The sequence below is a fragment of the Bradysia coprophila genome, unplaced genomic scaffold (assembly GCF_014529535.1).
Source record: "Bradysia coprophila strain Holo2 unplaced genomic scaffold, BU_Bcop_v1 contig_138, whole genome shotgun sequence".
Classification (NCBI taxonomy): domain Eukaryota; kingdom Metazoa; phylum Arthropoda; class Insecta; order Diptera; family Sciaridae; genus Bradysia; species Bradysia coprophila.
The window spans coordinates 788,639-932,036 of record NW_023503409.1 but is presented as its reverse complement, the minus strand read 5'-3'; the positions used below and the strand labels follow the sequence as shown (position 1 = coordinate 932,036).

Genomic DNA, 143,398 nt, shown 5'->3' with positions numbered 1-143,398 from the left:
AGAGGTATTATTGAGGTTATGGTTATATGGATGAAATTTGACAATTCATATGACCTTGGAACAAACCTATTTGGTTAAGAAATTAGAAATATTTTGAACAGACAAATCTGACAGTTACTACCATCCTCAATTGCTCCACATGAATCGGCTGTTTGAATGTTCGTTCCCCATTATACCACAACGGCATGCCACGGAATTGATGACACATTACGTTGGCATAGTATCGTAAGAATCTATCCTCTTGGCCGGAGATGTCGGCCGAACGGATGATCGTTGCGTCGGGGAATTCTTCGCGTACGGCAATTTCGCCATGATATTTGCTCTTCCCGTCTGTAAATCAATGTTTCGTTCACTTCAAACATTCGTTGCCTGATTATCCGATTTAACTTACTAAGATTTTCCAACACACTGAGGTCAATGTTTGTGAACGTTTGTGGTAATTATTGCATTCAACGACTGTTCCATTTTGTAATACAAAACAAAAAAGCTAAAATTTGTGACACTTCGACATTATTGTAGCATATGTAGCTGTGTGTGTGTGTACAATTGATTGATTGCCATGAAACACATTAGCAACATTAAAGTCGGGGCCGTCGGGGCTGTCCTAATAAACGTTTTCGCAGTAAAATGTTTCGCAATGAAACATTTTACGCGACCCTAGCCATAAAAAATTGGGTGGGGATATCGTTTATGCTCTGCAAAACAAAAACCCCCTTGCGATCGAACTTTTCGATTTTGGCGTTCAAGCGGTAAGCTGCTGCTGAATAATTTTTTTTTTATTTTTTTCGTTGCAGGTTTTCATCGATTCCATTTGTGGATGAATTTAGCGTTGTTGCAAACGGAAAGTGAAATCCAATTGGAATTGTTGTTTTCACTTTCCATTCGCAACAAATTGAACGCTGAATTTATCCACAAATGGAATTTCTAACGGAATGAATTTCAATTGAAATTCATTAAAAATTGAAATTTTATTTTGCGGCCATTTTGGACGCCGCAAAATAAATTGCAATTGAAATTATTCCCTTCCATGCGCACGCCCGATGACGGTGTGTGCCATCGGTCTTGACCATCGTTGTCAAGCATCTCGTCCATTTAGTTCTCCCCAGTCTTTGTTTATTTGTATTTTAGAGTCATGGCAAAATGTGCAAACCGACATCTCTCTAGGGCCTCCCTTAGTTAACCTCCGTCTGCACCGGCGGAATTCTGGGAAAGGTCGCTGACCTTGCTCACCGTTACGGCGGAGGATGGCACTATCTGTTTGATCGGTTTCAGGAAACCGATCTCTGAGTTTCCACCGCCTTTAGGTGGAAACAGAGCAACAGAGCAGGGTAGGGACATTGACACAAAAGATTAGGTAAACATTGGTATTTTCCATTGGAAATTTTCGAATTTAGTTAAAATAAAATATTTGAAATTTTTGGAAAAATACCAATAGTTACCTGACTATTGCAACGAGCACAAAAGCAGAAAGCAAAAAAGACGATCAGCAAACGGAAACAATTGCCACAGGAGGATGAAGAGAGTGACAAAGGAAACAATTGGTTCAGGTACTTTGCATCAAAATTCAAAAAGACATTGACGAGTACCAGCAAGTGGGTCGACTCACCGCTAGAAAAATCCAACTATCAATTTTCGCCGTTGTTCCACTGCACACGAATTTGATGAAACACATACAAATAGATCATAACACCTGCAGACTCATCATTTCGCACTTGGATTTGTTAAAATTGCTAAGAATTTCCCCAAAAGCCCGACTACACAAAGCTGTTTAGGTTCGAGTTCTTTGATCAACGTACGATCGAACGGCTCCAAGGCAATTCGAAAATATTAAATTTTTCATCCGCGACAGATAGCGCTTCCGTATCACTCCAGTTCAAAAGTAAGAAACATCCGCAACCGAAGACATTCGAAACCTTGAAAAAGAATCATAAATTGTATCTCGGCGGTATGATTAAGGAAACTCGAACGAACGAAGAACGGCTGGTAAAAGTTACCTCGAAGAGATTCCACAACATAACGAGAAGTAACATTCGCGATCGGAAATCGAAACGATGATGGAACAAAGTTTTCGAAGACAAGCGGAAGGCTGAACGAGAAGCGTTCACTCGTCAATACGTCAATACGTCAATACGCTGTAGCGATGGTATCAGCTATCTGTGAGTCAACCAGTGATGAGCCTGATGGCAACGAGCTCAACAATGCACTTGAAAGGATCGTTAGTGATTGCACCTCAACTGTTTCCATCAAGTCAAACCACCGAATCAAAAAAAATCATGTGAGTAGAGAGCTAATATTGGCGATAAGGGAACGTGGCCGGTTATACAGATTGATGAATCTACACCCCGAAAACGAGTTCATCAAGAGAGAATATCTTCAAAAAGTGGCGTTTATTACATCAAAAAACTATGAGTTGCGTGCGACCTACGAGTGTGAAAGAATTCAGTCGGCAGCTGGTGATAATCGCAAAACATGGAAATTGTACAAAGAAATCATCTTCAATCAATATAAGAAAAGCGAAGACCACCCAATTCATATCAATGGCCAGCCAATCACCGATTCCATTCAATCTTGTAATGCTGTAAATGACCAATTCTGCACAGCCGGTGAGCACCTGGCGACTGAAATTATAGCAATACACGGTTACGCAATTGACGACATCGATTTCCTATACCCTCAACATGCTGGAAACAATTGGTCATTCAAGGAAGTTGAGCCGAAAACTATTGTCGAAGCGATCGAAAGTTTACCCAACAAGAAAGCCACTGGCATTGACAAAGTTCCAGTCGGTTTGTTAAAAGCGAGCTCGCTCACCATTGCTCCGTTAATTGCTCTATGCATCAATTTGATGATACGAACGGCGGTTTTCCCAGCTGAACTTCTTAAGGGCCGTCTGAAACTGATTCACAAAAGTGGTAGCTTCGACATTGAGAACTTCAGAGGTCTGACACTGTTGCCGTCGCTGTCGAAAATATTCGAGTACATTTTCTCGGAGCAGTTAATCGAGTACCTCAACGGATTGAATTTCTTCAAAGGAAACCAGTTCGGATTTATCCGCCATTCAAGTTGTCTGTCAGCTGCCTATCAACTCGTCGATTTCCTTCAATCAACATTCAGGAAAAAATATGTGGCTGTCATATTCATTGACTTGAAACGTGCCTTCGACACCGTGGATCCGAAACGATTGTCACTCAAAATGGGACGGATCGGTCTTTCCGAAAGAGCTGTTGATCTAATGATGAGTTACCTCTGTAATCGAACCACGGCCACCGTTATTGGCAAAAATTGCAGCAGTTTCCGAAGCATCTCCGTGGGAGTAGCCCAAGGCTCGAAAATGGGACCGTTACATTTCCTCATATATATCGCCGACATGCTAACACTTGGGTTGCTGGGTAAAATACTTTTGTATGCTGATGACACCGCGCTGTACTACGCATTTGATACCCCAGAGGAACTTGAAAACGCAATGCAAAGGGACACTTTAATATTGAATGACTGGCTCTGCCGCAACGTCCTGACAATGAATGTCGGTAAAACGTGCTACATGACTTTTGGAAAATCGAGGCATCTTCCAGACTTCAACATCAAAATAAATGACGATTACATCAAACGAGTCAGAACTTTTAAATATCTCGGCCTAGTTCTGGACGAAAATCTGTCATTTAAGCAGCACATCGATCATGTGATGAAAATGATACGTCCGTTTATCCCACTGATGTGGAAAAGAGGCAAATATGTCCCTATTGAAAAGCGAAAACAACTTTACTTCGCGTATGTACAGAGCCACATTGCATATATGCTGCCGATATATAGTGCCGGATCCAAAGCAAAATTGAATCGGCTGCAGAGACTACAGAATCGTTGCATTAAGGCGCTTTATCGTTTACCACATCTGACGCGGTCAACGTATCTTTACTCAATGAGTTTTCTACCTGTTGAAAAACTTGCTGTCGTCGAAAGGGTCGCTCAACTCCACAAGATCGTGAATGGACTAACTAAGCACAATTTCACAATTCGACACAATCGCGATGTTCATTCCCATCATACTCGCTATGCGGACAACTTAAGATGCCCCGACTATCATCCAATCTTGAAACAAGCCACGCATGAATACAACAGCCTCTGTAATAACCTTCGAAGTTTGAAGTGTATAAAAACTTTCAGGTCTAAGTTGAAGATCGAAGTGATGAAAGGTGCCAGTGATTATAATGTGATATCGCCTTACTTTTACTTGAATTGAGATGTGCAATTTGAACTTATTTATTTATCTGACTCTGTGATATAGCCTAACGCTTAGACAAAGATTTGATTTCTAATCGCTGAACTAAAATTTCTTAGACCAAGTTTTCGATGAAAATGTATTTGTATTTATCTGTAAGATTAATTTATGATTGTTTCGCATATACTTATAGTATTCCCCACATTATAATAAAGGAATGATAAAATAAATGAATTAAAAAAAAAAATACGGTACGGTGATGAGTAGCAATTCCAGAACGTATCGAGCCTACATATTGCACTGTCTGCAACATCTGGATAAAGCGATTGCACTATAGACCACCCAAAAGTATACAAGACTTGCGTTCGACAAATACAAGCGAACTCAGTCGGGCATAGATTGCATCTATTCTTTATAGGAGGAACCGAATTTCCATCCAATTCGTCCATAAATAAATATCGCCGCTGTCTGAATTTGTACCGCAAAATAATCGAAACAGTTCCATTGAAAACTATTTGGAACCGTGACGTCTCCGTCGGAAGAAGCATAGTTATCAAGGGATTGTGCCTTATCCAAAAGCAAACTGTACCACCGATTCTCAAGCGGCCGCGCGAGTCCCACGAGAGTTCTACCGATGACAGCGACTTCAATTGAAAGTACAAAAACAAACAAAATTCATAATGTTGCCATATGCAATTCTATTTAAGTTAAACAAACAAAAGTACACAATGATGCTTACATATTTGTAAAAAGAATTGTAAAAGATTAATGATAAAATGTCAAGAATAACAGTCATCAGCTTGTCAGGTCCAATCACTTTTTTACATTAATTTCTACTGAAATGTTGCACAATGTATGTGAAGTTTAAGTCGTTAATCCCAACTTTTAAGTAAAACGCCTTCGCCTGAAGGAAATGCTTTTTTTTGGTGTGACGGAATCTTTTTGAAAAATAGAAGTAGTGGCAGCAAGATCTTCGAATTTATAGATAAGATGGATGTAACAACATTTGAAGACTAGTAATTGGTACGTAGAACATACTAATGATTAACCATGAATAAAACCAGTGGCTAATGAAAGTACGTACTCGCTCGACTCAGAATTTTTTTAGCAGTTTATTCAAAAAATACCAAATCTTTTGGCTCACACATCCATCTCACAACTTTCACGAATCCCCTTCCACTCCATCTCTTTTGAGGATTCCTGTCCCTCGTCTGTTCATATGAAAGTGTACGAAACGTAATAAGTATATGGGTTCCAGTTTATTGTCAAAACATTTCTTTTAACCCACATTGATTGTTTATATCAATTTTTGTCCCCCGAAACTAAACCATATTAATTAAGGAAATTTACCGCAACACGACAACTAATTCAATTTAATTCATAAATTAAATTGAAGGACTTTCCATTGTGCATATAAGTTACACAGCAATTCTCAAAGAAAGTAAAACTTTTATTATGTAACGTTCCAACGTTATGTACATGCAAATAATGTATATACAACAAAAAAATAAATTGTTGTTAAAGTGAAATAAATTGTAATCTAAAAATCACTGAACCAATGAACCAAACAAATAATATCAGTATTAATGGCACAAAAATAATTTCTCCTTTTAAACAAAGTATACCTTTTCGTATAGGCCACTGAGAGTTATGCACATTGAACAGTAAATTGTGTATCCAGAGCAATTCGGTCGGTCTCGATATGTCTTTTATGAGTCGGTTATAAAGATATCAATTCACACCTAGTCTCTTCATCATCCGTGTCATTTTCTAAGTTTCAATCATTTTTTTTCGTTATTACCTTAAACTCTGTAACGTGTAATTAATATCAATCCTCTCACTATCCAGATTATGACCTTGTCTGCTACATTTTTCTTAAATAATAATTTTCTCTGGTGGTCATGTATACTGTAAACACTTTTTTATTTCGTTGAATTCGATTTATGTTTCGCTTTATTGCAATTTTTTTCTTATTATTTTCTTTAAAAAAATTTGTTTGTACAGTTATACACTTATGTATGAAACAAAACCAGAGCTGTATAGCAGCGATTACATTTTTTTTTTCATTTCGTTTTATTGTTGACCGCCCATAAGAATTTTTTTCGAGTAAAAGTAGATTGAAACATTAAAAAAACAGCAAGACGAAAAAAAATTGTTAATGGAAGTCGTTTAAGATATGTGAAACGAAAAGCGTTATTTCCGTTTGATCAATGATCAGATCACACGAAACATATTAAATTTCTCGGGTGTATACAAAGGCACTGATTAATTACAGCTCGAATTATTTTTACCAAATTTTAATTTCAAAATTATTTAATTTACACCTTTGCGAACACAGTGAGATGAAGATAGATTTGCTGGTAATTATTTATCAGTGCATGTCACACCACCAACATCCTCTTATGCCAATGATTTTTCGAATAAAAAAAAAAAAAATGCATCAAAAACCGATAGGTCACTCGGCCTCAATACCCCGTAATTATTCAGTTACACTCCTTTTTCATTCATTCAAAAATTGTTAAATTTCCTACTCTGTTTCATATGATTCAAATATTATTTTCTGTATCTTACGTGAAACATAATGCATTGTGTATTTTACCTAATGGTCCACATAATAAACATTTGTTTACCGATTCAATCTTAACATAACTGAGGTTTAATTTAATTAATTAGCTGTTTCAGTCACGGTTGTATGAAGAGATCAAACGAACAAATAAATTTAAATTCTACCGCCAGATATTATGTATGCTGTAATAGTAGCTCTGATCTTCCAGCTGTTCGTGTTTTGTTTGTTTTGTCATAATATGTGACAACGAACGTAGGAAAAAGGCGCCAGTTTATCTCAGTTTCTTTTATTATTATTATTTGATTCGGCCAACCAGAGTAGCCGTTTAGGTCTCATTATTTTATTGAAATTTAATTTGTTATAATTTATTGTGTCTAAAATGAGTAAATGGATTTTGAAATCGGAACCTGAAACATGGTCTTGGGACAGTCAAGTTGCAGGTAAACAAAATAATAATTTACCTCAGAGGTAATATACCTCTAAGTGTCTGTGAAACCACAAAAACTCTTTCGTTTATTGTGTATCAACGTAAGTTCAATTTTGTGATTAATCGATTTCCAGATAACGTTACAACTTGGGATGGAGTACGAAATTATCAAGCGGCGGCTAATTTAAAGAATATGAAAATCGGTGACCTAGCATTCTTTTATCATTCCGGTAAAGAGAGACGAATTATGGGAATTGTTCGTGTCATACGCGAATCCTATCTTGACAAAACCGATCCCAAAGGTAAATTCGTTTGTGTTGATGTGGAGACGGTTGAACCTTTAGAAAATCCGGTGACATTGGCACAAATCAAATCACAACCGGACCTGAAGAATCTTGCGCTTGTTCGTCAAAGTAGACTGTCTGTGATGTCTGTTGAGCCAGAGGGTTGGGATTTGATAATGAAACTTAGCAAAATTGATTCGTGAAACAGTGGGATGACGATGCCTGTGCTATGTTAATGTACAGATCTGAGAAAATGCTCAAATAAATTTCTTATTTAAATTCGACAATGGTGGGTGTTTTAATCCACAAAATGTGTCTTGCTAAAGTGGTCAAAGAATCAGTGATTTTTTTTTGAAAAGGTGCTAAATTATACAGAAAAAGGTAAGATTGTGGGTGATATGAACTTTGCATAATATCAAATTTTCTCGAATAGCAAGAATGCTAAGTATATTGGGAAACTAACCACCGATCTACTTTTCATTATTGTTCACCACATTCCACTGACAGTATTGCAAATCTAATAAATTGCTGTCCGTTGATTGTAGACTTAGATGGATAATAGTAATGTTTCTTCACGCATAACAAAACGAAACCAACGAAACACAAGTCGATTACAAAATTTTTCTTTGTTTCTTTTCTCTTCCACTACACACTTTGAGCCTTACCGTGATTTTTTCTATGACAAAAATTTAATTTCATAAAGCAAAATTATAATTTGTAAAACAAAACTCATTTTAATTAACTCACATTTATGAATTGGTTCGTACCCAACCGACCCAACCTCTTACAATATTTTTTTTTTCGGTACGTATATGTTGGTAGATTATCATTGCATAATAAGACCATACAAACGAAATTGCCAACCTCGCAGCCAACATTATTATCTGGTTCAATTTAATTTTGCATACTGTGCAAATAGCGGGTGTTATTTATTACTTCCCACAATTTTTTCTTGCAAATCTTACAAATTATAGTAAAATCAGACTTGCGGTCATCTAATATTCAAACGTTGCATTTTTGTTAAAATTTGTTGTATCTAATTTAGCAAAGAGGTAAAGTGCATTTTACTGCTCGCGTTGACTAGTGTGAATGCTTGTTTAGTACCCACCTACAGATAAAAGATGTCGGATTACAATTTTAAGGTTTTTAAGGTTTCTGTTCTGTCTACAAACTCTCTACATACATCAAAATGAAAAATTTATGACATGCACTCAATCTACTATTTCAAATTGTGCACAGCTTATGTAAGATTGTTTTTGTCTGTAAGAAGGATAATCAAAGTCATTTTACTCACTGCCCTTGGGAAATGAGTTATTACTGCATTGACATTTGCGTTAGCACTCATTTCCATTCCAGGTGGCCTAGTGAGTAAAATAACTGACGTAATTGTTTGGAACTTTGTGTTTTGCCTTTTGTGCCTGCATCACTCGCCTTAGGCTCGAGCTGCAGATGCCATACACTTAGCAAAAAAAAAATCTAAACAAATACGTAATCTACTATTACCAAAGCCAGTCCTTTCCCTTTTTGACCGATTCAAAGCGTGTAAGAATCACATAAAATAGGGCGACACATCGTAGCCATTACCATTCTAAAAATACAACTTATCCATCGATAACCCACCTCACCTACCCACCTCATCTGATTCTGATCCTAACCATTTTTGAATAGATCAAATTTTGCTTCCATCAATACTCTCTCTAGCAAACAAACTCTCAGCTATCTGTGTCAAATTCACACCTTATTTCTTTGTGTTCTACAAACACTATTCCACATTTTGACTGACTACACTGTAATGTACATGCAAATTCCAAAGGCTACTTGATTCTTTCACCACCTTAATAAAAGTAGTTTGGTTGCTAGAGAGGGTATTGCTTCCATCCAAAAAGTGGTCATAGTGAAGGGTTTATTATACCGTTAATTCTAAAAAGTCTGATCTGAGTAATAAAAATCTGAAATAAATGCTGCCAAATACGCGGAAATTGGAAAATTGACATTATGTTCATACTTGTTATGACTCACTGAGACATCCGCACATCCCTGTTTATGGGTGTTTTTGCGAGAACAACAATAACAAAAAAACACAAATAGTGGTAACTCATGAGATAAGATAAAACAATCAACCAGACACGAAGAATATTATGAATACGTGTACGTACAGTAAACTATCTCTTAATACCAATAAAATTTCGTTATCGTATAATCATATCACTTAACCATTTTATGTAGTGTTGATTTTACTAATAAAATTAATGTATCTTAGCGTGTCGACATAATTAAGTTAAAATCAATTTTCCATATACTCCGTCACATCATTATCAGTGGAAAATTCATTCGGTTGATGGATAAGTTTTGTTGTTTGTGTCATTTCAATTTCAATAAAAAATATTTCTGTGACTTTTCCGTGCGAAAATGTTAGTCAAACATAAAATTGAATTTTTCGCGGAATGAATACACTAAAAAAGTTCTCAGTGGAAACTCATAAAGGGTACGAATTTCTTTACATTTCCTTTGTAGTTTTCTAGTGTTACTGGAAGCTTTAAGTGAACGAAAATTAAAGTTTAAATAAAATCAGCTTCGAATGTACAGTACATGCGACGACAAAGTGATTTAATTTTTCAAAGTGATGTATTCGATTTTACAACAAGAAATTCACAAATCATTCAATCTACCCAAGCAGGTGGGCCAGCTTCCAGGCATGGATAAAAAAATGGAATAAAATTATGGCAGTCATATTTAGTGCACTCGGCATTACGCTGTTATTGTCTACGGTGATCGTAAATGCGTTGGAAGTTCACGAAGAGAACCAGAAGCATCGCAACGAACGGCTTAAACATGAGTAACTGAATATTGTATCTGAACTTCTGGAATTCAGTTCGATTTTTGATTTGTAGGAATCCCCGTCTAAATTTATTTGAAATATGTCACGTTGATCCGAGAGAAGCATGTTCGTTATACTGTAGCGCTGGCGTCTCAACAGGCATATCGAACGAATTAAATTATCATTGGGAAGAGGTTCGATTAATTTTGTTGTTGTTGTGGGACAGGATTTATGGACGTCCTTGTTGTGCTAGATTTATCTTCCGTTCGGTTTCATTCCAGAATCCTCATTGCCAATCCATAGGTATAAGTATCGAGGTTGCATCTACAATTTATTTTCCAAGGTTTACAATACCTCCAGATTGGTTAGATGGAAACTACAAATTGAAAGAATTGCAGATCGACGTAGAAAATATTTTTGAAATTTGTCAGAACGCTTTCGCTGGCGCAGTATTTGAATGGATGCAGAAATTAGTTCTAATTAATTTTCATTTACATTCTATGGATACGGCGATACTACGTAAGTATTGGTTGTGAACATTTGGGTATGCTTTTTCTGTTTTAATTGATAAACTTTGAGATAGAATAGCAGCGACCAAATAAATTAATTGGCCGATCTAGTGTGAACTTTAGAAAATTTGTTTTTCCAGAAAAAATCTTCGTTGAACAGCACTTTAAACACCTAACAATCACAAAGAATTTATCTACGGAACAATTAGAAAGTGCTAAGGTGGAACTGCACGCCGATTCAATTTCCTACTTGAAAAAGAATCAAAAATATCAAGTTCAAAGTGTGAGTAATGTAACCGATACATCAACATGGTCAACAAATATGAATGGAGTTTTAATCATAACTTTGACGATTGTGAGTTGTATGTTGAGTTTTTCGTTAGGACTCTGTATTCGATACAATTACTTGAACCGGAAAATGTTTTCAAATAAAACGAACAGAGATCGTACAATATTTGTGATTGAAAATAAGGAAAGTGTTTAAGTGAATCGGTTGCGATGGAAAACATAATAAAATGAACTGCTAAAATACTAGTGATAAAATCGTAGATATATAAAATTGTACATAGAATAGACCTAACTGATAAAAAAAAATTGTTTTGTTGTACAATTTGGTTGTGTCACAGACTCTTTCCAGACCAGTTGATTGAGTTGAAGAAAGTTATCCAATTACCACTTTAACTAAAATTTGCCAGGTCGTTCAAATCATTTCCGTATCGATTAGACAGACACATTAATTCGAAGAGCTAACACATTCTTTGAGAAAATTTCCATCGTTGCATATTCGTTTTCAATTTAGTTTGGCTGATTTCAACATAAAATTTCTTACAAATTCAAATTACAGTCAAAAATCTGTTTGCAAATATCAAGCTAGAATATTGACCGAAATGATCAGACACTGGAAACAGATATACCACTGAACGAACTTAGCGACAACATATTCTATACAAATGAATTTTAATCCAAGCTGCTATACACACAACCAGGTCCGTTTTGTGTCTATCCATAAATAATTAATTATAACGTTGCGATTGTTTATCTTAAATTTTTACATAAAACACTTAACATGAACATGAAGATTGTTACAGATTCAGAAAAATGATTATTCGCGGTTCATAAATAACACACACGTAACGAAACTTAACTAGATTTTCATATATGACGGATGTGGTCAAAGCTCCTGGTTTGTATCTTTCAAATATCGAATTAAACTCTCGGTCATGTATGGTAAATTGAATGTATAGAACCAATATGCTTAGAATGGAATGCAAGGTTAATTTATTAGTTCCGCAGAATTAATTGTTCGATTTGAATGGTTCGATTCGAACGATACGAAATTATGTTCTTACCACCTGATTTGTACGGCGCAAACATTTGATTGAATATATGAAAATTATAGCAATTATGTCGGTAAACTATTTGAAATGAGCATACTTCATTAAATGGTATTTGGTTGTTTATTACTAACTAGCGCTACTTAACACGCAAATACCATGCAATAAGGTTTTAACATGCACTCTGGTGTGGATTTTAATGCTATAACAGTCAAGAGATGTGTTGAAAATTTGATTTATGGTCTTGTTTTGTATTATGGCTGATCGATTTTTAAACTTACCTCGTGTTAGAAGTTATGTAGCTCAAGTTGAGCTTTGAATTAGATCCTAATCGCCGAAAGAAATTTCTAGCCTAAACTACAAAAAAGGTTTTTTTGAGGATACTCAACATACTCGTCTAATATTTTATTCTTCGTCAACCCAAGCCCGAGTGGGAAACAATACTCTGGTACAATCATCAGGTTGTACTGGTATTTCATCTATTTACTTATATTTACCAGCGATTTACTTCCCACTTACTTGATACCCATTCCCATACCCAAATTTACTCGTTAAGAGTCCAAATGTGCACAAATTTGCCCATTTGTATTCATCCGTATTTCGTCATCAGTCACTTTAACATGGGATATTTAACCAGACCCGGCCTAACCTCGGCGAACGGGGGCAGCCTGAAATGACCTTGGCCTTGGTAACTGTCATTTAGAGATCGACCGTGAGGTAGCCAGTGCTGCCCTCCATATAAACGAGTCGTTCCACTCGCCCTTCAAGCCTTATATAACCTTTCTTTTACACTGCTGCTTTATAGTTGCTATAAGAAAAACGGACGAAATTTGTTTATCTAAACGGACAAGTAAAGCACTCTGAAGGTAATTCGGTAACGAACACCTGTTTACTATCAGGAAAATAAATAAATGAATTCAACTGCTGAACTTGACGGGATGATGAAATTCAGTACAATAATTTCTGATGCATAATATACCAACCTGTTATGCATTGATTTATACAATAAATTTTTCGAGTAATCATGATCATAATATGTAACAGTAACTGACTAAAAAAGACAAAACGGGAATGCGTTCAGCCTTTTGACATCACATCACACGTACGCGTTATATTCGTTCGATTGAAACTTAAGATACGACCAGTAATTAGTCAAAATTATAGTTTCAAAATCAAACATTTCCTAAACGAAAAATTTTTATAAATTGATTTTTCAACATGAACGTGTCCATGATTGAAAACTAAATTACAAAAAGCTATGTAAATTATCTGTGAATAAAATCTGGTATAAATATTTATCACACAAATTGACCGGTGTGGTGTATGTACGAATAACAAAGAACGAAAAAAAAAATGTTTCATTGACGGCACAATGGCATACGCGCATTCATTGACCATAGGCAATGAATTTTTAAATCATTTAGCTGTTATTAAATTCTGCCATGTCCGCATAAAAGCGGATTAAACATACAAAACAGAAAAAAAAATGAACTGAAAATGCGTGATTTTCTGAGGCTGGTGTATACCATACCATACATCTAGGGTTTTATTTGTATCAAGGTCACAATGATATAAATCGATCCACAAATTACGTACATGCGTTGCTTTTGTGAAATTTTAATTGAATCGAAACACATTTAATTAATACAATTTATATTCGTTATATTAGCGCCTAAAATTCCTACCATTTACAGAAACGCTGGTCGCCCGACTGATCATTATCTTTGGGTGATTAATACATTTTAAAGAAATAAGTACAAACGAAAACCACTATTTTAGAAGTGTTAAACCTCAACTGTCCAAAAGAGGAAATACCACGAAATGACCTCATCAAATATATAGTCAACTCATTAGACTACTTTCCGCGCCAATGTTCTCCAGTCGCTCACTCTCAACTCTCAACTACAATAAACACTCTGCTGCATATTTCACAAATTTACTAAATGTTTACATTGCGATTTAGAGCCCCTTAACTTGGCCTTAATTTGGTAAATTTTGGCCTATTCATTCATAGACATAGAGTACATTAACATGTTACAGACGGCAAGTATATGACCAGTGTTAATATCGGGTCTATTACATCCATCGATTAACGTATTTTTAATCGGTTGATTTCAAATCATGTACTTCATTTTTTTAACATGCATTTTACTATAATATAAAGGACCGTATTACCCACAGCTTGTCATTCATTTTGTTGTCGAACAAGAATAAAACGTTATCCTATTGTGTTGAAACATTGATGTAGAAACGAAAATAATGGTAAATATGGTCGTATTGCAGTACTAAAAAGGAAATATTTAAGTGAGGCAAAAATATTACGACTGCATACTTATAACCGTATTACGACTTCGTTCTGAACTCCATCTTTAGGACATGCAGCACTTAACAATTTATTTAGAAAAGATCTCGTATTTTGTGAACCGGCTCAACTTGGATGACAATGACTGAAGCTGAAGGGCATATTTCCAATATTGATTTACTGATGTCATGTCTGTGAACGATCAGACAAATTTGAAAACGTTAGCGTTAAAAAAAAAGTTCACGAAATACAATTATTTTAACTTGTGTGTCTAATTATGATAAGATCTCATTTAGAGCCAAAGAAAAAAGTTGCATGCAGAAAGTATGTATTATTAATCAATTCATTTCGAATGTCGATTGATTTATTTTCAGCATTTTTTTTCCATCACGTCTGAGAGGCATATAAAATACTTAGCGCAAAATAACATGTGATATAATCTAGTTAGACCATAGCAAAATCAATCATTTATGTACTGTTTTCTGTGAGATCAAAATTGAAGCAAAAAAAGGTTGAGATGCCGATAAGATACACATAGCTCTCGATAAATGAAATTTCGAAATCATAAAAAAAAACTGCGAAATTATTGAGTAACAATTTGGCCGAAAATGGGAGTATGTGAAGGTGACAAATGACAAATTTTTTGAAATGATTTCGTTGATTTGATGCGACATTTGTGGTTTATATAATGGCATATCTATTTTTGGATTCCCTGTTTGCTGCCAAATAAATAACCGTCTGTACTTAGAATTGATTAAGCAATATTAAAAGACACATTCGAATGGTTATATCCTGTAAAATCATCTGCCGGCATCTTATCTATTATCGACAGCAAAGGCGACGACAAAAAATAAATGATGAACATTGGCTAATGTGGCCTTATGTTGAAATTAATGAATTAAAGATTTTGTTTCATTCGGCCGAAAATCCGTACATCAAATGAAGTATCAGATAAATAACTCATACTGGTGATGATGTGACAGGTCTTTGGATTAAATGGAACATTTCGAGGTCGGGTCTTTGAAGAGGTGTGATATAAGTCTGAGGGGCGTTCTATAAAGATTTTTTCATCTATGAAATATGTTTTCAAGATTATCAATATTTGAAGGAAGAACAAGATGATGCAAGGGGCCAGTCGTTTTGTCTGTGGCAAAAGAAACAATGTGGATACTTGACAATGAATGTATGTTGCAACGAGCTTACGTACGTAGTCAACGTTTATAACTTAACGCATTCAATGGAGTTCCATTTTTTTTCATTTTACACAATTCTCTTGTGAGGTGCGTGTCCCACTAAAAATAATTAAAAGCAAACCTACCCTTCAAATAAAAGCTAATTATCACCGACGCATTAATCATTTTGGTGAAACAATTACACTTAATTGGAAATTGATTTCTTTTGACCTTGGTTCTATTCGGTACCCATATCACAGAAGTCAATATTGCACACAATCAAGTTACTAATTCAAACAAATCCTTTCACAATTTTTTTTATAATTAACTATCGATTGATATTGTAAAATAATTGAACGAAAAGAAAAAAAAATAACCGCAGAACCATAGAGTCGGCATATGGCGTTGTTGTTAAAATGTGTATATAGATCGATATTCGCAAATATAAAACCTTTATTGTATGTATATCACATATGTAGCGCTGCGAACAAACCAACATTATTTAACTGTTCAACCTTGAAATGACTCTTTAAATTACTTTATACAAGACATTTGGCCCCAAATTTATCTTAATGAGCCTTTTTTTATTTTCATTTATTATTATTTCTGTTAACAATAAAAGTACTTACAGTTTTGTTCACTAAAACCGTACCTATATAATGGTACAAGTACTATGCCATGCAGAGTAGACAGCTACCAACAATAAAATATTTGTTATAATAATATTTCTCTTTCTTTTTTTATTTTTATTTTTTTAATTTCAAAACTTAAGTTATTTAGATTTGACATGAAATTAAATCACCGTCGCATTTCATTCGCTTTATTTTACTATTTTAAATTTTAGTGGAGCCTTTGTGATTTGTCAGTTCTTTCATTTTATAATTGTATATTGAAAGTTTATGCTAGATAATATAAATGGGACGCTTTACGATTCAGTTTCGAATGCAATTCATTCTCATTTCCGATAATATGGTGCTCATGTCGTAGGCTTTGTTCAATTGTTGGCGTCGATAATCGAAGTTAATAAATTTTCAAAACTGTACACACAATGTCTGGTAAGACAATCACATTTTATCTTAAAATCCAAAACGGTTATTACACATTCAGTCAATATCATTGTTGAAATGTTTTTCAACGATCGAGATAGACTCATTTTAATGAGCGATTTAACGTTGGAATTTTGAACGGTAAAAGTATTTCAAATTCCATCATATTACTAATCGCATTACTAGTCATTTTACATAATTGCAAATCTATAAATCTACAAAAATTCTATAGTTCTTCAATATATCCTTGAATTTCGGATGAATCAACAATGAAAGCTTAAGAAGTTGATTTATTGTAGCTTTTAAGCTTTCTTTAGAAAAAAACTAAACGAAACGCTGAATGCAACTCAAATTGTTTATGACGTGCCCTTTGAATTGTATTATGTTCGATCGACCTCCAGTCGAAAAAAAAAAAATATTTGACCGACCAGCGTCAATTATGTATGTAAATAACATATCATTATAATGATTTTGCATAAAGAACGTGTTAATAAAGTGATTACATTCTTAGTTTTAATTATAATAATCAATTAATTCATCTGGTTTACCTTTTCTTCGGAGATTAGGTCAAAAGTCGGTATGCGCACTCATGGAACATGGAAACCACTGCAGCATGAATGAAGTATAAATCGAATTTATAAAGTAGATTGGTTATTGGTCAGAATGAAAAATTATTATTCTACACGAATTCACGTGTGCTGATTATTTAAATTGAATTTTAGCACCCACGACGAAGTATAAAAACACTATTCTCAAGGTGAAAAGAATTAGTTGTCCCGAATTAAAGGTGAAACGGATAGTCTCCTTGTTAAGCTTAAAAAACATCCAACTAATCCAAGAAGAAACAAGGAGAAACCATTTTTATTCTAAATTTGTCATTTTGATGAATAGGCGAAATTAGCCAAACCAACACCAAGCTTTTCTTCCAGACAATCGCCAACGAGTAACATGCGTATCGAAATAGTCATTCTTTTTATATAAATCGATAAAACATTCTGCCAACTTTGACCTTGTAGCAATCACCTGCTTTGACAACATTTGTCTCTACTCTTCCCTTTTCAGTTTGAATAACACCGGTACAGATCACATTTTCAGTAGCAATGTCGTTAGGATTCAGGTTGATATTTTCCAGTGGTAAAAGCTTATTTTTATAAGTATACTTCACTGTCTTCAATGACTGTATAATTTATGAGTAGGTCCAAAATTTGTCGACGTTTGAATTCACTTATTAAGCAATCACTATTTAATTTGGGAAACTGTTCTTCTATATCGTAGTCTATTTCTGATTGAATATTTTTCAAAATGAGCGACTTTGCAAAACGATATTTTAATGGTAATATAGTTGTTGTTGGGACATCATTGCATTTATTTTGCCTTTCCTTTTGCCTACATAATCAAATTCGTCGTCTTCAAAGGAAGTCGAGAGTATATTCGCACAATAAAAATGGCAAAGCCACCAATACACAAAATATTTTCATTTTATCTAACTAACTTTCAGAACTAATGCCTGAAAAGTTCACAACAAAGTGACTACATGACAGAATGACAGACTCTTTTGAGATGATTTTATTCGCAACGATTTTGAGTTTATGTTTGTAGAAAAACTTTACACTTTTCGCTAAATTTCCAAAAATTTGTTTCGGAAATATTATTGACCGTTTATAAAAATCGCCAGACACGTGAAATTCATATGGTATCATAGCTTATAACAACTAGCAGTATCGAAACGTCTAGTCATATGCTATCTGCAACGACGGAAAGAATAAACGATGCCATATGGGTAGTATTTATATAGCGAAATGTGTCATACCAAAATAGAATTGAAACGTTGTAATGGACACAGTGGAGATACTTTATTTATTTATTTATTTATTTTCGTTTAAAGACCAAATAACAGGCCAGAGCCCAATAACAATTCAGTACACAATAGACAATCTGCATGAGTTTTTGAAACTATTTTATTCTGATAGTTTAGGTCTCAAAACCCATAGATACGAAGTTTTATAGCTCAATGATGTTAATTAATATTTTTAATTAGCTGTTAAAGTTTTCGCGAGTCACTGACGTCATCATTTTCGCAAAGTTGTAGTTGGATTTGTTTGAAAGTGTTTGTGGACACATGAATAAGTTATAGTCGGGTATCTCAAACGGTACATATTTTCATATGACTTTATTTCTTAGTCACATCTGCCTTTTTGATATACAATGTTTCACTATGAAATATCAAATATTAACAATATTAAGTAAAACATCAAAAAAATGTAAATTTATAACTCAAATTTCCCTTTTTTTTAATCAAAAAAATATTCGACCTGTAACACTTGACTAAAATGAAATATGTAAAAGTAAGTACCACCAACGTAACACAAAAAAACGAAAACTTAAACAAAATGTCACCGAAATACTGTTTTGTGCTTTCATGCAGATATAATTCAAATAAAAATCCAGATAAACTTTTTTTTAACGTGCCGAGAAATGTATCTACAAGAACAAATTGGTGTATTTCAGTTCGATCAACACGAAAAGATTATTAAATCTTTTTGTCCCTTACAGATCGATGAAGACCTCGAGGATAATCCAGATCCATCATCGAAATCCAAACTCAAAAATGGTGTCATTCCGTGCTTAAAACGTCTGGACAATCTTTCACCCAACATTGTTTCATTCACGTCGTTCGTTTCAAAAAGCAGTGGATCGATAAATTCTAAAAGTCCGGAAGGTGTGATTTTTGCATTTTCCAGCCTTGAGTTTCCAATCTTGTGTTCACTGAGTTTGCTTTTGCTATGGAATCCATAAACATTTCAAAATCTACTTCTGGTAAATTGTTGCACGTTGCTCATTTTTAAAAACGATTACACAACCGGCATTAAGTAATTTTACACATTTACTTGACATTCGTTTGTTTACTTTTTGATTTTTAAAGTTGGTAGACTGATAAACTAAGAAACAATGACGTCATTGATGATTTACCGATGTGTTAGTGGATATATTACAAATAAATGCTCGTTAGAGTATGACGTCACACTTTACTCCTTTAGTAATCTTTTTAATTAATTTAAAAAAAATAGAAGCAATATTTTGATTATGCGTAATGTTATTTATTTCTATGTTAGTTTTCGTCTAAAAATGGTTTGAAGTGATTCTATAAATATGCAGATTGTCTATTGAAGAAACAGCTTTACCAATTTTGTTGCGATACCTTTTCCGTTTTAAGAGGGTAAATCATACGGATTATCAACTGCAATGTCTTAAAAATGGTCAAACGATGCGGACAACTTGGAAAACACATTGAGGGATTCAAAAATGTATTTAATTTAAATATTTAAGAAGCCTCTATTTTATTTTTTATTTTATTTACTTTCTGAATCTGCCACAGCGCATAAAAATCCAATCAACACAACTCGTCTATACATGTCCTCCACTTTTTCTGTTTCCCTTTCTTCCACATCCTTTGGCAGGTCGTAATAACCTAGGACTAATGCGCTAATTTGCGACTGAAATAAGTTTTGATTTTTATACTCTTTCACAATACATTCGACTACGCTCGGTTGTTGTGTTTTTAGTTTATTTCGCAAGTTTTCTTCTTGTCGTTCTATTTCTTCTCTTATGATAGCATTACAATTAACATTACGAGTGTCAATTCCATACGGATTCAATTCAATATTTTCCAGTGGTAACAGGTAGTTGTCAGCGGCGTATTGAGCGAAACAGTAGTTGTGTTCCACAGCTGATAATGTTTCATTACGAGGACGTTTTGGTTTTGTTCCAAAATATTCTAGGAAGATTTGAATAAATTTATTTTGATCTGTTTCACATTGGTTAGCTACGCTTGCCAGATCACTCAATAATTCTTCTGTAGTTTCGTTTGCTAAACTTTGTCTTTCATTTTCACTTAAATCGCTTTTTTTAATAACTTGCAACTTAAAAATTACATCTGCAACTTCTTGATTATTGAATTCTTTAATTAGACACGACACCGACATCCCAGGAATACCGTTTGTTATTTTACTTTCGATTGAATTGTTTAAGACTCTCAGAGCCGTTGTTGTAATAAAACGACATCGTAAACTCCACTCTATTGCAAGAAATTCGGTTCCTAATTTTCCTTTTTGTCTCAGATATTCTTGCAGGCAGTTGATACCTTCGTTGCTGCCAGCTGAAGAATTACTTACAGTTACCAAGAATATGCTGATGCAAAATAAGGCAAACTTCATTTTCGAGAGTTTAAGTTTAGTGATGCGCAAAAACCGAACTAACGAGATTTAAATCTTTGCGGTTTATATAATAACACTATCACCGGTGAAAAATATTGACGTTCACTATTAAGTAATTTGAATTCCTACATCATTTCATGCTTATTTAACGTATTAACATATTTTGCTAAATTTATTGTAAAAACGATTCTACAAACAGGTACAACAGGGGTCAAATGAAGTTGTCAGACAGTAGAAGACCAATTGCATATTGAATAATCATCCAACATTTAGAAAGCTCAATCAGTTTAACTGTGAAGTCAGTATCGCGGTTAAAGAAGTCATGATGAAACTGTGGAATCCACAGTGTGGAGATAACGAGAAGTACTCATAGAACTATCAAAATATGTTCTTATCGAAAATGGTGATTTCGTAGACAGCTTCTTTATTATAGACCATCTTCAAGGCCGTTTGAAATGCCATTCACGTTAAACAATCTCATACAAATGAATGAATGAACGAAATATTTAACGAAACTTAAGTGAGGTTACGTGTGAAAGTATCTTGAAGATGATCTATAAAAACTATTTATGTCACCCAATCGTGATAAGTCAATGTTGATAATGTCACATATACAAATTTTCGAAGAAAATGGTTTGAATATAAAGACGATAATTTAAAGGTAACATAAACGGCAGGTGTTATTTATTTAGGTGAAATCATTGCCACAAATCGTCATGGCCTTGAAATATTTTTCTCTATCTTGAAAGCTTTATATTAAGTCTAGGTTTGTTAGAAAGGTTTTCACAATTTGAACTGAACGAGTCAGTTAACTTAAAAGCTGCTTATAGCACTGTTTTCAAAATGATCAGCATATTTCCCTTGACTTTTGATTACGGCTTTCAAATCACCGAGTTAAAATAAAGTTTACTACGAAAGTACCTTGCATAGTAGTGTAATAGCATAAATAACTATGACTTAATACAATTAATATGATTAATAAAGAAACTTAATAAAACTAAAAGCCTCGGATTCTAAACACCATTAGTACAATTAATGGTAGTAGTCGAAAAAACGGCTCCACGTGCCCTACCCTAAGCCCTTTAAATGACTTGCATTGCGACACAAGGTGTCCGAAAAAAGAACCAATGGAATGCTTATGATCCCCGGTCCCCGTTCCCGAATGGCTCAAAATTTCAACATATCCTGATGTATGTGATTGCCAACAACTGTGGAAAACGGTGGTGGCTTTATGTCCGGAAGGCCGGCTATCACCTGAAAATATGATTTTAACACTCCGCACGTTGAAATTAGCAACATCATTTAACGAACCAGTCAAAGTAAATGGTGACTTTTCGTTCCGTGTCAGCTAAATGTCCCTAACGTCTTTCAGTTTCTAATGAAAGATAGTGGTGGTTTGAAAGCTTGAAGCTCATTGGAAATTCTTCATGCCAAGAGACATTTCTCATTGTACTTACTCGTAATGCTACAACAGGAATATCGTCGAGAAACCCAACAGTGAATCGTATAGTTGTGCCTTATCTGCATTTTTAAAGAAATTTTCTATTAGCTTCCAAAAAATTGGATGATTGGCCGGGTAATCAGAGCGATGACTTGGTCCGACGTATATTCAAACTCAAACCTATTGTCAGTGCGGCTGCAGTTGTAAAGCCAGAAGTTACCGGCAAAGAAATGAATTGCACCAGAAACCCTTAAATTCAAAAAGAAAACGTTGCCAGATCTTCAAACGTCTCATTCAACTACATTCTACCTAAATTCAAGTTTCCTAAAATCAGGATTACAATACCACTTATGAACGAAATTATCACAGCGAAGTCTTCACTGGTCTGCTTCAAATTTTTGAATCATCAAAGCCATGATCGCATTCGGGTCGATAGTCAACTCTTTACAGGTACCCAATATGCAATACAGCGAAGCGAACAAGCCATAAATTCTGAGTACAGACCTTTTAATGATGGGGTTAATGGTAAGGATCTCATACGTTTGGTAAAACTGACTCTACTGAGTATCTAATCTCAGCAATCTAGTAATCGCTAGACATTATTTGGTCGTGACCAACGAACAAAATTTCCACTCGGTTTTCAAAAAAGAAATTTACATTCACAAACCGATTGACTGTTTTCAATTTCTTAGAAATATTACCATTTGATAAGCATAATTTCCTTTCACAGACGGCTATTAAAGACGTCAGTACTACTAGGCAACGGAAGTTTATTTTACCAATAATGGGTTAGGTAAGGTTCGATACATTGAGAATGAATCCATCCCTATACACAGAGTAGGTCCCAAAGTTCAAAATTATTGCCTAATTTGAAGTGATGTCTTTATATCTATAATCGATGTTGAAGTTAACAACGTAAAAGATTTTAACGATATCAATCTCTTGAAAACACTTTACTTTGTTCGGAAGAAGATATTGATATTGAATACTGAATGGATCGGAGCATAGTGGCTTCATATCGATTTGATTCGGCTTTACTTCTAAATAGAAAGAAATGAACCCGCTAAGGCCAGGTCTTCCTTCGCATTTAAACATTGTGATAGTAAGCCGCTTTAACCTGATCCTAATCATTCATAAAATGTCGAAAAAGTCTTTGATTGACCGTTACGATAAATTGTGGTATGACTAAGTGTGAGTAAAACCGATGATAAAGCAAAAAAGACCATGGCTTTTCTGCAAGTTTTTAATTGAAAAAATAGAAAACATATAGCCAAGTACCTAAAACGCTGATGACATGATTTTCGAGTGTGGATTTTAAATTGAAACAAAAAACACTCTAGCCAAATACTAACGCTCATCTACACGGAACTGTTATATTGGTTAAATGTCAGGTAATTGATTCGTCATGTTGACCATCAATAAATAAATGTATTCGGATTGTTTGAATTCACTTTCTCCGCAGGACATATCATTAATATTCAAAATATAATAAGAAAGGCTCCCTCTAATATGATTATCTAATTTCGTGTATGTATACAGACAGAGTGTTAAACTAACAAAATATCTGACAAAATATATAATTCACTTGAATCAGATCACCATATGCACGAGTCATTCACAACAAAGTATGCAGACATTTGGGTTATGCTTATTTATTTTTTGATAAAAGCTTATACTTACTCGACATAAAATTCTTGTATCTTTCGAAATAAAAAAAATGCAAACAACATGGTGAAAGGAGACCCAAACCAAAAATTGAAACTATGCAGGTTTTTTTCTCTTTTACTTTTTGGTTTTTTTCTTTTATTTTTGTTTTTTTCTTTTACTCTTAAAGATTTGATTTCTCGTTTCGGTTAAAATGATCCAATTTTTTTTTACGTTTTTTATAATTACGTATCAATGTTTGGAAATTCGGTTTATTTAACCGGTGGAATATTATCTGAAATTTTTATTCACTGCTAAATTCCTTTGAAACCAGAAATTGGAATTAATTTATTATAAATTATTAATAAAGAAAACACACACATCATTATTACAATATGGACATATAAATTAAATCCGGTTAACCGACGACCAATTTATTTTAAGTTAATTGAACCAAATGTACGTGTAGAACATTCTTTTTTTTCCTCTCACGTTCACACAGGTAAAACATTACATTGAGCATGGACATTTCTTCGAATGGATTAAAATTTAAAAAAAAAATTACTTTACTAGGCGTTTTAGATGGCACGTCACCTAATTTGTTAAATTGGTTAAATCGGTTACTTTTGAAGGCTTTGTTATAGACATAATTTAATTTGTCGTAAGCAATGGAGTAAAGAACTAGTTATCATGTCGCTTGTCTGCAGTTGTCCATAATTACTTACAACATATGTTGGTGAGATTATTTATGTATTGTGAATTGTGAAACATTCACAGTTCAAATGGATCGAACTGTTGTATTTTATTTGTTTTATGACAAAGTCAGTAATTATAATTGGCATACGGGGATCTGTGCACTTATACAACCCATTGATTATATATTCGATTAGATTTTTATTGTAAACTTTTTATAGTTTGTGTAGCTTGGATGTTTGTCTAGGGAAGGTCTTGGAGTGATAATTTATTAGATGTTTTAACTGCATTTTCTACTCTAATCTACTAGTTTTCTGCAATACTAAAGGAATTACATAGTAAATGCAACTATAGCAGTAACAAGTGTAGAATAAATGTAAATAAAAATGTAGAGCGTTAGTAATATTTTCGTTTTGAGCTTTATATTAGCCATGCCAAGATCTAGCTTGGAACAGGTTGACCGCGATCAAAAAATTACTATCCTAAAAATTCGTGTCATCCCCAGTAATTTATGAAATTAAAGAACGATAGTGATCTCGACAGCCAGTAGATAATGCCAAGAAAACTATGTATCTATCACCTTTTCTCTCTTTTAAAATTTTTACAGTTTGCTCGATGATTATAATGTACTTACCACAAGTTCCAAAAATGTTATTTTTTTTTTTTAATTTGGTTTTTCAGCTGCTTCACTCATATAAACGAAACTGTTCACACATCTTTATAAGATTTTACGTGTTACGGCATGTTTCATTTTCATTTACATTGCCTAATCACGTAAAGCATTTTACTTACGAGGTTCCAAGTTGTTATTTGACAAGTGGGGAATACAGCCCTCCCCTTCGGGTCGGGCTGTAACACCCCACTTATCAAATACACAACTTGGAACCTCGGAAGTAATATACTATTACCAGCAAGTGTGTGCGTTTAACTATTTCACCCGGATAAAGACGTTTAAGCACTTTTGTTTGTATGAGCTTAAATAAATTAATGACTTAATTTAACTGACATCGACTGTATGAAATTGTACCACAAATTCCACAACTGGCCTACCCCTCGGTTTTACATAAAAACACATTTAAATGAAGGATAAAAATGATTCTGTACTTTCAATTCGTGTCTCCTTACGTTTATGAAGGTTTTTTGTTTATGTGTCTCTTTAACACGGACGTGGGCAATTAACGTAATGTCAAATTAATTCATTAAAATATTTTTTGTAATTTACTCGACATCGTCAGTGATATTATGTGTAATCTTGGACCAGGACTTCAAGACACATTCTGCAAATTTAATAATTTATTTTGGAAGGCAAATAAAATCATTTCACAAACTATTATCGGTATCAGCAAAATAACCGGATATGTTCTCATTTGATATCGATCTCTCGTGTGGTACGCATATTTTATTATGCGTATAAGTAAGTATATTGAGAACCATACCGTCACTGCTATTTTTATTGTGTATTTCCAATATGACAATGAAAGTTTTATGGATAAAAAATGTCTTTCCTCGTGTCTTTCACTTATTACGGATCGAGAGTGAGCTGAAACAATTTTCAAATTTAAATACTGTGCTACATGCAAGATAAATGCATTCAAAATGTCTTTCTGCTCAATTTTTCACTTGTATTTTTTTCTGAACAAAAGTACATCAAGTGCAACCAAATTATACATTCCCGGAATCAAAAAATGTGATGTCTTCAGTGTACTTATAGACGGCTACACAATGAAATGATTATTCATTCATCTGTAACAACATCAAAGAAAGTGTAACAAATGCAATTATTCGAACAATGTTCGATATTGTTTTTACATATTTCTCTTTTTTTTCTTCTCGCAACATATATAACAAACAAAAGCTGTTTTAAATCAAAATTTAATTTTTTATGTTCAGCTAAACAACTATAATTTCTCGTAGAATAAGATGCACAAAAAATGGTGATCATTAAATTGTCAATTTGACGGAATTTTCTTCTTTCTTTCTTTTTGTTTAAAAGTTGCGCAATTGTTCATCAGTTTTCAAGATATTGATTAAGAATTTCTATTTAGTTATGGTCTCTAGTTTTCAATCTTTTATAAATGACTCGTCATCCGGTATCGACAACTATACGACACAAATTGTACTAATAGAAGAATCTATGTCATTGATGTTGAAGGTTTCGTATAACACCGAAAAATATTTCAAACAAGTGAATCTGTTACTTCACTTGTTTGAAGTATGTTTTGAGGTTTATTAAGAAATCATGTGCATTACGCATCTGTTTAGATCAAACGAACGATAGTTGAATTCGAAGCAAAAGAAGTACGAGGCCTAATTGTTATAATCCTATAAGTTTATCGTTTATTAAGCGATAAGGTTTTATAGATCCTCATTTAAATGTAGAAGGACAATATGAATAAGGCTAAAATGTGAAGTGGAAGTTTCTCTTATGTACTGAATGATTAATTATACAGGTAGAAGACCGACCACAGCTTAAAATGTTAGCTCTAATACAAATATTTTACTAGAACATCTAAAAGAAGCTCAAGTTCTTTGCAATGATTTATTACGATATTGGTGACGTGCTTTCTGTAGTATTGGGGGATATTAGGAAGATTTTAGAATTTTGTGATTTGTCAGGATTGCCTTTGAATGCTAAGAAGTGTGAAGTCTTTTTTGTGAGTGCTAGTGAAGGTGAAGCGGCTCATATGTACTCTGAGATTTCGTCATTGTTACCAGGGATTAAGCGGGTTGATGAGTCTTCGTTGAAGATGTTGGGCTCGCCTGTTTTTGAGTTAGGTTTAGAAAGGATGTTTTCAGCAAAAGTTGAATCTATCAAGTTGATGTGTGATCGTTTAACTTTGATGGATGTTCATCCTGCTTTGTGTGTTTTTAGGAAGTCTCTCGGTAGTTCTAGGTTTAATTATTTGTTGCGTTCTTCGAAGGCGTTTTTGTTAGGTGATCGCTTGAGAGCTGTTGACGAGATTTTCCGTTCAACTCTCGAAGCCATTGCGAATGTGAAGATGTCTGATTTTTCTTGGGACCAGGCTTCTCTTCCTTTAAGCTTTGGAGGTATAGGTGTTAGGAAAGTTGAGGATATTGCGATGCCAGCTTATCTGTCGTCTGTTTATTCTACTTTAGAACTGTCGAGTGAGATATTGAGAAAGTTTAGTTTTCAGGTAATCGAAACTAGTGTTTTGGAATTAATTGAGGAAATACCTCGAGATTTTGTTCCAGAAGGTGACGAGAAGAAGAAGAAGCAAAAGAATTGGGATCTGCCGATGATTAAGAGTAAATTCGATGAGATGTTTGACTCCAGCGAACCTGTTACTCGTGCAAGACTACTTGCATCATCAACCAAAGAATCTTCAAAGTGGTTGCAAGTAGTTCCATCGAGCCAATTGGGTTTGCTATTGGATAACAACTCTGCTAGAATTGCTGTTGGTCTTCGTTTAGGTTCTGGTTTATGCGAGGAACATAAGTGTGTTTGTGGTGGAATGGTTCAAAAGGATGGCTTACACGGCTTATCATGCAAAATGAAAATTAAAAAAATTGCTGCGCATGATGAAGTCAACAAAGTTTTTTCTCGTGCATTTTCTTCAGCAGGATTTCCAACCATGTTACAACCGCCAGGTATGTCTAGAGATGATGGTAAAAGACCTGATGGAATGACCCTGATTCCATGGAGTCATGGTAAATCTCTTATTTGGGATGTAACCATAAGAGATACATTGGCGCCTTCATACATTAATGAATCTAGCAAGAAACAGCGGTCGATTGCGGACAACGCAGAAAGATTTAAACACAATCATTATAAGCGTTTAAAAGAAAATTATTTGTTTACTCCTCTAGCTTTCGAGACTTTAGGCTGTATGGGACCTGAAACAAAGAAATTCATTGAGAAATTAGGAAAAATTATAAAGGCCACTTCAGGGGAACCGCGATCAATGGATTATTTATTGCAGAAAATTTCAATTGCGATACAAAGAGGCAACGCTGCGTGTATTTTGGGGACTTTGGGAACGGATAGAGTAGATGATTTTTATGTTTTGTAACCTTTGATTTTTGAAAAGATCGTTTTTTTACGGGCTGCATCATTGTGAGCAGCCTTTTTTTCGCATATTTAAATAAAGAGAACAAAAAATTTATTACGATTAATTGATTTCTATCCAAGGCGGAAATTGTGCACTTTTTGGGATTCATACGTACGAAAATCCTGAGCATAGTTCTAAAATTCGATGCCGGAACTTCGAGAGCAAAAAAAACACCCGTAGAATGTTTTTCGGTGCGCATTGTTTTCGCATTATTATTAGACATATTGATCCCGCCCAGTCGGAAACATATAGTGCAAAAAAATTGTAATAAATTGTTGCTAAAACAAATTAAGACTGTGATTAGTTTTATATAGCACACGCCATGTAACTGTACAATATTCAGTCAATGCCGCTTTTAAAGACCATAAAAAAAATCTATCACGATTTTACTTTGACCTTCGTTGTTATAAAAAAAATTAAATTATGTTTTAAACACACAATATCGGATCCAATAAAATGTAATGCTAAAAGTTGCACCAACATAAACAATGTTTTCTCTGTGAATTACACCTCAATTGTGGGTTGACTCAGATCTAATTTTTAACCTTAACCGCCAGATGTAATTTACCAAAAATTTTAATTATGTTATTTATTACTCATAATTACAGTACGTTTTTACGAAATATATTTTTTGGATCGTAAGTGTATATCGCACACCATAAGTATTATTATACTTAAAATATCAAAATTGGATCGATCACCGATTCACAAAAATAATTGTGTTAACAAACCAACCGAAAATTGAGCCAACTGCTGAAGTACATATAATTTTGAAAATATTTTTATTTAAATAAATTTATAAATTGTATTCTGTTCGTTTATTATTTTAATATAGCATTTTAGCCTCAGGTGGTAACACGACTTTTAGTGTCTTTAGCACATTCTCTTGTTTGTAATAAAAGCACAATTTTAATTTATCTGTTAAAAGTAATAAAGTGTAGTTATGGTTATGGCACACCAGATAAACTTACTGACCAATGGCTAGACACAAAAAAGTTTACACCAAAGAGAAAATGAAACCGGAAGATTTTTAGCAAGGATTTTACGAACCTTGGAATATATGTAATTCTATAATTGAAAATTTTCCGTATCAAAGAAAAAAAATTACTTTTATTGCAATGGAAGAAACAAATTGAATTTATTGGTCGTAGCGTATATTGGTTACAAATAAAAACCTTCTCACCTCACAGCATACAATATTATGTTAAGATTGCACCATACATGCAATATTTTTGAAGGCATAGAAATAAATAATAATTGTAAATGTTTTACGTATCGAGATACGAGACACATATAAATATCCGTTAATCATAGTGTATTATGGGCGAACACCGCAATTTCATAGTTTTTAAATCGATGTTTTTGTGGTTAAAATAACACTTTAAAAACCAACAAAGAGAGAGTTACATACGGTTTGTATATGTTAGAATATCGTTAAACAATCAAATAATAAAAATGGTAGCGTTCGAAAACTCGGTTGGAAAATCGCTTCTAAACCAAAACCTATACAAATTATGAATGCAAACCATGAAATGGCACTTGTTGTCATAATGTTTATTGAATGAATGTTCTTGTCAAGAATGTCATGCAAGGAAATTCATTTTTGACCACCTAATCAACCAAAAATTCAAATCAAATACTTACTTCAACAATGTCGACAAAATATTTACATTCTGTAACCATAGGAGAATGGAAGTGTGATCGCCTAAGGGGGCTGAGGTGTGAACTTAGAGCAACGTGAAGGACAAACGGGAAAGACAAAAAAAACTTATTAAATATACGAAACAATATTAAATGAACGAAATTGAATATGTAGCGGAAGTGTACGCGTAGTTTTCAGCTTTATGTTAAAGTTAATGACTTTTTTTCGAAGAGACTTTGAAACTCACACCGCGAAACAAATTAAACGGTTAGTCACCTGCAGTTATCAAGAACAACAACAAAGATAAATGATGAACATGTGTTCTAGGGACACGTCAAGAGCCAGGATAGAAACTTGTTTTTCTTGTTTTTAATCTATTCAATTCTTCATTTGTAGCAAAGAAAAATCTACAACATGCCTCTAAAATGGACCGTTTCTCTTATATCGCTCTTCAAAGCCTAGTCAATAAAATTTAAATGTGAGCAAAAAATCGTTCTACAGTAGTGCTCAAAACGTTATATCTGACAAAAAAAAATCCTACAGTGAACGACATCTCAAATGTCTCACTGTCATTTTTTTCAGAGAATGTCATTGCGAATTTGCAATGACACAATAAAATTCTCAGAAAAATTTGACAGTGAGACATTTGAGATGTCGTTCACTGTACTTTATAAAAAAAAAAGTTTTATTCTCGACGAATATCGTGGAATACCTCTTTTCACAGATCTACTTGTTACGTCGTATAAAATATACAATAACGCTTTTTCCGCTATTTATTCAACCACACGCAGACACAAGAATTTTTCAAATCCATAACTTCATTGCCTACGGAAGCTCTAACTTTTCCAGAGAATTTGAGAGAGATGCCGATTGAAATAAACAAAAATTCGCGTACCAAATACAAAGCGACGGTGTGTCAGTATCACTGCTCTACAACGCAGTCCCCAAACCCAAAGTCAACACTGAAGCGAAAATTCGTCGAATCCGGGACAACTACCGCAACATGCAATAGAAATACGAAACTAGTATTGATGTCGGATTCAACACCTACATCGCCGATATTAGACGGTCAACAGACAGCGGAAAGCAGGTGAATTCAACGCTAAAGTCGAAGCGTTTTCATCGCAACACTAAGAACAATCTGCGAAAGAAGAGATTCACACGTCTGGCCGGTGAATTCGAAAGGACTGCATTATCTGACCGGGAACACAGACAGTTGTATTCGGAAATGCCGACACCAACCGGTAGCCGCATGTATTGGCCGTACATAGAACATTCGTTAAAGTTCTGGCGAGACGCGATAAAAACGTACACGGCGAAACCATATGCCGAAATGTCAAATTGACAGCATCGTAAAGCGGTTGACTAATGGTGGCGAACCGACGCTGTTTTTTATTGTATTATATATACATTTATTCTCAAAAGAACAACACTGTCATTACATTAATGATTGCCAAATGACACAGTATACTCAACATGTATGAATAATTTAATTGTTTTGATTTCGTTTGATTTATGTCCTTCCCGGATCATAAGTGTGATTGTGTAATATTCGACAACTGCCTCTCACCACTTCCGTTACAATCTCTTGAATCACTGACTTATTAATTTTGAATTTTTGACAGAATTCCGCAAAAAATTTTGGTATTGTTCCTCTAGCACCCACCATGAGACCGATTACACTTAATTGTTTCAGTTTTAATTTGGTTTGAATATCGGCTATACATGGTTCGTATAATCGTTTCTTTTCTTCGTTCACTGACTCTGGTTGATTTTCGTCGCTTTCGAATCGAACTGTAGGATCCAATATATATCCATTTCGACTGTCTTCGTTGTATATGACTAAATCCACTCGTCTAATTGATCCGTCTGTACTGATACAGGTAAATTCTACCAACACTGTCCAATTTTTGCGTAATTCGTTTGCAAGCTGATTCACCACTTTGTTGTGTCTGTTATGCCGTAAAAGTTCACCCTGGGGACATGATCCTAGAACGTGTGAAAGTGTTTCGATCTCGTTGCACGAATCAATTCGACAACGGTTTGTTCCGGAGCTTCTACCAGGAATAACTCTTACTGCTGCAAGAAGAATTGATCATTTTTCCTTTCCGTCTTATACCACAAACACTTACGAGTCGCTCGCATTCGTACTTTCAGGTGCGGAATTTAGTCCGAATTCCCCCATCAAGGGACATGTGCGCTGTCCATCAATTCGAACATTACCTCGTGCTGTCGCACGATACAAAAATACGGATTGTATTTACGTGGACGAATTCCATACATCGCAGCGCTGCGGTCTCTGCTTAACAAAGTTTCCAAAGTCAACAAAATTCTTTAGATTTAAAAAGTGCGGACACTGCGGCGATACACCGGAACTGGAGCTACAAAGGGTGCCCACGATAATAACTCGTGAATCTAAACGCAATCGTCAACATCATCGACAGCAGACCCGTACCCAAGCTCAGCGTAGTCGACGATTCTTATATGATGGTTCAACGGAAATTAAAAACACGACATGGCATCGAGACATTTGCGCATGTAGCTGCATACGTTATAAAGGTATCTTTCAACTCGGTAACTTGATATTTCAACATGACCCTAACTTTCATATATACAGAATTATCAGTTTTGTGAGATAGAATAAATGTCTTTTGTTTTATTTAACTTAACAATGTGAGTTCAAAAAACAGTGGAAAAAACAGAAAGAAACGATATACTAACTTTCATGTTTTATTCTGATAGGCTCGAACACACTCCTTCAACTACCAATAGATGAACGACTGATGCAGAGTTCTCGATCGAACGATGACGAAGACAGCGACGACGACACGAGTATGGCGCAGCCCGGATCAATTCGAGTCATTTGGTGAACGAGAAACACACTAAGAAATTATAAAAAAATAGTCGCTTAAGTGACGACACAAGCGTCCCTGTCAATGCGGGGAGAAACCATATGCAAATAGAAATAATTAATGACTAGGATATGAAACGAATAGAAGCATTGTAATTTAAAGAGTGACACGCCGAGAGAAAGTTATAAAATTTTCTAACGCGGGATCTTTTATCTCAATATCCAACCGAAATTCGCATTTAATACGAAATATTAGCAAAACGCACACACAATTAAAACAATAACGATTAAACATTTAATTATTTTATCTTAAGTTGCGGTTCAAATTGAAGTTAAGCATAATAATTATTTGGAATACAGAAAGTTCCTTGTATAATTCGCAAAGAGATATGTTTCTTGTTCGCTTTACATGTAAAACATAATTAAAGCAATGCAAGATTACAAATTTGTAAAATAAACACATCGCAGAATGAAGACTTGACTGAATCTATCGAATAACCCGGACGATCGAGTGGAGGCTCACTTATTTCCGACGTTTTATCAGTTCATGAAGTAATTTATCTGAATTGTCTGAGCTTTTCGAAGCGAAAATGTTTAAGGCCCGTATATTTGTCGGATGTTTTCATCTTAGCTTTGTGTTACGTGACTGGAATTAATTTCCTGAACATTAAAATCATCCGCGATGCATGCACGTCTAACTCGCAATTCATTCGTCTTTCGAGCTTTGATCTATGCTCAGTGCATATGTAATAAATTTTGTTGCTTCACTGAAGTAGCTACAGTAATTCGAAAAAGCGCTTTTACCCATTGTAAGGTAAACAAATAAATGTAATGTGTGTCTAGGTAATGCATACATGATGGTGAAGCATATAGAAGTGCATTTATTATTACCAGACGAAAAATGCGTTATTTACCATGACTATATCATAAAACTGTTGTATGGATTATATGGACAGGTGCTTGTTGCTCGGATAATAGCTGAGTTATAATGGGCATTTAAATTTTATAATAAATTTGACACCGTACTATGTAGAGCAATAAGTTTAGTTGAAATTCGTATTCGAACCGATATTATGTGCAAGTGGATTGCATATATGTAATTAAAAATTTATATAATAATTTGTGTGCTCATAACAAATTTATTTATCTTCAGAATAGAAAACGTAGGTATGCAAAGGCCTGGGTATAAATGTTTAATGTTTTCATTGCGTGCATATATGGGGAAAATGTTTATTTTCATTTATTTATTTCAATTAAATTTAATTTTGTTTTTCGTCTGAAAACTACTTTAGGAATAAAATTAAAACGATAATGCAATAATTATAATGCTGGTAGATGTCAAAGAAACAACAACAAAAAAAAAACTGCTCCACTTCACTACGAATTCGTACATAAGTGTTTCAATTTCGATATTGATACATTTATGGATAATGGTCAAATGGTAAATACTCATAAGTACGCTATACATTTAGACAAATTAAAATATTTCACAACAAAGCCTTGATCTAATAATAAAATGATTGGTGCGATTAAATTTGAATAAATAATTTAAAAAATTTATATTTGCTGATCGATAAAGCGTGTGTGTTTTAAAATAATGTTCAAGAATTTTGCCTATTACTGTATTGTACACCGAATAAAAGAAGTCATTTTTCAAAAATCAACCTGAGAACTTAATTTGATTAATATCGGTATTTTTGAAGAAATGTTGAAATTTTATTGTCACAGTAACACCTAATGAGGAATGCGAGTGGAACAATAAACAATATAAGTGCACCGCAGTCAAGGTTTAAAAATTCATTGACAACATGCCGGTTTTTGAAACAGAAATATTGTGAAAACAGAAAATTCTTCTGGTTTTAAGGTAGTTGAAGAAGAATAAAAAGATTTTCCTAGGTTTCAGTTCGTATCGAATTTACACTCTTCAAGCATCGAACAAATAGTTTTAAAGTCGTAAACAGCCAATCATTTGTTATCGGCAGCAACGACAAAGCGATAACATCCTGTCTTATTATAGGAAAATGAGTGTTAAATGAAACGAAGTAATAGATTCTAGGCGAAACTTAAAACAAATAAAGTAACAGATTTAATTATTACACCACTTTACGCTTGCAGTTTCTAAAATAAAATCAATAAGGCCATTGATGTCATTCTACTAAAACTTCGCTTGAGTGTGCATTGAGGTGCCATAAATGTTACGCCTCGCCACGACCTTACGAAATACCCGTGCCCTATTCATAAAATTATTTGTACTTTATTATCATCATTTTTTTCCGTGTGACAGACCATGATTAACTTTAGCACGCTCGTTAATAAATTTAATATCGAAATTCATTCGATTTCCTAATTCAAATATTGAAAGACAAAGAATTTTTGTATCCATGAAGGTATGTATGTGGTGAGTGTGTGCAAGAAAATCGAATCGGCAACTTCAGTCGACAGCCGCATATAGTGTCAACATATTACCATGCTCATTACACACGTATCAATTTTTCATTTTTTGCTTCTTAAAAAAAATTGTCAATTTAATTTGTTGAACAAGAAAAATTCTCTACATCCAATCCGTTTGAGCAAACGATATATAATTATCATATTTCGTATATAAATATTCTCTCTTATGACAAATATTTTGAAATAAATTATTTGCCACATATTGAACTACTTGCATTTTGCTACATTGTAGACCACCTCGGTAATTAATTCCTTATCCGTAACACTGAATTAAAGCGGTTAGTTAATTGAACTTAGTGAAAGATACAATTTTTATTAAGTAACAAGGTGGTTTCAAATAATCATTTGAGTCTACAGTGTAACCTCAAAACCCAATGTGAAGCCCTAACATAAAATACCTCTAATATGAAAGGTGCTGGTGTACATTTCCTGATTAACATAGATTATCATGAGTAGTTGTACGATGTTCGGGACTTAAGCCCTGAGTGTAATAATTTAATTGAAAGAACTGAACGTTGACTTCGACTGCTAAAAAGTCACCACAAGACATTCAACATTTAAAAGTATTCAGATATTGGCAATTGGCACTGTGAATATTTCCTACTTTAGCTAAGTTTAATACCAATCAAAGTTAGCACGCACAAGCAGAGAATTTAACTTTTTCCGCGAAATTCCTAATCATATTAGCTTCAAACTGACAAATGTAATTTACACAGGTATGACATCGTCATTAAATTTTATATAATATTGCATTCAAAACTGATGGATATGACATGAAATCGAACGGTATTAAATCAACAAATCAAATGATTATGCAGACTTCGTCGTCAAGATATCCATTTCAAAATCATAAAGCTAAAATCAGCTGAAAAATATAGTCTTTAAATTTCAAATCTAAATATATGAACTGCATAATGTATGCTTTACGATTGCTACACATTGATAAACCTATATATTGCATGATATAAGAGGCATCAACCATATTTACAGTCATGTGAAAAACAATATATTATTTTAAGAAAAATTTATAACCGATTTCAATGGTGCATTATTTAGTCTAGTCTTTAAATCCGACCATTTTTTATGCAATTTTCTATTGTGTGGGCACATGCGGCATATTACGAGGCATATACAATTCATTTGTCTTTTTTCTATCAAGTTTCCCTAACTCATTAAATGGATGAGAAAACAATTTTATTATTTTGAAATTTAATTTATAATTTCACTGAGCGTGGCATAGCCAAATTACATCTAATTAAATTGCGCCGAACATTTCCCGATTGCATGCAATCCCGTTTCAATTTCGAAAATTTTGTAGTTATGATATGCAGAGACAATTTCGTCATATATCCGGATTTGGCTATTGTGAATATCCAACAAAAATGGGCTACTGTTGATGTTGATTCGTAGACTCGTGAGATTACCACTTGGTCTCTCATTTCGAGGCAATCCTGAAATGTATTCGAATTATTGAAACTAAAATGTTAATGAAACAGAAAAATGGTATCTGCAAAAGACTCAGTAAAAGATAATGTTCAGCAGGTAAGCAATCATTCTTTGAATGATAAAACTTACTGACATATTTCTGGCCAAGACATTCTTCAAATCGATTTTTCACCATGAAGCCATGATGTCTTGGCCAGAAATATGTCAGTAAGTTTTATGATTCTTTGACCTGATTTTCTCAGGACACAACGATCACACTAAAGTTTGCGAATTTGTCAGGTGGAGGTGTGGTACTAGATACCTTGAGCGGCTTTCGCTACATTCACTCCTAAGATCACTTATCGAAATACCTATGTCCGTTTTATGACTTTCTCAACTTATTTTGATGTTGTTCTCGAGCCATTAAACTGACTTCGTATCAAATTGTAACTAGAAATAAAATTTAAGGGAAAGGGTTTTTTGGCGAGTATGCATGCAACCCTTGCCTCCTTCTCGGGTTGCTCCACCGCATGCTCGCGAAAAATGACTTTCTTCTTATTATGAAAATACTCATTTTTTTCTCCTAAACTTCACTATATTTTTTTACAATTCTGAGACTTCATTACAGTCTGGTTACGCTAGAAGGGGCCATATATTTCTTTTATATTTTCTGAATTTTAGTCGTTACAAAAACGGTCTGAATTTTCTTTACGAAAAATTGCACATTAATTTTCAAAAATCGATTTTACAAAGTGGTTTGAATTCACAGGAGGCTATAGAGCTCAATTCAAGTGACTGAAATCAACCAGTTCGACCTAATTAATCCTACAGCAAAACAATCATACAGTTTTGCATAATCTACACGTTTTTGCGACATGATGTATAACTGTGACCTGTTGATGTCGTAACTGCAAGAATGTCGTACAAATATATCGCATAAATAAGTGTGTTCATTTAATGAAAAAAATGACAAAAACCGAACCAAAGTACCACAGCCAAATGTATGCAGAACATAATTCTATCATTATGTTCCATCGTAATGCATTCTAATATATAAATAATCAAAAACTATTCAAATGTGTACAGAAGTATAATGTGTGGTGCTGTTCTTTTATGAATAAGGTTACTACACGAGACTTCGACCTTGCCAAGTATTTGCAATTTCTACTTATTAATGTACATAAAAGGCACAGAATTGTATACTTTTTGTGCAAATGTTGATTTATATTTATAAAATAAAAATATTTTGATAAATTATTATTTTAATATTACGCAATCGAAGTGGTCATACTTCATTACATCGTATGTGCATGTTCGTAGGTTTATTCGCACTATATGGTTTTCATAAAAATGTTTGCATAGCACGAGCAATTTTCTTTTTTAAACATTTTAACTAACCAAAGTAGTGTTTCTTAATGGAAAAAAGAGACTAATTAAATTACAAAAGTGATCTAATTCACTAACTGATTTTTGCAATATGTTAAGTTTATGAGTATTTGCATTGAACTGCAAGCAAAAATGTTGTAAATTGTTAACGGACGACGAACGGGCCTGTTTTTTTTTGTTGAATCAATTAAATAAAACAAAATTTGCAATTTTGAATTAAATGGTGGAAAATGTTGTCTATACCTACCTATACTGAGTTGTGAAACGTCCAGAACTTTTAGTCCAGCGTATTCACCATTTATCGAACCCTTTCAAAAAAATCTAAAAAATCTTTTCCAAAAATTTTATATTTCCTTCACTAATTTCCATCATTTCTAATAAAAAAACATCCGTTCGGATAGTGGATATAGTAAATCTGAATTAATTCCAATTTAATGTTTTCAAATCATGCAGAAAATTTCGCTGGAGAATGACACATTTCACTTATTCATCCAACATATCGGGGCACTGTTGACATGAGTCGTCGCATGTGGGGTGTCGATGGACAGCTAAGACTTCCAGAATTTCAGAATTAACTTGCACTTAGGGTACCAAATTTTTGTACAATTGTCATTAGAATTTCAGGCACTGATTGAAACCACAACAAGTTTTCCACCACTCTCTCTATAGACAGGATGGGCTATGCACCAATGTCACCAACGGTACGGATGAAAATCAAATATTTTTGTGGAACTTTTTTCAGGACGGAGCTGACTAATAATATCCAAAAATATCAAAAGTGCATCGAAATGCTCAGTTAAAATTCATTCAACCGCACTGTAACTCGTAATTATGACAAATCATTTTAATTAAAAATTTTCGTTTTGACCAGTTTCACACCTAGGACTTCGTTCGCTAGTTTTATTTGCAAATTTTAACCGAGTCTCGTAAGGTCAAATCAGGAAATGGGCTGCCATATGGTTTTACTGTTTTCGGATTAAAGCTAGGTTAAAGCACCTTACATCGCATGTAAACATTGCAATAGTAAACCGCTTTAACCTGACCTAGACGAGGGTCCAATGTTTCCGTAGCAGGAGTCCAATGTATTTAAACAAATTTAAAAAAAATTCTGGCTATTAAATGCTTCACAAAATACGTTCCACTATTCCGTAAGTGCTGTATTTCCAGGAAAAGCATGACAAACAACGATTGCATTATCACAATTTTCATTCAAGTGGCCGAAAGTCTGATAAACAATTTTAACGTCGAACAGTTCAAATTTATTTTCCAAATTAAATTTCGGTAAATTCCAAACTAACCCACTATTATTTATGGCACCATCATATTCGTCTTTCATTGTTGAAAATGGTAAACCTATAATGTCAAAAAAAAACACACTTTTGCTTTATAAACACATTGGAAAGGAACTGAATACTAAATATAATTTTGAGTTCGATAATAACGATACCTGAACGTAGGGTACATGTAATTATAGCACAAAACCAGTTTAAGGGTTTGCGAGGAAGCACACCGTGTACACGCTCACTCATATTAAGAGAATGCAAATTTAGATTTTCTCCCAAGTATTTCCAGCAATGCTCTCTCTAGCTTAGGTGCTAGAGAGATCATTGGCTCCAGATTTTTGAAGTCTTGAAAATATTTTATATCATTTATGGTTTCCAAAAATGACTTGTGGAAAGACTAACGTGGTTGTTGGGTTGGTTATGTCATTGCTTTATGTTAATAAATTAGTTGCTAAATCAATATCCAATCTATTCAAATTATGCAGACAAGTTTTATTGCTCACATTGCGTATCAATTTACCAAAACGACATTTTTGCTATATTTTAATAATAATTAAAAGTGGAAGTGGCAGATATTAATCGGGCTGATTTTGTTTGCAGAATTAATCAAGAGCTCAGATTTAATTAAAATAAATGAATTTGTTTTGTGTGATGGAAAATTATCTATCTATCTGTACTAAGCATAATGTTCGCAATTTCCATTCAACTAGACTAATCATTTGCAATATTTCGTCTCTCATTTGAAAAATGTTACTCAATAGCACCTATAACTGTTCATTTAATTTATTGGTTCTAGTCTAAAACGAATATGTCGTTTAAGTGTTTTAATAAATTGAAAATATTTGCCAACATGACCTTGTCATCTTAAATGTTTTATAAGACAGACATCACAATCAGAAAAACTTCGACAAAAATAACGTTAAGCGACTGTCCCCGAATAGTTTAAGTACATTCTTAAAGATTAAATTAAATCTACCACAAATTTCCATATCACAAGTCATACCAGCATCCACCTGTCCAATTTTCTTACCAACCACCTGTTCAATTTTCATACACACTTTGCTCGAGTAATTCATCCGCTTAAAACGGTACAATGATCTGATTTAAATCCACTTCCGATTATATATTATCCTTGTACGTTGAAAAGTATCTCAATAATGCCGTTTTCCTTGAGTCGGTTCAATCATCTTCTATTAAAGTGAAGTCACACATGTGTTTTGTAATTTATTATGCAATATTGTGGTTCGTCTACTCATCCGACGTATTTTTATATTATGTATAATATACAATCCATGCCTTTTTACGATATGTTACGTGTGCAGTAAAGCAGACAGTCTGTCTGCCTATAAAAATTACAAGGTGAATCTTTCGCGTAAATATGGTACACAGTTAATAAACATGTGAATAATTATGTGAGTTCAGTCGTGATTGTCAATTTAATTTTTATTTGTTTACATTAAAAGTTTTCATTCGTGACAACTGTTAAATAGACAGTACAGGTGAGTCAGATGATTTATGCCTGATAAAATTATAATGCATAAATTGATATAGGGCTAAAAGTTTTCGATTGAGCTGAGCTCGAGAGCTTTCTTAAGGTAAAATAGTACAGTCGTTACGATGTTCTGTCATTTGACTGTGATTCGAGACATTTGCTTTTCTGGTGAACAATTTTCCGCAACGCTCGAATACTAGGTCCCACCTCATGGTCATTAGAGTCATACTCAACGAGCACATTTGGTTGTCCATTAATCCTTCGTCGAACAGAAACCATGCCCGAGTTATTGTCTTATCAACACTAGAAATTTCTTGTATGAACAGAAGCTAGCTAGGCTGGTACACCCATTGAGTTGATGTTAACACCCATCAGATGTTATAAGCCCGACATAGTTAAATGTATGATTGCATGAACTTGATATAATCAAGCTTCTTTGTCGATTAAAAAAAAGTTTTTCAGTTCAGAACAGGGCCTACTTTTTAGAAAATTTTAGAGAAAATCGAGAAATTCAAGAAACTTTGAGAAATTCAAGAAATTTCGAGAAATATTTCTTGAATTTCTCAAAGTTTCTTGAATTTCTCGAATTCGAGAAATTTCAAGAAATTCCCGAAAATCCAAGAAATTCGAGAAACTTCGAGAAATTCAAGAAATTTCGAGAAACTAATTTCTCGAGTTTCTTGAAGTTTATCGAATTTCTCGAATTCGAGAAATTTTAAGAAATTCGAGAAAATTCAAGAAATTTCAAGAAATTCAAGAAATTAGTTTCCAAAAGGTAGGCCCTGGTTCAGAATGAGTAATTTTTTGGCTAATGCTATTCGCACGCGCGTGCGAATAGCCATTCCACACTGCTGAAGACTATTCGAACGCGCGTGCGAATAGCCATTTCACATTGGATTTAACTATTCGCACGCGCGTGTGAATAGCTAAGCCTACGAAATCGAGCGCCCATGAAAAATACGAATATGATTTTCGCGCTAAAATCATATTCGTATTTTTCATGGGCGCTCGATTTCGCGTGCGAATAGCCAGTACTCCTAAAACTGCTAGATCAACAAACAGCAATGTAAGAGTGTCTTCATTTATAGACAGACAAGTGTCGAAATAGTAATTCATGCAACAAGTTGCGAAACGTGTTACATTGTTACATACAAGGTGGTTTGAAAACACAGAACTACCTTCGCCATACATTTAACCCTATATGTACGGAAAATTACGTGATGGTTAGAGTTGTTGCTTCATGAGCAATTGGTTTTAGTGTCATGGGTTCAAAATTTGTTCAGAACAGAATTAATATTTACCATTAATGGCTCAAAAGAGGTCATAAAAAGTGATAGAGTGATTAAAATTAAAAAAAGCATTAAAAAGATTCTTCAGTTACCACCCAAAACAAACTTGAATTTCGCTGTGCTCGTCCAGATAATCAAATTGGTCATGCCAAGCCAATGCACCATGGACTATATAGAACTTTGTCCGATTTTAATTTAAAAAATTCGGAAGAAAAAAATTTTTATTTTCAATATTGAACTTTAAGCCATTTCGATATTGTCAGCATTAAAATGTTCCAATAAAAATAATTGTAAATTCAAATGTTCCAAAACGCCAACCACCAAAATTCTTCTCTATTCGTTACAAATTCAAATTGTATTATAAAAAAAAATTCGGTGAAACTATCGAACTATTCGGTATAAACTGTCTTATATTTGCGCATCAATTTTATGCCGTATTTGTGATTTTGAAAGACATCCACCGAAATGGTCAACTTCACTACCATCTCTATACAGATTAATGTAAGGTGTTTGAAGCTTTTGCAAATAATTGTAAATAGCTCGGTTTCTAGTGGTATCAGATCGTATAACATACAATCTATTTCCATATTCTTGTTCAAGCTCAGTTATAGCCAGACCGACTTCCTTGCATACAACAGCATAACGATTATAGACAAGAAGCAATACGAATGGATTGGAGCTAATTACTTCGTTTAGGACATCAACACTATAATCATCGGCGGTACCGTGCTCAGTAGCATAGACTGATGCAATCCAAAAGAGAGCAATTAACGGAATCAATGCACAAATTCTTTGCGTCATCTTTAGTAATCTACAAATTGAATTAAATGAGAAATCAAATTGATCGATTCTGTGTTAACAAAACGAAATACTCACAATAAGCACAAAGGATGATCGAGCGAACTAATGAAGATTGTTGAATGTACACCTAATTTATAGCAAACAGTGACTCCAGTCATTTACAATATATCTATTATCTATTTACTTAAAAATAAGCAACACATATGTAACTCGACCTTCATTAAATGAGAAGTTCTACGTGTTACATGTAAATTAAACGTGTCGCACGATGCAAATCGATTTAGAGAAGTTATTTTTACATGCAATTAATACTCACAGCACTTATTCCACTTCTAAAATACACCTAAATTTAAAAGAATTTTTTTGTCTGGTCTTCCCTGCTCATTTAAGAGCAATCTACAATCCGACTCACAATGAAAACGTTTTATTCGAATTAATTTTGAAAAAAGAGGCATCATCGTTTAGTGCCAAAATATCTAAAGTTTCGATAGTCACTGTAGTTCTGATTGATGCAGTGTACTCCAAGAAAACTCAAAACTTCTAAATTTGTGATTTTTTGTGATATTTTTTGAACTTTCGGCTTAGGATCACAATCACGAAATCATCAAAATAAACATTTGGACACAGGTTTATAATATTTAGTATCTTACGAGCGCGGTAAAGAGTCGTCCCTAGGAGCGGAAGAACGTTATTACCTTCCTAGTAAGATAAAAAATAGTTCCATGTTTCGGGGCCGAAAACGGGGGTTTTGCAGAAATTTTCTCGGAAACGTTGTATACGCATCTGTTGCGGATGGTTCATTTCAGGCACTTTCGCTTGTCGCCCACAGTTCGTTCGGGCTACAACTCGCGAAATCGCCTAAAATATACCGCCAACAACAGATAGATAGATAGTAGAGGGGCATTTCGTTTTTAGAGTTCCTATGGCATTTGAGTAAAAAGTGAAAGTGGTAATTTTAGTTACTATCTAAGAAACACTCATTAGATTTTGGAAACTTTGGACGACGGTATAAAATCTAACGTTCATTGTGAACAAATATTTATTGGGAATCATCGTAGAAAATTGAACATTGACGGTCGTTGTTACACTCGCGGAATTTTGAAAACCATAGATAGAAATTCGTTAAATTGATCATTCGCATCAAAAAGTTTTTTATTTTTAAATGATCAAAGACACTATGTTCATTCAAAATTTAAGTTTAAAAAAAATCTACGCGTTCAAATTAGTTTTATAAAAATAAAATTAAAATTAATTCATTTTTGCACTGACTGCGAAATCGCACCTTGTCAGCACCTTGTCAGTTTGCTGTCTACTGAAATGTATGGAATTTATGAAATTTTTAATTTTTTTGGTTGGTACCATTTGCTATGCAGTAAGTGAATATTAGCGCGAATACTTTGAATATGTAGTTTCAATTTGATTTATAAAAAAATTAAAACAATATTTACCCATGCCGTAGAAGTACTTTTGTCTTATAAAATCATAATTTATCGAAATAAAATAAAAAGTCCTGAATGCGAATGATTAATTGTCTTATATTTGCGCATCAATTTTATGCCGTTGACTTTGACTTTGAAAGACATCCACCGAAATGGTCAACTTCACTATACAGATTAATGTAAGGTGTTTGAACACGGCAGAGTAAAAGTAAACCTCTTTCAGTTTCGGTTTTACTTGCAGTTCAACAAACAAATCAACAGAGAAATTTTCTGCTAATCTATTTGATTGTAAATCACAAGGAATACGTAAACATCAATCGCAAAAGCTGCAACGTAATCGGAACGGGAATCGAAACGATGTCCACGTTATGAAAAAAGTCCATCCAGCTGAAGTCTGGCACTCTCCTTTCATTCCTTTCAGATATGAAACTCGGTTACGGTCATTTAGAGGTCTGCGTGGTCGGTTGGATTGGTGGGGCTCTTTTCTGATCATTCATTTTCAGACACTTAATTAACAAATGAGTCTATTCGAAGAATTCTTGATTTTAGATTTAATCACGTCTTTTATCATTCAAACGTGGTTTGAAGCTTTTGTAAATAATTGTAAATAGCTCGGTTTCTAGTGGTAACCAGTAAAACACAAAACAGAAAATGTGTCGGTTTTCAAAATTCTGCGAGTGTAACGCAAAACGTAAGTACCAGATGCGTAAAATACGATTCTTCTTCTTCTATTTTTTGCAGTTTTTTTACGTCTTAACACCTGGAATTTTGCGGCTCACGTCTAATAAAAAAGGAAATCCTTTGTCAACCACAAATCAAACGCAGCGTCGTTAATGAGTAATTCACGATATTTCCATATCAGAGTGCGTTAAAATTTATTTTCAATTCATTTTTTCATCCACTGATTCATCCAAAATTACTCGAATTGTCGCGTCGAGACTAAAAGTTTTAGAAATTTCTCAAAGATCTCGCATAACTCAAGAATTATTCGAGAAACCATCTTATCAAGCGACGAGATCAAAATTCTATTGGTAATATCTATGAGATCACCAGTCCTTCGAATTTAATTTCATTCTTCATTCTTTCATTTTTTGGAAATCCGTTGAGTCAGAATTACTTGAGTTATCATGTGTAATCAAAGAATCGACAAAGTCTGACAAGCATTTTCATACATTTAAGGTTTTATGACAAACATTTTCGAGTGATTTTTCTTCGTAATAAGGGTATTTCTGCCAAGGGAATAGTTTTAATATACAAATACAAAGTAAAAATCAGTTCGATCTATTATTTAATAAATCGCCTACCTCATATGGAACTATTAAGATTTTTATGAAGAATATTTCAATGTCCATATAATGCTCCAGAACCGCAAAAATTTAAAATTTTGACGTTCGTTGGCTATGAACGACTCTCGAACTAGTGTCACTCTAACAATTTGATTGTTTTTTCTCTCGTTTAACTCTTCTGGAAACATCAGCGTCACAAAGGTTTTATTTTTTGATTGAGATCCATTGTCTAACAGAAAGTTTATCGTTTTGTAACGTGTAGGATGTAGAAGCAATATTGTAATTTTTCAAAAGTTTATTTGGAATTTGGGAAAACATAGCTTACAGGCTCAATCCATTATTATCGAAAAAGCATTTTATACGTCGATATGGCTCTTCCACTAAATGTCCTAGCAGGGAACAAATTAAATTTAGACAACAATTGGGATCCTACAAAGCCAGATAAAGATGACAGTGTACCGTCAAAAACAGTCCGCAGAATAATGAACGATATATTAGAATGTATAACTGCAGATTCTCAACGTATAATCGTCGTTCCAGATCCAGTAAAGGTTCTTCAGGCTCATGCCGTTATCGTTGGTCCCGAAAACACACCATACGAGGGTGGATTCTTCTATTTTTTCGTCAAATTTCCTGTCAATTACCCAATATCACCACCAAGACTGAAACTTATGAATACCGACCAGAACACCATCAGATTCAATCCGAATTTTTACAGAAACGGTATGGTTTGTCTGAGCATATTGGGGACGTACACTGGATCAGGATGGAATCCGTTAAATTCATTGTTCAGCGTTTTAATTTCCATTCTGACACTCTTGAACGACAATCCGTATTATAATGCACTGGCCTTAACAGGATTCAAAGAATATGAAGAGAACACCCCCGAGAAATATGTTAATTATATACGGCATGAAACAATCCGTGTTGCTGTCATTAATTTTCTGAAAGAAGACAACCTGGACACCATGCAGATGCCTTCGTCGATGCGCTACAATGTCAAAAAAATATTTAAACAGAAAATTAAGTTTTATCACAACACAATCACAGACAACATGTGTCTCGACGACGAGAAAATGTTCGATCCATTTAATCACTGTATTAATGGACAACTATTCGAATTTCGGTCATTGAAGGTGCAGTTGGGCGAATTGACGAAAAAGCTTTTTGGTGATAATATTGATAATATTGATAATATTGATAATATTGATGATATACAAGAACAATCGGAATGTTCAGAACTTTCCGATCCATCAGATTCAAATGATTCAAATTGAACTTTTAATTATTTTAATTCTACATTCTAAGTGTGAAGTCAATTAAGTGTCTTTTGTCTAAATGTAATGTAAAACTTTGAACGAAACTATGCTCGTTAAAATTATAATGTTTTCAGTCCTTGAATTAGTCGAATAAAATCGAATATCGAAATGTATATATTGTGTTTGATTTGTATAAAGAGCACAACATAACAATTGAAGGAATTTAGTCGAACCTGGAAAATTTCTTTTAATAGCTTCCGCCTATTGATAAAACAAAATTTCCCGAAAGGTGCATGCGAATATTTAAATTTATCCTAAAAGGGTATGTATAACTACAATATTGACTGAAAACGAACATTTATTTATAAAAATTATTGTTCACTTACTGTTGTAGGGTGGATCATAGCTTTTTATGATAGTTTTTTAATGAGGTCAGATTAGATGTTAATAAAAAGGTAAAAGGATAACTCAGGTTTCCTTAGTGATTATTTGAGATTATTTGAGTTGGAATGAAAGCCTCATATCTCTATTATCTATATTTAAGGTGTGAGGTTGCTTATTTCAAAATATTGGGGATTCGACCAGGGTTCTGAAAGAACAGGTTTTCAGAACCTTGGCTTCGACTAAGTATGCAGTAAAAAACGAAACCCGATCTATAAAAAACGACAGAGTCGTTCCATTCTGAGTGCATCGATTAACAGGTTTGATTGTTAGCTTCCTTAATTTCTTACAATTACATTAACCCTAATGGGCTAATTTGGAGTAGTTTTTGGTTCATTTATTATCCCTGAATCAATGTATTTAAAAAAAAAAAAATCAGCGCCACACGAGCCACCCTCGATGCTGATCATTTTGTTGGAAGGTTGATGCAAATTTTTTTACAGAATGCCACGAAACACGATTGAGCATTGAACAATTCAAATCTTTGAATTGTTACATCTAGCGCAAACTGAAAAATATTGAAAACCGCATCTCCGCGCATGCTTCAAACAAGTTCCTGTTTATGCTACTAACATTCTATTTATATCGATCAAACTACCATTTGAAATTAGTCAGTCAAAGGATAGGATTGGAATTTTAGTTCATCTTCAATACCTTCTCAATCATGAGCCACGCTTATAAAGTGCAGAAACAGCTAAAGGAAGAGCAAATGTTGCTGGTCAAACCACTGATAAATGAAAATTTAGTACTTGTACCACCTACTCAATCAAAATTTACTGTTGTCGATCACAACTTTGATGCTAGGCAAAAGAAACGCGTATCTGAGGACCAACAAATACTGGCAGATCGAGTATTGGGGTTTGTGTCTTGGTATATGTTCACATAAATCATAGATTCTTAAGCGATGACCGTTCCTAGGGAGAGTGACCGCATAATAGACGAGACGCGACAATTAACCGAACAATGGAAAAAGGAATCCGATTTTCGATTGAAAGAACGGTTGGTAGACATTCAGTTCCTCTTAGACGAAGTGAAACGACAAAAATCGGAAGCATGCTTGGAAGAGGAAGCACTAAAAATTTATCGCAATCGATTGTTGAACACGAAAAAACTTCTCGATGCTGAGCATATTACTCGACAATGTGTTTGTTTACGAGAAAAACGGATAGGAATCGATTTGGTCGATGATGACGTTGAAAAGGAATTAAAAAGAGAACTGAACACTTTCGACGGTAATCAAATTCAGGTCTAGCATCGGTCACATTAGTGATGGAATGTTTCTTTGTTAGGTTGTCGACTAATTTTGGATGAGACTTTATCCCAAATCAATGAACAAATTCGACGTCTTAGAGCTTCCAATTATCTTCTGGACAGAGATTCGTTCAACAAGGACAAATCTTATCATATCGATGAGGTGAACTTAACGATGCGTCCGGACCAACAGGAAATGAGTGTGTATGAAGGATCGAATTCGTTAGAAAATTAGTGAGTTTCTTTATCGTTACAAAAACGTAGGAAGGGTGACACTGCATACCCTCCCAATTAAGTAAATGCTTTATTCTCTAAAAATATCCAACAGCAATACAACCCCAAAGGAATGGGAAAAACTGACAATGGCAAACATTCAAAACGCTGCCAAAGAGCTAAACACAGCGAAGCCTTTGAGATCGTATTGCGATGTAATACTGAAGCAAGTGATTGAAGATTTGACGAACCAAGTAAATAGAACCAACGAGGCGTTTATGCAGAGGATCAGTGAAATCAGATATGCCAAAGCGGCGTTAGAGAGAGTCCACAACGAGACTGCAACAAAAGTTAACGACATTACACGAAATATCACCAGATTGGAAAAGGAACTGGCCGATAAGGAAGGTTTTGTGGCACTGTGCCAAACAAGACTAGCTAATCGGGCATATCGACCTGGACCCGAACTATGCAAGGACAACGTTCATAACGCGTTATCGCAAGAGCTTCAAACACTTAAAGAAACTGTAGTCAGTCTTAACAAAATGTTGATTGAGGTACAACCGGCGCGTCTATTATGTGTTTAGATCTTCAACTGTCTTTAATGTTTCAGACAAAAGCAACATTACGTTACCTATTACACACCCAGATGACGCAGGAGGAACAAATCAACATCAAAACGAATAGCCTAAAAATTGACGACGTTGATTGTATGACAGCACGGGAAGGTTTAAAATTCACTTCGTTTTAGTTGGAATAAAATTTCGATTTAATGCATCTCTAATTCTCACAACTGATTATACTTCGATGGTAGTGCAGTTATCATTGTCTTAAGATCTCGATTGGTAAGTTTTCTCAATTCCATTGCGGTGTGCTTTAACTGTAGCGCACAATCAGGACTCGCATTCGACGGGAGCAAAGCGATTTCCCTTTCAAACAAACTGGATAGACCGTCAAGTAACTCGACGAATCCCAAACTCAATGCGGCTCGTCGTATGCGGTTGAGTTCCTAGAAACAAACAATTCCGTTTGAACCGAGTCCCCGTTTCTTCAGGCCGTTTTACTTACTTTGTAAAAATTTTGCGTTTTCTCCGGAAGTTTCTTTGCATGTCGTAGCACCTTCTGAATATCTGATTGAAGTCCAGCTTGTTTGATCCAGACCACACAGTTTTGTGAATAGCTCCGTTTGTCGATCGGCTTGACTGGAAACACAGCATTGTCTTGCTGGGTGTCTTCAATGTTCCCAACGTATCGTAAATCGCCCAGCCATGGTATTACATCATGACCTGCCAATGTTCGATCATTTTAATATGGATAACGTTCAAAATGAATAAACTTTTAGACTGTACCTGGTGGCAGCACCGTCAGCATCAAATTTGACTTCTTTTTGCTATCCGCATACGAATAGATGAAACCGAACCAGTTTTCATTCAGTAAAATTAATGCGGCCATATTTTCCACTTTCAACGCACCGTGCAACAGAACGCATACCGATTCTTTAGCCAACTCATTGGCTTGACATGGAGGACTCTCATCATCCGAATTCGCACCATCGCTTTTCGAATAGAACATTTTGATGTCAGCCTCTAGTTTTTCGTATTCATTGACCGCCTCAGACTTGCTGAATTTTTTGTTAACTTGATCCATTTTCGGCAGAATCAAATGGCGACTAATGGACATGGGTGAACCAATATCGGAAAGACTGACGAATCCGCATATTTCCAGCTTACGCGAAATTATACTCGTCACATCCGTTTCTTTGTTGGTGTATGGCTAGAAATTGGATTCTACTCTGAAGACACGAAAGTGAAAATTATAGATCAACTTACCAATGGTGCCGGCCAAATGTTGATCAATGATTCGAGTTTGAAGTAACCACCGCATTTCAGAACAGCTTCAAATTGCTTAAAATTCGTTTCACACATCTTTGCTACCAAATCGTTGATTGATTGTACAGACAGAGGACTTGTGACCGTAGTTTTCTCCTCCTTTTTCACATAATCCACGTCGCTCTTTCGTTTCGGAATGAAAAGAAAACCTTTCTGACCACTGACATCCAGCAACTCTTGGTACAGCTTAACGGCAGTTTGAAAATATTGATCTTCTGTAGACCCGAGACATATGAAACTGAGCTTACTGGTGTAGGAAAATGGTAAGATTAATCCTTGCGACGGGTCTTTCTTTGTCTTGGCCATTTTGATGCTGGCAATAGCACTTGCGAGTGAAGTCGACCCGAATCCTATGCCACAGTCAGTGAACACAAGAATCTAAGAAATTTGACAAGAAATTTGCAATGTAGTGAAAATGTATGATGTAGAATTCAGCTCCTAATTATTTGATGAATACCTGGCAAAAATTCTGAGATCCCCAATTCGATAATAGGATATTGTTAACGGCAGTCAACATGTTTGCGATGGATGTTTTGTCGTAGTGATCAATTTTCGTAAGAGCTTGTTTGATAGCATCGTAGTCCCTGGTAAAATCGACGATGATTTCAAATAACGACGAATAGACGAGCTGAAATGCAATGAAAACGGTTTATTTAAGTCAGTTAGTCAATTGAGCTCCACAAACGTCCAGAAATTATAAACTCAACAACGAATTTTTACTTGAGGGCAAAGGAATCTACAGACATTTAGAATCGAGTTTACAACGGAGACTATAGACCAAGAGCCTGTGTACACATTAGGCAAAACTTTTTTTTTGGAATTTAATCTATGAAACGTTTTGAAAAAATTCCGAAATTTTCTTTCAGATTTTTTCCGAATATTTTTCAGAATTTTTCAGAATTGAAATTCCCAATAATAAGCTTTGCACACTAGCCTCGGCACGGCTTGGATCTATTCGAAATTATCGGTCGATACGAAAATCGTTATTTTTGAGCGCTAGGAGCACATCGACAGTAAGTGGAGCAAGCTCCTGTCGTATCAGACAAGGTAGGAATTTCAAAAGTTGACTTGAACAGGCGCGAAGACCTTTCAATAAAAACTTTCTTGCATTTTGATTTTCAGAACATTTTGAGTCTTTGTAGATTCTTCAATATGTGTCTGGAATATTGCACGGGTTTATAGTAGAGCCATGGTGACCCGGTGGTTTTTTTCTTCCATCTGATTCGTGGGGGACTTGCCGACAATAAAATAAAACAAAGTTTTCAACAGTTGCTACCATAAAATAATTTATTTTTTGACTAAATCATTTCATCATAGCAATTCAATTAGACAAATTGGCGTAAGTGGATCAAAAAACCTTTAAAATAAATTATTAGGTAAAATATGAAATCGAGTCGACTGTCCATGCGTGAATTTCAATTAACGTCTCTGATTTAAAAATTAATTTAATTTTTAATTCATCAAATTATAAGGGTACCTAAACACAATGCCTTCGTTTTACAATAATTTTAGCTAAAGGAGAGACATTCCAATGATTTTATTTTACAACTTGTTGCGCATCTCGTTTAGCGTTCACACGATCAACCAATTCCTTAACCCGCCGCAAACAATCCTTTTTGTTTCGGTTCGGTATGCATTCAGCTATTCGATCCCAGCGTTCAGGTGTGGATATGGGAAATGTTTTCATCGCCTGTTCGAGTAGCGCTTGCTCATCTTTTGTCCACTGTTTCGGCTCAGCAACGGTGGTCGGATTGGCACTCTTTGCAGTTCCGTTCAATTTGGCTGATGACTTTTCAGTGGAGCTATCATTTGGTACACCGTTCTGTTTGGGTTGGGCTGAGTCGGGTTTGACGTTGTCGTCGTTTACACTGATGTCGGCCTGATCGATGATTTTCAATTCTTTCTTCGATTTCTGGAAAGAAGCGAACGCATCATCGTTCGCCTGAGATTTCAGAGTGTTTTTCGTGAAGTCGCTACTTTGTAAATCCTTCGCTTTGTTTAGGACGTCACGCGCTATGAATTTTTTGCCACCTAAATTAGTACCATGCTGATTTAAGTAATTTGCGGTGACTTCCCAACGTTGCACAGTACCAGCTGGGAACAGGTTCACAGCTTTGATAAGTAGTTGCATATTTTCCGGACTCCAAAGGGAATTTTTATCCACTGGAATAACATTTTTCGGTTGAGCTGCAACCGACGGTTTGTTTGTTTCGAACAATGCTTTTCTTTCCTCTTCCAATTTGTCTTCGGTTTCTTTCAATACTTTGATGAATACGTCTCGTCCGCCAGCCTGCAACTGTTTGTTGAACGATTGCAATTCCAACATTTTGAGCATTTCACATATCTTCTCCACGCCCTCCATATTACGAATCTTCTCCTTCTCACTTGTCGAATAGTAATTTTGTTCTTTGGCAGTGTCGCGTAACAATTTTCGTTCTTTTTTCAAGGCACGTTTCTGCTGTTCCTTCTCCAATCGTATTTGCTCGATGCGTTTCTGTTCGGCTTGCTCGGCCTTCTCTTTAGCTAGTTGTGCTTCCTTCAAAACGCGCTCTTCCTCCGCCTTGGCCGCCTGAACTACACTCATTCGTGCGCGCTTAGCAGCTAGTTTCTTCTCCTTATCCTCATTACGAAATTTGACGATTCTCGGATCGTTGTTGTACGCCAAGTCTACCAAAGATCTGATCCTAGACATTTCTTCCTTTTTCCGCTTCTTTCGAATATCTTTGTTCTGCTTCTCTATCCATCGCCGTTCTTCACGATCTTGTCCCTTGTCCTTATCTTCTTCATCCAAGTAGCTGTACTCCCTCCAAGATTCAAAGTCGTACCAGAAATTGTAAAAGTTGTCTACATCCTGTCGTGAAGCATTTTCATCACCTGTGAAAGGGTAAACAGATTAGATTTCGAAAAATTATTGTCGGAGTGGATGAACAAAGAAATATGAAAAAACAAAACTGCCACCAGCCGAATAGTTACTCATAGTTTACGACACTTACCAATGACTGGAACATTTTTCTTCTCGCTCCATCGCGCATTTGAAGTAAAATACTCGCTGAAGGTCTCGTAGAAACGCTTTTCAATTTCACTAGACGACGGTAGAGAATCGTCAAATTCCGGATCAATTGAATCATAGGACCTTCGCTTTATAGGATTTCCTATCAAAATATAAAATAAAACATTCAGCCTTCACTCAATACCAAAGCGGCCACTGCTGCCCCAACGATTCTTACCTAGTGTTTCATACGCCTTTGTGATACACGTGAAATAATCGTCTTCTTGACGAATCTCTTCACCTTGTGCCTTTCGTTTGTCGGGATGATGTTTCAAAACAATTTTTCTATAAGCTCGACGTATGTCGTCATCAGTGGCATTGAATCTGAATAAAAATAAAAATTTTCCTATCGTTTCGTTTGACATTTGTAGGATGAATGTTGACTTACCTCAATTTTTTTAATCCCAAAACGTGATAATGATCCTGATCCTTCCACTCTTTCGGATCCAAGCTACGTAAATAATCGACATCGATTTCAAATTTGTCTTCGTCGTCCGATATTTTGTCTATTGAACTAGCATTTGACAAATTGCCATCAATACCGTGACGAATTCTAGCCAAATATTTCATAAAATGAGGACCCGCACATTGCACACGAATCTGTGTCAATGAATCTAGCACAGCCACTGTTTTAGTTTGATTTTCTTCTTGTACAGCCATGTTATCACCCTGGTCGTGTTTAGCGCGGTCTTTTATATTGCTGTGAAAAACTTTCGATGGATGCCAATCGAAGACGTTTGGGAATAACCTCAAACACGTGGTACAAATGCGAAAAACCGATTTCAGCTAATCGAATTATTTGCTACCGAATGAACACTATGTACGATTGATGTTGATAAAAAAATCATTGATTTGTTAGCGTCCCAAATTGGAAAATGTTCAAAATTTGCCAATGAAACTGATTTTCATTTGATTTTCACTTTCACACATTGTTAATGCTGCACTAAAGTCCTGCTGTTGAAGTTACAATAAAATGTCGCTAACAAACGCGCAAAGTTTATGATGCGGTATGCGCGTTATGTCAAAGGCATGATGAGCATGATGAGAGATGTCACAAAATGTCAAGTTAAAGTATTCGATGCGCGACAGCTATGTTTCATGTCGTCGATACGAAACTACTACATAATTGTTTTTCATCAATATTTTATATTTTATCGAATTACAATGTAATTATACTGTAATACTAACACCTGTTAGCTGCACTTCAAATTTTTATTAGTTTCAGGTTCCTAATTCCTTAAATTCTTTACGAAGCCGAATCATTTTCAAGGTCTCTAAAGCTGAAATATAATATGAAAACTCCGTTTGCCTGTAGAAACACCACAATTTCAGTACTTCATTCTTTGCATTCTAATTTCCCGTGAAATAGCTTCATTCATTTAGGTAATAGAGCGCTGATAGAATGAAAAAAAGCGCTGACATTAGTAGTTTGACAGCGAAATATAATAAAATTATACAGACATTACATTTGAAAATGTCGGCACTATTTTTTGTGAATAACCAACTTCGTATGACATTTCATAGATATTTTACCAGAGTGATATTTTCAGGTGATATAACTCCGTTATGGTAAAATATCCATGAAATGTCTCAGCTGTGAAGTTAGTTCAGAAAGAAATAGAGCAATGTCATTGGCAATTTTATGACGAAATGTACTAGATATGTATAGAATTATACGAACATCTATTACATTTAAGCTTTAGTTTCCAAACAACATTTCCCTAGGAGACTTCACTAATGTGCCTTCACGTACGTGAATATTATTATTAATAGGTTTGTTCCAAGGCCATATGAATTGTCAAATTTCATCCATAGAACCATAACCTCAATAATATCTCTGTGTAAATCGCGTAGGCGACGTTGCTCGATTTGTATGAAATATCACGTAAGCGACGTTGCTATGGATGAAATTGTCGTTGTTCGGGTTGTCAAAGTTCGTGTTTACAGTTACTTGGAACAAACCTATAATAACGTTCACGTAGAAGTGTCTAAGAGAATTGGCTCGCGAATAACGCGACAGCTAAGGTATTCGCTCAGTTCCGATCGTTCTGATGCGTTATTTTCATGACATTTTGCAATATTTTTCCGATTTTAATTTTTTATGACAAAAAGAAACCATGCAGGTCAACAAAGTGAATGTGAAAGAGACTCACCAGTGAAACGTATTCCAGTTTCGATGTCGATGACAAATAATCCAAAAACTGATTAATTCCTTGGACGGCCAATTGGTGATAAGTAATCTGTTCTTCACTCTGCCCGGGAATGAATCTTGTCATTGATAATGACACATCTAATACCACTATTGTTGGCATTATGTTTTAATTATGTTTCACCGATTTGATATTATTCACTTTCTCTCAGAAACTCATTTAAATTGAACGTAAATATTTTTATTGAGGCGCGTTGACATTCGTGACATTCGATGTTTGTTTTTACAAAAGTCAAACTTTCATTTTTGCTTCACATTATATTGATTGGTGATGGGTGACATGTGTCCACATGGTTAGCCTTTGCTTTGTCTTTTTCAAGGTAGATATATGGGCGGAGGTAATGCCATATATATCCGAATATGTGCAGTGGATGTAATGCCATATATAACCGAATCAGATGTGCAGTAGCCCGCCCATATATTTACCTTGGCCTTTTTATGATAAGCAGAGAAATGATTAAGGAAGCTGGCCCAACTAACATCTTTGCTAATTTATTTTGCATACTTGCATACAGTGTTCACGCTAATTTGTTCGGCCGTTCGGTTCTCAGTTTCAATATAATGCTTAGTTTCCTCTTACCAAAAAAAGTACTCCGTGTGAGAGACAAAATTGAATTTTTTCAATTTTTCTTTGTTTATTTGACAGTTTGCTCTCTCACGGCGCTCTAACGGCTCTCTCACGGCGTACTTTTTTTAAGTGGAATGGGCACTTAAGAACTTGTCGATGTTGTGGCAGAACGCAGAGAGGGATTCTTTTGAAAAACAGAATGTTGAAATCGGACGCATTTTCCATTGGACTTTTTTATATGTGCCTGAATTGGTACTGGTCCCTAGAACCTAAAACCACTTTCAAAAAAATCTTCGAATCTTGTGTGGCTGGTGGGAGGTGATCGAAAACTGAAAACATGCACTTTTCTTACAAAAATTTCTCCAGTTACACGAGCCGTACAGGGTCGTGTGGGGTGTCATTAGAAAGGTAATTGCATGTGCTAATGGGAAAAATAGGGTCTTGTTGGGTATAAAATTCATCCACACTGAGATATGTGCAGTTGAAGTTTTCAACCGAAAAAAGACTGACAACTTACACTTTTCTTACAGAAATTTCTCGAGGTACACGAAACGTACACGGTCGTGTGGGGTGTCATTTGAAAGGTAATTGCATGTTCTTTTAGAAAATATAAAGCTTACAGAAGTTTGGTAGCATCTACGATGAGTTATGTGAAGTTGAAATGTTTAAGTGCTTATATTGCATCGAAGATGCTACCAAACTTCTGTAAGCTCTATTTTTCCTAAAAGTACATGCAATTACCTTTCAAATGACACCTCACACGACCGTGTACGTTTCGTGTACCTCGAGAAATTTCTGTAAGAAAAGTGCAAGTTGTCAGTCTTTTTTCGGTTGAAAACTTCAACTGAACATATCTCAGTGTGGATGAATTTTAAACCCAACAAGACCCTATTTTTCCCATTAGTACATGCAATTACCTTTCTAATGACACCCCACACGACCCTGTACGGCTCGTGTAACTGGAGAAATTTTTGTAAGAAAAGTGCATGTTTTCAGTTTTCGATCACCTCCCACTAGCCACACAAGATTCGAAGAATTTTTTTGAAAGTGGTTTTAGGTTCTAGGGACCAATATCAATCTAGGCACATATAAAAAAGTCCAATGGAAAATGCGTCCGATTTCAAGATTCTGTTTTTCAAAAGAATCCCTCAGAACTTTCATTATTCATTAACGGGTTACCGTCAGCTAAAATTTTATAGGGAACAATTGGAGAAGTTTCTTTATTAATTATCTTTAAGAATAAGGTTCGCATTTAAGAAGCAGTGCAAAATGGTAGCCGGATGCAAGATGCAAACAGAACAAGATCTGACTAAGCATAATCCACGCGTTTTTTTAAATTTAAATATGTGTTCAACCTGCAGAAAACTACTGTTTCGTTCACGGAGAGATCGAATAGTCTAACGTAGTCATTGCCAGAATGACAACAATTTTAATTTACAAGACCTGGTTTATGTTCGATTTTCATTTTTTCAAACGGTGAAGTTCTCCTACTGGCCATATGCAATGTCATCGATAGTGGAAACCTTTTCGATGAAAATCACGTTCGTGACATCTCCGTTTAAAGCTGTCAAAGTGACATATACGATTCTGTCTTTTTATTTCACAACAGCCACGAGGTAGATTTGTTTTTCAAAGTGTGTTCCGATTATTCTTTAAAAACTCGATTTACAGTTGCAGCAAACCATCAAGATGAGTTTGTACAACTTTAAGAAAATAATGGTGGTTCCGCCAGCCAAGGTACGTAAAATTACAATTGTTTTAACATTTTCAAAACATTACCAACGGCAATATAACCTCACTCTGTTATAATGTAGGACTTCATCGACATAATGTTGTCGAAGACACAACGTAAAACACCAACAGTTGTGCATAAGGGCTACAAAATATCCCGTATACGAGCATTTTATGTACGAAAAGTCAAATTTACACAACAAAATTTCCACGACCGATTAACTCAAATCATCCAAGACTTTCCGAAACTGGATGATGTCCACCCTTTCTACGCTGATTTGATGAATGTCTTGTACGACAAGGATCATTACAAATTGGCTTTGGGTCAGCTCAACACGGCAAGGCATTTAATCGACAGGTAAAATTGACAGCTCCAATAACGATACAGAATGTTGACATGTCTATGTTTACAGCGTTGCAAAGGACTACGTGCGATTACTGAAGTACGGTGATTCACTGTATCGATGCAAACAACTGAAGAAGGCTGCACTCGGTCGAATGGCTACGATAATGAAGCGTCAAGGCGCTAATTTGACGTACCTGGAACAGGTGCGACAACATTTGTCACGTTTGCCATCCATTGATCCGTACACCAGAACCATCATCATTTGTGGTTTCCCGAACGTTGGCAAATCGAGTTTTATCAACAAAATAACCCGGGCTGAAGTTGAAGTTCAACCGTACGCATTCACAACGAAAAGCTTATACGTCGGTCACACCGACTACAAATATTTGCGTTGGCAAGTAATCGATACGCCTGGAATTTTGGATCATCCACTCGAAGAACGTAATGTTATTGAGATGCAGGCCATTACAGCATTGGCTCATTTACGTGCGTGTGTTTTGTACGTCATGGATATTTCCGAACAGTGCGGCCATTCGTTGGAAGATCAAGTCAAGCTATTCGAAAGTATTAAGCCACTGTTCACCAACAAACCGTTGTTGGTAGTCGTGAACAAGGTAGACATTTGTGGTTTGAATGAATTGAACCCGGAACGTAGGAAGATAATCGCGAAATTGGAAGACGATAAGGATGTAACATTGATGGAAATGTCGACGATAACCGAAACTGGTGTCTGTGAAGTTAAAACAGAAGCTTGCGAACGTCTTCTCAGCTATCGTGTTGATCAGAAAATGCGAACTAAGAAGGTGGATGGTATCCTCAATCGTCTGCACGTTGCCATTCCGAAGCAGCGTGATGATATCGAACGACCAGCATGTATACCACCAAGTGTTCTGGAACGTAAAGCTAATCGTGCCGACCGTAAACGTAAACTCGAGAAAGATCTGGAACAAGAGTTGGGTGACGATTATTCGTTGGACCTGAAGAAGAATTACGTGACCATAGCAGAAGAAGAGCGTTACGACGATATTCCTGAATTCTGGCAAGGTCATAACATTGCCGATTATATCGATCCGGACATATTTGAAAAATTGGAAGAACTGGAAAGAGAAGAGGGATTGCGCGAAGAAGCTGGCTTCTACGTACCACAAGACATGACCATGGATGCAACACTTAGAGACATCAGAGAAATGGCTAAACAAATTCGTACGAAACGATTCATGTTGCGAGATGATCGCCGATTACAAAGTAAGAAGAACAAATCGACGATTCCACGGCACAAGAATCCACGGGTTCGTGATCGCAGCGTCACTAAACTCAAGGAAACTATGGAAAATCTGGGTGTCGATATGTCTGGCACAGAGAAAGCTAATTTCACTAAGAATGTTGTGGACATTCGACGTAGTTTGGTACAAGTTGGTAACAAGAACAAGCTTAAGGATCACGAAAGTTCAGCTATTGTGAAGAGCACCGGACAGCCATTGAAACGTGCACTACCACGAACCGAACAAGGCGTGAAGGATAAGATTGTAAGTGTTGTAAATGTGGAAGTTTTTGTGTTTCGATTCCAACAATGAGACAGAACTAAACCTTTTTCGTTTACTATTTTCAGATGAAGAGGAAGCTGCAAGTTTTGGGACACAAAAATATCGCCAGCAAAGTCAAGAGAATGTGTCTTAAAGGTGAAGCGGACCGTTTCATTGGCAACAAAATGCCAAAGCATTTGTTCTCTGGCAAACGTGGTACTGGCAAAACGGATCGTCGTTAATGCAATGTCGGTATTTTGTTTACCGTTTTGTGCTAGATTTTGTTTTCCGAACATAAAACAACCAATTTCAATAATCAAAATGATTTCTCTTTCATTTTTGAGTAAATAGTTTTAAAAGAAATGAGGTAGAAGCACTGTACAAAAGATGAGTCCAATAGAAATTGTGAACGATGTGCCGGCCGACGCACTGTATTGAAATAAGGCTATGTCAGCTAAATTAGAATTCCAGCCAACCACAGGTTCGTATATAATTTGTTGTTCGAGCCACACTTCCAATGGGCGAAAATAATCAAGTAGAGGTTCCGCTGACAATCTGGATGTTTTTCCTCTCGTTAACATTCTTATTAATTGAGACGAACTCAATGAAGCGCCTTGTTGCATCAGTTCACTGCGTATTATGAAAACGAAAAATTATTTTCCAATCGAATCGCTTACTGACGCAAACCTTACCTGATTAATCGACCAGCCTCTCGCGATCTGTAAATGTCGCAGGTATGTAGCTGTCCAACGTGACCGGATGCTTGACACAATTCGGCAAATATTTGAAACTGGAGAATGGTGGCAATGAAATATTTGATGTAGTCTTGATCGCTGATTATGTGATACTTTGATGCGGCATCGAAGTGTTCATGAGTGCGTTGTGTCGGTGGAACGATACCTTGATATCGTAATCTCAGATCCCACCATCTTGCATTCAAACCAATTGGCCCTTTCTCGAAGACCAACCACCTCCATTTCTCCAACGCTACGCTAAATGCCATGAAAGGTAGCTTATCTAGTGCTAAGTCCAGCAGATATTCAATGTTTAGGAGTGAATTGCCCGTTGAAGTTGGAATAGGTGAACTTAAGAGTCCCAGTCGTTGTAAATGTACCGGCCCTCCAACAGATAGTCCAATTGTGTGAGCCATAGCATCGTGAAAAGCTGGATTTGGCCCATCGCGATACACGAACGGCTGACCGGAATACTGCATGTAATATTGGATGTGAGTCATTTCGTGATGAGCATTGACGAAATCTTCTACAGTTATTTGGGTGCATTGCTTTATCCGAAAATCGATATTGTTGCAAAAGTCCCAAGCCGATGCTTTACAGTGAATGTATCCATTGTCATTATTACTCAACATTGAATTTCTCCAAAATTCAGGAGACATTGGCGGTAAGCCCATTGATGTAAAAAACTCTTCGGCACTTTGAAATATTTTCAACGGATTATAGCCTTGTCGAACCATTTCACCGGTAACGTCAGGTGTTTCAGGGAATTCTGGTCTGATAATATCTAGAATATTTTTCCAATTTTGACCCCACATGTTTCCCAGTAAATGTGCTGGAATGGGACCGTCTCGTCGAATAACTGTCTCGCCATATTTGCGTACGAGTCCCTTTCTAACAAACGTGAATAGCTTCTTGTAGAGTGGTTGAACTCGTGCCCACAGATCTTGCACGGTAAAGTATAAATCATTATCTTCATAGACGGAGCGCATTTGCTCGCCAGCATCACGAAATCCGTGTATTCTGGCTGCCTGGTTGGCTAAGTCGACGTACCTCATAAAACTGTTTTTTAATGGCGAACCAACTTTTTCATGATATGCAGCCCAAATATACAACAGTTCGTCTTGATTACGACTAACTTCCATAATTTTTATCAATTCCGGATCGAGTCTTAAATCGCAATAGCTCATGTACGGCGGAGTGTAAGGCGAAACAAATTGCGGGTCTGTGTGCTGTTCATTATATTGTGGTGGCGCAAATGCATGTGGGTTAATTTGACCTTGAATTGGTGGACCAAACGCATGGGAAGTAATTTGACCCTGACCTTGTGGACCTGGACCATATACATGGGAGGTGGTAGGACCTTGACCTTGTGGTAGAAATACACGGGGATTAATTTGCCCTTGACTTTGTGGAACAAACACATGGGCGTTAGATTGGCCTTGTGGACCAAACACTTGGGAGTTATCTCGACTTTGACCTTGACTTTGTGAAGCAAACATATTGGAGTTAGGTCGATATGGACATATCTTTGCACTTTTGTACGCATCTTTCATCACTGTAATCACATGAGTGATTTCCTGATATTTGTCCTCATCTAATCCACATTTCCCATGACGCAAAATCTTTTCGAGTTGCTTTTTGGTACTTGTGTCAAACAGTCTATACATATCAAACGATGCGGCACGTTTCCAGCTTAAACATTCAAACTTTGCAGCAATTGATTGCTGTTCGTTCATTCTACGGCGATTGTAGTCACTGCTGTTAGTTTCGTATTTCCATTCAATTGTTGCCACCCGGTTACACATCTCTGCCGCTTCTCTATTGTAGTCTCGAATGAAATCGTCGACATCGTTGATGTTTCGTAGGGGTGGCTGAAATGAGATTTTTTTTTTAAATATTGTGCCGAATGAATTATGAATTCATTGTCATCATTACAGAGATTTAGATAAGGAAATTCTAATCTTCAGCTTGAGACATGCAAAATGTTTATTCAGTTATCGTCTGAATATGTACGTTTGGTGTTTCTTGGACCATAGTGGCGTTAGATTAAAAAACGTGGGTTAATTGAATTGCCAAACGCCGCTATAGTCCAATAAACACCAAACATTCATTGAAAAACGATAAATACAGAAAACGTCCGTACACTTTTTACTCTTTTTACCCTTTTTACCGCGATAATACGAGTAATTCCTAACCGATTTTCAAAATTTAGGTTTTAATTCTCATTAGAATTTTTGTTTTGTTACCGCGATAACTTCTGAGTAATTTTTACCTGATATTCAAAATTTTGGTTTTAAGAGTGATATCGCCAAAACTTGAACCAATTTTGGTGAAAATGAATACCATGGTTCGGCGATCCGGGCAAGCTATAGCTCGTTTGAATCGTCTTTCAATTCTGAGAAATAGGGATCTTTTACTTTTTCTGTTAGTTTCCCATTTTCGGAGTGAACACGTGAAAGTAATAGCATGTCAATGGGTCGTGAAAACAGTTTTTCGGTGATAGCTCGAGATAGAAATCTTTCTAAAATGTGAAATGTTGTAGGAATATAGGCCTCTAGCAGACCTTCAAAACGAGTATAATCATCGGTAAGGACAGCCACCCGTTCTGGACTTATGACCCAAAATATGGTGAATGTTTGGACAGTGCTGCTGGCTTGCAACAGAACTTTTCCGCGGAACTGACTATAGGGTGTTGCAGCTGGACTTACCCTCTTTCGTTCCACGTATAATACACCCCAGAAAAATTGTGTTGCAAGCCACAAAGTTAGTCGAAGTAAAATGTCGCTCCAATAGACCCATATTTTTCAGTGTTTTCAACTTGTTTTTGGTGTTCAAACAGGCTGGAGCGATAGGAATGAAATAAACTAAATCAAAATTACATGTTCAGCTCGAAATTGTGCTGAACCGTGCGATCATTGTCCTTGAAAAGGTTGCTTTCTTCTTACTTCGTAGTAGGTGGAAAACATCATTTATTTGACTTCATAAAAATATCAGGAACTCAATTGCTTTCACCGAATATGGGCTTTTTGTAAAGCAGAGATGCGCATCGTTCATTTACAGTCAATAAATGGTCACCCAAGATGTAATTTGTACTTCACAAGAGGTCACGACCGTTCCCAGCTATGGAAAATGTATGAAAAATCGAGTTTTTTTACAAAAATATTTTTTCTGTGGAGATTTTAACTGCTTTTAGTTAAGGTCTTAAGCTATGTATTCTTAAAACAATTGTTTTTGTGAAAAAAACTGGATTTTTGACACATTTTCTATAGCTGGGAACGGTCGTGACCTCTTGTGAAGTACAAATTAAATCTTGGGTGACCATTTATTGACTGTAAATGAACGATGCGCATCTCTGCTTTACAAAAAGCCCATATTCGGTGAAAGCAATTGAGTTCCTGATATTTTTATGAAGTCAAATAAATGATGTTTTCCACCTAGTACGAAGTAGGAGGAAAGCAACATTTTCAAGGACAATGATCGCACGGTTCAGCACAATTTCGAGCTGAACATGTAATTTTGATTTAGTTTATTTCATTCCTATCGCTCCAGCCTGTTTGAACACCAAAAACAAGTTGAAAACACTGAAAAATATGGGTCTATTGGAGCGACATTTTACTTCGACTAACTTTGTGGCTTGCAACACAATTTTTCTGGGGTGTATTATACGAGGAACGAAAGAGGGTAAGTCTAGCTACAACACCCTATAGTCAGTTCCGCGGAAAAGTTCTGTTGCAAGCCAGCAGCACTGTCCAAACATTCACCATATTTTGAGTCATAAGTCCAGAACGGGTAGCTGTCCTTACCGATGATTATACTCGTTTTGAAGGTCTGCTAGAGGCCTATATTCCTACAACATTTCACATTTTAGAAAGATTTCTATCTCGAGCTATCACCGAAAAACTGTTTTCACGACCCATTGACATGCTATTACTTTCACGTGTTCACTCCGAAAATGAGAAACTAACAGAAAAAGTAAAAGATCCCTATTTCTCAGAATTGAATGACGATTCAAACGAGCTATAGCTTGCCCGAATCGCTGAGCCGTTGTTTTGAAATTGGTTCAAGTTTTGGCGATATCACTCTTAATCGATGGAGAATCAAAATCATGAGGTTAACGTAGATCGGCAACACAACATTTTTTCATTGTTAACTTCAGTAATTCGCAATGGATTTTCAGAAATTTTTCTTATCTGTAGAGTAATGAAATTGTAAATTTTTGGTCTAATAACCTAGAAGTACTTCCCAAAAGAGTTTTTGTTTGTTTTCTTGATAACACGATCACTCGAGTAATTCTCAGAAGGCTTCCAAAATCGCATATCGCAGATGCGAAAATATTGTCTTAGTTCGGTCTTAGTTCAGATAAGTGAGTTTTGAAGGTAAGTTTAAGCATGGATTTAGAAGACATTAAATGTTTTCTGATGGTTCCGACCAGTAGGTTAATTCATGTGATTAGGTTCAAAGAATTGATTTTTATTCGACTATTAATCTGGGATCTAAGACAATTTTGCGTGAAAGAAAGAATTTTTCCATTGCTTATGAAAGAGAATATTTGAACGAGTGTGAACTTTGCGAAACGAGGGCCGTAATTTAGTTTAATTTATTAGAATACGCCATCTTTTCGGCGTTTTTTAGTAGACTCATATTTATTGGGAGTAAGAAAGCTAAGACTGCAATAATTGAAAAATTTAGTCAGTCAAGGTACCTGACCCACCGAAGAGGCGGGGCCTAGTTATACAGAAACAATAATGTAAAGGATAACACGAACACCATACTAAAATTAAGATCTTTTTTGCCAATTAGACTCATTCTTTTTCTAACGGCGGAGTAAAACCTATTTTGCGAATAAACCTTATTCAATTTACATATGTCAGTGTTCATTTGAGTTCATAGAGCATAATATCCCTTATTTGATATTCGAAAAATGAACTGCTCCTGCCTGGTTCTACGCCGTAACTTATAAAAAGACCAAAATTCCATGGTAACAAACCCCTTTTTTGAACGAGTTTGGAAACAAAATTCCAATCTGATGATTACATTTAACTTTTTAAGCGGTAACAATGAACTGTTTAACATAATCATTACTAGAAATATCAACTCAACAAACTCGTTTGTTATGAAAGCTTACACCTACCTACATACATCTCATCTTACTTATATATGGATAAATCTTTAATCAACAATACATGTAGTCCGAACTTGTCAGCTATGAGTAGTTGAACTCTAACTTATTCATAGACTAGACACTAAGTGGCTTAGAATAGTCTATTGAACTGTGGACAGACCTACAGACTTACGAAAGACTTTGTGTCTTTGTTACTTGCCATCGAAAAACGAAAACCATTAACAACAAAATTTATGCTTTAAAAAGTCTCAACATTTTATACCTATGTCTCCACACCTATACAGAAGATATGGTTACGTGAATATTAATTTAGTTGACCGTTTGAAATCGAAAACTTTTTTTTATTTATCTGTGTGTTCTCAAGGAGACGATGTTATGAGTAATCGAAACAAAATATTCATGATAAACTGCGCAATACGTTAATTTTTGGTAAATGTTAATATGAAAATTATTGTTCCATTTCTTTAAAGAGTTTTTAATCCATGGAGCGTATCTTAAATGTAGATCACTTTAAATTCGAAAGTAAATAATTGGTATGCTTGTCGAGGGAATCTACTGATCACGAAAGTGTCAACGAAGTTGGCATCATATTCTTTAAACATTTCTCTATCATTCCATCGAGCATTCTTACTTTGTAGCCACATTGAAAAGATTCTGTTTGTCGTTCGTATTTGATGCAATTAACTTTAATAGATTTAGTCTAACGGCAAGCGTTCTACATTGAGAAGCGTGACAAATTGCTGAAAGCACTGAGTGAAAAGTGTACTGTTTGAAGTGTTTCCGCATATTTCAACCATCTGTTTATCACATTTTATCTCCACAGTTAATAGGTTTTCTTAAGGACTCGTTGGATCTCGATCCACTAACTTCACAGTCTTTACGAACCTGTTGTGCTATATATCCATTGCATGTTAAGATAATCATAAGCGAACTTAGAAAACGTCGGTTCGTTGTGAACATTTTGTTATTAAGGAAAATCTATTGCCACAATTAACAAGCGATATACTTTTCACAATTTTCAATTAGCATTTTCGCTCAAAGAAATCAAATTTTTTCCGCGACGACAACGTATTCAATTGTTTATCGAACCGACCATATAGACGCTAAAAAATAAACTAAAAGAAAACGAACGTTAGTTATAAACTGATGGGATGAGCAAATTCATAATGTGTGCTGTGTGTGCAGCCAGTGTAACGAAGACTGAGCATTATGAATGTACATATAAGAAATTATATAATACGCGAGTTAATGTTTTAAATATAAAAAATTCAAATGATGTTCATGTTATTAGAGTTGCAGATAAAAATTTAATTGATCCTTCCTTCGCAATAAAAAATAAACTTAAAATTTTGTATGACATGTGAGACTTCTTTAAGGGCAAATCTAACAATCATGATTTTTCTTCACCATTCTATAGCACCGTATAAATTGCTAATTAATTACCTTAAATAAAAGTCAGGGTCTTACACCAGAAAATACCGAAAAATGCGGGTAACAAAAAGGTTCACTGTAATTGAAAATGTATGAAATGCTATGAAAAATGTTAAATGTGGGTAACAATTTTTCGTTGAGGGCACGATAACTTGAGTAATTCTCAACCAATTTGGATGATTCTTTTTTTTAAGTCCCGAGGCTAAGTTCGAAGATGGGGTATGAATGACTAAGGATCTGAAAGCTATCCGAGAAAAACAGGATTTTACACTGTTGATCGTAGCATCAATTACAGTTTGTTACGTCACTGTTTGTAAATATTTGTTTAGGCAAGTGTGAGGTTTGCGAAACGAGCCGAGGACGAGTGGAGTAATCACACGTGCCTAAACAAGCATTTACAAGCAGTGTAACACATTTTACATGTTTATGGACGGTTTGTGCTTTTTCCCTGTCACAAGCAGTGATGTAAAGTACACTTTACCGTGCATAAGCATGTAATAGTATATTACTTCCGAGGTTCCAAGTTGTGTATTTGATAAGTGGGTTGTTACAGCCCGACCCGAAGGGGAGGGCTGTATTCCCCACTTGTCAAATAACAACTTGGAACCTCGTAAGTACAATGCTTTACGTGATTAGGCAATGTAAATGAAAATGAAACATGCCGTAACACGTAAAAAAAGATTAAAAGATCAAAAAAGATCAAATTTGTGTACAAAAGTGTAAGAGAAGAACATCTATCGCACTTTTTTATTTTATGAAAAAGTCTTCGTTCCACAATCACAAAACATACTTCGTATCTACTCTGATGTAACAAAAAGGCAATCAAACAGAATAATAGACAGCTCATGTGAGTGGGAATCTACGGTAGACTACACTAGTAATATTTTATTTATGATTTACGGTTGATTGAAAATCTTGAAAAGCGAAAATTTACAAGAAAATTGAGAACTCAAAAAGTGGTCCAAAATCATTCAACCTTATGCTCGATGGTTTCCGTAGATTTTTAGCCCCGTACGAAGTACGAAGGGGCTTATAGGATTACGATGCCGTGTGTAATTGATGGAATTCGAAGCAGACGGTAAGGGCAAAGTGTTTGCCTATGTTCATAGATGACGAATCCGCAATAAAAATTTGGGCCGTCTGTCCGTCTGTCCGTCACGTCGATATCTTGAGTAAATCAAATCCGATTTCAAAAAAAAAAAATTTCCCTGAAAGATAGTCAAAATAGTGAGGCTAAGTTCGAAGATGGGCATATTCGGGTCGGCCCTTCGTGAGTTAGGGCCACCTAAGTGATTTAAGGTCTTTTGGTGCTATTTATGGCAAAATAAACGATGGAAATGTAAATGACACGGCAAATGATAGGTATTGTCAATACCAATCCAGGAAAAAAAAGTTTTTAAAAATCGGGTGAGTGGACCGTGAGTTAGGGCCGTAGAAGTGAAAAGCTATTAGGGCCCTATGTGTATTTTACATAGAACTCAAGTAAATTTAATCCGTTTTTCGTAATTTTTGTTTGATTTGGAAGGTAATCGAACGCCAAATAGAAAGTTGTTGAAAAAAAATTAAATTTGGGTCCTTGGACTAAGGCCACTACTAGGGCCCTATGTGTATTTTACATTTCGAGTAAATTTCATTCGTTTTTCGTAATTTTTGTGTCATTTGGAAGGTAATCAAAGGCCGAATAGAATGTTGTTGAAAAAAAAATTAAATTTGGGTCCTCGGACTAAGGCCGCTATTAGGGCCCTATGCGTATTTTACATACAACTCGAGTAAATTTCATCCGTTTTTCGTAATTTTTGTTTCATTTGAAAGATAATCGAACACCGAATAGAATGTTGTTGATAAAAAAATTAAATTTGGGTCCTTGGACTAAGGCCGCTACTAGGGCCCTATGTGTATTTTACATATAACTCGAGCAAATTTCATCCGTTTTTCGTAATTTTTGTTTCATTTGGAAGGTAATCAAAGGCCGAATAGAATGTTGTTGAAAAAAAATTAATTTGTGTATTTTACATACAACTCGAGTAAATTTCATCCGTTTTTCGTAATTTTTGTTTCATTTGGAAGGTAATCAAAGGCCGAATGTAGTTGAAAAAAAAAATTAAATTTGGATCCTCGGTCTGAGGCCGATACTAGGCCCTATGTGTATTTATACTCAATAAATTAAAATTTTAGGGCTATTTGAAATTTTTGTTTTATTTGAAAGGAACGTCGTACGGGGCTTCGTAATTGCGCTATGCGCAATTTGTAAGATGTACACATTTCATAATAATTTTACTTTAACTACTTTAACCGGCGCATAGGCTTACGGTCAAAGTAGGGTGACAGACGCACTAGGGTCACGTACGCAAAAGATATACGGGTTTGTACGGGGCTCAGTCGCAGCAAACGCTCCGACTGTTCTGATGGCTCGTTTTTTTTTCAATTTTTCCTGTCATTCGCGTGGAGTTATTAATATAGTAAATAAATTTGACAAGTTTTCATGAATACAGCTGAAAAAATAAAGTGGAATCAGTGATGCTTCTGAAGACTAACAATAAAAAATGAAAATGCAATGAAACTGATCAAAAATACATTTAGAAAAGTGTCAGTCAAGGGACCTGAACCGCCCAAAAGGTGGGACCTATTTTCATGTTTACAACAAAAATTTAAAAAAATTGTTTTTCAATTGGAAAATATTGTCTGTCGTTTGTAATAATTTACTTTGCCATGGTTTATGATTTCCGAAACGGGATTTTAACTAACCGATTATGTCGTAGACAATGCCACAGAGATTCCATTTATATACGATCTTTTGGTATATTAATTGAGACACTCCTTATCAACCAACCAATTTTATAGTGAGGTTGAATGTAGTTGGAATGCTAAACTGTTTTGTTGAAGTGCATGAGTGAATAAATATTTCATTCAACATTTTAAGGAAGGGACCACAGCGAGGAAGTCTTGTTTGGTTTCTTTTTTGTAAAATAAATTGTGATCAAAAAAGGAGTAACTTTCAAATTCATACCGAAATGAAAGTAATGCTGATAACGCTGATTTGAATATCTCTGCAGCTATTGCAGTATCAATGCACAGAAAAATGCTAACAGCACTGAGCCAGTTGGCGCGTTTCGTCTGATCATTCGCATACTGACAGTTAAATCGCTGACACTCTACCATTTTTTTCCATGCAAAAACTTTTTTAACGATTGTAAAGAGACCTCGAAAAACGTCCAATACTTCTCAAACACTGCGAAAATCTGTGAGAGCACAAAAAAACATGGCAGGAAAAGTACGTTTTGCTACGGAATCAACATCGCGCACAGGCAACATGGACCGGCCGTTAGTCACACAACTACGGATTAACAAAAGATATCGCTCTGCCGCAAAATTATCAGACTTTTTTAAACATATGAGAGCTCGAGGAAAGCCTGATCCGTTTATCATTGAAGATTATGTTCCAGTTTCAACTCAGTCATCACAATCTACGGTGACCAACGATGCTACCTCCACAACCCCGATGCTTTCCGAATTAACCACTCAAATGCCAGAATATGCAGTAGGCAGTAACGAAAATAATCCATTTACACTTCCGAAGTTACCAAGATCAACCACCGGTCGTAAAAAGCTTTACTTGAAGCGGAAAAAAAAACAGACTGAGAGTACGCAGTGGACCAATGAAGTGATAGACCTTTCAAGTGAAAATGAATCTTCTCCCGCAAGAAACCAGACTGAGAGGAGGCAGAGGACCAATGAAGTGATCCGTTCAAGTAAAAATAAATCTTCTAAAAGTCAGTCCGCAAAAGAAGACCCAATATGCAATCTTAGACCGAGGAAACCAACCATTTTCCCACAATAGAATAGTTATTTCCTTTTCATTTGTCATTAAAAGTGTCCGTCTTTTGTCAATTTAAAATGTTCACAATTTAAAATTGTTAGATAATTAGCCGAGTTTTGTCCAATACAAAAATTTCCTTGTGACTGCATTCGAAAGATGATTGGATTAAAATTCACCCATATGACATACAAATCTGTGTTTTATTACTGATTCTTTATTCACTGAAGCTGATGATCTTTGTCGATATTGTGGACAATTTTCTGAATTGATTTGAAGAAACTTTAAAATCATCTACCATCACATCAAATTCGATCGACTTTGAACGGTCCATTTTGATTGTATACCTGAAATTTGCTATTCCATTATTGTTTAAAGTTCTGACTCAAGTCCGTATCCTTTTACAGACTTTCTAACTCATAGTGTCTAAACGACATGTCATTATAGTTCCAATTTTCTGTTAACCCACCCAATTGTGACATAACAAAACGAATCTTAGTTTAATTGAGCTTTTATTGACTATTTGCCCGTTACAACGTAAAAAAGAAAAATTCAATTTCGAAGACCTGTTCTACAATGGATTGCACGTACCGATGCGAGTTTGTTGAACAGCTGAAATAATTTTTGTTTTAAAATAATTTTCTGCAAAATGTCTAAAGTTCATAGGTCTTACGTTGCCAGCTTGGATCCACTCTTGGCCCGCAAAAGTTGGCACAATTCAGTTTTTGTTGATTGTCGTAGTTTACGTTATCGCTGCCACAAACTGGATTATATTCGTTAGTAGTCGGGCACATATTAGCCAAGCACTGACGATATGCCGGCGATCTAGTAGTAACTGTTGCTGGCGTTGTTGACTGAAGCGGAACATTTACCACTGTTGTCGAGGGTCCGGATGTGAATGGCGGAAAATCATTAAACATGGGTCTTGGTCGATTCGGACGACTCGGTTGAACATTATCAAAGTTTTGTCGTTGTCCTAAATCTACCTCGTCCGGGAATCCAAAATCTGATTGAGGGTACGACAGAGAAACGGCCACGATTGCAGCTGGAAAGTAGACGGATTTTATTTTATTAGAAAATTTACATGCACAATTGTAGACAATTCTCATGGTAAACCGCCGCATGACTCAGAATTTACTCGATATAATGACACTGTAGACGAAAAATGAAATCGCATAATTCATTTTCCATAGTGGATCTGGATTTTTAATTGCAACGTTGCTACATTCGAAATTTAGAACATGTGAACATATAGTCGTAGTCTTGAGTCGTACGTTTGATGTAAAGGCAGTAATGACTCTTTCAATTTGTAATCAACAACGATTCATCACGTAATGCTGATCCACTGGAATATATAATTGATGCTTCGTTTAATTAAGTCACATCAATTAAATTCTCGTTTCGATGTTTGCATTGCTTGTTGAAAAATTGAAATAAAAAACACACCAGTGACCCCAGTGACTGTTTTGTATTTATATGACTCGGTACAAGGTTAAGACGTGATTTTGTCTGCTTTACTTGCAGAAAAGAAATGCAAACATTATTTTTCTTGTTGGGAATTTCCGTCATTCAACAAGGAAACTCTGTTAATACATTCAACACGTTAACTCACAAAAACTACACAAAAACTACACAACATTATGAACAATAGTTATTTAACTGAACGCATTTTCTTACCGAAAACAACAAAATATCTCAACATCACGATAACCTTCGATACTGAAATCCAAACAAAAGTAAATCTTCTACAACACTGACCGACCGTTTCGTAAAGTAATATCTTGTTGCTGATCGTAAATATATGAGTGTGTGATGTCTCGTTCGCATCTGTATACTAACCGACAAGAAAATGACTATATTTTGCAACACATCAACCTCTGAGACGTTTTGGTCAGTGATAGTGAAGATACCTGTTTGAGAATATTTATGTACGAAGTGTACAGGGTGAATCTACAACGTTTCGTTGAATTATTTCATTGTGGTTGTATATGATATTTGTTACTCTTTTTGCTTACGGCAACAATGTCTTATCGACAGCAAAGGTAATAGTAATTTCAGCACGAGCATTGAGTTAAATATAATTTTCACATTTTTAACCTGTTACAGTCGGCAAGCTTATATATTATTATCGGATCTATTACTTCAATCGATCGAAGTATTTTTATCTGTTGATTTCAAATCTTGTACTTCAATTTTTTAACATGCATTTTACTATAAAAGACCATATTACCCTGATATTGTCCTAATTTTTTTCGTAGTTATCGATAACAGATGAATAGTCGTATGGTTAAAATTTTGGGAATTTTGACCGACATATCTTTCTTACCATTAGTTTTAACAAGCATGTGCCCATTTTAGAAGGAGTTAGAAGCGGAAAATAAAATAAGGAGTACTGAAAATAGCTATTTTCTGTACGATATGCACAATTTTCCAGCTTTTCACAAAAGTTATGGCTCAGACAATTGGACTATCTATTGGAGAGCCGTTACATTTAGACCGACTGGGACTCTTAAGTTCATCTATTCCAAATATTCATAAAACATAAAGCTTGTTCTCGTCAGCAGCTTGTACTATCGCTTTATTTTTGCCTACGACTAATGTTTGCAAAAGTTCCTGATTTTCACTTTATACTTTCAGGGTTAGCGTTAAATATTTTAATATTTAATGTGCGCTCTTTCTTACTGGTAGTGAACAACAATATGTTAACAGAACAATAATAAAAAAAATTAAATTTAGTTTTAAGGAATTATGAATTTATTTTTCGCGAAATTGTGTTGGCTTATTTCTATGTCCATTTTATTTCGAAACATATGACGTCTAAATCGACGTATGGCACTATTTAAGTAAATAATATCTCCGTCATGAACATTGAAGGCATAATAGTTTCACTGATACCGCTCCATCTCATAAGGAGAGTAAAGTATGACATTTGTTTAATAATAAGGAATCAGCTGTTCCTTTGACAACAGCTTGTAGCAGCAGACTCTTTTCACAACAGTTTGTAAAAGCAAATACTCTTTTACACCAGATTTTAAGAGGAAACACCAGTTCCTTTTAAAACAGATTTAAAAGGCAGCAGCAGTCTCTTACAGATGTTTGTAAAACGAAGCAGAGTTTATTTTACAGCTATTTGTAAAATGAAGTAGCAGATTATTATTTTCGCAACAGTTTGTAAACGGAGCCACGGCGTCGCGGTCATTTACTACATTGTATATGTAAATTCTGGTACAATGTACCAGTGGTACATTAGGTATTAAAATCAGTGCAATGCCTTTTCTGTTTTTTTGTGGTTTCGTTTGTGAAATGTGACCGAATGCACTTGTTGAAAAACCGAAAGTGCGATTTGTCTCTATAATACTGTGGCTATGCACACTCAGTGCGATTAGTCTCTTTATGATAGAGTAGCAATTCGCACTGAGTGCAAATAGTCCAAGTACTATAAAGAGACTAATCGCATTGAGTGCGAATAGCCTTTTCGTTTTTCTTATGTATGATTCGTAACACTGATGTGAAATGCTTTCAGCATGAGCCAATGACGTTGAAATGGTGTGGCGCTTAAAAATACTACCTCAAAAAATAGATACCCGTCTAAGACCATCAGCTGCTGCTTGAAATCACGCAATTTAAGCGAATCCTACGTGTATTCTCCTATGTGGTTTCTCCTCCTTATTCGTTAACATTAAAATTGGATTTTAGTTAGCAAAACGTTGCAACGTTTAAGAAGAAAATCAGATAATCAAATAGAGTTATGGAAATTGGATCATTCCATGTTCATTTTCATTTATTTCAGTAAAAAAACATAACAAACGACAGAAAAAAACGAATAAATTATCAAACAAAAAATTAAACAAGAAATCTGCAGATTTCAAAACTTTCATGGCTTTTTGCTGTCTTCACAACTTCCAAAATGTTTAATGGTCAGCTCTGAAAAAAAGACAAGATCATTAATATCTGTGTGAACATTTCCACCAAAAGTTATTGTACTAACGTAATTGACCGCAAATCTTTGCACATCGGAATTTACCAACATTCATGTAAGTGTGATCGTTTGATCCGCAAAGAGGATCATAATCAAGATTGACAATATTCATCAAGCACGTAGTTTCACAGGAGTCATTTAGTTTGAACGACGATCGATTTTTGTAAAATTTCGTTGTTTTCGTCGTGGTTACTTCCACCGGAGTAACGAATACCGATGGAGTCTCACTTTCATATTTCTTTTCAACATTTTCCTCACCATATTGATCCGGAACATTTTCGTTTGCACTCTGCTGCCTATCCGATTCTGCTTCAATTTCACGAACAGGCTTCAATCGAGTTCGGGTTTTTAGTTTGTCGTCAGAAGCAGCAACTCGTAGCGAAACTTTTGGTTGGAAAGATGGAACTTTATTGTCAGCTACTGCAACAGTCATACTTGTAAAGCTTGATTGAGGAGACGGACTATGACTCGGCAGTGTAAAGTCGTCCATCAAGTGATGGGTGTAGGCCATTTTTTCTTTTTTAGATTTAATGAACTGTTGGTTTTGGTATTGTTTATTTTCCACGGCATGCATCAAAGTTGGGGATGTGATTGAGGAAGTTGGAGTCCAATCATCCGAATTCGAAGGAACTATAAACAGAAAATTAGTTAAAGTATCAACTTGATGTGAATATCCAGGCCGTTCTTACTGTCGGTCAAGCTGGTCTTCGATGGGCTGATATTATCTGCGAAAGACACTAGTGGCGATGCTCGAAATTGAGGTGTCATTTGCTGAGGGGGTTCACTCTTAATATTTCGTTTCTTTAAAAATCCAGCAGGTCGTTGATGCACTACATTCGGTCGGGGATAACGATATGCCAAATTGGATTGTGTTGAAAATTTCTTTATTGTCTGCGGTTTTTGAATGGTTTTGATGAAGTAATTAACGTTCGGAGGAAGTGAGATATATTTGGGCGGCTCTACTTTTCGACTATTTCCATGATCTATTCTAGTTACAACTTGACCGAAGTGCGAGATAAATTCTTTAACAACCCTCTCATCGTCCACACCACCATCTGTAATAGTTAATGAATTATGAAAAAAAGGTGAACTTAATGACTACTAACAGTATTACATACCTGTTTTTGCCCGAATGACAAAGCCATTCCCCATCATTGATGGCGACATTTGCATTGGATTACTCTTTCGATTCGTTGGATATCTCATTCCCGACTTATCTTTGGTTACTGGACGAATCAAAAATATTGGTTCTTCGAGACCTGAGAATCGTGGTTGTCTTGCATCGGCATCGTTCTCTTGATTCGTCTCGGAATCGGCTCTACATGTGTGCAACACTACTGAAGAAATGTATGAATATTTAAGTGTTCTAGCAAAACATGGAAATTGATGGAAAATCAATCAAAATAAAAAGCCTGAAGAAAGGTCTTTGTAAGGATAGTGTGAGAAATATGACAACAGAAAAACTGCAACTGTGGCTGATCTAGACACAAAGTAAGATTTATTCTCACTATTAGAAAGGTATTCCATTTCAATGTTTGAATCTAATATTTATCGACATATGAGCACCAAAATGGATGTAGTGTTAACGGTGCTGTAATTTTCATATCAAAAGCCTCGATCCAGTTATATTTCTTCTATAACATAAAGCGTTGTATAACAATCCATTGGACAATAGTCATTAATTCAACGTGCATCCACTCATTCAAGTCCATTTAATTTATAATTTGAGATCAAACAAACCAAAATCCATAGATTATCTTCACTTTCATTGTGCATAGCACACGCTCATTATAAATTGACAAATATCAAAATCGGATTTCAATAAGAAGACGAAGCTTTTTTTTAAATAATTCTATTCACCTATGTGAATATATATGTGATAAAAAAAAGAGAAATGATATTTAATCTCCGCAACCATCAAAATTCGGTGAAAATGTTTATAAATTTATTGTAACTTTTTTATTTGAACAATTTTCTGTCGAAAAGTTGAAATCCATTGATTACATTGTTTCGTTGATTCGGTTTGTTTTGTGACTCGAATTATAACGTTGTAATGGTCGTAATTTTTACCAATCATAAAATTAACTTTTCAAGGCACACCGTAAACAATATATGAATTTGTTTCGTCTTTTTTTACTATGAGAATTCTAATTGCTTGATTGAATTAATGAAAACAGCCAATTGAGGCTGAATTGATCGCCCAACCAATAAAAAAAAATTGTTTGGGGACGCTCGACTTCATATCCAAGACACGAGTGACGAGAAATACTTTCATATTCGATTAAATAATTGATTTTTTTTTTTCAAAGATTTATATTTCACCTATCAACATATTGGACCTTACGCCGTAGCAACTAACTTAAAAAACAAACTGCATTAGCTTCCTCGCCAACAATAACAATTGCAATGATTAGAATTGCACAAATATTGCCATATATTTACAATGAACATGATACTGTAAAGGGTCAGAGAAATTAGTTTTCAATGTAACGTTTATCCTCACACAGGCTCAGTATCTTAATTATAGTTAGTCGTTTTTGTACTTTTCTCGAAGATTAATTTTTTTTAAACTTGGTTGTATGCTAATAAGGAGATCTATCATCTGTTATCAACGACAACGCCTTCAGGAATGAGCGACAACCTCAAACTGATGTGGTCTTACACGCACGGAATTTTGAAAACCGATACGTTTTATCTTTCTGTGTTTTGCTTGAATTTTTGATTTCTCCATATAAAAATACATGCAAAATTCACAAAAAAAAACCAGTTAACCAGAAAGCAGAAAATGTGTCGGTTTTCAAAATTCCGTGAGTGTTTATAGCAAAATGCATTTTTTTTAATGAAACAAAAGATTTGAAATCAATCTATCGAAAATACTTAAATACTCAAATGAAGTAGTAGATCCGATAATAAAACTGCTGATATGCTTGCGGTCTGTGAACAATTTATCCATAAGCAAGTTTGGTGGTAACCGAAAAATAAATTCTCTAATTTTACTTAGAAACACCGTTAACAAACATATTTTTATGGAACATATCTGATGAAATAAATGGTTTCAATAGTGTCACCTTTCAAATCAAATAGATGGAAAATGCTTTATCGCTGTTTTTGAACTATTTCCGAACTCTATGCAGGAGGAAACTTTAACGTTTATCATGTTATATTGTGTCAATATAAAGATTTTTTGTGTAGATTTGTCAGGTTGGTGTCCTGCTGAACTTCCTTAATTCAAATTTCTTCTGTTCACCAAGATAGAAATTAAGTGGATAATTTAGTGCAGCCCAATCACTTTAAAACTGTTTTTATTTATCAATTCCCTTCGGGTAAAACGATAAATTAGAATCGACTTCTGTTCACAAAATATTAACAAAATGTGAAAAATTCACAGTTCGTGCTCAAAATAGTTCACATCTGTACTCGAACTGTGTATCATTTGTTCACATGTTCTTGGTTTCTGTGCACATTTTGAGTTGTGTACAGAATGTGAACACTCTGTACACCTGAATTTCCTTTGTAAACAGAATGTGAACACTCTGTGCTCTGGAATTTTAGTGGACAGAATCTTCATTTTTTAGCCAGGTGGATTATATATATAAAAGTGACGACATTACCCATCCAGATCACAGCACAAACAACCAGCGAATTTTTCATTTCTTTTTTTTGATGTATTTAACAACTTCGCACTTAACTTAACCAAAAATTATTTAATTGAATTCCGGTATTGCTAATTTAAACTATTTTATCTATCTACGATTCGACCAATATTAAAAGAGATGTGTTAGTTTCACCGTTCGATAGACAAATAAACCTTGATCTTGACTTTCGTTGTGAGTTAAATTGTTTTTAATGCTGTTTTCCAAAAATATGCTCAAAAGTGTGAGAAAAAGTTGTCTTTCTACAAGATAAACAAAATAGAAGCATAATAGAAGCACCTCCAAGTGCCGAATTATATATTTCTTTCATCTGAAGACGAGAGTGGCTATACCATAATGAAAATACAATTAATGTGTTTTTTGATTGTGTTTGTGCTTTTGAAATTCATGTAAATAGCGACGAGTCGAGAAGTTTATTACTTACCTTAAATAAAATCACCAAAAAGTCTTCCTATCATATTTGTATCAATGAATGGTTTTAAAACGAGATTGAACTTTGTCAACGAAAACTGATTTTCTGGCTACGAATTATAAGGATCCAAGTTCTATCAATAAACCATTAAAATTGTATAGTATAGTTTGATCGTAAAATCGATGAAGCGAACATTAGTAGCTCTTAACAAGTCATAAATAACTCTCGAGGACTCATAGCATCATCATAACTCTCATCATCATAAATCGAGCATTTATTGCTTTCCCACGGTGCGGTTGAATTAATTTTAACTGAGCATTTCGATGCACTTTTGATATTTTTCGATATTATTAGTCAGCTCGGAGCCCTGAACAAGGTTCCACAAAAATTTTTGATTTTCATCCGTATTTTCGGTGACAGTGGTGCATCGTCCATCCTGTCTACAGAGAGAGTGGAGGAAAACTGGTTGTGGTTTCAATCGATAGTGCCTGAAATTATAATAACAATTGTACAAAAATGTGGTACCCTAAGTGCAAGTGAAGCCGACAGAGACATGCTAAAGTTGAAAAAACGTGATTTTCAAACAGTCATAGAGGCGTGGATACATGAGGGATGAAGCTAATAAATAGTTCTAGCAGTAGAGCAACATTTCCTCTACCAATGACCAAAAAATTATTTTTGGAGACCAACTACATAAAGGCCGACAGTAGCTCAAAGTTTTTCCCTCATATTTGGTAAAATTTGCAGGTTTCAGAGGTACCTGAGACGCACTTATTAAAATTTTTTGTAATTAAAATGGTTAATTCTGAAATGCTGGAAGTCTCAGCTGTCCATCGACACCACACATGCAATGACTCATGTCAACAGTGCCGATATGTTGCGATATGTTTCTCTCTGTAGACAGGATGGACGATGCACCACTGTCACCGAAAATACGGATGAAAATCAAAAATTTTTGTGGAACCTTGTTCAGGGCTCCGAGCTGACTAATAATATCGAAAAATATCAAAAGTGCATCGAAATGCTCAGTTAAAATTAATTCAACCGCACCGTGTTCCCCACGTAAGACTAATTTGTAAATTTGTAAATTTCGGCGAATCTCGCTAAAATTGTGGTTGACTGCACTTAAGTACACTGGAGTAACTGAACTATTGTTTTAAGTTTTTCTTACAAAATACAAAAGAAACGCATTGCAACCAAAGGATGAAATGTGAACAAGTTAAATGATTTTCCTAAAAATTCATCTAAATAAACTCTGTGTTTATAGACAAAGAAACAGATATCAAATTGAACATGCAGAGAGAGAAAAGTGAAATTCGAGATGAAGCCTCTGTGTTGGAAGTTTTTGTGGTTTGTAAATAATTACATAAAAAAATTGTTTAACAAATGAAAATCTAGATTTTTAACCAAAATTTCAGAAAATACAATTCGAGATTTTCATTTGTTCAACGAAATTCTTATGGAATCAATACACAATAACTCCCAAATTAGAAAACGTCTCGAATTTTTCTTTTCTTTCCCTGTATTTTCGAGAAACTCATGAAATTGCTCAAAATTGATAACATACCGACGCCGAGCAGACAATTTCATTCAACGAAACAAATGTTCAATTCAATTCCAGAGAGTGGCAAGTTACAGGATAACAGGATACTACATAATACAGTACGAAGAATTTTAAAAATGAGACATAAATGTATGTGGCTTACAACAGTATTGCGAAAGAATGTCCCAGATACTCCATATCTGGCACTTACAGTTTTCAATTTAGTTTCAATGCGAATTAGAGTAGGGAAAGTGTTGTGATCATCAACTAAGCTTGAACAGTTTCGTTGTTGTCCGTTGAAAATACGAAATAAGCCAAGTATAATGTAAAACCAATAAATTTGACTATGATCAATTAAAATAAAACAAAATTAATGAATAAGACACCGAAAAAGTTTCATTCTTTTGGTTGGGAGGTTGGGCCATGTTACAATAATAAAATAATAATAATAATAAAATTCTCCCAACTATTGTGTGTGGATTCATTCACTTTTGTATCCACTCATTGTGAATTTTTAACATTCATTCACGATAACACGCACTCTTATTGTATGTTTCTCGAAGTACCACCAACTTCACCACAGTAATTCGTTGAATTGTCAAAGTTATAAAAATATATATTTTGCATACACGTAGAAACTTTAATTTCGCAAAATAGAAAACTATTCCTTTTGTTTATTGCAAAAAATTTCGAACTAAAATTAAGCTATTGTCCTCAATATGTCTATTGTAAGTGATCAGGTACGTTTATACGAACGTTTTTACCTAAAGTTTTTGTTTAAAAAGGACCAAAATGTTGTTACCTCAATCGTAGATTATTTTTTTACGTTTTGCACGGATAAAATGTCAATGTCCTTTCGTGAAATGTTTTGGTGGTTGGGCGTACACAAAGCATTTATTTCATTATATTCCTATTGTTTTGACCAATTTGAGTTGTTAAGACTTTTGTTTATTGTTTATGGATTTTGCAACGGAAAAACTTGATTTAAAAATTTGTAATTCATTTGACTATTTATGACATGACGTGTTATTATTTTCATTTTCATTCATGAGCATAACTCATGTATTGTGTGCTAATAAAATTCATCGTCAAATTCGTTTGTATCAGCACTGTGATGTACATCTGCAACTTGAAATCGAAAAGCTGAAACAGGCGTTGCTTGAAAAGCAATCTGAATTGATATCTATGGAAACGGCTTGTTTGCGCGAAAGTGACCGACAAGTTGAACTAGAGGACAGCATTATTGCATGGCAGGACAAGTACGATCGGTTGTATGAATCGCATAAAAGAGTCCAAAAAGTGAATCAAAATTTGGAGGATAAATTGTTGAAACTGGTAGATAGAAATTCTGGAGAGCGTGCACAATTGACTAGTGATGTGGCAACTCTTAGCGTTAGATTAGCACAGGCCAATTACAATATTGCAACACTGCAGCGAGAGATAGTGAGTTTTCATGCGATTGCTTGATAATAATTTTTTCTTATAAAACTTATCAATTTCAGGAGAGATATAAAACTGACATGAGTCTGGCAATTCAGTTACTACAATGCAAACCTGACCACTTTGTATCGCAAAAAGTTATATCGGTAATTCCAATGGTCTGGAAAGATTTCGTTCGAAATTTCTATTTTTTTTTATTACAACCACCAGCTTCCACCTGAAATACAATCAAAGGTAGCTCAATATATGAGACTGGAAACTACTTCACATTCTGACTCAGAGGGCAGTGTGAGTAATTTTGGAGCTGCTACATCTGGCTCGTATAGAGTTTTACCAGCATCCGATAGTCCACCGCCAGTATGTCCATTCCCACCTACAGGCATGGTTTATTCAATGAGGGGGCACGGTAAGCTTAAACACAGTAGTAAGGAATTAAGTTGAAAATCCAATGCCACTTTTCCGGACGACTCTTGAACGACATTTGAGTTAAAATAAAATAATTTTCAAATTCAGATCAAACAACGGACCCCGACCAACAGATGATATCACCATCAGTAATGGCCAGATATCTGGAGGAAGAATTAAAATCTAGCGACATAAAACACTGTGACACATGTTTGTGTGTGAGACGAGACATGACCGTACTGGCCACCAGCGTCCAATCTTATACAATTGGCACCCAAACTGTTCTTCATGGCGATGCAAACAATTCGTTATGCTTGCGATGCAACAATAATTTAAATTCGCCGTCGCGCACAAATAGTCCGTACATCATGAAATTAGTCAAATCTAGTGACTCTGTTATATCGGAGACAAAGAGCAGTGTGTCTGGTTCAAATGACAATGACAAATTGTTTGTGCCAGCCAAGAAAGATGATCTGACAGTCAACCCAATACTGGGACACCATCGACTGTGTGATATTGTAAGCGATCGCCCACCGAAAATTTTGAATAATGACGAATGTGATGATTTGATATCATACCAGCAGCCGAAAATGTTGCACACCCTTCCGGCGCCTGTTCAGAAAAAATCTCCCACACAACTGAAATCGAGCGAAAATTTTGCACCACATACCAACTATACGAGTGCCAGTCGTAACGGTTGCAATCGAAGTGAACGGATGGGTCATGATACGGGAAGTACGAACAGCTTGTGGAGCAAGAGCAGCAGTAATGCAAACAATAACAGTTCAGTGGACGGAGCTCGAATGTTCGAAACGTTTAATCGAAATCTCATCAAATCGATTAAGGTGAGAGAACTATTGTCAGGGTAAATGTTTTTCCGTGTGGGTTGCACTGATTCTGTACTTGTTAATTGATGGAGTTAGACATAATTCTCCTTCCATTCCCATCGGAATAACATTTTACATAAAATTGGTATTTTTCTTCCAGGCTGACAATCCGAAGATTTCCGGACCTCGGCTATGTGCGATGCGAATTCAAAATGGGTCGAACAACATTCTACTGGACAATATTGAATCGACAACATCACCCATAATCTATACCCGGCGATCTCGGTTTTTGGACGATGAGTTGGACGAAACAAAAGATGTTATAACATCCAGCCAGTGTGACATTCCAACGGAAATATCATCCACTAACATTTCGATGGTAATGCCAAACGGTCAGCCGTCGCTCATTGATCAATCCATAAAAGGGAACAAAAGTGATGTGGAAAATTCGGTAGCTAGTTCAATAATTCCAAAGAAAAACGATTTATTCGTGTCGAATGCAAAAGACATAAATCTAATGGATCATATCGATACAGTGCGGCATCACCACCGTTTAGATAAAGTTGAAAATGAGACAATTTTGAGTAAAAATGTTAACAAAATGAGTGCACAATCAACTGAACTAGAAATGCAAGACAACGCTTTTTTACGTCGACAACAGTTAACACGGGTCGCCGAATGGGTTCAAAATAATCATTTAGAGAATATTGAGCCAATTTCGTCACAAAGTTCCATGGATGCGGCATCAATAGATTCAGGCTATAAGACCAAGGTGAATAATAATTGTGCCGATACAAAGGTCATGTTATTGGATGGTGATAATTGTCTACACAATGCCGATAACGGTAACATTGTCAGCGATAATTCGCTGAGTGATGATGTGAAACAAATTGAATCAAATTTTGCTCAACTCAACAATAATTTGATCAATTTGAATGAACACATCAATGGTATGGATAGGCATAGCTGTGTTAGTGCGACCACGAAACAATCGGTCGGTAGTCAATGCTTTCCGAAAAATCAAAATGCTCAACTAGATTTAGCCCAAATGGAATACAACGTGAAGCAATTTCTGTTGAAGCAAAATGAATGGTCGAACAATAGGAAAACCAGTGGGGGTGATGAATTGATTGAGGAAAATGCAGGAAATGGTACAGATTTAGCGTCCGATTTGTCATTAGCAAATAAAAATCCACACAGAACTGAAACCAATCTTTAGAAGACAAGGGAAACTATTATGCCGTAGTAGTAATTCGCCGTACTCAATTGCTCAAAAGCTTTGATCTTTTATTGTTATTTCCCGACGTCGTATCCGAACGTATGTGTTTACAAAGGGATGTGGCATGTCACTAAAGAGACGATCATCACACAGTGGTACTTTTTAACACTTACGTGCGGGAACTTATACAGCTCTCTGTTTGTTCATGAAATCTTCGTACGACGTCATTCCAAGACATTAGAGCTGATTCAGTAATATACAATTGTTGTGTTAGTCTGAGTCTGATACATCTAGTGCCCAACTCTAAGCATTCCATGTAAATATTTGGCTTTGATTTACTGCCATAAGCTTGATGCCATACGTCTTCGCACGCATTGTGCGAAATGCCATATACTATAATACGAATCGCCCCCCTCTTTTTTGTGTAATTCAAGCGATGTTTTGTTTTATATAAGTTTGTTCAGCCGTTCAGCGCGTCGTCAATTCGTCTATCGTTACCAAAGTGAAGTGTAATTATTTAAAGAAAAAGATTTTTATCCTTAGAAACCATGCTCATTTCTTATAATAGAATAGAATAAAAACTTAACAAAAGAAAAACCCTTGTGATAATAACGATTAACCAATAAGACCATGAAGGTTTAAGGCAAAATCGAATTGAAATTTACAGCGCGCATTTACGACACATTTTAATTTTGTGATTTTTTTTTTTATTCAAATTTCTGTTATTCGCCAGTTTTCTAATTTCTTTCAAATTTTTAATGATTTCCTTAAATAGTGAAAATATTAAGCGTCTCCTCATCTGTGTCTAAACTGCATTCCGAATACCATACGATATCCCTTTCATCGACTAAAGGAAGGCGAGGGGGAAACTATGCGAGCGAATTCTGGGACAGGTGCTATTTGCTATTGGTACCAATAGATGCCAATAAACAGCAATGGCGCCAATAGACACTTATGACGCTAATAGACATTAGACACCAATCGCGTGTGCAAATTATGTGTATCCATGGTATCCAGGATACCGGGAAATTTCTGAAATTTTTTTTAGGATACCGAGAAATCGAATTATAGCTGCACAAACCAGCGGGAAATGTATGTAGCGGGATGTCACTTTTACATTTTTGGATACCGGGAAATCCGGGAAATCTTGACTCAGATACCAGGATGAAAACATAATTTGCACACGCGACACCAATAGACGCCAATACTTACAAATAGAAAGAAATAGCGGCAATTCACGCTAATAGTCGCCATAATATACGGGTTCATCGGCATGTATTAACGTACTATTTCATTATATTGGTGTAACTATTGATGTCTATTGACATGTATTGGTGTCTATTGCTGTCTATTTGCGTCTACTGGTGACTGTACCAAGAGAGAACTACGCGGGAAAATGCTTGGTCATGTGGATTTGCTATTGATGCCAGGAAGTTGGAACAAGATTTGCTCTCGTAGTTTCCCCCTCGAAGAAAGGTTATGATAATATATCATGCCAATGTTCTTGTTCTTACGAAATCAAAGAATCTGTGAAATCATTACACTATGGAAATACATAGAACGTGAAACAAATAACTAGAAATTTTTTAAATGTTTGGTAATTTACCACCAACTATTTCGTTCCCAGGGTCTATTATTGAGGATTTTGTCAATAAACTTCGTTAAGCTAAAATTCTAGTAAATTCAGAACTTCGATAAATCCGGAAACTGCTATAGACAATTTATACCCAGTAATAGACCCTGTTTGTTCCATATTGATGTTCGCGTATAATTTACGACCAGCGTCATCATCATCACCATTTCCTGAAGATGTTTGGAAATAGATTAATAAATGTGAATTGATTACCACTGTAAATTCTAAATTGTTTTAATCAGAAAATCTAAACGAGTACTCGATAATTATCATTAAGTGTTCAATAACAAAACAAATGACGTGATGATTTACATTATAAACATTTACTCTGCTATCATTATACACACAACAATTCCATCATATCAATATAAAAATTAAATTGAAAACAACCAAAATTATCCAATCAATGGGTGTAAATTAAAAAAAAAATATCTTAGATTTTTAATGTCCGATAAAAAACAAACCTTTTGTGGAAAAGAAATTCATTCAAGGAGAAAATAATTGTGCGTTTATAAGTTGGCATTTAATTTATATTTGGTATATTCGGTCAATTTCATTAAAATTATTTTTATGTTTTCGGAAAAGAAAAACGTTACAACAAAATCAAACAAAATGCACATCATGAAAAATTTATAATTGTAAAAATTGCACAAACCGTTTACGTCAAAATAAACCTTATAAAAAACCCGCTGCTCTCGTTTCTTTTTTTGCGTAAGTGGTCGAAATTTGTGGGTAATTTTCAGTAATTTTATAGTTCATTAACAGTAGCTGGTAGACTCTTAGATAAAGTGTTCAAGGATGTAATGTCATAATTGGTGTGATTTTATCAATTCAGAGCAAGTAAAAATTGCACATAAGGACATAGAGTTTATGTGCCAACTCATTGCAGCTTATAGGTATACCATTCGGAAGTCTATATTAATATGCCATGAAAACAATCTTAATACCGAAACGGGCCGAAATCAATTCTATGTCTTTATTACACAATAGGGTTCCCTGTTACTATGGTTCCATCGATACTTGATGTATGACAAACAGCAAATTTTATACTCAAACTTCGCATTCCGCATCAGTTGTAGATCTTTGATAATGACTTCTATAGATCATTTTCATTATATGGTACTTGTCAACATGTCAACGTAACCCCACTTAATTTTTCGTCAAGTAGTCCTTAACCTCAATCAATTGACGTTAACTGCGTTCAATTTACTGATTTTTATATGAAAATCGTTCGTTCAATACATTCGATATTTTTCGACATGTCTGACAGTTGGGATCGTGTCTGACGTTTACAAGGTCATGAAAATGATCTATTTACGATCTCTTTTTGTCCACACTGGCAGAAAATTGAACAGGTAAATATACATACTGAAGGTTACGCTGAGGGAATAGCAAGAAATACGGATCCAAAGTTTCGGGTGAATATAAGATTTTTTATGTTGCACCCGTGACATTTAACATGATCATTTTGTTGGAACTGCGTTGTTTAGTATTGAGTGTTGGTATGTGTTGCAACCTAACAACGTGAATTTGACTTGTGTCCAACATTATAAAGATTATATTCACCCGAAACTTTAGATCCTTGTGGTCTTGTAGATTTGCATTACCTTCAGTATGTATATTTACCTTGGCTATGACCGGTAGAACTCCCGATCATAAAATATTTACATTACCTATAAAAGCTAACATTCGTCCGGCACGTTATCTGCCGCAAATAATTTTTGACAGATTGTCTACTTACAGGGGCAAGTTATTGCTCACAGATGATTTCTGACACATCATGTGACATGATATCTGTCATCTAACTTTTCTTAACATTATGATCAGTAGTTCTTATTGGACATATATTTGCCGCAGGTTAATGTGAAAAAATACTAGCGGAATATTTTTGGTCTCGACATTCTTTACATCGATGCAAAGTCTAGGTCTAGGCCAAATATAAGTGACTTAGTGTAACGTTTCTTTATCCTATTTACAGGATATTATCTCCAAAACCTATTAAGTACTATATCACCCCTCGCATATTTGTATTTTGTTCTAGCCATATAAATAGATCAATATAATATGAAAAATATTTTCTGTTCATATCGAGTATAAGATTTGAAATTCACACATGCTATAAGGCCTGGGGTTATTTTTGAAATTTTGATCTACCAAAATTATCGAAATCTACCAAATTTACCAAAATTTACCGAAGAATGTTTCGGTAAATTTTTTGGTTAATTTTTAAAATCTACTGAATTTACCAACACTTCCCGAAAAATGTTGTCGGTAATCGAATTCTCAATGACAGGCCTTGTATATAATGCTAAATAAACAAGCTTATGATTGTCATTTTTTTGCTAGTAAAAGGTTAAAAGCGGTAAAATTGGTTAGACTATTCCCTCTATCGGCTATTTTTTGGCCATTTGAGTTCAAGATAAAAAAAATGAAAACAAACAACAAGTCATTATCAGTAAAGATAAAGAGATCAAACTTCTCCAGAATGTCTTTGGCCACCCACTATCACCCTGAACATTAACATAATCCTTCACACACACCCATACTACTCTTTGAAATTATTCAAATAATAACAAAAGAATTAGACTAATACTTCTACGAAAGGTTATCCACGTTTTTTTTCTGTATGCAAACATTTTAGTTCAAATTCAATGCCGACATTCTTTCATCCCATTCTGCTTTAAAAACTAAAAATTTATTTTCAAAAATTTCAGCTTATCGTGAGAAATCCAATTATTTTAACAAAACTTTTGTCCGTATGTAACATATATATACAGATGCGTAACAAAATCAGATATCATCTAAATTATATCGTGTAAAAAGTTCACGTAATGACAATACAGTAACTCGATGAAAGCTTTAACTTCGTGAAACGATCACTCTTGCTGAGGGGTCATTGTTATTAAATTATCAAGTTGAATTTTTGAATCGATTTGTTTTGAGACCATTGATGTATGTGCGCTTCGAGGTGTCCACTTACACCGTATACGCTTTGGTATTTATTTAAACGTTACCATTATTAGTTAATAAATGGAAGGCTTTAAGGTAATTGCCGATTACGGATTTGTTATTATTTCTTTTAACTTCAGTCCTGTCTTGTCTCAATGGAACAATAATCACAGAGCGTGTAAAATTGATGTGAAAACAATTTTGTTTAAGCAACTATTCGTCGAGATTTGTGTGTGAGAACTTTTGATTATCGGCTGCAATCCATTTCTATTCAAAAAAATTATTTATGTGAATAGAAACCGTCTAATGGTAGTTTTATTCGGCAGGTTTGTTCCGTGAATGTCATGCTGGATTATTTTGTTGAAAACTAAATTTTCTAATATTTAATCTAGAATTTAAAAATAATAATCAAATTAATTGCTGTAAAACATCAAACGAAACCGTGTGAGCATTTTTCTCAAATCGTTGCTTTTATTGTTATTTTTTCTTCAAGTCATGCAAATAGAAATAGTTGTATGGTTTTGTCCGGATTTCTGTTTATTTTTAATTTATTTCAGCTGAATCTGCCACTGGCTTGCTCAGTAGCAATATAAACCAAGAAAAAAAAACTTATTCTTTCGATGGAATTTAAGAACAACGTTTTGTCAAGGAGTGTGTATACGTCGTTGTACCTTTTATGGTTTTTAATGTTCTGTCGTCGAGTTAAAAAGATTTTGAATTAGGTCCTTAATGTGAGTGAAACATCCTTCTATGAGATTCATGTTTTTTTTCTCTAGTCTAGAATCTCACAAAATTGCCTATGTGTGGAGAACAACGTTCATTTTGCAAAAAGTTGATGTCATTCAACTGATTTGAACAGTGGGTCCACGATACTGTTGAATTTCATAAAATTTGGACATACATATTCACATCAAATAAAAACTATACTCCAAAATTCCTGAAATGATTATAAGTTTGGAGTAAATAGTAAATGAGAATGCGCTAGCCATCTGTGAATTTTACTATCGGATCTTTTATTTCATTTGAAGTATTTCCAAGTGACTATATTCAAATCTTTTACTTCATTTTTTTAAACATGTATTTTGCGAACGAATACTGCTGGTATCTTCTATTTTTAGAACAAAAGAAGAAGAATCTCGAATTCCTAGAAAAAAGTAAAACTCTTATAATGCTGATACTTCGTAACGGTTGTGTAAAACTGCATTGGCAAGCGCATGTAGTTTCCCATTTTCTCCTGAAGTCGGTACCGATATCAATAACAGCTGAGATAATCGTACACTTCGTGAGATTTTTTCGACAATTTAGTTTTCAACATTTTAAGAACATATTCTCGGTCCAAAAATAACTTATTATCATCTGGCGATCTCTACCTGTGATCTGTGGTCTTATACGTACAGTAAAATGCATATTAAAACAAATGAAGCTTAGTGCTACATTGAGCACAAGAATTGTAGATACAAGCACGGAATTTTGAAAACCGACACATTTTTTGTTCATGTGTTTTACTCGAGTTTATGATTTCTCCATATAAAAATACCTGTAAAATTCACAAAAACTCAATAAACCACAAAACATTAAATGTGTCGGTTTTCAAAATTCCGCGAGTGTATGACGTATCGTTTCTAACAGGTTAATTTCCGGAAAAATCGTAATTAATACTTATCCGGACCGTTGTTTTCACAAGTGAATGTACCTTTACAAAAGATTTTTCATTCATGAGTCAATACACGCACATGTTATGAGTTCACAATGTATTGGACGATGGAATTTTTGCGTGATTAGCTTTTTCTCGCAAAAATCAATTATATAAATGTATTCAAATTACTAGATAAATACGTTTAATATACGGAAAGACGGTCGTACCAAACCGCCTAGCCTCTATTGAATCTATAAAAAGTCGATGACACGTAACTTTGCGGTTGTAATATTAGGGGTTGTATATTGTTCCTATAAATAATGTAAGTAAAAATGAAATTTTCCAACTGAATCCATAAATTCGACATGGAAACAAAACAATATAATGCGCAAGCGCCGGGACAGGACATTTGTGTTTAGGACTTTAATTTCGCTAAAATTGTGTCGGTACTATAGTAGTGTTTTCGCTTCCATATGTGTTCAAGTCAATTTATTTATTTCGTTCGGAATTGATTATCGTCTGCAAAGTGTGATGATTTTAACATAAAATGCACTGTACTGTAATATGTATAGCTTTGATGTTTGACTGAATATATTTACGTTATGTGTTTTGTTGATAGTTGATAAAGCAATATTGATTCAGCTAAACGTTTCCTTTGTAAACCAAATTGAATGATCTAAAGCAATTGCAAATATTCTTGTGTTGAAATCGATTTGTAAGAATCGCAACCGCAACAGAGAAAAAAACTCATAAAGTGAATTAAAGTGTAAACTGCTTGTGCATATTGTATCTGCATTTAACGATTGTATAGTGTACTGTACTGTATGACAATTTTCATTCCACCATTTGATGGTATGCATTTTGTTTGTTATGTGCAAGCGCCAGAACACAATCTACCCATCGTGAACGTTAAGTTACTATAGCAACATGCAACACAATGTATAATTATACGGCGAAGAAGTTTCGGAGGGTGGCAGGTTCAGCCTGAACTGATATTCCTCTACATACATGCTGTATATATATCTCATTTATGTTCTACAATGTTTATGTGCATTAAGCCATTTATTTCTATGCATTTGTGGGGTTCAATAATCGAAAACATCAGGGGAGAGAGAATAGCATTGTTTGTTTGATGTTGATAAGTGAACTTGAACTATGATTTTTTGATGTTTGTTCGCAAAGGTAATTTATTACATTTTCGGTGGATTCTTAGTCATTTTCCGGTAATGTCAGTGCTATCCAAACATAAATAGTAAAATAAAGTGATACAACTATTAAGTCGCTGAAATCATGAAATGACTCTGTCGCCAATAGTTTAATATTTTATGATGTGGCCAGGTTTTGATACTTTTAAAGTGCGATTGGATAGTCTAAGTCCTAGGGATACATTGGCCGATGCTGAAACAGCTGAACAAATATCAATAATAGCTGGATCCTTTAAATCAATTTCATTAACACACGTGAGTATGGGAAACAGCTATACCTAGAGAATCGAATCGCACGGAATTGCTTATTTCTATTTGGACTCAATTTACTTTTCAGATCTGAAAAATATCTTTAAATTTACTCGATTACTATGCCAATAAAAAACAATTAGACCTTAATAACATTCTGAGTCCGAGGACGTATTCTCTTGTAATTTTTGTATTTTTTTTCTATTCAGAATAAATTTACCTTCTACAGTCAGCGTCTTTGAAATAAGTAACGTATTTCGTTTCAGCTGATCCCCTTATACAACCAAATATGGTTTTCCGTCTTTAAACGGTTTTATCATTACCATGCATGTACATTGTTCACCTGCATAAACAAGCATTAGTACCGAAAAATAATTAAGAAAATATGCTAACATTTACCCACCATAACAACAAGAAATTCCTAGCGCCTATAATAGCCGCTTATTTCCGTGGGCCCTATCTCACTCATACACTTTTTTTTTCTGACAGGTGTCGTCAATATACCATTAATTAATGTTGTAGAGTTTATAATTCTGTAAAAATATTAAAAGAAAACATTGATTTCGAAAATGACACTTTTTGGTCCATATCTCCAGACCTACTAAATCGAATAAGATTTACAAAAGTTACTATGATAATACTCAAACAGATGGATTTGGCTCAATCCATTTAATTTATGGCAATGATCATACTTGCCCTAGGAAACATACGTCATTTTCCCCTATTTTCAAGTTACACTATACAGTGGTGGGTTAATAGACTCATAAGAATACTTCATTTCGTGCGTGTCTACTTAGTAAAGTATCTACCAAGGCTCCTTGTATCTACCAATCCTACCAAACGCATTCACTTGAAATGTGCCGAATCCTGACATTTTGCTAAACCCTAAATGTCAGCCCTTCCAAGTGAGGGCGTTTTAAGCTGATTTTACTTGACTTATATCTTCCACCATTATCGTTTTGTTGATCAAACTATTTTACTCTATTCTGTAGGGTCAGGAAGAACCCATTTATGATACGGACCATACAGACCTGAATTCAGACTTTGATGAATTAGATTTGAGAGCTGAGTTACTCAAAGACGTAAGTGTGATCACAAATGAATATCCTCTGAATGTAATTTACACATAAACCATATTTCTCTTTGTTTAGAAATGGAGATTTTTATTTGACAAGGTAAGTCAACCCAGCAAAGTTGTTTAATGTTTCGATAAAGCCACCACTTAATCCTTTCGGTTTTCCCACTGATTTAGTTCGATCCAGAAGGTTTCGGAGAAATACCGGTAAACGATTTCCTAGTTGCCTTAAAATCACCCGAATTTCAATCGCAAGTGCCTCTAAGCAAACGTGAATTGCTGTATGACCGGGCCCTATTATCGGCTGAACCGAAAGGAGGATCCGGATCGGTTTCATTTCAGGACTTTGTGAATGTGGTAAGTTTATGAAATTTACACGATCCATTTGAGTTTTACCATGACATTCCGTATACTTATCATAAAATTGGTAAATAACCGAAAAATCACGTTTAACAATCTCTCGACGTGAGAACAACAATGTGGAAATACCCAACTTTGTGTTCACATGATCGATGAGAAAATTTATGGTACAGGTAATTTGAACCATTGAACCACAATAAAAAACCTATTTTAACAACTCTATAATTCCCTAATTCTAATGCTGATCACGTTATCTACCTAATCCTTGGAAAAAAGGAAACAAAAATAATGTTTTCTAATACTATTGTTGGCCGCAAACACTAAACATGTAATTTTTTATTTTTTTTTATTTTTTTCTGCTTTTTCTTCCATCAATGACTGTGTACCGAAAATCTTATTATGGACATTTTTTTCTGAAGAAAATTATTATATTTAAATTGCACTGAATGGTTTTTCGAAAACATTTATTTCACTTGAGTAAACAAGAAGCCTTGCATGCGTACGTGTATTATACTATTTACTTCCACATCTATATGCAGATATTTTTACCTTCATCTCCATTCACCGGTTAATAATAAAATTACAATTGGGACAATATTATAGTATGTGATTGACACGCATTGAATTATATTCGAAAATCTCTTTATGCTCAAACAGATTTGTCAAAAAAGAAAATTCAATTTATGAATTTTATTTGCCATAAAACAAGACCCCTGTGAGTATCGACGATTAGGGATGATGGACTGATGCCACTTTCGATAAAAACCATTAACATAGGTTGGACATAAATATCACCGCTGTTTTTTGTTGAATACGATTACTATTGAGGTCGTTTGTATGTAATGTCTGAAAATTGGTTATTCAAAGTTTTATATTGTTTGTGGTAACAGATTGGGATTGGGCTGATCAATTGTTTTCCCAGTTCAATTTCAAAACATTTTTATAAATGGTTTAAACTGTTAATGATAATGGTTTATTGACTTGCATACCTTTGTACACAGACTGACAGTCACGGGAAAATACTTCCCCTGTATCGTAACATACTTAATTAACATCAAACCTTATGTTCATCACAAATCAGAGTTTAAAACTCTTTCGATGTCAATGCATGGCGTAAATCTAATATAATCACTTGAGTTGGTAGCTAAGTCTCCTCAAATCCCGGTAAACAGTTGACACACATCTTACCGTCGTTGTAATTAATGTATGTTAGCTTATGATCTACGACGCTACTCTTGTTCGAACATAATTTAAAATATGAGAAGTGTATTGTGAATAGAAACAGCTGACTTCCGTTTCCATCGCGTAATAAGACACGAAGATATGTTGTTCTTCTTTATGGAAAAGGTATACTTTACCTTGCATATTTTGTTTGTACCCTGAAGACTAAGTTCACTCGATTGAATAGAAGATTACATGTCTTTACTATAATCAGTGGCCTCAAATGATTTTTGGAGAACGAATGACTTTACTTATTATAGTTTAATTGACTTGCTATCCTAGGATCCTATCCAAGAACAAGTAGGATGTTAGAATCGAAATTCGGAAATGCATTTGAAAAATTTATAAATCAAATTATCACATCCTCCTATCTGCTAGTTGTTTTGTGTCGTTGAAGAGATTTCACACATTTTTTTTTTTGATTTACAGTAAACCCAAAAAAAACCGTTTCTCGCTTTATTATATCAAATGCACAATTATCTAGAAATATTTCAACAGTTCCAAACTTCTCATCGTAACAAATATTTTATTTATTACACAATGCCAGTTATTTATAACATTTTTATCAAACTTTTTCATCAATTTTATGATAAAATATTTTTATTTTTGCCATTGTTCATTTTTTTCTCACCTTGTTTTTAAAACGGCAAGTTTCTCATGATATGATAATATTTTTTTCCTCTACTTCTTTCTACCTAATATACCTTTACTACCTTAATTCGAATATTATATGACTTTCTCACTGGGTGCATAAAAGCGAAGCTGAGAATTTATCATATTTTCACAACATTTCGTACAACATTTCTTTTCACATAAAAACATTTTTTTTGTTGTTGTTTCTTCCTCATAAACTATTCATATTTCATACAAAATAAGTTATTTTAAGACAGATTTTTATTAGAAAATCAAGTTAATGGATCTCTTAAATAAATTTCTTTCTTTTTTTTCGTAGAGAAGAAAATGTGTTTTAAGATGCCGTTCCTCATTTCACACCGTGTCTCCAAAAAACACACTAAAGTTTTTTTTTTAATGAAATTTTGTTCGATTCATGTTCTTCTATTCCTTCAATCTGTTTCATCCTATTAGCCAAATTCACCCAATTAATATCTGATTTATCTAAATGGTTAATGTGTATGGTAATAAACAAGATTTACCATTAAGAACATGAAATACGGTTGTTTTTCTTCTTGTGTCGTTGAGTAACAACTGTTCCATTTTAATATACATTCAGAACGCAGGTGAAGATGAATAATAAAAGCTCGAGAAGACATTTTTATGGATGTTGCAAATATCTACTATTGCATACCCGAACAGTTGGACCGTTGAAAGAATATGCATTGAATGCCTTGAAGAATCGTTTGATTGGAAAAATTTACTTAGAAATTCCAAATGTTTTTTTAATTGGAAACGTGAATTTCGTTTTGAACATCTAATGTTAGATTATTTTAAGGGTCGTTTCGGTGGTATATTAATATGCGCCACGGTTCACAACATTCACGCTGATTCAATCTATCCAATCCCAACATTAAAATGTTTTATTTTTTTTTGTTTTTCACAGCTTCAGCTTTTATTCGCTCAAAAATGTTGTGTGCGACGAAACCTTTTTTTTATTTGAATAAAACATCCGTTTTAAAAGTGGTTTATAATAGCTCGTGCCTAAACACTATTTAACAAGAATACAAAAAAAAACATCTTGTTCCGGTGGCAATGGCAGATTTTTATTAAATATTCTTTTGTGTTTTATACGGTGTAAGCGGATGAATGAATATTTGTTCAATCAAAATCCATTGAAATTTAATCTATCATAAAGGGAATCAAATGTCCTTTCAACATAATAGGTTTGAGCTTAATAATACGTATAGTGCACAAGTACACTACACAGATTGCATTTAGTTTCAATTGAACTAAGGCATTCAATGTGTGCGCGGATTTGGTTTTTGTTTGTTTGTTTGTCCAATTCATAAAGTTTTAATCGATAAATTTATGAATCAGTCATTCATTGTCCCGAAAGGTTTGATCGGCTTTATTTGAAGTTAAAAATATCATTTACTTAACTGTCATGTAGTTAGTAATTGTATTGCATTAAAGCAGATTTCCGGTGAAAATTCCATGTGAAGATAAACATTTAACTGAAAAACGTTAGGGTGTAAAAGTTGATGTTGACGGCGGAAAAACTTTAAGCAAAATACCTCATACATATACATGACTTTTTGTGTGTTGACCATCCATCTCAGCCTCGCCTCGGATAAACGTCACACCATTTCCATCATTTTTCTTGTCCCATCACGGTGGGGCTGAACGAACTTTAAATAAATATGTCGACTTCCATCTCGGTTCTTTTCATAGCTGAGTTAGGGGAGGCGTGTACTATCCAACGGCACATGTTGCAAGCGAACCGCTGAGCCGTTTCTGAGAACTAGGAATATCGTCGCCTGGCTCCGCGGAAGTTGCTGGAACAGTGTTTGAAACTGGAATCGGTAGAGTGACAAATTCTAAGAACAACCATGTAAAAATTATTGCTCTCGGTCATTTGGTCGCAGAGCAATAGAAGCTGAAAGTCGAAAATTCCACCTCTTCAAGGGGTGATGCCTCCTCGACGAAGTTTTCGATCCAGCACTTTAATAGCGTTTCTAGACAAGGTTAATGTGCTCTTTCGAATAGCAATAAATTTTTTTTGAAAGTGGTCTCTTTTGGTCCATTTTCAGAAAAGTCACTTTTTTGCTACCCTCGGTGAACTTTGGCTACTCCCATACCGGTTGCCGGTTCCTAACTTCCGCGGAGCCAGGCGACGATATTCCTAGTTCTCAGAAACGGCTCAGCGGTTGCGCCTGCAACATGTGCCGTTGGATAGTACACGCCTCCCCTAACTCAGCTATGAAAAGAAAAGAGATGGAAGTCGACATGTTTATTTACAATTCGTTCAGCCCCACCGTGCCATTACTAAGTATTGTGTACCCACTATTAACATTGAACATGAACATTTATAAATACAGATCGGTCCTGTTTCAATAGAAGACCTCAATCTCTTGACTACTACCAACATGATTTTTTCCAAAGGCAAAGGAATAACAAAATTAAATTAAATGTTCCGAAACGTTCCAACGTCTAACAATAAGTCCAACGATAAGCAGAGCATTTGAACATTTCGATTAATTTAAAGTAAAAATATGTCCAACAACCGTACAGGTGCAACACTACATGTTGTCAGTTACGAGTGCATAATAAAAACAACAAAACGGCAGCAGTCGCGCGAGTCATAACTTGATTCGAAGCATAACTCCGCGAGATTAAAAAAAAAAAAATAAATAAAATTCAGCTACTTTGTGCTCGATCACCACGAAGTCTAAGTTAATGCAGAAAATTATGTTTTTTCTCTCGTTTTATAATACTTTTCAACGGAATTTCTTTCTTAATACATTCAAACTGGTTGATCTGAAGATATCACAATATAAATTTTTATCTGAACGATGATGGCTTGCCCTTTCGCCGCCTTTAGCATGAGCATCAATCTGCTGTTCGATGCGTGCAGGTGCTATTGTGGTTCATATGGTTTTGTTATTGTATATTTAATGTTGAAAATTTATCTCCGTTTTTTTATTTATATATTTAGTTAACAACAACTGAAGATTGTTTAAAAAAAAAAAGAAAGAAATGGAATAATCGAACTTAAATTCTGTTCACGTCACGTTTAATACGAAATTCCATTTCATTTGTCAATGTAACATTTTATGTTGTTGAGATTAAAAAAAAGCAGCGCGCGTCGCTCAATTTATGTTTATTAAAATCGATTTTTTAATTTTAACTAGTTTTTAATGTCGATCACTTCAATTCACATCACGTACATTTTTCGTTTTATTCATCGTCGGAAACGTCTTCGAGCACACTTTTGTTTGAAACGTGGAAGGCGTCATTATTACTTGTTACATACTGGAAATGAAAGACTATCCTCCTCGGTATGCTACGTGTGTTAGAAGATGTTAGAAATTAGATGTTTTGTAACTTTATCCACTGGAAAGTACGTGAGACTATGAATGTATTTACAGTTATGCATCCATAGAAATGATGGAACTATATGAGTAGTACCCACAGTTCTTTCTTTTCCCGGCGTACCTCCAGTTATCGAATATGCTATTTCCATTAAAGAACTTTCCATAGCTTGACGTAAAATAATTATAAATTTTGCATTAAGTCTGCACTAGGCACAGTCATCTCTTACTTTTACTGTCGCTATCAATAACAGAAGTTCTGATCTGTTAAAGCGTACTAACAATAGTCTTATAGTCCTATCAATTCAACTCCAAAATGTTATGCATCAATGATTCCTACTTCCTCAAGCACCATAACAAAAATGTGCCGATAACTCTAGCAACAACCGGGAGAAATTCATATGTAATTGTTAAACATGAACCGAATTTGAGGATTTCCGTAAATAGAACGAATATCCCTTCACACTAGATTTCATATTTCTGCCGACATCGACACCCGTGTATAATATGTAGGCGGATATAATATGCGGAACAACTTTCAAATCTAATTAAAAGTTTCGCCGGTCTATTAATATATAGAGTTTATGTTTGCCAATCATTAGACCAGGAGGTTTTGTGTATCCCTTGATTTTAATTTAAACACTTTGTATCGTGTGCTGCTATATCACCTGCCAGATGTGTCATGTTTCATATTTCGTATAAAATCTATACACGCGCCAATGATTATTTGATCAGGCATTGGATATACAACGAGTAGCTTAGATATAACATACTTACTTTTTCAAACAAAAAGTGAAATTCAATACTAAGCCGTCTGCTGGTTGTAGATATATACTTACCGTCTCAGTATTCTACCGTATCCTATGTTGTTTATATCAACCGACAGCACGGCGTTGAAATATTATTACGTTAATGCATGGAACGGATATTCCAAAAAACATATCTCTTCAACCCTTCAACACCGAAATGTGATTGTTGTTCGAGATTGGAGTAGTTTGTCATAATATTAAAGTACACACAATCTGAGTGACATACATAGGATGTGTAAAATTATATTCTAACATGTTTCGGCACTTGAAGCGCTTAATTTCGAGATAATTATCAATTAGGTGGCATAAATGATTGATATTTAGACATGTTGAGTCATTCTTCTTTGAACATGCCCATGGTATGACGTGAAAGAGTAAAATGTTGCACTCTTTGTGTTGTGTGTGATCTCTTGTATAGCTGCCGAGCAGATGTTCCTACACTGCATGATTTTTCATTTAGTAAAATTCGAACCAATTTCTCAAAAATTTTGATGCTGTAAATGTGGGTGCAATCAATCTATCATAGTGAGATATTTAAAGAGAGAGAAAAAAATGGTTTTTGCCATATTTATTATAAAATGCATGGTAAAGCAAGATGGCATAGCAATAATACAAAAAATGTGTTGAAAATTATAAATAGGGTGAAAAGGTATTCGCCCTTTACAACGTTATAAAATACACTAAGTGCTGCTGAGGGAGTCAAACGGAAGTCGACCGTCTGTTTTCTTTTAACATAATATATATGAGAGGTAATACAACTAAAATTAGTCAACCTCTGGTCGAGCTAGGTTGTTAATTGGATTTAATTTCGTCTCGTTTTATGTTTTTTTTTCATGGTTTTAGATCTAAAACCGTCAATCGGGAATTTGATTTATTGCACGCTAGTGTACGCTGTATCTTTCGAATTGCTTGTTTCATCTACAAATTTCATAAATTGATCATACTTTGAAGAAAGTAAAATTGCGAGCATTCCATCTGAATAACATGAATCTCCCATATTTTTCTAGCAACATCAGTTACTAGTTTCTAGTGGCTTACGCTTATATTGACTGCGCTCACTCTCTCAAATGATATGGATCCATGAATATCTCCTGCGTTTTGTCTAAAATTGTTAGTTAACATGACGACTAAGCATCTGATAACAACCACATTTTATTTGCTCGCAAGGAAACAATCAAAAGAATGTTAACAAGATCATAAACCAGATTTCTTTTATATTTATCCACTTCCTGTTTGTATGTTTAAATAAACCGAAATGTTTCAGGAAAGTGAAATAACATGTGGGTAGTTTTCCAGAAAAATTATGCGTTCGACTTTGTTTTTTCATGATAAAAACTTGTAAGAAAAAAAGGTATATGCATTCTAGTTGTAGTGCGTGCATTAGGCCTCTTCATTTTAGAGAAATAGTCTCAAATTCATCTGGAATGGTGTTTATCTGGTCCGGAAGGCTAAAATATTGGACCCGTATTTTTTTTTGGAATTTTAAAAAATAGTTTATCTGGGGAGCGAAGCATTTGTTCAAATGTACGAAAGCGTTGGTTAGAAGAGAGGAGAATGATGGTGTATATCTTTTTTACTCTTCTAACCAACGCATTCGTACACTTGAACAAATGCTTAGCTCCCCAGATCTAAACTATTTTTTAAAATTCTAAAAAAAAATACGGGTCCAATATTTTAGTCTTCCGGACCAGATAAACACCATGCCAGATGAATTTGAGACTATTTCTCTAAAATGAACAGGCCTAGCATATGTACACATGAATTGCAAATTACTCGGCATATCCGTCAAAATATTATTTCAAGTGATTCCATAAAATGCAGCGACACATCAAAGATGTATGTAACATAGCATTTATAAGGAAGCAGATGGATTAACTTGAGTCATAAAATGTAATTCGATCCTTTTCAAGACCAATGTGTGTGTTTGTTGGTTCAGTGTCTTGAGGCAAAGGGCACGTGCTCTTCTTAATTTTTTTTTTCTCTCTCGTAAATTATGGTTTTTTACGCAAGAACTGACGACCTTATAATGTGGGTTAATGTATGACAATGTCAAGACGTTTATTTTATTGATTTTTCATTTTTAAACAAAATATTTCTTCAGGTCTAAATGTTTCAATGGAGTCTGTGATCTTGGCTGTGCTTACCACTCAATATAGACAATGTTTTAGTATCAAATTCTTTCAATTTAATAGTCTATCAAACAAAAATTCTGCCGAGTAATGCATGGAAATTATGTTTAATTCACACCTTCATCCTCTTTTGCAATTCTAAAGGTAGTCACACGTTGAATTAAACTTCTGTTCCATATGCCCCTATACAATAAACTAAGTTGCGTCAGCTATATGTTTCTTGATCATATACAACAAAAAACGAAAATAATCCACAGCAATGAATTTATTGTTTCCTATTTCACCACATCAGTAGCATTTGGTGTAAGCTTCTGCATTATACATCAAAAAAAAATTGAAATTGTCGATTTTTTTCAACATAATCACATAATACAAGACTAAAATATTAAAAAATTTCCATTTATCTTGCTCTATTCTTTATATCTTTACTGAACACTTGCATGGCATGGCAAGTGTGCGTTCGTATTTTTTGTAAGTTTTTTTTTATGAGATTTACCTTTGAACCGGGCTCGTGCCAGACGCTTATGGTGCGTATTTTAAATTTGATTTGGGATGGTTGTTAATTTGAGTTTCTACGAAAAAGAAAAGAAATCAATGAACGGATGTGTAACGTGGATGGTGCGTTTTTTGACAAAAAATTTTTTTTAACAGTTTTTTGGAATGATAAGAATTTAATGTTAAACTCGTTAAGCTGATGGCGGTGAAATTAATTCCAATTAAAGTTTAACAAATGTTAAAACGGATGGCATTCCCAACTGATGCACTGAATTTTAAATAACCAACAAACCAGTAAAACTTTTTCAAAATAAACATCCATTTGTGGTTAGCATTCAGTGATCACTTTTTCGGTAGCATAGGGTTTTCCTTTTTATAACCAAAACAAAAACCTATCACATATGGCATGGTTTTTTTTGTTAAATTGATTGAGGTATGCCAATGCACTTAACTGAATACATACCACTGCATCATTAATAAAAGGGAGGCTTGTGTATAAGTAAAAAAAAACGAGATGCATCGCAACAAATAATTTATACCAAAATTATCCTATCTCGGCTTTGTGTTTTTACAAAAATTTCTTTGATGTAGCAAAATATGATGAATATACGTGTGCGTGTGCATTTTGTGTTTTTTTTTCTTCGGCCTCATATGTGATGGATTTTTAGATGAAATTATGGTTTTCGATGACTTGTGGTGGCTTTGAATTTTATAAAAACAAAATTTTCAAAAAAAAGGTAGACCAGACATTAAATGCCGAACATCTGCTATACCGAATAGCAAGTTTGTTTCGATATGTTTGATTTTATTTGAAGAAATTTAGTATTATAATCCGGTAAAATAATCCAAAAACGAAAGCCCATTACGAATATGTTGTTGGCTAACGAAACCAGTAAAATGCAATATTTAGCACCGAAGTTGAGGTCGATGTTATTGCAGTCATATTTTTTTTTCTTTAATTTTGAAGTTGGAGAAATTGTTACGGTTGACTTGTCGACATGACTTAAAAAAAAGTTAAGATCAATAATTATTTTAAATAAAATGGAAACAGATGGATGTTTGTCATCCGGCATAACGCAATTTATTCGAGAAATTTATCGAAAATAAAATAAAAAGTTCCCCGTAAAAAAAATAATTGATTGCATCTATTCTCTTGCGCCAAATATTGTTGAATTTAATAAAATATTTTCAACTCCCTCCCTTATTTCCACAATAGAAAGTAAATGAAAATAACGGTCTGCAGCACACTTTCCATTTACATAACAAAAATGTTTCGTTCTGTTCTTACCTATTCATGGGTTTGTAAAACTTTCTCACTAACATCTCCGGTTGCACATTGAAGTCCATGTGTCCAACAATAAAAACATATATTCGTACACAAACTACAAAAAAAGCATTTTGTTAAACATCTTGCCACTTATCAATAAAAGGAATCAAATAACAGCAGCTCTTTTTGGCGTTTATTATATACATAGATTTGCATCAACAAACAAAAAATTTTCTTTTCAAAAATTATTGATTTCGAAAAATTAGCTTTCTATATAATGTTATACAGGCACTACATTCTCCGGATAGGTAGCGCAGACATAACACTTTTATCGTGTTCGATCTTTGAATACAGTTTTCTTTCTTAACAACACGATGCATTTGATCTAATAACACCCCTGTCTCGAATATGGGGTCTGTGGAAGAATAGGTCTAATGAAATTCGATATTCAATACGATTTATCATGCATGTGCGTTTATAAACGGATGATATTCAATATAGTATGAAAAGATGAAAAAGAAGTGATGCTATAAGACTGGTGCTCAATGAGCTTGTTAACGGCCTGTAATAATTAATATAAAAAAGAGATTTATACACTCTTTTAACACTTATGTAATGTACATCATTTAACGATATGTGTGGTGAAATTTGTTAATGGATATGACGCAATTCCTTTCGAAAGGAAACATAGAAATGTGTTTTCTAGAAATGAGTTATTGATTCAATGTGTTTGGCAACGTAATATGTGTAACGAAACATTTTGTGGGCTCGTTTTATGTTTTCAGGGTATCCAATTAGAATTTTTGAACATTATACCCAAAATGATATTAATTTGAATCCACCAAATGTGATTTTTAGTTCACATAAAATTCAATACATCGCAACAAACATAAACATGTAAATGTACCGTACTTAGCGAAATTAATATCCCTTACTTTACTTTGAAGGTAATAAAAAACATTTATGTTACCACGCGATTATTCATTCTATTTTCGTAATTTTTGATATATTTTATCATTGATGGTGGAAACATTTGGATCGATACGATTTGTGTTTCATTACCTTTTCTTGTTCAACGTAATACGTAAACAAGAATCGGTCAAATTATAAAGATAAATTTGATTGACGGATGTGATATCCTTCGATGATAAATGATAAATAAATCGATAGCGGAATCCGCTATTAGCGGATTCATTTCTTGCACTGTTAATGTACTAAACAGGGATTCTTTTGAAAAACAGCCTACCGAAATCGGACGCATTTTCTAGTGGAATTTTTTATATGTGCCTAGAAAGGACTTCGACCCCAGAAGCCAAAATCACTTTCAAAAAAATTCTTCGAAGCTTGTGTGGTTGGTGAAAGGTGATCAAAAACCGAAAACTTGCACAAAAATTTCTCCAGTTACACGAGCCGGTGTCATTAGAAAGGTAATCACATGTACTATTGAGCCGAATAAGGACTTATTGGTTTTAAAATTCATCCACACTGAAATATGTGCGTTTAAAGTTTTCAACCGAAGACTTACACTGTTCTTACAGAAATTTCTCGAGGAACACAAAACGTACATGGTCGTGTGAGGTATCATTTGAAAGGTAATTTTTGGGCCATATAGGGTCTTATGTGGTTTAGATGCATCTACGATGAAATAGAAGTTGAAATGTTTAAGTGCGCATATTTCATCGCATATGCATCCAGGCCCCCCATAAGACCCAAAAGCATTTTCTTCAAACTTTCGCAAACTTTCATGAAAATAAAAGAATCCACTCGAAAATGCGTCTGATTTCGGTAGGCTGTTTTTCAAAAGATTCCCTCAAATCGTTATCCTCTCAATGAATATAGTCTAGTAAATGCAAAAAATTTATTGCTGTTTATGACTTGATAATTTTATTGAAGATTTGATATCAGTGTCATGCTTTTAGTATACTCGGATGATGGTAGAAATTGTTCGAAGCAACTCCAACCTATAATCATCGTTACTACTTGGAAATATGGATTCCGTCAAGCTCTCCTTTTTAAATTCGATAAATAAAAGCCACTTGTTATTTGAATAGAATTTGTGTGTTTCGCCTTCGTGTTTAGATGCGAAATGTTCTCAAATTTTTCACAATATCAGAACATTGCGTTACGTAATTTGAATGAAATTTAACAACCCCGAGTCCTTGCGATCTATTAATTTTTTCGTTTAATTTTATTTTAATTTAATCCTATTCACCGCTCGGCAACACAAAATCAATTTTTATTTTTGAATATATATTTGCTTTGACCTGCATGTAAAATGAATTAAATTTTACTATAAAATAAAATTCAAATTGCTTTCGTGCTGTGTGTAGAGGAAAAAAAAGAAGAAATAAAATTAAATAGAAAATCTCATTATCAATGTTTTGTGTGTTCAGTCAACCCTTAATTGCATGTAATTACTTTACCGAGTTTTTATTATATTTTTTTTCGGTTTGATGATAAAACATAATTGGTTGGCATGTGGCACGTGTTTATACACCATGAGATGAGTTTTTTTTTCTTCAGAAGATACTTATAAAAGAAGAGCATCTTTTTAAAACTAACGTGTTATGGTTGAATTATGCGTAAATTAATAAAAGAGAAATAATTAGAGGAAAATGGATGGAGACTTGACTATGCAGACTAGTCTATGGAAGACTTGTTTACAGCATAACATAAACATTTCGTATAACTATCATTATTTATTCTACATTATATATTTAATGCGAGTGGTGTACAATTTTGCAAGCAAAAAGCTGTATGAGATGAGATTTTTTAACGTCCATTTTTTTAGTTGAAACTCCGTAACAAGAACTTAATTATCTTATGATAAAATTCTGGATGAGCCGCTGATGACTGATGTAAATCTCAATTTGTCATACTTGAAAAGAAATGTTTGTTTGCTTACGCCAAAATATAATTTCAACTTAAGTGCACTTAGCGTTACTTCTAAATGAAACCGTTGCAAGAGTCAAATTGAGATATTCGATGCTACCGAAATAGAAGATTGATAAGATTAGTTTTCAAGGTTATCAATCCTCGACGTACTACCAATCTTATCTATGCGACTTGCATTTCCACCGTATCTATAATATAATCCCTAATCGGCTGATAAACTCAATTTAATGTAAAGTTGACCGGTAACATTTTCATTTTTACAATCAGAAAACAGATGCTATTGTTTGGTCAATAAGCTTTGTCGTTTTCTTGTTCGTCGCAATGGTACGTGTGCTAAGTGTTTTTTTTATTATCGAAACGAAAATTCGTTAGGTTAATCAGTTTTCGTTGTAGTTCTTCTACGAATTCGTCGGCATTGTGTTCATTTTATATTTAGCTTGCAAATATTCGCATCGAGTGGAATATTATGCAAAGTTTACATTTTTTATTTTGGGAACTGCAGCCTCTTGTGCCGTCTTTCCGTATGTTGGGCTTTTTCTGTATCCAATAAGGGACTTTAGAAATGGATTGTGAGTATTTCAGTTTAAAAATAATAAAGGAAAAGAAACGGATCCAAAATGCTAAGTTTGTAATCTGGAATGTAGGCTTCCTGCATGGGGTTTCCGTCTGACTGTTAATTTGTTGGGATTGGAATACGAATATAGAGGGCTAGAAAATATTAACAGAAATGAAGGCGGCGTAATGGTAGTTGCACCGCATCAGAGCAGTTTAGATTTGGCAGGTTAGTAATCCACAATAAATCTGGATGTTAAATTAATCGACTCTTAATCAGTCGTGGCTTATTTGTGGCCTGTGATCGGTCGGGGCACGGCAGTAATTAAAAGGTTTTTACTTTACGCGTTTCCTTTTGGCATCGGCGTGTGGCTATGTGGCACTCTATTCATTGATCGGAAAAACAAACAGGACGCCGTACAGCAACTTCAGATGCAACTTGAAGCCATTCAAAATCGAACAAATAAAATAATTATTTTTCCGGAAGGTACACGATCGCAAATAGACAAACTTTTGCCGTTCAAAAAGGGAGCATTTCATCTGGCAATCGACAGTCAGAGTATGATACAGCCTGTAGTTGTGTCAAAGTATCACTTTTTGGACAGTAAGGAAAAATACTTTCGGAAAGGTTAACTAAAATTTTCTTATCGATTTTGCCATTTCACTATTTCAATATGAATCGTTTGTAGGAAAAATTATTATTTCGATCTTACCTGCACTTTCCTGTAAAGGAATGGAAAAAAATGACGTCAATGCTGTATTGGAACAAACGAAACAAATCATGGATAGTCACTATCATGAAATAAGTAACGAAACCAAATCCTGATTATTATTAACTTATTTAGGGTATTTTTATGCAACTCAAACGCAGGATTTTCATTTCAAATCGTTCTCAGTAAACTTTTGATGTTCAAAAAGTAAAAAAAAGAAATCCGATCGGTGTAGTACTTGTTAACTTGCTAACTTACAATTAAATTGTAAACATGAATTGTGAATTTATTAATATCGACAGACGATTTCACGTTTTTAAGAAATTACATAAAGATAATGTTGAATATTTCTATAGTGAGTCTAGCCGATATCTGATAATTTAAACTTTGATAGCAAAACAAACAAACTGTTAAGTTTCTAAATGGATCAATCTACCAATCAATCGTATTGTAACTGGAAAAAATGGATACCGTAATCTGTATAGTGTTCAGGGCATTGCTTCGCAAATAAAGTCCTCTGGAAAAACTTTTAAAAAATGTCGATAACGTTCACAATGTTTATTCTGTAATCAAGCGTGTGCCTTTGAGCTGATTACACCGAATGAACCCTGAAAATGTTATAAAAACAGTTCAAATGCTTGTTCAAATGCCGCATTAAGCCTTCTCAAGGTTATTTTATCTGAGCCTCCTTTTAGAGTAAATGTCAATTTTTTCAGTAATACTTTACGTCCGAAGTTCCAATTTTTTATTGCGAGTGGGGAAGTTATGTACGTTATGTAATACCTCGGACGTAAATAATTAAGTTTTTGTTGAACCTTTGTATTATTATGCCTTTTGTGGTTGTATCCGTCGCCTTCGGCTCGAGCTCCAAACGTCACTCTTGGCAAAATAAAAAGTTCCAAACAAGGACGTAATCTACTGTCATTTCTGTTGTTTCAAGTATTTTCTGGTGTTTCACACAATGTATAATATTGCCACGACTATTTGAATCGCTATTGTAAATATAACCGAATTAAGGGTAATAGATGACGCGCATCGATTACCCTTAATTCGGTCATATTTACAATAGCGATTCAAATAGTCGCGGCAATATTATACACACAAAATATTTTACTTTATCAGATTTCCCCGGTAAAAATGTTTGAAAAATTGTATTCTTACGTCTCAAATGACAATAGATTTGAGACCGTGAGTTAACATTTTTTGAACTATTGAGATTTTAATTTTCACCACGGTTAGCACACATTTTGCTATATAAGAGATAAGACGACGCCAGTCAGAAATCATTGTAACCACGTTTATTAGTCTTATTCATCACGGCAACGGGAAAACGTATACAAAATGATATCTACGAGCTTTCTATTTATTAATAAGCTTTGTCTGTGATGCTTTTCAGCGTCCATTTTTTCCACAATTTAAATTTCATATTAAATCGAATTCGAATATCAAACAAGTGCATAGGAAGAAAAAGTCAGTACATTTATCAATAGTTATCTACGGCAAGTATATGTCAGAAAAGTCTATTTTGATTGATTATTTCCAATAAACCATTGAAAACCCAGATATTATAAATTGATGATATAACACGCATCAGCTAAGTGTACAAAATAGTCACGAAGTGTGAGGTATATAAATCAAGTTCACTTTTGCAATGGATCACTAATGTTACACTGCGTATCTTCTATTATACATTCTCATTCGCTTGGGATTGAAATGTTTTTCAGTTCCATTTAAAGAAAATATACTTGCCTCTGCTGCATAACTATTGACATTGAGTTGCTCCAAATTGATGTTGCCCACCCTCGACTCAAGACCTCCGCGTAATATACTTAAATGCTTCAATTATTTTTAATAAATCTTTTAATAAATTTACTTTTCAACCATGCGAATTTGAATCAGTATTTATACAAAATAATACAATTCAATCAAACTAAATAACGATCACAAAAAAACGTAACGAGAATCCAGATCCCGTGAAGGTTTTATGTAAAAATCAAATATATGTAAGAAACACACGAAACACATTTATGTTCTTATGTTGCATTATAATTGGGGGTTAGGGCTTTTTTTTGCAATATTAGAAAAAAGATCGATGGCACAATGCATGCTACACTGTAACGGTAACGGTTGCAGAAATTTATAGCAGTTTCACCGGCAAGTATATTAGTCTCTCGCAGAAACTGTTAGTAGATTCATTAGCTTTTAAATGCAAACTAGTGACCTAATATATGTACGTTACAACCTGCAGCCTATTTTTAATCTAGATCATCCCGCACGCGATTTCAACGTTGCATAATGCGTATTGTAATGTTACCGTTGCATTCGTGATTAGTTGGATTGAGGTAATAAGGAACTTATTGTTTGGTAGTTTTAAGCTAGATGTGAATTCATTTTACTATTAACCGGTAAAACTTCAGTACGTGGACATTACTCGGTCTTAATTCCTAGTAAAAATTCTATAGAAGTTGATTTAAATTCGTCCATAACGCTCCATTCAAAGAATATATTAATAGTCGAGATGAAATTCGATCCTCCAATAACATTATGGCTCTGATAACGTGTTTTACAGCTCGTTTACATAGAAAATGTTATTTTGTCTGCAAATTTATATTTATTTACTTCTGACTGCAGTAGCAGCCTGCGACCACCGAGGTTGCCGTGCATAGTGAAATACAACGCAAATACACATACACAAAAAAAAACATTGGCAAATGATTAGAAGGTCTTTTACCATAAGCCAATTGGACATTCCGCGATCATATTTATAAATAAGAAACGGAAAAACACAAACGGAAAAATAAATACGAAAATAAAACAAAACGGGAGAAAAAAATTATATCGAAAAAAAATGTTGTATTATATACAATGCTTTCGGTTAATGAAGACATATAAGCTTTGATTTACATCAAATTAATTCGAGTTTATATCTTCGATGAACAGAAAATATATATCAGACGAAAGAAATAACATTCGCAGAATCGTTGCTCTCGGTTCATTTTTTTATAGTGTGATATGTTTTCGGTCTTTAAGGTGTATAATCACTTTGTGGTTTTCGCAAAAATTCCAATTAAGATTTAAATTAATTTAATATCTTCTTATTAAAGAAGTTAGCAGGTGATTTATTAATGTAAATATGGTGCGGTGTTATGTTTTCAGGTGAAACTTAAAGCGATTAATATGATTTGCGATTATTTTGTGTGTCATTTTGAACTTTGGTCGATTGCCGATCCGTAGATAAAGTCATTAATAGTTGAAATGTCTAGTTACGGTTGATAAGATTTCATTCTAATCAATTTTTTTTGTACTCCAAATACTCCAAAGAGCAATAAGTTTGCGTCATTATTTATATACCAAACAAAAAGTTCATTTATTCGATTGACTCAACAGAAACATTAAGATAATAAAGTTCAATTCATTAAATTGATTGTCATTACACCATTGTACCGTGTTTCCTGTCCAGTTTCGCTTTCAGCTCAGGATCAAGCTCAGCAGGATCAACCTGATTATTTGTGTAGTATGCAAAAATATCGTTCAATGCCACATAGCGTTGACTTTGGAGCTTCTTTCCGATTTTCAAAAGAGAGTCTTCCACTGAAATAATTTAAATGTCAAATTGGAAAAATTGTCTAATGGAAAGATGTTCAATTTACACACAAAGTTTTTCATTTTGAAGAAGGGAAAAAGTTTAATCGAAACTTTATTGGTTTTTGACTGTAGTTATATACGCTACCTACATGAAATTTACTTACCCAATTGGTAGCAATCTTCTTCATTAAGCTGCCAGTTATTGCCCCGATTGTATGTCTTGAACCTCTTCAGAACTTTCTTAAAGACCGGTAGTCTTCTTTTCTTGTTGACGTATTGCTCTAATTTCGCATTGAACGCCGGAAATGGTGTTCCATCAAATTTAATTCGATCTTTTGCCCGCTTTGTAGGTTTTCCGGACTTTTTTCTAATTCTTTCGTAGATCTGGCATGCTTGAGCTTTATATTCTTCGATGACTAGAAAGGATGTATCATTATCGTCGTTCAGATCAACGACAGTGCTTTCCAAATCGGATATTTTCTTTTGCAAAGACTCAAAGTGTTCACTCAGTTTTTCAAAGTCGTCAGTATTTTCCCAATCCATCGCAGCCGCAGCTTCGTTCGATGGACGAGCACTTATTAGTGGACATAAAAGAGATTGTGAAGAGTCGCCAACGACTGGTAACGATGTAACAGAGTTTTGTTCATCCCATAAGGTTTCGTCATTTAAGTGTGTACGTTCATTTGTATCACAAGTTGTACGATCTTTGGTGACCTGCATTGTCGAAAATTCAGAAGGACAGATATTTGTCATCGGATATGGAAGAATCTCTCCCGTTAAGTCCACAATAGCCGGCATTGATTGAGAATCTATTGCACACGCAGATTCATTCGCTGGACCAGTAATTGTTAGTGGACATAGGAGCGATTGTGTTAAGTTGTCAATGACTGGCAATGATGCAACAGAGTTTTGTTCATTCCGTAAGGTTCCATCGTTTAAATGTCTAAGGGCATTTGTTTCTCCAAAATTAGAACGATCTCCCGGTGCTTGTATTGTCGAAAATTCAGACGAACAGATCGGATTTGGAAGGCTCTCTTCAGTAAGGTCCAAAATAGCCGTTGTTGGTAAATCCATAGTAGACGTAGATTCTTTCGATGGACCAGCAGTTGTTACTGGACATAAAAGCGATTGTGTTAAGTTGTCAATGACTGGCAATGATGCAACAGAGTTTTGTTCATTCCGTAAGGTTCCATCGTTTAAATGTGTAAGTGCATTTGTGTCTCCAAAATTGGAATGATCTCCCGGTACTTGTATTGTCGAAAATTCAGAAGAACAGATTGGATTTGCAAGGCTCTCTTCAGTTATGTCGAAAATAGCCGGTGCTGGTAAATCCATAGTAAACGCAGATTCTTTCGATGGAACAGTAGTTATTACTGGACATGAAAGCGATTGTGTTGAGTTGGCAATGACTGGCAATGATGAACTCTGTTCATTCTGTAAGGTTTCATCGTTTAAATGTGTAAGTGTATTTGTGTCTCCAAAATTGTAACAATTTCCTGGTATTGTCGAAAATTCAGAAGAACAGAAATTTGTGATCAGATGTGGAAAAGTTTCTTCAGTTAAGTCCACAACAGCCAGTGTTGGTGAAAAAGCACTTTGTTTGTCCAACTGCTTTTTATCGATTATATCTAGTGCTTCGTTGATTCTAGATATCGATGTATTCGATACACATTCATATTTATCATTGTCAAGCGAATCTTCCGTCAAATCAATTAGGTCTGTTCGATTTTGTGTTGGAAGTTTTCTGGACGAATCGACAGAACATTGAGCAGATGCTTTTGGGACGTGAGTTAAATCAATAACATGAAATAGCGAAAATTCGTTTCCATCGCCCGTGAGATCAAAAAATGCCGACATTTGATTGAGGTTGTGATTGTTTGGTACGCTTCCGCAGCTCGTCGAATGAGCAGCCGATTCATTCTGTAAAGAGCAAAAATAGGTGAAAAATAGGAATCGCTTCGCTCGTAAGGAAAATTTGAGCTAGTGCTGAAAAATGAAATATTCCAAAAATTGATGCACACGAAACTATGATACTAAGCTATGAATTGAGATGTTTTTTTTTTATTAAATAGAAGAATTTTACCATTCTGCTTAAATACACTGCCTGTGTTGGAGGTAAACAGTAACTATTCTGACATTACTGTCACCAATCAAACTGTGACAACTTTGAATAAAAAGTTCGACAGAGCCGTGTGTATGGTAAAGTCGGTGACGATGTTAAAATCAAATGAACATTTTGGAGGGTAGTGATGATCTAGATTATTATATATTATGCACCTGTTGCCAAAATTGGTATTTTGACGTGTAGGACATTAATGTCCTAGCCGAAGGCGTGGGTCATAATGCCTACACGTCAAAATAACAGTCTGGCAATAGGTGCATATCATATTTTATCTGTCGAGAACAGATATATCGAGATAAACAAAAACTCCCTAGAGGGATAAGCTCGAGATTATCGTTCTAGACAGATAATATATATTACACACTTGTCACGAAGAAGTCGAGGCTTGCCGAGACTGATAGTGACAAGTGTGTACTCTATTTTATCACATAAGCGAAAACGAGTCAACAACATAGAACTGAAATGTAATCTTTGAATTAAACTTAGGCATGGGCGATAATGAAAATGATTATCGATAATTATCAATTATCGATAATCGATAATTATCGACTTTTTTTATCGAAAATTATCAAAAAAATATCGATAATCGATAATTATTGATATTTTGATAATTATCAAGATATCGATAATTCGATATATCGATATTTCGGTCCGAAAATCCGATATTTATCGATATATTCCGATATATCGGTATATTATCATGAATTTTCAGATAAATATCAAAATATCGATTTTTTGATAATTATCGAATTTCGATATTTTGATAATTATCGATAATTATTAAATTATCGATAACGATATGATTAATCGATTATCGATAATTTCTTTCGATTGATATTATCGATAATTTTGAACGCCTCCCATCTCTAATTAAACTTCTAGGTAAGTAATTTTGACATCCGAACACCGCGCGTATGTGATAAAATATTATGAGCCTCCTATTTGTAATGATTATGGCGAAATTCAGTTAATAGTACATTCCGTGGATCAATTTTTTTATTTTGACGAGTGGGGACGTTATACCCTGACCCAAAAGGAAAGGGAAATGCGAACGATTTGCAAGGTTTTCATTGGAATACAAAATTTGTTCATATTGTACGTATTGTGCTCTACGTGATTAGGCAATGAAAGCGCCATTTACATTGCCGTAATACGTAAAATAGTTAAGATAATCCAATTTTCGTCTGTAATATCTTTACAATGTGTGAAAATCGACATTTATCAAATCTGAATCGACTGAGATCTTAAGTACAAGCTTATTTAAGTAGCACAAAGTAATATTTAAGCTGATGTGTTGTGTTAATAAACAATAACGTATAAGTTCAATATTATCCTTTTACAAAACTTATTGAAAAAATTGTAATTTATACACGTGACCATGGCGTATATTTTTATCAAAAAAAAAAAACGATATTTTAACTTTGACCGAATATTATAATCTAAAAAAATCTCAAGAGAAAGAAAGCATAATGCGATAACAATATAGTCCTGTCGAGAATGTTTAATATTATACCAACAATCACAATAACATTATATTGAATTTATACGTTTCCTTCGGTACTATTATTTCTCCTTATTAAAATATTATATCTAAAAGTCACGGCGGTATACCTCACACACACCTTCTTTTTTTCATTTATCAAATCTATCACACATTAAACCAAAAAATATTTCTAAAATGTCTTTATCATTTCACATATTTTGTGACCATAAATTTCGAAAAAAAAGTTTTTTTTTGTAAATAGACGGAAAATATGCTTACTCTCGAACACAATCAAATTGAACGATGAGGACCATTACAACAGTTCCACATATACAACAGTTAAAATGTTCAGAAAAATCGGTACAAATTGACAAAACAGGCGCAAAATTACAACACAAAAAGACAGATTGCCCCCAGTGAACACAAAAATAAATAAATATAAATAAATGGATTAGATAATTTTCGTATTAGGTTCAGCTTATACTGCACAGTAGATATGTTAGAGATGTGCATTCAGCGCAACCCGATTTTAAAATATAATTCATATGCAGTACCCTATAGGGTTTAATTGAACAATCAATAAAATTTCATTTCAACAATTAAATGCAATGCAGTTTGAAAGCAATTATTATTGTGATTATCATTTTGCCACCTTTTTAAAATTAAGGTTTTTACGAAAAAAAAAGAACTCTGACGATCCAGAATAATTCATTGTCAAAATGATCGGGCAAAACACTCGGTACTACCCTCGAAAATAAATTATTTCAGCGTCATAGGAATTTGAACACCACACCTACCTGTGCCGTCAATGCCTTCCCGTACCTATCATATAATCACATAGAAATACGAAATCACCAGGATTTTCGTTGTCAACAATTGATCGGTCAACCTACTTGATGTGACAGAGCTCTAATGCACCACGCACTGTTCAATACATTTTAACAAAATATAAATAATAGAAAGAATTTCCGAACATTATTGTAGCGGCAACGTGACAATAAGAAAAAGTAGATAATTGTTACCTACCTTCAAAGGAAGGTTCAGAATTAATGAAGGCTAGTCGAAAAGTAACTCGTTGTGAGGGAGATTTTCGTCTGTTTTCTTAACATTAAATTTTTTTTGTTGAGTTCATTGTTATTGTTACGTATTGACTTTTTCTAATGTTTCATCACGTTTTAGGATACCATCCTAAACAGATACAAGAAAAATAGATTCAAACAATGATTGTTCGCCTCTTTGGTATATGGTTGCAAGCCGAATATGAGACCACCTTTAAAATAAATATTTTTTTGTTAAGATATCACTGCTAAAATTAATGACGATTTCTAGAATTTTATTTTAGTCACCTCGGCGATCGAACCGAATTTATATTTTAAAGGTTTTAATTCAGTTCCATCAGGACTAAAGACCAAAGTGCTAGTTTTAACGTTCTAAAGGCGCAGGCGCTACTTACAACAAATTGTTTTATTTATTTAGTGCTACCACCTGCCCATATTTATTTATTCATATAGCGCAGGTAGAACAGTAAATATATTCACGCATTGAATAAACCAAAAATTTTATATCAAAATTAATATTTACTCTAATTCATTGTGTTACACTGTTACATTCTAACGTGGAACATGAGTTAACAGATCAAATGGGCGAAATCTAATTTTAGCCCCAGAAATATGTATCCGAACACACCTTCTTATGTCTGGTTATGTTATCTGTTGTCGACAACGATGTCAAAAAATATGCAATGAGTGTGTTGTTTAAAGCAATTTTTTTTAATAAATGAAGTAAAAGATTTTGATTCGATTTTCGGGTGTTTTTGTTGTGAAACAATTATTTGTTAACCTGGAATTCCTAGTGAGACATTTCAACATTTCATTACAAAAACACCAGAAATTTCAGCTGTGGTGAGAAAATGGCGATTTTCTGATCTGAGTTGTGAAATAGTTATCCATGTCAAGTGGCAGATTATCATATGATGATACACATCGTGTGCCTATATTGAACCAATATTACCCTGACCTAATGATATTCTTCCTAACCCCATCCGTCAAAGATTGAATGGAAATTGATTCTCACTAATACAATTCCTCGATTCCATTTTTCGTACATTGCGATCGACTTAGATTTATATATTCTCGTAACGATATAATTAGTAACTGGACGGAGAAAAACTCACAGATCGACAAACAAGAAAATAAAAAATTCATTTGGGTGGTCGGTGTGTATCGGGACACAATAAATAATCAAAGACCACATGAAAAAAAAAATATTTTATTTATGTTTCAACAAGTCTTATGGTCCTTAATATTATTTTGTTTTAGACACGAGAAATAAGAAAACAATATTCTCTGTCATTAAAAACACCTAATTACATATTAATTTCTATGTTTTATATTTGGGTTCATTGAGGACATGATGTATTTGAACGAAAAAAGGATGGAATTGATGGTTTTTTTTTGTATCTTTCTAAATCCTCACAATATAATGTGTGCATTAACAACATCTATTAGCACTGAATTTCATTGTTGAAGCAGCGGTGTGTTTTTTTTCATACCGACCCAATTAAAGACTCGCCACAACTTCAAAAGATGTGCTCGAGTGCCGATCTTAGTGGAACACATAATCTGTTTTGTAACCGCATTTTATTTTTTTCTCGTTTATTTACACAGGTTTCGTGCCTAATTTTTTTTTTGCATTTATAGATATAAGATTTTTGTGTTTATCGGCATTTTGTGTGGTTTAAATTGCTTTTTCTAGTAAATTGGTAGAAAAAGATGATTAGATAATTTTATGCGATGTATAGGACTTCTTATTTTAATTTACTTTAATGTGAAATGAAACGGGAACATTTTTATTGAAATTTATGTCATTTGATTCGGTTACAGGTGTACATTGCAGTGTAAGGGTGGACTATATCAATCATATAATTAGAGTATGAGAAATTGTTAGGTTTATTGTCAAGGATTTTAAACCGACAATTTAAGGTCCTTCTAATTTAGTGAAAATTACTGGTCACCAGCAACAACAAATATCTTCAAGGAATTCAAAAACTAAATATCGCTGTCTTCATAATAAAAAGATTAGGAAGTTCCAATTGCAATTTTATGTTGTTTATGTCTTTAAATCTTATATCTTTCCACCATTATCTAATCAGATTTTAGTGAGGATTCGCTTCCATATGAATATTGCACAAAAAAGATCCTTCTAGACTCCAAGGAATTTAATTCATGCCATCTGATACCTTTTTGTAACGTCCTCTATAAATAAGTAAAAGGTTTCTAGGTGGCCTGACGTGGATTACATTGCAGTTGCTTTTTGCCTTCAATAAAGCTTCAATAAAAGCTAATCATTCGTAATAATATGAGGTTACATTGGATGCTACGAAAGTAATTCATTATATGAGGCAACAATTTTGGGACAAAAGCAAACTCCCAGGTGTATTTTTCAACAACTTCGGCGATGTATACAACTACACTTTCAAAAAAACAATTACCTCAAAACAGAGACATGAGAGAGTTTGTGAGTGTTACCAATGCATTCTGTTTTACAGTTTACCACATGCAAAATTTGAATTTCATATAGAAATTCACGAAAAATGAACATACAATATTCTACGTATAATCGATCGTTTTCGCAGGGGTCAAATCGCTATGTAATGTTCAACTTTCGCATAGGACAGGCAGTAAAGAATTTTCCTCTGCACGAAAGACCAGATTCACGAAAACACTGTAACTTTTCTCGTACTCATGACAAAGAAACTGAATAGCACCACCAATTTTTATTTTGTCCTTTGACTCATATTAAAACCTCGAAACAAAAGGAAATTTTGTAGTTTCGGTTTCCTGCAAATGAAATTTTTGACATAAAAATCATTTGTTGAAACTGAGAATGTCTTGAAAAATAATTATTGGCTATGATTTAAAGCTCAATTCAAGCTCAAAAAGTTATTGAGTTCTTTGATTGATAATTTTTTTTTCTCAGTTCCGTGTCTTCTTCCTTGGTTACCTTGGTTATGGCCTTTGTAACATTTTTCTTAATTCTTTAGCTACAATTTATATTGAAGAAAACTTTATTTGCTTCATTTGATACATTTTTGTTTGCTATTCTTTATGGACCAATAAACATGATTTCAATCAGTATGTATATGCGAGGCAGATGTAAATAATCGAATAAAAGCATTTACATTTCATTTAAATTTTTCGTAAATTCAATGAAAATAAATTATTTAAGTCCTTAACATGAATAAGTAGAGTTGTTTTCTTATTTTAAATTTTGCTACTGACATTATCATCAATGAATATCTTTAACTGTTCTGCAAATATTTTTAATAAATAGACAACTTGAAAAAAGCGATCATTAAATACGGACCTATTTAACTACAGCAAACAAAATTCAATTGATTTGTTTGCGGAGTTTGAATAGGAAAATTTGAAATGAAATGAATTTAGGAATCGAAGTTAAATGTTAGCATAAAATATATATCTTTTGTGGGTCTATTTATTTTTGGATTTAAAACGCTCACTTCCTTACTACTCTGCTCTGCTAGTTGTGGTTACTTTAAAAAATACTTCCAAGTTGAACTAAAATTGGTTTCCTTTTGCTCTACAAGAGAACTGTAATAGTAACCTTCTGTTGCTATAATTATGTGTTGTTTTACATGTTTTCTATAAGCTCTTTAGAAGTTATTTACAAACTTGTCAAGCTTCTTTGCATGAATTTATTCAAAATTCATCAATAAGACTCATAACATGGACTCGGTGAAGATGCTGGGGATTTAAGAAAACGAATTTGTCATAGTTATTTCAGACTATGTTTGTGAATTGGGTTACTTGTAAAAGCTTTTCTTTATTGGAGTACTCAACCCTTAGCCTTGCTTGCTGGAAAATCCAAACTTTAACTAATTGTTTCTAGAATTCATTGCTATTTTTGGGCAGTATATTTTTCGTTTGATGATTTTTACGATATTTAATCTAATATTTAATTGTTCAAATCGTTCCCTATTGCTAAAGTTTTGTTTGTTCAACGTATAACAGCTCAATTTTCATGTATTTACAGTTTATATACAAAAATAGGCGGGACTAAAAACACAATTTTGTGTAATGGACCGTTTGTTGTTAATTTACGGGCAATAGCAATGGTTTATTACCACTTAATTGCACGGCTGATTAATCTTGGACACCATATAGAAACATCATAGAGAACTATTATCATTAAACGAAAATGTTTCAAATCAAAATTTGGATATATATATAGCAGATAGAGACCTCGTAATCAATCAAGGAACTGGAGGCGGAGCAAAGACATTTTAAATAATCTCTTTCTCTTTACCAACAATATTTTACCATATCTACCTAAAAGACTACACCGTCGTTATTCACCTGGCATGAGCACAACAGATTCTCTCATCGCTCTCTCTAACATTTATTTCCCCTTCACATAACTTCCTGTTGAGTTCGTCCGGTGTACATACTACAATATAAATACGTTAAAAGCTCCGATTGAAACTCTCAAAACAGAATTTTTTAGTTCCGTCTATGTAGCAGACACTGTAATAACTACACGTCTCTTCTTCTCTATTATGGCCACGAGTGCATTCATATATAAATATGGTTTTGTTATAAAAATTCTCTCTGCTCCATATGTTAGGTTTTGCGGTCTCGCTTTCTGCCGATTTTCGTTGAAGTTTTTGTTGTTGTTGGTTTTATTTGGTAAATATTTCTATATCGGATGGACAGACTGAGTTTTGTAGAGGGTATATAGCAAAATAAACTTTTATTCTCTGTTGTGGCACTATAGTTTCAGCAGATTTTGAATATGTTTAGTTCTGCTTAGGATGTTGTCACGTACGGACATATGATTTGAAGAAAAAACAAAACAGACACGGTGAATTCTAAGTGAAAAATCGAATTTAGATTAATTTGATTCGAAAAAAATAGTGTTCAATTGATTTTAATGTGTGAATATATTCAATGCTGATATGTGCAACTTCTGTAATGATGATGAACAATTGATTTTTAATAAAATAAAAATTTACTCCAGGCGAAAGTTGAATCATACAATTGATTGAGATTAATATTTCATGTATTTTGTGGTATATCGTAATTTGAAATTCTATGAGTAAATATTTAATTAAGAAAATTGGATCAACCGAAAAAGCGAGTGTTTTTATTAATTTTTTGTGAATCGCGTGTTAAAAATTATGTTATTGATTTTTAACATACCGGTGTATAAGTATAACAGTACATCGATATAGATATATATCTTGGATGAACATTTCGATGTATATCGTGTGCTCGTAATGAAAATAACGAATTACTGGAGCAGTAATTAATTAATTTTTTAATTTAAACACTTTTCTTTAACAACCTATTTAATACAACACACGGACTATCAAGTCACTCATTAAAATCTACTAAATAATTGATTGAAAACGAAATTATTCTATTCGGATTATAACGATTGATTGTGTAAGTATATACAAATAATTTACTTATAGCTTAAACCGTTATTATTTAGTGTGAATCAAGAAGTGAAATACATTTTTTTTCTTTCGAAGATTTCAATGATAATTCAACATTTCGCCATGTAATAATATTTTTAATAATACCGAAAATTTAATAGTATGGTAAACAGCTGGCAATGTTTTGCAATTTTTTTCTTTCTTTCCTCAAACATTTATATTCAGAATTATTTAACAGTTGTGAAATGATTATCGGCAGGTGACTTTTCGTTAATAATAATGTTGCTGGTTGTATTTCATGTAATAAAAGTTTACACTCGGATGATTTTTGTTGAAATATTGTCTCATTATCTAAAACGATTTTTTTTTGCTGTGTATAAAACAAATGGAAATTCAATTTTTTGAAAGTTGGATAGTGAGACGGTATTGTAAAAATTTACATTCGAAATTGGTTTATTTACAATGAGATCGGTTTGTTCTACTTTATAAAAATTGATTTCCATTCTGCTGAAAAATTTTCCTTGAATTTTTCCATTCTTTAAAGAATAGGTATTTATGCCACCGAGACATAAATGCTTTTTTAGGCACTAGGTGTGTAGACTCGACACCGTAGGCTTAGTGTGATAATACAAATCGTGTGCGTGTGCCTAAAAAACATTTACCACCGAGTTGCACAAAAAAGTCTCAAAAGGCAACACAAATTTAACTTAATGCTGATCAGCATCATAATATTCAAAATTGGCAAGCGTTAGATGCCTTTATTGCATAAATCGTGCATGAATCTCTGTGCAAAGCTCAAGATGTGTATTAATAACCATTTCGTCCCTGAGTTCAGAAAACTTTGTTTTACAATTTATTATCAGTTATAGGAATTTATGAGACTTCCTCTTGACAGGGGTATGGACCGGTAATTTTTAAGGAGCGATGAAAATGTATATCTAATAATTTAGTTTTTGTGGCTTATTATTCAGCACGCAGTTGATCCAGGTTAACATTTTATAATCCTTCTACGATCGTTGTTTAAGTAGTCGTTAAATCTATTACTTCTCTTATTTTAAGATCATCTAGTGCTTGAACCAAAATCTATTACCTCATTCGTTTTTACATACATTTTACTATTTTATAAGAGTTCGGCTTTCAGATCTAATTCCTTATTTGTGACACATTTGTCGATAACATATTAACACACGCTTTTGAAAGGGTAGTCGCATCTCTTAAGGCTTTAAAAATCAATCGAAAATATATTTTCCTCTAAAAACTTTATGGTGAATTTTGATAAACTGAAAGAATGCGACTCGTATAATACAAGTTTAGACTTTGTTCAAACAACAACCCTCCTCACATATCCATGGCTACGCAAAAAGTAAACATTATCCACATAACTGTTCCGTTTTATATTTATTTCACTTTACACAACAATTTATTCGCAACAATTTTGAACTTGCAGGTGTTTCAGTCCTCGTTTCAGTCTGCACAAATTCTTGTAATAATGGTCGGGTAATGAAATATTTCAATTCAATTTTTACCACTTTTCCTATCAAAACCTTCCGTTTTCTTATATTTTATTTACACTGTGAACTAACTAATCCACTTTTATTGGTATCAATAAAGTTAAATAATTTGTATATTATACCATCTACAGTTCTTTGCCAACATTTTTTTGTGTGTGCTCTTCTCTTATACTTCTTTCAATTTCAAGTTGGAACAAACGTAATACACATAGCTGCAGCTCTTGTAAACTGCTATAAATTCATTTTATAAATCCTCCATGGCCTGGCGCATTGGCCTACAACATTCCTTCTCGTTACAGGTTTTATTATTGTTAACTACCATTCAGTCTACAGCACGCGTAAAATATATAACTTTGCGAATAATGTAACATGTTTGAAACATGCTTTAAATGGACAGATGTTTGATTAAAAATATTTAAGCGAAAAAAAAAGTTTGAAAGAAAAAAAAATTAAATTATTCGCGCGACTTGGATAAACGGAGACATTGAACAATTTAATTGAATTTGAATCAAAAGAGATTTCGCGAAAAAATAAAATGAAAAAAATATTTCATGTTATTTGAAGGTTGACTCTCGTTTGCTTTATAGATATATGTATGCATATCAGACGACAATAGTTGAATATACTCTACGTTAGATGGAATTTATTGCTGATTGCTGTGAAATATGTTTAGATCTCGTGCTGTATAAAATTATTTCCAAATTTACATTTTGCTAAAAATATTTTCTTTGTCAGGCCACATTTTTCTTCTGATTTGCACGTAGACCTCTTCGTAATAATGTCAATTGTTTCGTGCGTGATTTGATCAAAACCGGTGCTTTTTTATATTACCAAGCTCGATGAAGGTTGAATGTATACGTATGAAGGAATAATTAAATTTTCCATTTGCATATTTGCGATGACTCAGTTAATCATTTCACCACGCAGCTAATTTTATGCATAACTTCTCGACTATACACTTGTCAATAAATTTTGATACCAGTTTATGGGTCAAACGACTGTAGACATTCATTAGACGATTAGGTAATCGAAACATCCAATTTCATGACGCAATCATTACACGAATTAATGTTTCTATAACTTGAACACTTAGTCAAATACCTCGAACACCACACAGAACCGTAATAATATATCACATCATTGTATCGAAGTTAATCGAAGTAAGTTTTCGTTTACGCAAATATAAAGAGGCGCTTGAAGGCGAGGCAATAGAAATTATTTTGCTGTGAGTGTTCAGATTGGTTTTTCACTTATTTCGAAATAAGTGACTAATAAGCTAATTGACTGGTGATGACGTTGGTTGTGGAATTCCGTATGACTTAAATTAAATGTTATGCGATAAATAAAACAAATTCGGTATTTTAATCCAAAAGGTGTGTGATTCACAATATCGAAAATGTAATTGTTTGTTTATCAAAATTGTGAATAGCTGTGATAAATGGGGGATCTGGCATATCTTAAATGAAGCATATCCGTTGTATCTTATAGGCGGATGGAATTTAAACGTTAAAACAATTCCTAGAACAGGTCGTATAGTTTAAATCGAAATTAAAATAATTACTCACTGAATTGATTTACTCAAGATGCATTGCATACACACATACCTACGACCCGACGCCATGCTCAAAAATAATAGAACCATCCACAGAAATAGGTATATAGACGATGCGTATACGTGTTTACCACATAAATCCCATATATTGTAAACTAAATGTGACAAAGTAATGCACAGCGGATTTGCTGAACTACATTACGGTTCTGTGGCGTCTAAACGAAACCTTATAAGGGTCAAACCTACGAGTCATGGAACTTGATTGATTATGCAATCCGTTAAAGTACTTATACATTGTGATTTTAGGAAATGGAATCGTTAAATTGGATTAACGAATTCACGGCAATTTGTATTGCTGATAAGTAAACCACATACGTTGTGTGCTTAAGTCGATTGGTCGTAAAGTGTATGCTTGTAGGTGAAGGAAATAAATGTATTTACAAATTGGTGTTTTGAGCGACAAAACACTCGGTGTTTAAGGAATATCGGTTTCTCAGGTTCAATTATTTTATGTCGAATCAAACGACTGTTGTTTATAGATCAACGTTATATTATGAACTAAATTGCACAGTACAATGCTTGACATTACATAATTTAGAAACTTAATTGACTGTGCCAACTATTAAGATAAACAAAAGTTCAGATTGGTCTGAACATACTCCCGGCCAAGACATTATAAATCGTCTTCAAATAAAACTAACACAAAAAATTCAAAATGAAATGAAATTGGCTCGGAAGATAAAATGAATGAAACGGAAAAATTTACTCAAAAATAAACTCAAATTCAAATCCTCATCGGTCAGGCTGCACATTGGTCTCGAAATAAATGCGCACTCGATTTGACAAAAAAGAATTGTCAGCTCCTTAAACGTGAGATGTGACGACCCAACAATTTGTTTGAGGTGAAACTTCATTGATTGCACTGCTGCTTCCCAAATTCCTCCGAAATTACTTGCTGTTGTAGGATTGAATTCCCAATCGACGCCGTCGTTGGTAAATAAAGCGACTATTTCGTCCATTTGTTCTCTCAGTGCGCTCTGCTGTGCCTTAGAAAGCTCTGTTATCCAGTCCACAAAATTCGCAGCATTTTTGTTGTACATAATGGCAGGTTTTGCCCGACGACTGATGAATCTCTTGGATAATCGTTTTCGGATACCATGGAGCGCTTCATTCTCCAGCGAACGATGTTGAAGACTACTCATGTTCCATAAACAAGTCGAGAAACATTCCGCTAATTGTTCACACATTGATACTCCATTGACTGTCTGCAATTGACCACAATAATACGAAGAAACGGCAGTTGGAACAATTACTGCAAGATGAATAAATCCAGCTGATCTGTCAGCCTTGCAACTTCCGACTCGTTCGGCCTTTGACACGCTTAAAGACGAACTGGAATGATTGCTTGATCCGTTATGAGACGCCGAAACCAATGCTCGAAATGAAACTTTAATCGAACAAACGATTGAAATGTGGAATACTCGATGATGTTTGACTATTGAAACACATAAAGTCAAAATTGTAAATTCCGGTTTTCGCTGTACGGATTGCAGTTGACCAAAATTGAAACCATAAAATGACCACTGCTCTACTCCATTGATTGTCTTTGGTAGACGATTATTGCACACGATAACTTTGAAACAAAGAAATGGTGACGTCAACCAAGCTGTACTGGCATACACTAATTGCATAGTGATACTCGAATGCACCAATTTGTAGTCGAAAATCAGCTTCTCTGTCATTATTGAACACTGAAAGACAGTAGAGCACGAAGCCAATCCATGAGCCACTACATGAAACTGCAATTCGATGATTATTTTCGAAGCGTGTATTTGAGACAACGTGGATCTTTTGTTAACCAGCGACCTTTTGTTTCCATCCACGTTTTTCTCACAAATGAACATTGAGAGAATGGGCACAAATCGTAAAACTTCCAACTCGCTGAACACTTGACTCTTTAAATCGTATCTTTTCGATGAAACAACTAGAACCATTTGATTCTTTTCACAAACATACAAATTTGAATGATTCACAAAAATGTCTATTGTCTTAGAACGCGATTGTTCGCACTTGTCGGAACATAAACTTTCATCGACCGATAATTTGATAAAAAAACAGCCGATTTCTCTCACAACTACAACGCGAATTAAATAAACAAACGGTTGAGCAACCGACATCCCGGTTGAGCCCCCAAATGTTTAAGGAATATCGGTTTCTCAGGTTCAATTATTTTATGTCGAATCAAACGACTGTTGTTTATAGATCAACGTTATATTATGAACTAAATTGCACAGTACAATGCTTGACATTACATAATTTAGAAACTTAATTGACTGTGCCAACTATTAAGATAAACAAAAGTTCAGATTGGTCTGAACACTCGGTATTAATTAAAGTTGCATTAATTGTGTAATTCTAACAAAGCATTCAACGTTCTAATTAAACTTTGTCGAGAAATTCCCAAGCAAATATACCGAATTTGCAAGTTCTTGTCAATGTAAAAGATAACAAAAAATCTCTCTCATTAGAGTACAATAAATAAACCTTAGCTTCATAGCCGAAGACATGTTATTTCCGTTTGCAATCTAAGACATCATATACATATACATTCTATCTACACACAAAACAGATAAATTAAAAGCAACGTACAGCTGTGTAATTTTTTTTATTTAATTTTTTTGTTGAGCGTACTACACACAATGTTGCAAGGTCGTCTTTATACTCGAACGCATATACACAATTCATTTATATATATCCCAAAGATTATTATTATTTTCAATTTCATTGACACAAGTTCACTATTTTCAAAGAAACAAGTCCAAACATGTTTAATATGTGCACGAATTTGTTTGACTCTTTTTCAATTTCATGTGTGTCGTCTTCGTTTTTTTTATGAAACTTTATATTTATAACTGCTTCTTGTGAAGCATATCTTTTCTCTCCTCAAATCGTATATCGGCTCGACCCTGAGCTTTGAGAGTTCAATTATCTTTAATCAAAGATTGTTTTTCATTCCATTTTAATTTTCTGCTAATTCAGAAAAAATGAAATCAGCAAATCTTCGGTATTCTTGTTACGGACACATTAGAATATAAAATTGAATCACCTTTGTTAAAGTTTCATCATAAACATCTATTTCACAAACTTTTTTTTTGTCATCTGTGGTTTGACTAAGTATTCTCTAATGGTAAGCAATTTCGACATTTTAATTAAAAATTAGCAACTCTCATGAAAACTGTCATAAAATGAAATCACCTTCCTTTTGCGTAGCCACATATCCTGAAACTGTTACATGTTCTCAGTGCTCTATGTCCGAAATGATTTGCACAATTACACAATTTTATAGTTCATCGTATAATATGATTAATGTTTACACTTTTATTCATGACAAAATATAAAACTTGAAACGGATGCACAATGAACGGTAACTGTATGCTGATTCTTTGCTCGTGTATTTCTTATACATAAAATTCTCACAGGTATTTCTTCATTCCATTGCTAATCTGAATTAATCTTAATGATTCATTTGTCAGTTCATATTTCTATTGTTACAAATTGATTGGTCATTATATTCAGTAAATACGAACGACTCAACATTTAAGGTGGTGGAAAGAATAGATAGACGAAGCAAGATTGTTTTGATAGCTGTGTGTCATCAAATTATAAATAAGAATCCGTGAACTGTTGTCATATGATCATTGAGAAGGATGTAGTATGACATCCAGTTTATTGTAATCCTTCGATACAGTCTGTCTAAAACATAATTTTCGACTGAATTATATACTTTTATAGCGAGAACAACTGATTTTTTTATATATATTTTCTTGCTCGTACTGTATTACATAGAAAATTGCAATTGTTGTACGGTGATAAAATCCTTCGAACAAAACATAAAAGCCAATCAGAATCATATCTACATATCGTGAAACGACGAACCACACATAAATGGTATTTTTTCCTTCTTCCAACAAGCTTAAGTAGTTGGAAAATCGTTTACAAATAAATTAAGCGTTAATATTCATATATCTCTTATTTCTACTTAGCGCATAATATACCCGAAGAGATTAACTTTGTTTGCTAAGCAGATAACTATCCATAATCCACTACGAAACGAAAGGTAAAAATTCTTTGAACCAGACCCATCCCACACGTTTCGAGGTTCCATTTTTACGTATTATTATTATTATGTTTTTAAACCTACTCGTTTGTTGTTATAATTTTTATTTTTCGATTTTTCTCTCTCACAAATCTTAACGCACAAATCCTTGCATCTCTTATTTATTACTGTTGTCTCTGACGATGTTAAGTTTCTTATATTATTACATTTTTGAACTGCGGGCGCCGACTTCGACAGTTTTGCAATATTTATTATTTGATGATAATTTCTTAATTTAATATCTTTGGTATAATATGGTTTGTGATTATTCAGTTTGTCATGTGCTATTCTCAATACTGGACGAATGGAAATCGCGCGACTCTATTCTATCACGTAAAGTTAAAATGTGGTCTACATGTATATGCACAAAGCCTGAGAACGAAATGTATTAATTTATAAATACGTCATCAACCCCATTCGCTGCCACAATTGAATTTATTTCACTCGAAGTCAAAGTCAAATAAATTTATTGTTTTATCTTGCGTCTTATGTATGCAAAACTTTCGTTCTATTGAAATATCGACCAGACTGTTCGTAGCCATGTACACAATTTTGCTATACACAAAAGGGAAGACTTTTTTACTCGTCACACAGCATGGCACAAAACGTATATGGATTTAGTAGAATGTTTCTATAACAGTCATTTCTGCCATATAGCAGGAAGATTAATTTTCGTTAAAGGCGCATTCATGGCAACGAATTAAAAAAGGATTTACTTGATATATCAGTTCCGTTACGCTTTGTGAATGAAGTTTATGCGATTTGATTAGAGCGTTCAATATTAAATTGGATATGATGATAACTTCTAGACATCTGTAACCGAAAACGACGGATTAATGAGCAGAATGTTGAAACCAATGAAGTAAAAGATTTTGTATCAAAGATCTACAAGTATTTTCAAACTATGTCTATTTTAAGACACGCACAGATGGACTAAATAATTAAATGTTGCAATTCTTCCAAACTCTTACTCACGTATTCAAACAATACAAATTTCTATGCAACAAAACTTTAATATTAACAATAATATTAAATGCTGTGTCAATGCTCCGATTACCGACCATGAACTAAAGTGAAAAGCAAACAATCATATCGCATTCTAAGCGTGGGAACGATTGAAGGTGTTGGAAGAAGAAAAAAAAAATAAAGAAAACTAAACTAAAGTGAAAAGAGAGTAAAAATTGTACCGGAAACTCATCAAACTAACATTATTGCCAATGAGTTGTAAATTAATCGTTGATTAACACATGGCCGGTTTAAAGTTACATTTCGGTTCGGAGTAGATCTGTTTTCGTTTTTATCTGTAATTGTATCGGGCAAAATATTGATCATATGGTGTGATAGAACTTTGACATTATCTGATGTGTCATTTTGCCAAATTAATATTCTCAACCGCACACGAACGATTGAGTTGTCGGAATTATTTTGATCAAGTTAATATCGATTCAATATTTTCTTTATGCAAATTAGTGATACAATAAACATACACAGCGTAGTTGAATATACTGCGTCGATTCCATACTGTGCACTGAAGTCGTATTACGCGATAAATTCACCGCGAAAATGGCTTTATTTTGGGATTATTATACAATGTCAATATACCATGGTCTATGATTTTAATCCTTCAATTCGATTCGATAGCTATTAATGGTAAATTTATTGACACCATTCGTTTGTATAAAACCCTTCTGTTCCTATTTGACATATAAATTTAAAAATGTTCATACTGCGACGGCCTCACCTGAATATGTTATATTTTAACTTTAATGGTGACCACCCGATCACTGATAAAGTTATAAGCTCAATATTGTCCATATTTATTGTCTTTATCTATACATTCCCTTTAAAAAAAAGCCTGTAGAGACCCAACCATTTACACAAACGTTCGACCGAACTCGTTTCACATCACAATCGTCGTACCGTATTTTATGGTGTGGGTGGTAAAGACGATAACACAGTATCGTTAAAATTCATTGCGTTGATTTTTTTTGTGTTATTTTATCGAGTTGATTTTAATTTAATAAAAATAAATCGCTTAAAAATGAGTGTTAAACAGCCCACATGATGATTTTTATTATTTATTGTCTAAACATTTTTATTAGCTAATGATTTAAAATTTATTGTGTGAAAAAATGGAAAAATCTGTAATTTTTAACGATACAAAATCGTGCCTCACTCAACGAATTAACCAATTGATCGCCTGTTTGTGATTTCAGTTTATTGCAATCGATATTGGGTTCCAAACGGCAATGATTCGCCTTTATTTATTGGCCACCGTTTAATTGTGACGGTTTTATAAACACTTTTTTTAGAAAAACTTTTTTTTTTCACTTAATTTATCTGTCGAATAGTTCAATGAACTGATGTATTACATTTTGATAATTTATGACTTTTATAATATGTAATTTTTGATATAAAATAAATAAATTAATGTAATGAATTTCTGTTGTTCCAGATGAGCGGCAAACGGTCGCGTAGCTTCAAGTGTGCCGTCCATCATCGTGATCGCGAAGTTTGTTCCGAAAACGATTTTCATATATTTCTGGAACCGTCGCCATTATTTAGAAGGTACTTCTATCACACCAATTAACTTAGATTTACAGTCAGTGGAAATGTGTGTACACACGAACAAGGACTGAAAATGAATACAAACAGCATATAATTTATTGACCAGCTGTTGCACACTGTTTCTCTTGTACATTTTCACTGGCTGGCTGTAGATTTTAATTCCACTGATTTCATTACGAATATTTGAGAAAAAGTTTTACTTCCATATAACATACAGTATGCGTCCTTAAAAGTTATTCGTTTTTATTAAGATGTTTTTATGTAGTCAATAGTCGTCGTTCTGCAATAAAGCTCCGAAGGTTCAATAAAATAAATCTATAAATCAAAAGAAATTGCACTCTGCGGATTAATTTCCGAATTTCGGCAATATAAGGACTTTTACATTAATAATTTATGAGATGTAAAGGGATTAGTATACTATGCCAAGCTGGTTAAGATTTCTCGTTGATAGCATAAATCAATTGAACATAGTAAATGTGCTCACTTGTAGTTTTGGTTTATTAGCTTTCCTTTTTCCCATCAGTCTTAATGTTATTCATAAATGCAAATATGAGCAAAATGTTCTATGATTGGAAGGAAGGCTTTTAGGTGGCTTTCTGTAAACATTAAAGTAATATGTATGTGGTGGTTTTGTCCCATCGTTCAAGTTTAATTTACGTATAAGTATATTTACGGCTGCTTCAGTAATATAAATGTAAATTTATTGAAATGTTATTGACCTCTAGAACATTCAAGAAAGCCTTTGAAAACAAGTGAATATTATTATCCTTGAATACATTATTTAGCGCTTTTGAACACAGCTCAAGTGTAAAATAAAAAAATTATTATCCAGAGAATTCTATTCAACTACCTTTCTCGTACAAATGAAAAATCAATATCGCATGAAAGTATTAAGGGAAAATAAAATTATTTACAGCTAGAGCTATATATTAAACGGGTCAACCGAGTGAGATTTATTTTAGATGGGAACAATATAATTTGAAGTTTTTTTTATATTTTCAGAATGGTTCATGTAATTGCAATGGAAGTTTTACCGGAAGAACGGGACCGGAAATATTATGCCGACAATTATTCATGTTGTCCACCACCTCTGTTCGTAATATTCGTTACATTAGTCGAGGTGAGTACGTTATGCACCGTTAGTGCGGATATTTTTCATCTTATTTGTCCAAATTTTAATTTGAGACAACTATAAATGTAAATCTAATAAAATACAACAGCGCGATGTAACATTATTTGTCAAAATCTTTGTAAAAAAAAATTATTGTATGTGGGAATGACAACATGATTCTTTATTTTATTCGGTTCGGTTAGGTAACAATATATACAACACACGTATTGAATTATGAGTGTTGGATCAATGACCGAATGTTTCATAATTGTTATTTAAATAAATTATTTATTTGTTTGTTTTAATCATTACAATGAAATTAATTGTCATCACTTTTCCGATCGGGAACTTCCCGTCTTTTGACGGATTCAATAGCACAGAATTCTCTGTTCTCAAGGCATACATTGTTTTAGCCAGACAGAAAATACCAACAAATAATAAAAATACAAAAAGAACGAGATATAAATAAGTGTAACATTACACAGTCAATATCCCGCTCATTATTTAAACAATATAATAATAAATAAACTGAAGAAAGAATGAAAGAGAAAAAAAAAGAATTGAAGAGGAATATTATACACACAACAAACTAATATAATAAAACAATAATCAAAATATATGTGGGAAAATATTTCCAATTTAAACCATTTCAAATAACACAGAACCACCAAACCAAAACAAATATTTCTTCACCTTCCATTTGTACACAATATGTAACATTTTCATTCATATGTGGACTATATTTTTCTTTTCATTATTTTTTTTTATACGTTTCGTTGTTTATAACTATTGTTTAACTCACTGGCATGACGATATGATACACATTATATGTGTATTATATACAATGTATTGTGTCTAGTGTCTTAATCAGTTACACAATTCTACAATTCAATAATTGTAATTTGTTTTTTTTTTCTCTTAAATTTTCTCTTGATTTGTTATACTTTCTGGAGATATCTCTGCGCATTTTTTTGTAAATTGAATTTAGAGAAATTTATCTTCAAATTTTATTAACTGAATAAATTAATTGGCTCCATTTTCGTGTATATTTTGTAAAAAAAAATAGTTTCATTTCAATAATCAACATTTCGAAAGTGAAAACATTTTCGATGAATTTCAATTTCACACAGTTTCTTATTTACCGTAGATCATATTTGTATCGATATATTCTTTAATCTTTCCAAAACCGCGCACCTATATATTCATCAAATCTGCCTCTTCTTTTCCAAGTGACCTAAAGTCTGATGAAAAATCTAATACTTTATTTGTTGTATCATACAATCTACTATAAATGAAAGAATGCAAGTGAAATCACATAGATTTTTTTTTGGCAACGGTATTGCTAATAATAGCTTGCTAAAGGTCCATTACATGGTGTATTTCATTGATGGGAATGGTATAATGTAATTTTAAAGTCAAACTGCTTAACTTGTTGTCTTCTGAGAACCTCTTTTTGTGACGACCCACGCAAACTATAATTGATTTAACTTTAATAATTCTATGTGTACCGGCCAGTTATAGGTAACCTTGTTATTAACGTTCTTTTAAAACCATTTTTCAAAAAATATCCAAGTACTCTACTAAGCGTAATCATTGTATCTAAATATTTTAATGAATTTACTGAAATGAATTGTCTGTTGTTTTTCCCCAAAAAAACCTATTACATTACACCGGATACACATGACTCTATTTTCACTTCTATAATTTCACGCGTCGTTCGGTAAATGTTATTATTATATCCATCGTATCCACTTATTACCATTTTTTTAAAACTCGAAAACAAAACAAAAAAAAGCACCACGAACGATGGAAAAAAAATATTTATTTAGACAAGTCACAGTAATGAAGTGTTGGATTTGATGACGTTACTGAAGTTAGAATATGAATTTTAGGGAAGGCTCTAATGTGGCTATATGTTTGACGAACGATAACTCATTACCACAATTTTAATGAAATAACATTCATACCTATGAATGTGGTGTCTAAACAAAAAGAGATGCACCCAGCACATCATCACAACCAGATATAGAACATTACACTATTTTGAGTGGAATTGATAAATGACCGATTGAATGGAAAATTGTATTTTAGTTCGTGCTTGGAATGATTAGGTTAGATAATTATTATGTGGCGCATTTTATTTGTTTGTCTCAGATGCATAGCCGAAACAATATTTATTTAATTCTACCTTTCATTATACCACAGGGAATAACAATCCGAAACCATAAGAAAAAAGTTGAACAAAAAACAAAAGTATAAACCGAGAAAAATATATTTAAACACACAATGGTCGAGCCATTCATGAAAAAGAATTGCAAGCGCCACCATGGAATGCCTTAGTTTTTTTTTCATAATACATACCCATATACATCACACGAAAATCCTGCAGCATCATCTCACATCTAATGTACATATAAGTATGGACAGTGGCTCTGATGATGATCTGTGGAGATGATGCTATGTGTGTGTATAAAACAGTGCGAGAAATGCGCGTGCTTCAGTTCAGACCATAAGTTTTATAACAATTGTGTAATTTGTTGACTTATTTCTGGAAGCCTTTTCTCGCGTTTCGAAGTACATTTAAGTACGCTACTGAGTCACGATTTTTCTTTCTGTCTGGTGTTTCATAGCGCACGTATAAATATATACGTATGAAGTATACATTGCTGTGAGTTAACAGCTAAGAGAGAAAAAAAAAGATAAATAATTTAACTGAATTGAACCTGAACGGTACTTAAATGGAAATCAATGGTTTTGTTTGTAACCTTTAATGGAAACTGACCGAGTGTATCGTAAAGTGATATAAAAGAAATATAAAATTTGCTTCTTTATCGTTTTGTTTCCGAAGATTACTCAATTAAAATAATTGTTTTGGTTGCGTTTTCATCGCCGAACAATGCATGCAAACTGAATTATAAACAATTTATTTTTTTCTTTGTAAATCAAACAGCTCAAGAAAAAAAATTGTTTTTGATCCAGACAGAGATAATTTGAAGCTAGCGGTTTAATATTCGGTTCATATTAAATCACTGGGTCACTAATGCGATTCCGTTTATTATTATCATTAAACGTTACTGTAATGATTAAAAAAAAGTCCTGTAAATTGAAATTTTGTTAAACACCTCATGATGGTTGCCAATGCTTTAAACGTCTCAATCAATTTCCGAGAAAATGATTTTCCTCAGATAGAATGCAGCGAACGAAGACATTAAAAACAAAATTGAAATCTATACGAAACGTGAAAGAAATTTAAATTGAATTCAGAAATTTCTTTATGGGTGAGAGACACTATTTTACATGCAATAAAGCGTGGAACCCCCTTGTCTACGAACTCGGATGTACGGCATGTAATATGAATTGTATTAGATGAATTCTTCAACTGTTTTCACGTTTAAAAATTTAGTTGCCTAGTAACATGCCTGCACATTTCAACTACAGTATTTTCCTTCCTCTACCAATTATATTTTGGTTCGAGTAACACATGCCGAGTTTAAAAACTCATTCTTTATGCGTTCTTCATCAACTAGATTTATCATTTACACTTGCGTGTACATTTTAACCGCATTTTTGCGTTGCTTATTATCGGCAATAAAAAATTTCATTTACTTTTTGTGCAACAGACCGAAACTAAGAGCCAAAACATTCTGAAGCTTCTCTAAGGTTTAACGTAAACGAATTAAATAAAATGCAGTGAACACAAAAATGATATTTTTATTCTAATAATTATTCATATCGTGCATGTGTGTACCCTTCATTTAAAAAAAATAAAATAAATAAAATTAATTATCCACCTCATATCTACCTAGTCTATATACACGCCTCGTACCGTAGAATTTATATTGAGGCATAATATGTATCATCATCATCACTGGAGATACTAAAACTCGTAAATAAATAAATGATTTAAATGTTTCAAACTAATCAATAGCGCGGTTTTCATTATATGGCTGTGTACTTGTACCGTTCATACCTATATATGTTAATGCGTTATACGAGTAAGCGTAAGCAATTAAAATTAATTTTACCTCATCATATAGAGCAAAAAGTAACTAATTTACGTAATTGCTATTGTATAAATACCAGGAAAATTTTGACCGTAAAAATATTCTGTCAGTAAATGCAATAATCGAGTCAATAACGAGAGGATAAAAACATATTTTTAGAATTTATTTGCAATAAATGTTCACGGTTTTCTATACAGGTGGAATGGTAATAATTATAAATCGGTAACTTATATCCGTATTTCTGTTTATTTCAGCTAAGTTTCTTCACTTATCACATACTAACATCTGGCCACGCAGCTGATCCAGCTGGTCCCGTCCCAATTGATTCGATATTTATTTATAGACCTGATAAAAGGCAGGAAGTTTGGCGATTCCTGTTTTATATGGTGTTACACGCTGGGTGAGTTAAATTTATATTTTCCATAGCTGATGGATATGTTGATTCGTTTTATTTTGCGAAAATGTGATATTTACATTTACTTAAATAACTGCACAATTTTCAATGATGTCCCATTCAATTACAATGCATTATTTGGCAAATGTAATTGAATTGCCAATATTGGTTCTGACTCATCAATGTTCCCTTTTTCCTTTTTTTACAGTTGGTTTCACCTAGGATTCAATTTAGTTGTACAATTACTTGTGGGCCTGCCATTGGAAATGGTTCATGGGTCTGCCCGAATAGCTTGCGTTTATTTAGCTGGTGTCCTGGCTGGTTCATTAGGGACCAGTGTTTTCGATCCAGAAGTATATTTAGTCGGTGCAAGTGGCGGTGTATATGCTTTGCTGGCTGCCCATTTAGCAAATGTTATGTTGAATTACAACAATATGCAATATGGAATTGTTCGTCTGGCAGCGATCTTTATTTTCGGTGAGTTGCTTTTATTGTGCCTTTTACGACTCCTTGTAACCCATTTTATCACTTCCAATTTCTGTTACTCAGCAGATTTCACATCACATTTTTCTAAATTAATTTTTAATTCTACTTTTACAGCTTCTTGTGATGTTGGATTCGCTATCTATTCTCGATACGCAGTCGAATCGACAGCAGCACCGTCAGTTTCATATGTTGCACATTTAACTGGTGCCCTGGCCGGTCTCACAATAGGTTTGTTAGTGTTAAAAAATTTCGAACAAAAATTACACGAACAATTACTGTGGTGGATTGCGCTAGGTGTTTACGCTGCGTGTACAATATTCGCCGTAGTTTATAATTTATTAAATACAGTTACTGCACAGAGACTTGAAGAAAGTGAAGAGGTTATCAAAGAGCAATTATTCCACGATTTGGGCATTTAAAGTAATTTTGTTTTGCTCTGATCTAATTGTAATTTTATAGACGATGTTTTAGTGTAAATAAATGAGTGTGTATTTCAAAAAAGCTCCTGTCGAAAAACAATTATTTAAATTGAGTGTGTTGAAATTAAGTGTGAAACAATGTGAACGATCAAAATAAACCAAAAATGTGAGTCAAAATTATTTTGTCAGTCGATAATGTTTAAGATCCCTCCGGCGTCTAGCTGAGTGTGTAATAATGGAGAGGGAAAAAATGCAGTTCTATTCGGTCAGTAGTAATAATGTTGTCCAATCTAAAACATAAAGAGTGTAAGAAAAATGTTGCATTTTCATGTTTAAAGACAAACAATTCGTTGTGGTGTAGAAACCAAAGACTGAGCACATAATTAGTTTTAAGCAAGAACCGAATCATACTAGATAAAACGTCCATTAATCCTTACAGAATATACAGATGCCCCGTCGAAATAGTGGGTAAACATTTTGAACGAATGTCTACCGATACAAAACATAATTACAGTTAGAAATAAATTTGCTTACCGGTAAACGAAATACCACTTGCACTGGCTGTTAGTGACTTTTGCTATACTGATTTCTTTCAAGCATTTGACTGAGACTTGACTTGAAGCAATAATTGGTTGCTTATTATCAATTGCTTTCAATTGCCAAACTTGTCACAAATTGCAAAGTTCAACCTTTTACAGACGGCAGACATACCTCCAGAATAATTAATCGAATCAATTACTTCCTTCGATCTTAGCATTTTCATCAGATCAAATCCAAATTTTTTACTTCATAAGTTTTCAAGTACAGTTTGCTATAAAGATTGCGCTGGACTGTCCAGCTAGAAAGCCAGTGCTTTATCACTTCCCAGTTTTTTTCCTCATTTTTTAATTTTTTATTTTAATCAAAAAGTATGGTAGTTTGTCAATAACGATGGCGTACATATCAAGGTCATTTTTCGAAATATCGGGTAGAATTCTGTATAACCAGTAGTCAATGAATAAAACAAAAATAAAATAAAGAAAACAATGCCATCCCTTCATACAAGTAAAGAAAAATCCTTCCAAATTTCATCCGATCCTTTAAGCAAAAAGAAAATAAAATTTTTATTTTTTAGTTGATAAATTCTACGAAAGTACTAGTCAGAACATTAATTTTGTAATAATTTTTATAAGGAAGAAAGTGTTTACAATTCTTATACGTAATTAGAAATTAAAATTGTTCAATAAACACACATAAATGCACACACACACACATACATGAAAAAGGCAGAGCTAATTCAATTGAGAAAAACAAAATTTTCATTAATTCATAACAACAACAATAGACTTCAAAAACTACAATGACGATACTAACGAACATATGAGTTTTCTTTTAGTCGGAAAAATGGTAATAAAATTTAACAAGATGAATCTGTGATAAATCCCAATGAAATATTTAATTTAAATTTTAAAATTATTTTAACAAAAAAATCATTCAAAAACTTGAAAATTGTTTTTCTCAATTCAGATATACAAGAAGAAAATAATAATCGTTTGATTGAATGAACAAAAACAAAAAACAGCGATTCAAGTCATAAATAAGGAAAAGAAGAAATATTTAGACGTAAGGCATTCTTTGTATAAATTTCTTTTTAAATGTAAATTCCAAGTCCTTTTCAATTCAGTTCGTTCGATTTTATTATTTATTAATTAAAATTATTTATTATTTCACCAAAGATTTATTTATTTTATATTTTTAACAGTTTCAGTCTATTTTAGTAAAATTAAATAATTATGCAAATAAATGTAAACAAAAAATTCCACAAAATTAAATTCACAAAATTGTTGGATAAATAGAAATGGCACAATTTCAATTTCTGTTGTTCGCAATTTAATATTTTCGAAATTGTGTTAAAAAAACAAGAAGAAAAAATCCGTTAGAATTTTTATAAAATATTCACGAACAATAGATTTATGTGTAAGACTGACACAAGATCAAACACCCCCTATCAAAGCACGAAAAACCGAAATTGTATGAAAAAAAACTCACTACAAGCTTAAAAAAAAGAATACGAAAATAAATATTTAAAAAAAATGTCAAAAGAAAACTTTGTTTTATTACTCAGTTCTCGTCTCGCCCTCTTATCGAATCACATCAACGTAATGTCTGCGAACTGATATTTTAACAACGAATCATTCCGTTCAGTTTGCATCGTACGAATTCGGAGTCAATTACATCATGTCTTTGATGCAGAGATAACAGATGAGATTGGATGGAACATAATATCGATTGATCTGAATATATCAAAGACACAATTAATATTGCTGAGAATACCAGGACCTAGTTTAAAGGTTTGCTTTGTAGAAACTAACTACATTGTTGCACAACTCACAATACATTTGTTTGAAATGTATGCATTGATTTGCTTTAGATTACTTCGACATTATCTAAAATCTAATTGGAAATGTTGGAAAATCCAAGAGAAAATGTGCAGACTTTGATCAAATACCACGTCGTTTTAAAATCTAACAATCCCAACTAAATGGTGAGTTGTTAACAAGAACGTTTACACTCGAAAATTAACAGTATGTCGCTAATGATCAATAAATGAGGAGTCTCTAAAAAGCCGGACAAAAGACACAGGTAATTTTGACAAAATTTACTTTTCATGACCATAAAAACACTCTGCAAATTATTTACAAATATTTGCTTTATACGAACTGCACGGCTTCGTTTGGGTCTAAATAAAAATGTGATTTATAAAACTGGGCACTTCCGACCAATGCTGGAAAGAATTAGTTATCGAACAATTTTGCATAATTCATCTAGTTTCGACATAAGTTTACACCTTGGTCGCAAGAATAGATACTTTAAAAGTTCGTATATTTGATGTATTAAATTTTTACCATCAACCAAGTTCAAGACCTGAGATTGTTAATGTATAAATGTCAGACTGGTTGGTACTGGTATCACTACCAGGGCCTATTTTCGATAATCTAAATTCTCGAAATTATCGAAAAATTCTCTAAATTCTACAAAAATTATCGAAATTCTTAAATTTATTTTTGGAGAATTTTGATAATTTTTCGATAATTTCAAGAATTTTTTGATAATTTGGAGAATTTAAATTATCGAAAATAGGCCCTGATCACTACCAATATAAAAGAAACATTTTATATAGAGACATAAAAAACAACTTGTGAGATTGGAATGAGCAAAGCACTGCTACTAGCACGAACATAGAAAATATTCGGAGGCTGATGAAATCACAGTAGGCACTGCGTTTCTGTTATACAGATAGATGACTTGTTTTCGTTGTATGAGTTGAAACATACAATACAAACAATCCAAAGCGGTAACTCGTATCACTAAAGCCTCCAAATTTGATATCAATTGTCAATTCAGTGTTTCATACTAGTAGGAGTGCTGTGTAATAAGTCATTTAAGTCTCACAATTGGACTTTCAAGATCATTTTGTTCAAACATTCGTAGAGTTTTTGGTCATTTACTTCATTTGTTAAGGCAGGGCTAAACACATACTTTGTCGTCGACGTCGTCGACAGCAAGCTACATATATTATCAAGATAAAGGTGATGAGAAGAAAACGTCTAGAACACGGCTAGAATAAAACTGTTAAGAAAATGTTAAGAAATGTTAAGTTGGTACACATGCGGTGAGATAGGTGTCAGCTGTCATTCACATGTTCCTTCTATCGCGCCACATGTGTACCAACTTAACAACTAACACATACTTCGAAGAAAAGCTTTGTACATACGAAATACACCCTGATCGCAGATGAATTAACATAGACCGTTTCCACCGGTTGAAAAAAAAAACTTGTCTAACGGAATGTAGGTAACATTGATTTCGTTTCGATACAGTGTTTCTACGTACATCAAAGGTGTAACGATAAGAACGATACTTTTAGTACGTACAAGCATTCACATCTGAAACCAACAAAGAATATTGTCCCAGAAGAATGCATTCATGTAATGCTCTGTCGAAAGTTGTTCTTTTGTTTGACACCTACCTACATTTAAATGTTCCCACGCTCGCGACAGCCCGCGACTCGTTACATATAATATACGTAGACAACGAAGTGTGCATGTAACAAATCCGAATCAGACGTAGCAACATCCAAACATAATATCTTGTATATATATCGATACGTCTCAGTTTTTTTTATTGATGCATGATTTTAATTAACGAAAAAAATTTGTTTGACTGAAAAGAAGGAGAAAAAAATATTTAAATAAATATTGATTAAAAGGTAATAGACAACAATTAGCAGCCAAAAAAAGTTTAAGAAAGAAATAATGACAACGAAATTGATAAATAAAATAAAAAACTATGAATGGGATTGTTGATAGAGTCGCGTGCTTTGAGTGACCTTTTGTGTGGAAATGCATGAGTAGACTGTTATTATTTAAGCTATGCTGATGAATTCCATGAGAAAATAACATTTTGTAACATCTTAACATTTTGAATGGATACGCTTTTCAGCTATCCTATATGTACTGAAATAGTTATTTTCGCAACAAGAGACGAAAAGTAGGACTTTTCAATGCATTTATTGCGAAAAACGTTGTATGCAACTCGATGATAAATGCTTTTTTCGGCACACGATGTGTATTGTCACACTCGGCCTACGGCACATCTACACATCTAGTGCCTAAAAAAGCATCCATGGGTGGAATTTGTTTCATTTACTGATACAAATTTAGGATTTATTCAATGCAAGCAATAATAAATGAAAGATTGTAAAAAAAAAAAGGAAAAAAAAGGAAACAAAAATCGGAAAGTTAAATTCATGGTACAAATCATCAAAATCTCGCCATCTACTTAACCTGTTACAGACGGCAAGCATTTGACCAGTATTATTATCACGTTTTTTACTTCTATCAAAGTATTTTTAATCTGTTGATTTCAAATCTTGTACTTCATTTTTTTAAACATGCATTTTACTATATGAAGGACAACATTACCAAGAGCTTGTCATTGTTTTTGTTGAGGTTTGTTGATTTCGATAGATACAATGTATGATTACTTCATTTGTTTTAACAGATTTTTGAATTTTCAAAGCCATATTTACTAAATGTCAACGGTTATTTTTATCGTTGCTGCCGATAACAGATGTTTATTCCATTCCATACAATTTTAACCAACGATAGTAGCTGGGAAGTGATCGTATAATTTTATTTAAAAAATTAAATGTGGAACTCATCATATTGGGTGCCTTTTGTAAAGTATAAAATTCAATG

The 143,398-nt window shown here is 34.1% G+C and overlaps 14 protein-coding genes across 27 annotated transcripts; 8 read left to right on the top strand and 6 right to left on the bottom strand.

Annotated features, from left to right (window-relative positions):
* The first annotated feature begins 7,021 nt into the window (after positions 1–7,021).
* On the top strand, positions 7,022–7,781 carry LOC119073292 (thymocyte nuclear protein 1-like). Its single transcript, XM_037178678.1, has 2 exons — positions 7,022–7,222; positions 7,344–7,781. Exons 1-2 carry the CDS (start codon positions 7,162–7,164, stop codon positions 7,694–7,696), a joined length of 414 nt encoding a protein of 137 aa, XP_037034573.1. The 5' UTR covers positions 7,022–7,161; the 3' UTR covers positions 7,697–7,781.
* Positions 7,782–9,663: 1,882 nt separating this feature from the next.
* LOC119073282 lies at positions 9,664–11,487 on the top strand. 2 transcript variants are annotated; one of them, XM_037178667.1, is made up of 5 exons: positions 9,664–9,978; positions 10,171–10,329; positions 10,385–10,505; positions 10,593–10,830; positions 10,961–11,487. In XM_037178667.1, exons 1-5 carry the CDS (start codon positions 9,938–9,940, stop codon positions 11,302–11,304), a joined length of 903 nt encoding a protein of 300 aa, XP_037034562.1. In that variant the 5' UTR covers positions 9,664–9,937; the 3' UTR covers positions 11,305–11,487. The 2 variants fall into 2 exon arrangements, with proteins under 2 accessions (XP_037034562.1, XP_037034561.1); XM_037178666.1 differs by having other exon boundaries at positions 10,168–10,329.
* A 34,751-nt stretch (positions 11,488–46,238) lies between these two features.
* On the top strand, positions 46,239–47,513 carry LOC119073286 (ubiquitin-conjugating enzyme E2 Z-like). Of its 2 annotated transcripts, none has more exons than XM_037178670.1 (2): positions 46,239–47,254; positions 47,285–47,513. In XM_037178670.1, the coding sequence occupies exons 1-2, from the start codon at positions 46,450–46,452 to the stop codon at positions 47,356–47,358; spliced, it is 879 nt and encodes a 292-aa protein (XP_037034565.1). In that variant the 5' UTR covers positions 46,239–46,449; the 3' UTR covers positions 47,359–47,513. The 2 variants fall into 2 exon arrangements, with proteins under 2 accessions (XP_037034565.1, XP_037034567.1); XM_037178672.1 differs by having other exon boundaries at positions 46,239–47,257; positions 47,288–47,513.
* Positions 47,514–48,359: 846 nt separating this feature from the next.
* LOC119073274 (tektin-1) lies at positions 48,360–50,022 on the top strand. Its single transcript, XM_037178656.1, has 5 exons — positions 48,360–48,639; positions 48,700–49,013; positions 49,071–49,266; positions 49,361–49,802; positions 49,859–50,022. Exons 1-5 carry the CDS (start codon positions 48,446–48,448, stop codon positions 49,994–49,996), a joined length of 1,284 nt encoding a protein of 427 aa, XP_037034551.1. The 5' UTR covers positions 48,360–48,445; the 3' UTR covers positions 49,997–50,022.
* Positions 49,991–56,627, bottom strand: LOC119073266 (integrator complex subunit 14). Its single transcript, XM_037178643.1, has 6 exons — positions 56,337–56,627; positions 51,592–51,762; positions 51,075–51,512; positions 50,595–51,018; positions 50,314–50,531; positions 49,991–50,254 (listed from the first exon to the last, which is right to left on the bottom strand). The coding sequence occupies exons 1-6, from the start codon at positions 56,493–56,495 to the stop codon at positions 50,033–50,035; spliced, it is 1,632 nt and encodes a 543-aa protein (XP_037034538.1). The 5' UTR covers positions 56,496–56,627; the 3' UTR covers positions 49,991–50,032.
* Positions 52,394–55,179, bottom strand: LOC119073263 (dnaJ homolog subfamily C member 2). The gene is made up of 4 exons (XM_037178641.1): positions 54,572–55,179; positions 54,362–54,507; positions 54,128–54,286; positions 52,394–54,008 (listed from the first exon to the last, which is right to left on the bottom strand). The coding sequence occupies exons 1-4, from the start codon at positions 54,841–54,843 to the stop codon at positions 52,672–52,674; spliced, it is 1,914 nt and encodes a 637-aa protein (XP_037034536.1). The 5' UTR covers positions 54,844–55,179; the 3' UTR covers positions 52,394–52,671.
* Positions 56,628–58,505: 1,878 nt separating the features above from the next.
* On the top strand, positions 58,506–60,882 carry LOC119073261 (nucleolar GTP-binding protein 1). 2 transcript variants are annotated; one of them, XM_037178636.1, is made up of 5 exons: positions 58,506–58,576; positions 58,632–58,697; positions 58,775–59,049; positions 59,105–60,563; positions 60,647–60,882. In XM_037178636.1, exons 2-5 carry the CDS (start codon positions 58,650–58,652, stop codon positions 60,800–60,802), a joined length of 1,938 nt encoding a protein of 645 aa, XP_037034531.1. In that variant the 5' UTR covers positions 58,506–58,576; positions 58,632–58,649; the 3' UTR covers positions 60,803–60,882. The 2 variants fall into 2 exon arrangements, with proteins under 2 accessions (XP_037034531.1, XP_037034532.1); XM_037178637.1 differs by lacking the exon at positions 58,506–58,576 and having other exon boundaries at positions 58,632–58,694; positions 58,773–59,049; positions 60,647–60,876.
* On the bottom strand, positions 60,868–67,614 carry LOC119073255 (angiotensin-converting enzyme-like). Of its 2 annotated transcripts, XM_037178627.1 has the most exons (4): positions 67,302–67,614; positions 62,733–63,165; positions 61,253–62,660; positions 60,868–61,190 (listed from the first exon to the last, which is right to left on the bottom strand). In XM_037178627.1, the coding sequence occupies exons 1-4, from the start codon at positions 67,374–67,376 to the stop codon at positions 60,914–60,916; spliced, it is 2,193 nt and encodes a 730-aa protein (XP_037034522.1). In that variant the 5' UTR covers positions 67,377–67,614; the 3' UTR covers positions 60,868–60,913. The 2 variants fall into 2 exon arrangements, with proteins under 2 accessions (XP_037034522.1, XP_037034521.1); XM_037178626.1 differs by having other exon boundaries at positions 61,253–63,165.
* Positions 67,615–72,161: 4,547 nt separating this feature from the next.
* On the bottom strand, positions 72,162–73,555 carry LOC119073291. The gene is made up of 3 exons (XM_037178677.1): positions 73,339–73,555; positions 72,335–72,706; positions 72,162–72,273 (listed from the first exon to the last, which is right to left on the bottom strand). The coding sequence occupies exons 1-3, from the start codon at positions 73,361–73,363 to the stop codon at positions 72,233–72,235; spliced, it is 438 nt and encodes a 145-aa protein (XP_037034572.1). The 5' UTR covers positions 73,364–73,555; the 3' UTR covers positions 72,162–72,232.
* An 8,275-nt stretch (positions 73,556–81,830) lies between these two features.
* Positions 81,831–85,270, top strand: LOC119073253. 5 transcript variants are annotated; one of them, XM_037178618.1, is made up of 7 exons: positions 81,844–81,988; positions 82,062–82,691; positions 82,751–82,834; positions 82,899–83,094; positions 83,202–83,611; positions 83,678–83,938; positions 84,081–85,270. In XM_037178618.1, the coding sequence occupies exons 2-7, from the start codon at positions 82,296–82,298 to the stop codon at positions 85,137–85,139; spliced, it is 2,406 nt and encodes an 801-aa protein (XP_037034513.1). In that variant the 5' UTR covers positions 81,844–81,988; positions 82,062–82,295; the 3' UTR covers positions 85,140–85,270. The 5 variants fall into 5 exon arrangements, with proteins under 5 accessions (XP_037034510.1, XP_037034513.1, XP_037034512.1 ...); XM_037178617.1 differs by having other exon boundaries at positions 83,675–83,938; XM_037178615.1 differs by having other exon boundaries at positions 81,831–81,988; positions 82,356–82,691; positions 83,202–83,938.
* A 6,557-nt stretch (positions 85,271–91,827) lies between these two features.
* LOC119073271 (protein rhomboid) lies at positions 91,828–139,241 on the top strand. 2 transcript variants are annotated; one of them, XM_037178653.1, is made up of 9 exons: positions 91,828–92,817; positions 93,804–93,893; positions 93,963–93,986; positions 94,064–94,243; positions 131,632–131,744; positions 132,747–132,864; positions 137,114–137,259; positions 137,462–137,730; positions 137,854–139,241. In XM_037178653.1, exons 1-9 carry the CDS (start codon positions 92,683–92,685, stop codon positions 138,156–138,158), a joined length of 1,380 nt encoding a protein of 459 aa, XP_037034548.1. In that variant the 5' UTR covers positions 91,828–92,682; the 3' UTR covers positions 138,159–139,241. The 2 variants fall into 2 exon arrangements, with proteins under 2 accessions (XP_037034548.1, XP_037034549.1); XM_037178654.1 differs by lacking the exons at positions 91,828–92,817; positions 93,804–93,893; positions 93,963–93,986; positions 94,064–94,243 and adding an exon at positions 121,250–121,964.
* LOC119073287 (1-acyl-sn-glycerol-3-phosphate acyltransferase alpha-like) lies at positions 107,279–108,615 on the top strand. Its single transcript, XM_037178673.1, has 5 exons — positions 107,279–107,372; positions 107,442–107,617; positions 107,693–107,829; positions 107,881–108,228; positions 108,290–108,615. The coding sequence occupies exons 1-5, from the start codon at positions 107,370–107,372 to the stop codon at positions 108,424–108,426; spliced, it is 801 nt and encodes a 266-aa protein (XP_037034568.1). The 5' UTR covers positions 107,279–107,369; the 3' UTR covers positions 108,427–108,615.
* Positions 111,612–114,041, bottom strand: LOC119073262. Of its 3 annotated transcripts, XM_037178639.1 has the most exons (4): positions 113,979–114,041; positions 112,917–113,815; positions 112,060–112,838; positions 111,612–111,901 (listed from the first exon to the last, which is right to left on the bottom strand). In XM_037178639.1, the coding sequence occupies exons 1-4, from the start codon at positions 113,979–113,981 to the stop codon at positions 111,741–111,743; spliced, it is 1,842 nt and encodes a 613-aa protein (XP_037034534.1). In that variant the 5' UTR covers positions 113,982–114,041; the 3' UTR covers positions 111,612–111,740. The 3 variants fall into 3 exon arrangements, with proteins under 3 accessions (XP_037034534.1, XP_037034533.1, XP_037034535.1); XM_037178638.1 differs by having other exon boundaries at positions 112,060–113,815; XM_037178640.1 differs by lacking the exon at positions 113,979–114,041 and having other exon boundaries at positions 112,060–113,558; positions 113,591–113,710.
* On the bottom strand, positions 125,558–127,370 carry LOC119073270. Of its 3 annotated transcripts, XM_037178652.1 has the most exons (3): positions 126,042–127,334; positions 125,976–125,990; positions 125,559–125,871 (listed from the first exon to the last, which is right to left on the bottom strand). In XM_037178652.1, the coding sequence occupies exons 1-3, from the start codon at positions 127,195–127,197 to the stop codon at positions 125,813–125,815; spliced, it is 1,230 nt and encodes a 409-aa protein (XP_037034547.1). In that variant the 5' UTR covers positions 127,198–127,334; the 3' UTR covers positions 125,559–125,812. The 3 variants fall into 3 exon arrangements, with proteins under 3 accessions (XP_037034546.1, XP_037034545.1, XP_037034547.1); XM_037178651.1 differs by having other exon boundaries at positions 125,558–125,870; positions 125,975–127,370; XM_037178650.1 differs by having other exon boundaries at positions 125,558–125,990; positions 126,042–127,370.
* Positions 139,242–143,398: the final 4,157 nt, after the last annotated feature.

Bases quoted from the DNA above. Each gene is read 5' to 3' on its own strand.
- LOC119073292 (XM_037178678.1), top strand. From the start codon at position 7,162: ATGAGTAAATGGATTTTGAAATCGGAACCTGAAACATGGTCTTGGGAC. The intron at 7,223-7,343 runs GTAAACAAAATA...ATCGATTTCCAG, and splicing joins TTGGGACAGTCAAGTTGCAG to ATAACGTTACAACTTGGGAT.
- LOC119073282 (XM_037178666.1), top strand. From the start codon at position 9,938: ATGAATACACTAAAAAAGTTCTCAGTGGAAACTCATAAAGG. The intron at 9,979-10,167 runs GTACGAATTTCT...AATCTACCCAAG, and splicing joins TCAGTGGAAACTCATAAAGG to CAGGTGGGCCAGCTTCCAGG. The intron at 10,506-10,592 runs GTTCGATTAATT...GTTTCATTCCAG, and splicing joins TAAATTATCATTGGGAAGAG to AATCCTCATTGCCAATCCAT.
- LOC119073286 (XM_037178670.1), top strand. From the start codon at position 46,450: ATGGCTCTTCCACTAAATGTCCTAGCAGGGAACAAATTAAATTTAGAC. The intron at 47,255-47,284 runs ATAATATTGATA...ATAATATTGATA, and splicing joins GACGAAAAAGCTTTTTGGTG to ATATTGATGATATACAAGAA.
- LOC119073274 (XM_037178656.1), top strand. From the start codon at position 48,446: ATGAGCCACGCTTATAAAGTGCAGAAACAGCTAAAGGAAGAGCAAATG. The intron at 48,640-48,699 runs GTTTGTGTCTTG...GACCGTTCCTAG, and splicing joins CTGGCAGATCGAGTATTGGG to GGAGAGTGACCGCATAATAG. The intron at 49,803-49,858 runs GTACAACCGGCG...TTAATGTTTCAG, and splicing joins TTAACAAAATGTTGATTGAG to ACAAAAGCAACATTACGTTA.
- LOC119073263 (XM_037178641.1), bottom strand. From the start codon at position 54,843: ATGGCTGTACAAGAAGAAAATCAAACTAAAACAGTGGCTGTGCTAGAT. The intron at 54,508-54,571 runs GTAAGTCAACAT...ATTTTTATTCAG, and splicing joins TTGGGATTAAAAAAATTGAG to ATTCAATGCCACTGATGACG. The intron at 54,287-54,361 runs GTAAGAATCGTT...ATATTTTGATAG, and splicing joins AAAGGCGTATGAAACACTAG to GAAATCCTATAAAGCGAAGG.
- LOC119073266 (XM_037178643.1), bottom strand. From the start codon at position 56,495: ATGCCAACAATAGTGGTATTAGATGTGTCATTATCAATGACAAGATTC. The intron at 51,019-51,074 runs GTAAGTTGATCT...TCCAATTTCTAG, and splicing joins ACATTTGGCCGGCACCATTG to CCATACACCAACAAAGAAAC. The intron at 50,532-50,594 runs GTACAGTCTAAA...GAACATTGGCAG, and splicing joins GCTGACGGTGCTGCCACCAG to GTCATGATGTAATACCATGG.
- LOC119073261 (XM_037178636.1), top strand. From the start codon at position 58,650: ATGAGTTTGTACAACTTTAAGAAAATAATGGTGGTTCCGCCAGCCAAG. The intron at 58,698-58,774 runs GTACGTAAAATT...GTTATAATGTAG, and splicing joins TGGTGGTTCCGCCAGCCAAG to GACTTCATCGACATAATGTT. The intron at 59,050-59,104 runs GTAAAATTGACA...CTATGTTTACAG, and splicing joins GCAAGGCATTTAATCGACAG to CGTTGCAAAGGACTACGTGC.
- LOC119073255 (XM_037178626.1), bottom strand. From the start codon at position 67,376: ATGTTCACAACGAACCGACGTTTTCTAAGTTCGCTTATGATTATCTTA. The intron at 63,166-67,301 runs GTTCGTAAAGAC...ATCTCATTTCAG, and splicing joins ATGGATATATAGCACAACAG to CCACCCCTACGAAACATCAA. The intron at 61,191-61,252 runs GTAAGGTTTGCG...CATAATACGCAG, and splicing joins GAGGCTGGTCGATTAATCAG to TGAACTGATGCAACAAGGCG.
- LOC119073291 (XM_037178677.1), bottom strand. From the start codon at position 73,363: ATGTTGAGATATTTTGTTGTTTTCG. The intron at 72,707-73,338 runs GTAAGAAAATGC...TCTACTTTCCAG, and splicing joins GAGATATTTTGTTGTTTTCG to CTGCAATCGTGGCCGTTTCT. The intron at 72,274-72,334 runs GTAAGACCTATG...AAATTATTTCAG, and splicing joins AGTGGATCCAAGCTGGCAAC to CTGTTCAACAAACTCGCATC.
- LOC119073253 (XM_037178614.1), top strand. From the start codon at position 82,296: ATGAGCATAACTCATGTATTGTGTGCTAATAAAATTCATCGTCAAATT. The intron at 82,692-82,750 runs GTGAGTTTTCAT...TATCAATTTCAG, and splicing joins CAACACTGCAGCGAGAGATA to GAGAGATATAAAACTGACAT. The intron at 83,939-84,080 runs GTGAGAGAACTA...TTTTTCTTCCAG, and splicing joins ATCTCATCAAATCGATTAAG to GCTGACAATCCGAAGATTTC.
- LOC119073271 (XM_037178653.1), top strand. From the start codon at position 92,683: ATGATGTGGCCAGGTTTTGATACTTTTAAAGTGCGATTGGATAGTCTA. The intron at 92,818-93,803 runs GTGAGTATGGGA...TCTATTCTGTAG, and splicing joins AATCAATTTCATTAACACAC to GGTCAGGAAGAACCCATTTA. The intron at 137,260-137,461 runs GTGAGTTAAATT...CTTTTTTTACAG, and splicing joins TATATGGTGTTACACGCTGG to TTGGTTTCACCTAGGATTCA.
- LOC119073287 (XM_037178673.1), top strand. The intron at 107,618-107,692 runs GTGAGTATTTCA...TCTGGAATGTAG, and splicing joins AGGGACTTTAGAAATGGATT to GCTTCCTGCATGGGGTTTCC. The intron at 107,830-107,880 runs GTTAGTAATCCA...ACTCTTAATCAG, and splicing joins GAGCAGTTTAGATTTGGCAG to TCGTGGCTTATTTGTGGCCT.
- LOC119073262 (XM_037178638.1), bottom strand. The intron at 111,902-112,059 runs GTAAGTAAATTT...AAATTATTTCAG, and splicing joins AGAAGATTGCTACCAATTGG to TGGAAGACTCTCTTTTGAAA.
- LOC119073270 (XM_037178650.1), bottom strand. From the start codon at position 127,197: ATGTCGGTTGCTCAACCGTTTGTTTATTTAATTCGCGTTGTAGTTGTG. The intron at 125,991-126,041 runs AAATGGACGAAA...TCGATTGGGAAT, and splicing joins GCAGAGCGCACTGAGAGAAC to TCAATCCTACAACAGCAAGT.